Source organism: Notolepis coatsorum (assembly GCF_963971535.1).
Source record: "Notolepis coatsorum genome assembly, chromosome: 5".
NCBI classification, from domain to species: domain Eukaryota; kingdom Metazoa; phylum Chordata; class Actinopteri; order Aulopiformes; family Paralepididae; genus Notolepis; species Notolepis coatsorum.
The window spans coordinates 202,868,800-202,983,376 of NC_140169.1; the positions used below are offsets into that span (position 1 = coordinate 202,868,800).

General features: G+C 47.6%; 1 protein-coding gene across 1 annotated transcript; it reads right to left on the bottom strand.

Annotated features, from left to right (window-relative positions):
• Window positions 1-18,651: 18,651 nt before the first annotated feature.
• cnga4 (cyclic nucleotide gated channel subunit alpha 4) lies at window positions 18,652-94,227 on the bottom strand (the record flags this gene model as incomplete). The annotated part of the gene is made up of 10 exons (XM_084314417.1): window positions 18,652-18,729; window positions 18,834-18,841; window positions 65,731-66,052; window positions 66,149-66,534; window positions 79,715-79,880; window positions 83,860-84,105; window positions 85,795-86,378; window positions 86,966-87,072; window positions 93,492-93,593; window positions 94,106-94,227. 10 exons carry the CDS (start codon window positions 94,225-94,227, stop codon window positions 18,652-18,654), a joined length of 2,121 nt encoding a protein of 706 aa, XP_084170543.1.
• Window positions 94,228-114,577: the final 20,350 nt, after the last annotated feature.

Consider the following 114,577-nt stretch of genomic DNA (forward strand, 5'->3'; position numbering starts at 1 on the left):
ACACTGGATAATCTACCCGACGACTACATAGCCCTTTTCGGCTGGATTATATTTGCTTTGGTCCTGTAATTGATGGAGCGGAGAATCGCCTACACCCACAATTGTGTGGGATTTACCCTGTGAGGAGCAACGTCGAGCCCGCCTCTCAGAAGCCTGAGGCTGGCTAGCTTTCTTCCATGCAGAGCTGCATGCCACGGAGAACAGCTGTTATTCGTCTGCGGATCAAGAGTTTATTGCACCGTCTCCTGTACTTGGAGTCTCTCTATTCATCGTTGACCCAGACTCTACTACCGACAAATCCTCTCCCCTTGCTGGCCTACAACCGGAGGGACCCTACCAGTATCTCCCGCTGCCTTACTAGAGTACCATAGATATAATTCCTAAGATTCAGGTTGTATTCATTATATCCTGCGTAATATGAGAATGGACATACGTTATTGATTTGCTTACGCACATTCCTTTGCCTTATAAGCGCACCCTACGTAAAGTATTGTTATATATACTATCATTGCTGCTAATAAATATTCTTAAACCCAGTTTTGTGTGGAACCGTGTCATTGTGGAGGTGTTCTCATCATATACCTGTGTACTGTATGGCCAGTAGTAATGTACATAAGACAGTAGTGGTTTAATGATACCATACTTATTAATACAGTCAGGGAATTGTACCCCTCAGTTACAATTGGTCCTTCGAGCCGGAGGGTAATTAGCGTAATATTAATATAATATTAATATTAATATTAACATGGCCGATGATGAACACTCCACAAACGGTTCTCCTAAACTAGATCGCCCGCAGCGCAGACAGCAGCCACCTCCCTATCTAGAGGCATACGTTGTCAGTCCAATACCTAGCTTTAAAAGGAAGTTAAATACGGATAAAGTAACTAAAGCGGATAGTAAAAGTATGCCAAACCCTAACGACCAGGCGACCCCGCCAGTAGAGACCCTAGTGGGTTCTAACGTAACTGACCAAGCTCACGGGGGGGACCAGGAGGGACATGACATGACTTTACCCCCCGACAACGCCAACGGGACAGTCCCCGGAGAGCTCCAGGATAAAGAAAGCGCTCCAGGGACGGAACCCGACCCACTACCAGAAGAGACGCACACCCAGGAGATGGATCTCCTCGGAGCGCGACAGGAGAACGGATCTCCAACGAGCACTGCCAGAAGCCGATCACCTCCGCCTGTGTCTTCCCCCAGCGAAGCGGACAAGATGCTGGCGCAGGCACTCATCGCCACCCTGGCAGCCTCCACCGAACGCGATCGACTTCAGGGTGAACGCGATCGACTCCAAGCGCAACAGACGAGCGAGCGCGAACAAGCTGCAGACGAACGAGAGCGCCTTCACGCGCAACTCCAAGCGCAAGCCCTCAGTGAACGCGAACATTCTGCAACCGAGCGAGAGCGCTTCCAGGCGCAACAAAGGAGTGAAGACGACCGCATAAGACTGGAGACCAGACGCCTTCAGACGGAAGAGAACATTGAAAGAAGCCGCGCCGATGCGCAGCACGCCGCTGCCAATGCGCAGCGCGACGCCGCCAATGCCCAGCGCGAAGCAGCGCGCGACGCCGCCCATGCCCAGCGCGAGGCAGAGCGCGACCGGCTGCAGGCGCAGCTGATGGACAAATTGATTACCATGGCGACACCCCCTCAATCCGCACGGAGCTCCCGGAGATCGTCAAGACAAGGGTCTAGGACACATTCCCCTACCCGACCAAGCGACCCGGGACCCCGCCAACAGGAGGATCCTGTCCACGTCTCCGAACCCCCTCCCCGGCCGGTCCATACGAGACCCAGCAACCGGGAAGAACCGGACCACGCCGAGAGACTGAACAGAAGACTCCAGGACCTAGCAGAGGAAGAGGAAGAGGAGGAATGTCAACCCGACCAGCAGCAACGTACTCTGGACCAGGAGGTCCAGTACAGCCCAGACGTCAGCCCCGAGGCACTGCGCTACAAACCCCCGACTCAACTCACGGGTGAGTTTGACGCACCGTCAGCACCGAGGAACAGCACCTGGGTACCCGACCTTCGGTACCCACCAAGCACCAGCCCAAGACGACACGCACGGGGAGACTCGCCCAGGAGGCCTCTCCCCCAACGCTCACCGATGTGCCAGCCATCCATGGCATCGTACCTTGGCACACCGACGTTCCCGGACTTCACAAACGAGAACAGAGCACAGTACACAGAGCTACGAATGTGCTTAGAGACAATGATGTCCGATGTACCGGATGAAACGTACAAGTATGCTATCCTACTCAAGCACCTGAAGGTGCCCAGAGCGCACAATATAGCGCTGGCATATTCAAACTCTACTACCCCATACACCGCGGCTCTAGTAGCCCTCGACCAACGTTATGGACGCATATGGGACTACGTGATACAGGAGATAAGAGACATTGACCGTCTCCCCCCAGCCAGAGACAACAGAGCATTAGATGACCTCTCTATAAAGGTACAGTCCCTGGTAGGGATGCTGGGGTCCCAAAAGGAAAAAGGGATATACGAACTGTACGCTAACTCTAATGTAGAGAGAATATTAGAGAAGCTCCCTCCCGCCCGACAAGAGCGTTTTCGGCGGCAGAGAGACCACGTGACCCCAACGGCCCAGAGGCATCCCTCCTAGACCTGTCTGAGTTCCTCGCCAGGGAGGTCAGCAGCTTACGACTGGACACGTTCGTATGGAGTGGACCAAGCCCAAGACCAGGACCTCGGGGATTAAATGATAACCGCCGGTCGGTGACCGTTATGCACCAAGCCGAATCAGTACCGCAGCACAAGAACCACAACACCCCCTCGACGAAAGAGGAGTGGAAGATTGAATGCCAGTACTGTGAAGGGGAACATCGGCTGTATCAATGCGACACTTTCGGGAAACTGACCATGGACGAGGTGAGTCAGTGGATCAAGGACCACCGCCGCTGCTTCCGCTGCGCGCGCAGCCATATGGCAGCTGAGTGCCGCTTGAAGAAGAAGTGTGGCAGGTGCGGCGGCACCCACTTGGAGGTCCTGCATGACATCAACAAGCGTCCGCCAGGACAACAAAGTGGGCTCGTCACGGTAATGTACCAGGCCGAGGCGGTGGCACCAGTACCAAAGATCCACCAGACCGCTCCCTACTGTCCCGACTGCTACAGCAGACACTGGGAGTCACGGTGCTACTCGGACGACCGCGAGTCGGCACCACCCCAGACGATTCAAAGCAACCGACCAACAGGAGTGCTCCACATTGACCAGCATAGCGGGACCCCCCGAGTGCTCATCAAAGTGGTCAGAGTGCTCCTGAGCTACGAGGACAAGGTCCTGGACACTTACGCCGTCCTGGACGATGGGTCTGAAAAGACTCTCCTCCTCGCTTCCGCCGCAGCCCAGTTGGGCCTGCGGGGTGCCAAAGGTACCATGACCATACGCACCATCAGAAGGGACCAGAAGACCATAAAAGGTGAAAAGGTCTCCTTCAAGATAGCAGCGGTGGACCAGCCCGAGAAGCAGTATAGTATAACCAACGTCTTCACCAGCCACGACATAGGCCTGTCCCAGTACACCTACCCCATCCCACAGCTGATGGCGAAGTATGTGCACCTACGTCAACTACCTATACCGCTTATCGACGGCGCCACACTGACCCTGCTCATCGGCTCCGACCACGCGGACCTCATTCTCCCAATTGAGGCGGCCCACATCGGACCCAAAGGATGCCCAGTCGCGGTTCAGACCCGACTGGGGTGGACGCTCCAGGGCCCCCTCTACAGACTTGACAGTCAACCCACGTCTACACGCTGCCTACACACAAAGGCGAGCGACACCGGCCACTCCCTCGTACAGCCCGTTGAGAGGCTATTGACATTAAGCGAGAGGCCCGTGAGAGAACCGTGGGCACAAGAGGGAGTTCGGAACTCCACCCCCCTCAGCTGCGCTTCAGACGTAGCTGACCTCGAACCTAGCACCCCAAGCGACTCCTTGACGGGGCGGCCGGAACCGGCCCCTCCTCAGACGGGGTACAGAGCAAACAAGAGAAACAGACGGAGGAGGAGGAGGCACAGCCAAGCACAGATCAAAGCAGTCTCAGGCCCGCTTCCTCCTAAGCCCCCCTTCATCCCGTCCAGTCGTCATGATCATAGACCAGTCACTACCCCGAGCTGCGTGGCCGGCCGGCCGCGTAAGCAAAGTGATCACTGGTGCCGACGGAAAGGTCAGAGCGGCAGAAGTGCTCGGCCAGAGGCGGACATACACCCGACCCGTGGCGAGGCTGATAGAGTTGCCAAGGCTCCCCGACTCGCTTAATGACGACCATGACCCACTGACTTTGTGAATTGCCCTACTCCTCACAACGGACATTGAGTAGTGGACAGTGCGGTTAATCTGTCTCTGCTTATCTAATTAGGTGGGACTAATTAGGAGGCGGCTGTTACGAAGGATCAGATTAAACCGAATATATATATTTATTGATTGATATATATTGCATAATATTTGTATATCGTCTGATATCCCTTGTGTATTCTTTGTACATATACACGGAATATCCCTTTAACCTAGTACAGACCATAATATTTCGTTCTCCTATTGGACAGCGGTCCCTTAGGCGCCACTGCCATACCCCCAGGGTCTGGTTCAAAGTCACCGCCAAAGACATGCCTGCACATGAACGGCTCTGCGCAAGAATACGAGACAGGAATAAGGCTGGTACTAGTTTGTTCGCCTAACGTATAAATATGGCGCAGGTGAATACAGAAGTAGTTCGAGTTACCCAAGTGAAGCCTTACCCACGATACAACGTGCAGTGAAGTAGGGCCCGTTTGGCCCCAAATAGAGCATTGAGACCACGTGCAAATTGATAGCTGAAGTATCAGAGTTTAACGATGTACCGTCGAGTTCGACCTATTCTATTAATTCAGTAATAGTCTATTTATGTATAGTGTATCGTGCGGCTACCGTTCTAGAGTGACCAGCATCACCAACGTTTCCTCGCACCAGCTAGTGTGCTTATCCAGGCTGGGCTGCTTACCCTGGCGCTTTCACCCGAGGAGCCCTAGACGAGGACCGTGTGGACATGTACACTGGATAATCTACCCGACGACTACATAGCCCTTTTCGGCTGGATTATATTTGCTTTGGTCCTGTAATTGATGGAGCGGAGAATCGCCTACACCCACAATTGTGTGGGATTTACCCTGTGAGGAGCAACGTCGAGCCCGCCTCTCAGAAGCCTGAGGCTGGCTAGCTTTCTTCCATGCGGAGCTGCATGCCACGGAGAACAGCTGTTATTCGTCTGCGGATCAAGAGTTTATTGCACCGTCTCCTGTACTTGGAGTCTCTCTATTCATCGTTGACCCAGACTCTACTACCGACAAATCCTCTCCCCTTGCTGGCCTACAACCGGAGGGACCCTACCAGTATCTCCCGCTGCCTTACTAGAGTACCATAGATATAATTCCTAAGATTCAGGTTGTATTCATTATATCCTGCGTAATATGAGAATGGACATACGTTATTGATTTGCTTACGCACATTCCTTTGCCTTATAAGCGCACCCTACGTAAAGTATTGTTATATATACTATCATTGCTGCTAATACATATTCTTAAACCCAGTTTTGTGTGGAACCGTGTCATTGTGGAGGTGTTCTCATCATATACCTGTGTACTGTATGGCCAGTAGTAATGTACATAAGACAGTAGTGGTTTAATGATACCATACTTATTAATACAGTCAGGGAATTGTACCCCTCAGTTACAGTATGTCTTCTTTTAACAACACTGTCATTCTCATTGTCTGTCAAACAATTCCTTATATCAACAATAGCTGTTACCTTTATCATCATTCGTTTATCATCAGTCATATCCACTATGTACAGAAATACCTCAACACCTCAGTGTCACTAATATTTGTGTTCCAGCTCAAGTTCTATTGAAACTCAAATGTGCAATGAAAGTGCATTTATATATATTTATGTATCTGGCCGTTCTCAGCCTTAGTAGGAATTTGCTAAACCGTGACCATGGTGTAACTCAAGGGAATAGATTTATATTTACATTTAACGGAGAGCGGGATAGAGATAGAGAGAGAGATAGAGAGAGAGAGAGAGAGAGAGAGAGAGAGAGAGAGAGAGAGAGAGAGAGAGAGAGAGAGAGAGAGAGAGAGAGAGAGAGAGAGAGAGCATGTGGGACGCTCCGGTGTTTAGCTACTGAAGTGACAAGGGTCTATGGTTCTTCTATAAAGAACCAGCTAAGCTACTCTGCGTTGTGATTGTCCGTTCTACTCTTTCCCTTGTACTTGCAAAGACCAGGAAATGGCCTTGTAACGACGGCGGAGAGACGGCGGTTGAAATGAAGAGAGGAGAGTTTGTTAAAGTCCACTTTTTATTTCACAAGCAAATGTGAAATAACAAAAGGCTTGAATGAAAAATGGTGCAATGAAACAATAGATTCCAGAGACTGTGCCCTCAGACCTTGTTCCAGACTAATTCGCTACAAGCAAAGTATCTCGTCTCCTCGGTGGTTCGATGGTTCCTTCTCAGCTCGTCGTCATTCACGTCCAGTAGGGGGAAAAAACATGCGTCTGTCGTTTGTGTTCGTTCTGTCTCTACCCTCTCAAACTGCTCGTTTTAGCGCGTTTACTCCTCCCCTAGTTTTACGTCAGATGGGAGGATTTCTTAAGAAGAGAAAGAGCTTCTGATTGGATGAGACTCTATAGCGGCCATTTTGAGGCTCGTCTACACCAGATATTCCCTTATGAGGGCATATCTTTGCTGGCTGTAAATAGACTGAATCTTGATTTAGAGGATTCTTCAGTTTCACGTTTAAATGTATCTGGCAAATTAGATTTATCAAGTTATCAATCAAAAGTAATGTTTATTTTGCTTAAACATCTAATTTAGTCTTTCTGCTAGGCAGTTATACTTATTTTAAACCCTATATCTTGAATAATGGCCAATTTAGTCTTAATTTGATCCGTTTAGTATTGTAAACAGATTGATTGCTATATCTTTGAAGCTAGGGATACTTTGTAAAACTGAATAACTGTTTTTACTAACTGATTCAGACTTTCTCACCAAACTTAGTGTATTCTTATCAATTCGGTTTCTGCAGCTTTCTCCTCATGCCAATACAGGAGAAACTGATTAAACCCGACACCTCCTTTGAAGCTAGGGGACTTTGTATACAACCCCCAATTTGGGTGACCGCCCTATCGTTTTCTATAGCCAGATGCCGCCTGTAAATTGCAACACCAGGGCGTTTACTGTTGTGGTAAACAGCCCTTTTGTTCCAATTCCCAAACTTGTCGGCCAGTATCAGGTCATGGGGGGGTTGCTGGTTGCTTAATCAGGGAGGGCAAATGGTGCCTATTTCTACTATAGTCAATCCCTGTATATGTGATATTTCTAAAATGGTGTGGTGCACTGATCCCTACCATGTTTAGTATCGACCCGTAGAGGTAGACCTGATCCAAGGAAATACATTATACGTTTGAGCTTGGGAAAATCTACTACAGTTCCCCGGTTGGGGATTATTCATCCCCATATTCCTGTTAGTATTTTCTCAATCAAACTGTTCGTACAAATACCCTACCCTTTTAACCGTTAGCAAAATCACATAAAAACCAAACCTTTAAAGAATCTCTAAAACACAGTTCATTTTTGTTAGTACCAATGCTTTCAACACCCTCGTTATTTCACTCTCACACATTTATCAGTTATTAGAAGTTGACATCCGTCTAGGTCCGTTTCTTTATACAAAAAGAACATCGTACCAGTTATCAGCTTTTCTGTTTATTCCACTATACTTATGTGTAGTTTAACCAAACATGTCTATATTGTGCGTCTAACTCTGAAAGAAAATATTATTGCATCGTGTTATATTTAAACAATTCTAAGAAAGGAGAGAGCTCAAAATCAAAAAATCAAAAAATATATACATGCTCTCTCCATGGACCGTTTATGATCCTAATTATCAATAGCTTTTCCTCACTTTTTCCTATGTATACCTCCGAGGTTTCCTAATAACTCGTTGCGGCCGAGGATCTCTTTCCGAGCTTGTGCTAATCACGGTTTCCTCCGGTCCTTTTGGTACACCATCAAAGTCCACAGAAGAGAAATTATTATTATAGACCTTCCCGATTACTCATTTATAATAGGTGCAGATTTTAATGCCATTTGGAATCCAAGGATGGACAAATCTTACCTCGCCTTTTCCAGCGAACAAAAGAATTCATCTAAAGCATTAAAGGATTGGTCGAAGATTACAGGTGTAAATGACTTATGGCGATCACTTAATCCCACGACCTGAAAGTACTCTTGTCGATCTGCGAGACATAACACATTATCCAGAATAGATTATGTCTTTGCATCCTCGAGACTATTTGATAAATATGAAGTGGAAATGATACCCAATGCACTATCAGATCACTGTTATTTACTCCTAAAAGGAACATTTGGCATACTATCTTCCCAAGCCCCAAGATGGCGATTTAAATCGATGCTGCTTAATAACAAGGAATTCATTACACAACTCAAAGAAGCTCTTATAGTATTCCTACGGGAGAATGCAAACTCGGTGCAAGACCCCATAATAATATGGATGTCAGTAAAGGGAATGATCAAGGATTTCACTGATAGCTTTTCCTCCAAAATGCGCAAGAATCAATGCACAAAACTGTCTGAACTGGAAACGCTTTACTCAACGTTATTTAATTCTCTAAAATACAACAACTCAACTCGACTAGAAAATCAAGTTAACGTACTAAAAATAGAGATCAATGCCATATACAGACAACAATCGGAAATACAAATACGCAGCACAAGACAACAGCAGTACTCCCAAGGTTCTAAACCTAGTCACCTATTAGCCATGCGATTAAGAATTGTTGCAAAATTTGCAGATATAACTACCATTAGAGCACAACAAGTACTTGAAACAGACCCTGAAAAAATAAACGATACATTCAAAGAATTCTACTCCGACTTATATAAATCAGAAACGACCTTCGATCAAAACAAAATGGACACATATCTTAATCAAATTATTCTCCCTAAACTTTCAGAGGATGACGCTAAACAGTTAGAAACACCGATCACACTAGAGGAACTCAAGAAGGCCATATCCGAAATGCAAAGTGGAAAGGCTCCTGGAAGAGACGGTATCCCACCAGAAATGTACCTTTCTTGTTGGGACATAATTGGACCCTTATTACTAAATATGATCTTATACTCAGTCAAGGAGGGGAACTTCCATAAAAACGACAATATTGCACTCATACCAGTACTTCTCAAAAAAGACAAAGACCCCACCGAGTGCGGTAGTTACAGACCCTTAAGCCTCCTCGGAACCGATATCAAACTGTACTCTAAGGTATTAGCCATCAGATTACAAAAGCATATGACGTCTTTAGTTCATCCGGACCAAACTGGCTTCATAAGAGGCCGCCTGATCACTGATAACATAAGACGAATACTGCACGTACTAGATGCCGACAAGGACGACACCATACCTAAGGCGATGCTGTCCCTGCCTGTCCTTTGACAGGCTGGAATGGTCGTATCTATGGGCAGTATTAGAAAGGATGGGGTTAGGAAAAGGATTAATTGATATGATTAAAGTATTATACAAAGACCCATCGGCCATGATTACAACAGGTACAATCATCTCCAAAATCTTTCCGGTATCACGCTCAGCCAGACAGGGTTGCCCTCTTAGTCCCGGACTATTCGATCTACAACATAAAATTAGTTTATATGCGGACGACGTAATATTGTTCATGCAAAACCCCAACACCACATTGCCTCATCTGCTCAAGTTGATTGAGAACTTTGGTGATTTATCGGGATTTAAGATAAATTGGCCGAAGTCGGCTTTCCTTCCACTTAACACCCCTGCAAAAAAAGATATAACCCTCCCAGGAGAGATACCTATGGTAAAACATTTTAGATGCTTGGGAGTGGAAATATTCCCCACCATAAGACAAACGGTGAAGCACAATTACACAAAAATCCAAAACAAAATCAAAGACGACCTTGATAGGTGGGCAAAACTTAAAAACTCAGTCCAGGCACGGATATCAATAGTTAAGATGGATGTACTACCTAAAATCAACTTCTTCAGTTCAATGCTACCGTTACCCCCTCCAGAGGGTTACTGGAAAAGATTACACTCCTCCACATACAAATTTATTTGGAATAACAAACCACCACGTATAAAAAGATCCACAGCACAGAGAAATAAAGCAGACGGTGGCATGGCATTTCCAGATTTTTTCCACTATTTTAAGGCGTACACATTAAGACCATTGACAACATGGTTTGACCCCCAAGCATTAGTATCCTGGAGAAAATTAGAAGAAAACATAGTAGCCCCACATAGACTGAAGGACATAGCATACACTAAACTACCAATCAAGCACTGTGAATGGAAACTTTGACCGTTTTCACCAGCCTAGCCTGTTCCCAGCAGGTGCTGTGCCCCCTCCGGTGCACCGCCCTACTTCTAGGTGTGGACCGTCATCCACGTACCACCCAGTGCCCACATATACATTACATACGACGTTTCCTGGGCCGACTAGACGGTACCACAGTGGTATGTTAATTCATACCTCGTTACGCACGGAGGCCTTCAGTAACTCCTCAGCACTATATGATGTGTTTAACGTGCGCCCAGACTCTTGCGAGCGCACTGCCGCCTGCTGAGGACTAGAGGTTCGGGGTGCCTACCCCCTCCCTAGTCCTCTAACTCAACCTCGTGTGTGATAACCAAGACCTTACCTGCCCTGTCAGCACCTGTCACTTCCTTGGCAGCTTCATCTGCTCTATTGTTTCCTCGAGTTATTTTGGACTCGTCTGACTGATGAGCAGCACACTTGATTATTGCAATCTGTTTTGGTTTCATAATTGCTTCTAACAAACTCTCAATCTGGCTACAATGTTTTATGGCGCTTCCATCGGCTTTCTTGAATCCTCTCCCTTTCCACACTGTGCCAAATAAGAATGCGATACCTTGCGCATAGGCCGAGTCGGTATGGATATTCACAATTTTGCCCTCTGCCATCCTACATGCTTCAGTCAGTGCGACTAATTCTGCCAGCTGAGCTGAGCAGGGTTGTGCTAAGGCTTCGGCCTTTTCTACCACAAACCCTTCGCCCTGCGACCTTACCACGGAGTAGCCTGCTTTTAGTCCCTCACCAACTCGATAACAAGAGCCATCAGTCCATAATTCCAGATCTGGACTGCTAAATGGGAAAGCCTGCAAGTCTGCTCTGAGTTTAGAGTACCTCTCGGCTTCGGCCACACAGTCGTGAGGTTCTCCATCCTCAGGCGTAGGGATGTCCGCTGCCGGGTTCGTTATGGAACACCTGACCAGAGTCACATCTTCCTGTTCCAAAAGCCTGTAATAATGTCTAATGCGAGGCATCGTTAGTGCATATTTACCGGACTCCAACAGACTCTTTAAGTCATGCCTCACCATGATATCCACTGGATATCCCATCATGATACTTGCGGCTTTCTCGTACATTGTATAGACTCCGGCCATTTCCCGGTAGCAGGGAGCCATCCCCATCTCGACTTCCGAGTAGGCAATGGAGTAGTACGCCATCGGCTGTGGTCGCGCCCCCACTCCGGTGTCCTGGGTCAACACCGCGCATGCCTGCTTCTGATCTGGAGAAGAAGAGACATATAATATGAATTTCTTGGTATAGTCAGGCAACGCCAGGGCTGGCGCTTCTAACAGTCGGGACTTGATTGTTTCAAACGCCCGTAAACCATCCTCAGTCCAAACCACTTTACTACTCAGCTTATCAACGCCCGCCTCTTTCATCATGTCTCTTAAAGGTTTCACTATTTCAGTATAGTTTTCGACCCATGGAGAACTGTACCCGGTAATACCCAAAAATACCATCATTTGTCTTACCGTCACAGGTTTGGGAGCCTTCTTAATGGACACCAAATGTTCTTCCGAAATAGCCCGATGGCCCTGTGAAATTGTTTGTCCTAAATAAATCACTTTAGGTTTACAATACTGCAATTTCTTCAAAGACACTTTGTGGCCTTTTTCTGCCAATAGCTGCAACAGTTTCACGGAGTCGCGATGACATGTTGTCTGATCGTCTGCACACAGTATAAGATCATCCATGTACTGAATGACCCTAGAGGTCAATATTGTATCCAGCCCGTCTAAGTCCTCCCTTAGGATCTTGTTAAATATGTGTGGCGAATGCTTTAGTCCCTGAGGGATCCTAGTATACTCATAATGCTCATTTTTATAGGTAAAACCAAAAAAATGCTGGCACTCCTTGCTCAAGGGTACACTAAAATATGCACTACACAAATCTATAACCGTAAAATATTCAGCTTGCGGTGGGATAAATGTCAATAGCGTATGGGGATCAGGGACGTCCGCGGGATAGTCAAGTAAAACCTTGTTGACAGCTCTCAAATCGTGTACCAACCGGTACGAGGTGTCAGGTTTCTCCACTGGTAGCAACGGCGTGTTGCTCTGGGGATTATTTGTTTTCTGTAGGACTCCTGCTTTCAAAAGTCCTTTGATTTGTGGCTCGATTCCAGCCACCGCTTTCTCCTTCAGTGGGTACTGATTTTTCCAAGGCAGAGTGGCTCCCGGTCTAAGCTCCACTCTCACAGGTTGAGCGGACTTGATTAATCCAATGTCAGTGCTGTTTTTTGACCACAGATCCTCTGGCACCGCCTCCATCATGTCCTCCTGGAGGCTCAATGTCTTAGGGAATACTGTCTCTTGGGATAGTTGACCCATCCCTGTGCCTTGGACCATGATCTTAATAAACCTTTTGTCAGGGCTTATCCAAATCCGTTTGTTTTCTTTCATCTGCTCAAATTTAATTCCTTCCTCTTTTTTCATCATCTCACCAATGTGCTGCTGATCGCACGAGTTGGTTACCTTTAAAGTCACATGGGGAACACTATCCGCAATCTCGTGTTCTTTTTGCAGATAGTCGCTCCGTGAAATACGTAGCGCTGCTCCTTGCGGACCCAATATGATACTGGTGGCATTAAGCTGTACTCCGTCTGGTTGCACACTCAGCCACTCCTTAGCCTGTGACGAGTCTGCATCTTTATGGTATTGCAGAGTGCAATGGTATGGTGTCTTTGGGTCACTTGCTTCAGGCATGTTGGCGGTGATAAATGTCTCCCATTCCAAGGCTGAACCAAGCAAATCTTGGTCCAGTCCCCCTAGACAATAGATTTCCGGTGGTCGGCTATCGATTCTTTGCACCATCTGATAGTAGCGGTCCTCTCGTACATTTATCACACAACCATCCGCCGTACATTTAATATCCATCCCCAGTAAACCCAGCCCATCTCAGCCAAGTAAGTTAATGGGAGAACTTTCCGAGACCAGTACGGGAAGAGTCGCTTCCCTGCCTCGATATCTCAGGGTCACAGGGTCGGTCACAGGCATCAGCTGTTTTACTCCCTCAAATCCAATTGTCCGTACGTATCGACCGGACATGGTTAGGTGCGTTGCGTCTTGGGGTTGCACTGCCGTATAAGCTGCTCCGGTGTCTGCCATCATCTCGACAGATTTGTCATTCACCGATACGTGCACAATAGGCTCCTCCCTCAAAGACGACACTGACAGCTGACACCTCCCCATTGGACTCTCTGGGCCTCTTCAGAGTGATTCGTCCGGCCCTCTTCATGGGTTCACCGGGCCATAGTTTTCATTCTGGGTCTGGCTTTGGTTTGGTCCTTGGTTTCCATTCTGGGTCTGGCCTTGGTTTCCATTCTGGTTCGGGCCTTGGTTTGAGCCTTGGTTCCGCCAATATCCACCTCTTCTGTTCCCCCATCGGGAGCCTCCTCCTCTGGGTTGATAGTCCTGATCACAGTCCCTAGATGTATGTCCGATGTTCCCGCACAATGGCCGAGCTCTGGATCCATTCGCGCTCCCTCTTCTGTTTCCACCTTGTCCCCGTGACTGCCAGGGTGTTCCCCTTGGATTTTGTTGCTGTTCTGGCGCAGGACCCCCCTGTGTCCCCAACTGGGCCCGTCTCTGGTCATTTGGTTCCCCGTTGGAGCCCGTCTCCCCTCTTGGCTGTGCGGACTGAACTAGGGCTTGGAGGTATTCCACTACCTTCCCTGCCTCGGTTGGCTGGTGATACAGGATCCTTCGGTGTTCGGCCGCATCCTTATCCTTTACCTTTTGCTCCCTCTTCCGATATAGGTCAACTTGATGGGCCACATTGTCGGTATAATAGTTTAAGGGGAGGCTTGACAGAGACACCACCTCAGCCAGTCTTTGTCTCACCTCCATGGGGAGGCCGTGTTCAATCTTCCCTCTTAGTACGGCTTCCCCCAGGGGGGTCCCGCTCTAGATCCTGGCCAGTTGTATCCCTCCAGGCGGCGTAGGCTTTTGCCACATACTCCCTAGGGTGGGTGTCCCCCAGGGTACCAATGTGGATTTGGTCTGGGTGCATCTTGGTCGGGTAGGTTTCTCGGAGGGCCATCCACAGTACTCCCCTGTGCCGTGCGAACAGGTCCGCATCCTGCGCTCCAGTACCCGCATAGTCTCCCAAGCCAGCCTTCTCCAGTACCATTTCCATGGCCACGCGTCCCATCATATTGGACAATATTCTTTTCACATCCCCCATCGCCAGCTGTTGACCTATCATCAGTTCTTCCAATTTGGAAATCCACGGATTGGCCCCATTCTGGAGGAGCAGCAATTTCTCTGATACTTGGGTCATGTCGGACGCCTTCCAGGGATGATATTCCAAGTCCTGTCCTCTTATTATCACGGGAGTTATTTTGACGGGAGCTAGTTTGTTGTGTCGAAGACTTTTCGTCAGAGCTCTGGTCCTCATTCCTCCCCTTGCGTCCTCTTCCATTTTGGCGAGGGCTTTTTTCAGCTCTAGTCTTTCTTCTTCCAGGTCCTTTCGTTTTCCCTCAACCGTTCCCCATATCTCCATCATCTGTTTATATTCCGTAGTATCTTTGTCCTCTGCGTGGGTTGGGTTATTTATCTGCTCTGCTATTTCAGCATTGTCCTTTTTCAATTCTAAGAGCTGCTTGTCTATTTTTACCAGACCGTCCCTTATCCTTACCATCTCCTGGACACCTTCAGCACCCTGTGAGGAAGAGAGTTTTGAATCAGATTCCTTACCTCTTGGTGCCCTTTCGGATTTTCCCCCTCGACTTCCCGTTCTCGTTGGTGTTACCGTCAGAGTGGGTGCTTCGTCTTTCTCTATCTGCGCCCCACTCTGCGTCTGTGTAGCCAATCGGTGAGTTGTCTCTTGTTCCATGCCGGCTGGAATCACTTGAGGGGGAGCGACCTCTTCTATACTCGCTCTGGCAGTAATACGAGTCTGGGGTTTTGCTGTATTTTTTCATTATCCTTTCCCAGTTTTTTCGTGCAATCATCTGTTCATACTCGCTTTGTCCTTCCACTTCAGCCTTACGGATCTTCCTGGCTGCTTCCGAAATGTATCCAGTTTCTTCCCCTTGACGCTGTGGGATCACATATTCCCTCTCATAATGAGTCAAATCTTGAGTCCCTTGTGCCCCCCTAACACCCTCCAGTTCTCTGAATGTCTCAGGTGTCAGGTGAATTTCTGCCATCGCTTGTCCAGACTCTTTATGCCCCTGATCGTCTGTTAAATTATAAGGGCTGCTCATTTGTAGTATAGGCAGAATAGGGTACACTCGTTCCCCATTCCTATTGTCATATGGTGGGGGTGCTAGAGCTCCCTCAACTCTTACCTGCTCTACTCTTGGGTGGGACACTGGGGTGAGTGAGGCTACCTGAGCTGCACTTTGGGCGATGACATTTGTTGTGTTAGGGGCCAGGGGAGTTATGGTGACCGGGGCTACCTCCTCTCTTGGCTTGGCCGCTTCATTGACAGTTGCACTGCCCTTCTGATCACTATTTCTCCTCTCGGCCTCCTGAGCGAAGACTTCTAACGTCATAATTTCTTGCAGGCTTTTCTCTCCCCTTGTCTTTGTATTCCCCCGGTGTTTGTATGTCTTAATTATCACTCTTATCTCAGCTATTAGCTCCAAATCAAAAGAACCTTCGATGGGCCAAGGTTTTGTAAGATATCCCCATCTTTTGTTCCATTTTGTCGATATTCTAGAGATTTTCTCCAAATAATATGGGTTATTTTTTGTGAAAGGGTTACTGTTGGCGATAATCTGTACTGGACTCTCTGCTATCCAACCAATTAGGGTCGACCTGTCTGAATGGGTTACGGCTTACATTTTCATATATGAGATCCTATTTCCCATTTACTAGGGTTTCCCTTTCCTTTTGATATTTTAACAATGGCAGCAGGCAAAAAAGTGTTTTCTGTATTCCCTGTCTAAATGTAGGTGTCTATGCTTTTTGTGACTGACTCCTACTTGGACAGCCAATAGTGGCACTGTATGCCCTACCTATTCTCTTCTTTCCCTTTTCCACCTGACATTCCTATTCTTACCTGATTTGTGGTGTTCCGCGTGCCCAATAGAACTGCTGAAGATCAGAGCACACAAAGACAACAGTTCTTGTTAATTTATCAACTGGACTTGCACTTTACTCCGTCTTTTCAATCAAATTTTTGAGAGGTTTTCTTCATTAACTGTATGAGTATCTTTTTACTTCCTTCATACAATATTAAAAACGAGATATTTGTAATTGATACATGTGTTTGATGTTGCCAGTTTCTACTCCCTGATTTTCTTCCCGTTCGATCTCCGTCAACACACTGGGTTCCTATTTTTGTCGAATCTCGGCTCTCCACTATTTCTCCTTGATTCCACTCCAATTCTGATATTCCTTGGGAAACAAAAACATCTTGATTAGTGCTTCACCCTTTATCCATTACATTTACATTCTTTCATATTTTTCCATTATTCAGTACCATTCCCCCCAGGGGACACTCGTCATCCAGACTCGTGTCCACTAGAGATAATCTAAAGAATGCATCGGACACCGCGCCCTGCACGCCGTGAGGTGCCAGCCCCTGTTATCTGAAGAGTCCATAACAGACCCTCCACAGAGGTCAGAACACACCCCACCACAGGTACAAATCAGTCAGCATCCAAGCACCTTACCCCACCATTCAAGCTATCATCCCCAGGATCCAGTGCCCTGCCGGACGGCCATGCATAACCGACCGGACCCAACACCGAACCATGGGTACACAGTTCCACACAATACAGTCATCACTCACGTACCTACTATGAAAAAAAAAAAAATTGCATACACATCCATACAACAAACGTTAATGTACAACCTGTTCAGGCACGTCCCCTACCCAATACCCTTTCGCACACCCCGGCCTTACCGTCCCCCAACCCAGAATGTCCACCACCCAGATCAGAGAATAGCAGCCAGAGCGTACTCCTGGTAACTCGGCATCAACGGGACGCCCACACCCGCCCGGCCCCCCTCCGCGTCATCCCTCACTATCATCATAGCAAACGCAGGCGCAGCCGAGCAGTGTGACCTCTCAATCGCAGGACCAGCTGCGCAGAGAGTCCTGAACATATACATAAAACACACTCTGATCACAGCCACACAGACAACTACAACTGCAAACATCACCACGGCATAAAGCAGATATTTAACAACAGACCATCCCACATAGCCCAGTTGCCCATGACCCCAATCATCCCACGAGTCCTCCCGAGGGTCATGCATATCCCTAGTAATGTTCTTCAAATGCTCAATTATGGCTGGCAAGCCCATTTCATCATTGGCTGGTATGAATGTGCAGTATTCCTGACCAATCAACGCACACATACCCCCCGACGCCGCCAATAGGAAGTCCATAGCCGCCCTCGTCTGCATCTCCATCAGTCGTAAAGACCGTATCTCCTGAGTCTCCAGGGTCAAGCCCCTCACTGTTGTGGTAGCCATGTCCTCAAATATTTTAGCCAAATGATCTAGTTCTCCCATATTTGCATATGCCCCATACCAGGGAAACGCCACTCTAAAAAAATGGTCCCCATCCCGTGTCTTCCTTGTCTTGGGAAGCGCTGGCAAAACATCAGACACCCTCATAGCTGGTACTAAGTAACCCAACGCACATCTTCCCCTCCAGTCAATTGGCAGCGAAGCATATGCAAAATCACCACAAATCCAAAATGCCCCAGGCGGAGCTGGCGCCTCCGAATCCTTACCCCAGACCCCCTTATCCCCCAGGCAGCCGTCCAAGTACCCCACGACCTTACCATTCGATTTACCCTCTACACACTTCTCAAACCCTGCCGACCTATATGCTATTGGAATGGGGCCAACATCTAACAGCCCACTTATCTTCATCACATTCTTCGTCAATCCCAACCCCAGATATCCCTCAATCCTTGCCGATCCCACCCCTTTACACAGGTCAGGGGTAGGCAAATCCCTTAACACGTTGGCATGACACTTAGTTATAGGGTGTGCTATCAGAGGAAGGCCCGCGGCGGCCGCCTGTGGGGACAGGCCGCACACAGAGCAATCTGATTTATTAGCTACCTCCGCCACCGCCCTCGCCATCCTCAGAAACAGATTACCGTGATGGTCTGGCAGCGACCGTTTACCCACTACCACTACCTCTGGCAGCTCAGGCTGCCGGAGTGGAACATACAGCACCACGCTAGCCAATATACACAACCAAACCATTGATATAGCACACCCCCAAAGCACCCGCCTACTACATTCACTCAAACCAGGAACCATGGTGAGTGTTCCGTCCTCCTCCGCGTTCCTCCTTCACCGGCGCGGGTCCTAATACGTCCTGCAACCCCCACAAACAACAACATGTCTTTTTAACAACACGCCCCACAGCCAACAGCCTACTGAAGTGAGGACCCCAATTTAAAACAGAGAGGTAGGACGTACCGGAACCCCTGAAGGGTAGGAGAGAGGGCGTAACGGAACTAAGGGGAGGTCGAGAGAGGAAAGGGCTAGGGGGGGAAACCATGTAAGCCCGGGCAGGTTTAGGGAGAGCCCTGCTAGGTAGGCAAAGCTAGTGTAGGTCTGGAAGGCTAGGGAGGGTAGGTATAGGGGAGACTAGGGAGGGAGAGTCTAGGGCTATGGAAAGAGGGAGGTTAGGATAGGAGAGAGAGGCAGGTTAGGGGAGGCAGGGTAGGTTTAAGGGATTAGGGTAGGTCAGGGTAGGCTAAGGGATTAGGGTAGGCTAGGGTAGGTTAGGGGAAGCTAGGGAAGGTCAAGGGATTAGGAGAGAGGGGCAGGAACCTTGGGACCTACGAATGTGAGGGGCGGGGGGGAAAAGTGGGAAGAGCGGTGGGTCTGGCCTTAATTCAGCCCAAAGAGACATAACACGTGATTCCTATTTGTTCCATAACCACTTCACGCTTTTAACAAAAGACCCTCCACCCCTGCCACTTGTACAAAACCAAAAATAAGCCCCACGAGAGACAGCGGGAGAGAGAAAGGGGGAGAGTGTGGGAGGAAGGAGGGGAGAGAGGGAGGGGAAGAAAGGGAGAGAGAGAGAGAGAGAGAGGGAGGAAGAGTAGGCGGTGAGAGAGGGACGGAAAGAGACAGTAGGTGAGTGTGGGAGGGAGGGAGGGAGGTGGTGAGGAGAGAGGGGGGTGGTGAGGGAGGGAGGGAGAGTAGAGAGAGAGGGGGTGGTGAGGGAGGGAGGGAGAGAGAGAGAGGGGGTGGTGAGGGAGGGAGGGAGAGTAGGTGGTGAGAGAGAGAGAGAGGGTGGAGGGAGGCGGTGAGAGAGAGAGGGGGGGGGAGAGTAGGTGGTGAGAGAGGGAGGGAGAGTAGGTGGTGAGAGAGAGAGAGAGGGTGGAGGGAGGCGGTGAGAGAGAGAGGGGGGGGGGGGGAGAGTAGGTGGTGAGAGAGAGAGGGGGGGGAAGGGAGGGAGGGAGAGTAGGTGGTGAGAGAGGGAGGGAGAGAGAGAGAGGGGGGTGGTGAGGGAGGGAGGGAGAGTAGGTGGTGAGAGAAAGAGAGAGGGGGGAGAGAGGCGGTGAGAGAGAAAGGGGGGGGGTGAGAGTAGGTGGTGAGAGAGAGAGAGAGGGGAGAGAGAGGCGGTGAGAGAGACAGAAAACAAAGGGATAGGGGGGGGGTCCTAAAAGAGAGACATATGAACACGTCCGTGGCTTCCAAAACGTCACCACTGCCTATTAATCTAATCATACCACCAACGTAATAAAGTCACGAACGACATCACAACGTGAAGAATTGTACTGCACCACCAGAGATAAAAACCTCCTGTCTCTATCCTAGGACGGGAGCCCAAGCCATGGCTCTACCGCCCCCTAGTGCAGTTCCAACCACATCGCTTTGAAAAATAAATCCCTCACAATGGACACCCCTTGCCCCATCTAAGATGGCGACCACGGCGCTCCACCCAAGATGGCCGCGCACCACGAGACATCCCGAGAATCCCATCATGCCACGCCGACAGCAGGACGGGAGCCCAAGACATGACTCTGTCGCCACCTAGTGTACTTTTAACCACATACCACCCACTCTGCTCGCTCGCTCCACACACCACACATATCGTCCTTTCAAACCAACACGCATGCGCGAGTCTTTCATACGGCCTATCAACCAGTTTAACCATAATTACATTATTCACTTTCATACTGCAGCTCACACCACGCATTCAACATTAATACTAACATTAGTCAATACTGCAATTCACACGACGCATTCAACATCAATGATAACTCAGTTACACTGCAATATCACCCCATCCACAACCTTCAGTATTGAATAATCCCAGTATTAAGGCAGCCGTAAGCCACGACGCCGGCGGCCTACAATGTTGAATACCTCCTAGTAGCATATTAGCACGCAGCTAGTTAGCCGATTTAGCCACGACGACAGCGGCCTACAATATTGAATACCTCCTAGTAGCATATTAGCACGCAGCTAGTTAGCCGCTTTAGCCACGACGACAGCGGCCTACAATATTGAATACACTTTAATTCCAACATAAGCGCTTATTTTCATAGCTTAAAAATATAAACACTTCTCATCTATATTGCTAGAACGACTTCTGGTTCAAAGTGTTTGTTGTTCTCCGTTTTCGAAAGGCTATCTTGAGCTCTTAGTCAGTCGATACTGACTAAGGCCTTAGCCTCACTGTTTTGCTAGCTTCATCACACTTTTTTTACTATTTTTAATAGTTTCGCCGCGCTCATTTTCACCGCGCTTAAGAGCATTAGTACACTATACATGCACTGAATGTTTACTTTACAAACAGCACATTGAAACGAATTGTTGCTAAGTACTTTTGTTCACCTTTTTGTCACGACGAACATGTACCGAAATATGCTCCGAAGTCTAACACGTCCTAAATCGGATTTCAGCCGACTATCGTTTTCTGTAATCAACCAATCTCACTTGGTTAACAAACAATGTCCGCCTCTTCCTAATCCACTTAATCAACCCTCAACACGGGTTGATCTATATTTAGTTCGGTTGATATACCCCAGACGAATCCCCTCCCCCCGTTTATTTGAAACGGTGACCGGCTAGCCTGGTACAATATTTTCAAAAACCTACGTGCCGCTCCGGTAGACCCCTCTTTGCATATTTCCCCACGTTAAATCCCGCGACCCGTAACGCTAAAGAATCATATTGACGCCCTCCTTTACACACATCTGATTTCGTGACCTGAGCAGTGTTGGATCAGAATAGTAACGACGCATCGTCTTGTCGATGGTTCAGATGCCCGCTTGTCGTCGTTTGAGAGACGACCACAAGCGGAGATCCTGCTTCACCCAGCAAGCGTACACCCTTAATCCACCCACTGTTCAGGCATGAAAAAAAAAGATCTCAACTCATCATGCACTTTTCCGGAAAATACGACTTAGGTCTATCTATTCACCGGAATACATCCCACCGGCGCCTTCCAACACCAAACTATTGAGGCCACGATCAACGACCATTTCGTCCAGTGAAGCCCGGCACTATCAATTTGCGAGTTGTGCCGTACTAAAACGTCCCCGCTTGCCAATTGAATCAAGCCAATATGATACTGCGCGCCACGCACCCCAACGCCCCATCTATCTCCCTCCTCGAGAGACACTTATGAGGTAATCATACATTTCAAACTCAACCCCAGTTCGAACAGAACGCTCTACGTTTTCAGTCATCACGGCCCATGTCCACTCACCTATTTTTCAGGATTCTGTCGTGATGAATCTCCGCGGGCACCGATTGTCTCCGGTGCCGAGTGTTTGTCCAGCCGAAAAAAGAAAAAAAATCAAGAGCGCTTCAGGTTCAAAGGGACACAGCACCAATTGAAGTGACAAGGGTCTATGGTTCTTCTATAAAGAACCAGCTAAGCTACTCTGCGTTGTGATTGTCCGTTCTACTCTTTCCCTTGTACTTGCAAAGACCAGGAAATGGCCTTGTAACGACGGCTGAGAGACAGCGGTTGAAATGAAGAGAGGAGAGTTTGCTAAAGTCCACTTTTTATTTCACAAGCAAAAGTCTTCACTCTCAGGGCACAGGCCTGGCATGACTTCAGGTCGTCGTTCACGGTGTCCAAGTTATCTTTCCTCTGTCCTTTCAACAGGTATCCTTAGCCAGTATCCTCTGTCACTGTCATCATCAGAATCACTGTCAGCGCTGTCCCTTGTCTCTACTTGTCTTCGTGTGTCTGACATTCTTCCTCTTCTTGGTCTGTCATTCGTTTTCTTCGCAGGGACAGTTCTGGCTGGCGGTGGAGTCATTTCCATGGGCAAATCATTTACCAGCAGTAAGAGATTTAGGTGTAGTGTGCTGGTCTTTTTCTGGTCTCCATGTTCAGGGCAGACAATGTATACTGGACTCTCAGTGAGCTGGCTTTTGACCACGTAGATCGCCTTCTCCCAGTACGATCTGAACTTGCCTGGTCCTCCACGCTGACTGAGGTTTCTTACCAGAACTCTGTCTCCTGACTGCAGTACTACTCCTTTTGTTTTCTTGTCATAAGCTACTTTTCCTCTTGCACTGGACTTTTTGCTATGCTCACAAGCAATCCGGTAGGCTTCAGACATTTTCTCAGCCCATTGCTCCGCGTATCCTCTGGGTGAGTACGGTTCCTCTTTCTTCGTTAACCCAAACAACAGGTCAACGGGGAGGTGTGGATGACGACCGTAGAGGAGGAAAAAGGGTGAGTAACCCGTCGATTCATGTTTGGTACAGTTGTACGCGTGTAACACATGCGGGAGGTGGTCCTTCCACCGCAATTTCTCATTTTCAGTCAATGTCCTCAACATCTGTAGTATGGTCCGATTGAGCCGCTCCGCTGGGTTGCTCTGTGGATGGTAGGGTGATGTTCTAGAGTGGCCGACCCCAGACAGCCGTTGCAGTGCTTGGAACAGTTTATTCTCAAATTCTCGACCCTGGTCATGATGTAGTTTCGAGGGATAACCGAATTTGGGTATAAAGTCATTAAAGATACGCTCTGCAGCTGTTTTCCCACTCTTGTTCTTGGTGGGGTACGCCTGGGCGAACCTAGTGAAATGGTCGATCACCACTAGGATATATTCATACCCTCCACGACTGGTTTCCAGATGTAGATAGTTCTAATGGGAAGTTGGAGGTAATTCTGCCCATGGGAGCTCGGACATGTGTGACCGGCTTCTTAGACTTGATACAAGGACATCTTCGGGTCACATATTCTTCAATCTCTCTGGACATGAAAGGCCAGTAGAATCTTTCTCTTGCGAGGTGGATCACTCTTTCCGTTCCAACATGACCCATCTCATTATGTAGATGTTTCAGGGCAAGTGTTCTGTACTTTACAGGGAGGACCAACTGTTGGTATTGATTGGTCTTTCTGTAAAGGAGATCATTGTCAATATGTAATCTGCTCCATTCATGAAGTAGCTTTCGGGTCGCTGCGCTTATGGTTCTTCGTACGTCGTCTGACAATTTCGTGTTCGACTCTTTCAACTCCCTGATCGTGTTGATGGCTTGGTCCTCTTTTTGGGCCTTCACCAGTTCATCGTGATTGATTGTTTGTAGGTGTGGGTGAGACTACTGGTTTGAATCTGGGGACGCGATGTTAAGCGCCGCGACCCACGTATCTGACTTCTTGCTTGAAGAGGTCACACTTCTCAGGTCTCAATTTCACTCCGTGACATTGAAGGGCTTGGAGAACCTTGCAGAGAGTCTCTACATGTTCTTCAAATGTCTTTGCGTAACAGAGTACGTCGTCAAGATACGGGATACAACATTCGTCCCTGAGGGGACCTAGCATCTCCTCCATGCTCCGTTGAAACGTTGCAGGGGCATTTGAGAGTCCAAATGGGATGCGAACCCACTCGTAAAGACCCCACGGAGTGATGAAGGCGGTGAAGGGTCGTGAACCCTCGGCGACGTAGCCCTGGTGGTAAGCTTTCCCTTGGTCTAGGATACTAAACCAGGTATAGCCTCCAAGAGTGTCAGTCAGGTCTTGTATTCTAGGTAATGGATGACGATCGGGCACAGTTATTTTGTTCAGGAGGCGGTAGTCGATGCATAGCCGTAGGCTGCCGTCCTTCTTTCTGACGCTGGGGCAGAATATGGAGACTTTGACTTGACTATCCAACCTTTCATTAACAGTTCCTGTATGTACTCTTTTACTTCAGTGGCTTTGGTACTGATGAGTACGTCTTCTGGACCGGGACAGTATCATGGAGAGCGATTGTCATCTGCAGGCTCGGGATGCACCCAATGTCACTACCAGTGATGCCACTAACGCGTTACTAAGTAACACGTTATTGTAATCTGATTACTTTTCCCAGAAAATAGTAATCGAACGCGTTAATCTTTACAAGCCAGTAATCTGATTGCAGTTACTTGTCCAAGTGGCTGTGCGTTACTATTTCGTTACTATCTCATCATAATGCAGGCGGAATGCAGTATTTTCTTTCGTTTTCGACAGTCAAATATACGTTTGGAGAGCTTTTCTTAGTATTGGGCAGTGACGTCACAGCACGCAACCTCGCGTGTTGATCCATGCTGGTGGGCGCGGCTGTTATTGTTAGACGCTCGCGCTGGTAACGCTTTCTTGCACTGGAAGTTCACTAGTCTACTTAACGTTTGTGTCAGCTAAGCCGGGTGAAAAAAACATTCACTTTGCGGAGGAAACAAAATACTGTCTACCGCATATGGAATATACAGCACAGCACGACCATCGACTTCTACAGGACTCGGAGCGTCGGAGGTGCACCAGCCAAACAGTATGTTCCACCTTTGAGTTAAACATCTTTTGCATTGCACTATTCATGAACATGGAACACCATACTGCAGTATGTAGGTTGTCAGTACAGCTACATATCAGCCTACATGTGGTGTTATTGACCATTTATCTTTTGTGAAATCTATAGATCTATAGATTGATTGATTGATTGAAAAGTTTATTAACAGATTGCAGAATGGGTACAGTACAGCTCAATACATACAATTGTTAAGGGGATGCAGACCAGAGAAAGACTTTCGTCTTGTTTACATCAGGGTCCCCCATTTTCAATTCATCATAACGACACACACGACATAGAGATAGACAGTACTGCTACATCTATACATTTATGACATACCAGATTTGCAAATACAGTACTGTTTGTGATACAAAAAGTGTCCAGAAAAGAGTGTATCATCTTCATCAGTCTCCTCCCTCCCTCTGTCCATGCATTCATTTGGGGGCATTTGAGTGGCTCAGTGTTCTGGGGTGCATTTCAAAAGTGTCTCATGACCCCTCGTCACCAGGATTGGTAGGGTTACTCTATTTAAATGTATTCCGTTACAATTACAAATGACCTGTTGAAAAATACATTCAGTCCTGCAAATTTTGCATAAAACGCCTGTTGATTGCATACCCAAAGTAAATTGAAAGCTATTCTTGAACCATTTATAGCACATACCTGAGTCTGGCCTCTTTTGAAAGGAAACATTCTGAATTTTCTAATAGTTTGATTGATTGATTGAAAACTTTATTAACAGATTGCAGAATGGGTACAGTACAGTACAGCTCAATACATACAATTGTTAAGGGGATGCAGACCAGAGAAAGACTTTCGTCTTGTTTACATCAGGGTCCCCCATTTTCAATTCATCGTAACATATATGACATACATGACATACAGATAGACAGTACTGCTACATCTATACATTTATGACATACCAGATTTGCAATTACAGTACTGTTTGTGATACAAAAAGAGTCCAGAAAGATAGGCCTACATGCCCTATTAGTACATTTTACTCAAACTGAGTACATTTTACTAAATTTTTTTGTCATTCTTATGTTGTGGCAGCAGCAGGGGGGACGACTTCGTAACCTAGTTACTTTCAAATTAACTAAGTTACTCTGATAATCAAGTAATCAGTAAAGTAACTAAGATTACTTTTTAAAGGAGTAATCAGTAATCAGTAATCAGATTACTTTTACAAGTAATCTGTGGCATCACTGGTCACTACTGTCTTGTGCAAAGGACCCAGCCTCTTCACAAAGCATCCTGTTGACTATTGTCTGTTGTTCGTCGTCGAGGTGACTGAGATCGACGGGGGGTTTGAACGGGATGGAGCTGGGAACAGCTGACGTTGTAGCAGCACGGTTGGGGGGTACCGTGGGCTGGGAGATTTCAGGTGAGTAGGTTGGGATGGGGGTTTGCCGTGGGGAGTCTGTCGTGATGACTTTCCCAACACAATGGATGCTGCCCAGAGCTGTCTTCCTGGGGAGAGTGACGGTATGCTTTGTGTTGTTTCCCACAGGCACGGTGACATGCGGCTTCCTGGGGTTTTGCGCTTGCAGCAGGCCTTCTCCAACATCCAGTTCTGCCAGCGATAAACTGTCATCTGGTTCAAACAGGAAGGTGGGGTCAGACAGTTCCACATGGGGTGGGATTTGGCACTTTACCCAGGCCACTTGACCGGCGGGGATGACAGTGGCTTGTTTACCTGTTCGTAGGCGACCAACCTGCACAGGGGGTCTGTCAGTCTGAATATAATTCACCAGGAGTTCTGCCTTCTCGGCTGGTATCACCATGGCGTTACAGAGCAGGCTGGTGAGAGTTGGGATCAGTCTTCCAGGTTGTTCCTGTATCATCACTTCCAGCACATTAAAACCCAGTAGGGGTCTCTCAAGAACAAGGCTGCTTACAAGGAAAGGCATAGTGATTGACCGGTTAGGATCTTCATTCCCCTTTAAGTTCACTGTAAGGGCCACCCAGCCATCAAATGGGAGGACCTCACCGTTTACCGCATAGACTTTCAACTCCTCTTCTTCTTCTATGATTTCGCTAAGGGGTCTGACTGGCATGTCAGGTAAGTATCTATTCTTCCAAGTTCTGTCAATCATGCTTACTTGGGCCCCTGTATCAAGCAGGGCTTGGACTGCTAAACCGTTTAGGTTACAATGGGTGAGAGCTCTTCTCCCTACGAGCTTGGCGAGGCATTCACTCTTGGTGTTTGGTAAATCAGGGGGGTCTGTGTGCTTCTGTATCTGGTTTACCATCTTGGTTCCTGTTCTAGGTGCAGTCTTCTCCTCTCTTACTCTTTCCTTCTCAGGCTCACTAGTACGACGGTTGTCAGTTTGGGACAGTAAAGGGGAACCGGTCAATGGTTGTCCTCTTGCAGGGACCGGCCCCAGATTCCCTGATGTGGTGGTCTCTTTTGGCAGCCTAACGCTCTATGGCCTTCTTCACCACAATGGAAACAGTGGGGGCAGTTAGGTAAATTCTGTTCTACACATCTGCTACAGCCATATGGCCTGTCCCTCGGCATATTTATCCTCCCTGTTCTGACCTGGGGCTGTTGTTGCAGGAGCTCAACTAGATTGGTAAGTTTCTCTACTTTCTCTGCTAACTGCTTGATCGGGTCTACTTTAAGTTTCTTTCCTGTATTTTCTTCCCTAATGGGGGGGGGGGGACACTGTGCTCCCTTCACCTCAGCCCCTGCACTATGTACATGGGGGGGTCTATTGCGATTGGTAGGCCCTAACCGTCGCTGTCTTTCACTCTCATCGCTCATTACCTTTTTCATCTGTCTGAGAATGGCCTCATCAGGTATTCTGTCTTCAAGTAAGGGTTTGAGTTCCCTACGAATGTCATCATGTTTGTGTCCTAAACCTTGGTACACAGTGTGGAGAAAGACATCCTGAACGGTGCGTTCGTTGTACTTAACGTCAGTATCAGCATATTTTGATGCTAGTAGAATCTTCTGCTTGAGTCCTATGACTCTATATGAAAACTGTTGCGGTGTTTCACTATCCTTTTGCTTCGTACACATAGGTTCTTGAAACAGCTCTGTGTTACTTTGTTCACCGAGGTGAGAATGGAGAAAACCCTTCAGCTCATCGATAGTCAAATCGTCTTTTACCATTAACATATCCTTAAAGCTGCCAGCTTTGATCACTCTCAAGACGGCTCTAACAACCTCTGCATTGCTGAATTGTTCCTTCAGACCTTCGTCAATCTGTTTGCAGACACTGTTGTAACTAATGTCTGATCCCTGGTCTCCTATCTGACCTCCCTGGAGCTTAAACTCCCTGCGGTGAAGGTATGACAGTTCTCTTAAAGATACTAGTTTATCTGGCGACACACCAGGGGGTTCCTGTTTCCTTTGGTGTCTGGTACACTCTCATTCAATGGCACAGCCTGAGCTGTGGGTGGTGGCACACTTGGCAGGCGCTGTAAAACCTGGTTGCTTACTTTTGAAGTGAGCACACTCTCAATTGTTTCACTTACATCATAAAAGACACTAATTGGGTCGACTGGTACTGCATCACTTTGACTGGTGGACCGTAGGCCCTCGGTTATACCCTCTTCTGAACCCACCACCTTATTCTGCATAAGCCCATCAGTCACATCTTTTATCTGTAATAAATAAGACAACCCTGTATCCTCTAACTCCAGTAAAACTTTACTGTACAGGTAGTCGTTGATAAAGTTGAAGCACCCCTCCGCGTCATCTACGGTAAGGTGGGTTCGGTCAGACGCCTCCAGTCCTGCTACCAGTTCCAATGCCTCGGCAATGCGAAACAGTTCATCCGCAGGTAGAGTGAGCAGGCTCTTCTTGATGTCCCACACCAAGCTTTAACCTCTCGCTGTCTCCAATGGCTGCTTCCCGATTCCTCGCACTTGGTTCTCAGTTCAGGATCACTGTGGCGACTTTCCGTGGTGGGTGGATCTCCTCTACACGACACCGGTCTTCCTTCTCGTCAGGTGGAGTAGTGGATGCAGCTCTCGTTGTCGTCTGACATCAGATGAGGCACTTCACTGCTGTCGATACTGCGCAGATCAATCCCTCATTCGGCGGCCCTTTACACGGGCCGTTGCTTCCTGGTTCATCGGGTCGCGGTTGGTCCAGATGTCAAGATCTCTGGATCAGCTCCCATCCAGCAGGTGGCGCTGATCCCGGACGAGCCCCCAATAAACTGTTACAGGTACCAGGATATGGCACCTGATAGCAGAGATATATTTAACCTATGAAACAGGTTGTAGTTAGTCATTTGACAAAGGGAGGCGCAGACATGGTGTTACTGGTTCTGAGTCCTCTCCGGTTGTGTATTTCAACAACGTTTATTTATTCAACAGAATAATCAATCAATCATCATCATCATTGTATCATCATTCAGTTCAATTAGTTACATTACTTTAATACATTCAATTATAATTCCATTCTTGTTATTAATTCAAACGCATATTCATCATTGCAACACAGTCTACCCTTTTAGGATACCCTGGTTCACTCTAATAGCATTTTCCTCTCAAATGTAGTTATCCAGTATTATATACTGTACATTGTAATTACTTATGTATTTTTTTTGTATTTTATTTTTTTATAATTTTTTAAACAAACATATAAACAAACATGACAACACACGATAAGATATACAAGCATTATTAACAGTGCACATCCAATGAAATCACCATATAGTTAAATGTCTTATACAGGATATACCCCCAATACCTGCTATCTAAGGTCGCTTTCACACAGGGGCTGTTTGGTCCGGATTATCGGACCAGAATTCGATAGTCCGGTTTTTCGGGTTTGTGTGAATGCGCGTCGAAGACCAGACCCCGGCGCGACGGGGGCCGATTACCGGCCTCACACCGTCCACGGGCTGAGCCTCCTTCAGAAGGACTCAGGCCCCCGAGCGACACCGGGTAAACGGACTTCTGTACGCCACATTTCCCACGCCCGCCGCGGGCGGGGATTCGGCGCTGGGCTCTTCCCTCTTCGCTCGCCGCTACTGAGGGAATCCTGGTTAGTTTCTTTTCCTCCGCTTAGTAATATGCTTAAATTCAGCGGGTTGTCTCGTCTGATCTGAGGTCGTAGTCGAACGTAAAGGGTGCGGCTTGATGTCGGTTCGCGGACCAAACACACGAACTCTGGTCCGCCTGAAAACGTAGGTCTCGGTTCGGCTTCATCGAACCAAACGCGAACCAAATATAGAAAGTGCTTATTATTACCGGTCCTTACCACTGCTCGCAGCATTCATTTTCTGCAAAACAACCACACTGCATCTATCTCTCTATCTATCTATCTATCTATCTATCTATCTATCTATCTATCTATCTATCTATCTATCTATCTATCTATCTATCTATCTATCTATCTATCTATCTATCTATCTATCTATCTATCTATCTATCTATCTATCTGTGCATCTTGGGAAGAAGGAAGAAAAAACGCGGCTTATTATATTATTAATAAAACAGCTACTTGTGGGCACTCATAAAAACAACGTGGTACAAGTGGTACAAGTTGTTTAGCGAGAGGATGGTGGTAATGTGCTTCAATAGAACAATGGATCAATGCCATGTCAAAACTCGCCTCCGCTGATCTGGAGGGCTCGCGCGCGCGCACACACGGGCTCGCAGCCACACACACATTTCCACTGTCCAATAGCCGAGCGCCCTTTTCGACCGCATGACATTGTTCAGAAGGTTCGGTGCGCCTGACAGATTTCTATGTGAACGCAGGCGAACCAAATGAAGAATGCAACAATGTTTCAAGTTTCAAGTTTCTTTAATAGTTGTCATACAGAAGTACAGAATACTTTTGTACAAAATGCTTCTTACTGTTGCGCTCCAGAGACTGTGCATGACAAGATAAGTATGAAATAAAGACATAGTAAAAATTAGAAGTAAAAAAAGAGGTCACAGTGTTCAGTTTAGACATATGTACAATGTTCGTAGACGTAGTTACCATACAATATACAATACTGTGCAGTGTACTAATATACAATACTATATAGTGCAAGGCATAAATGGACGAGGTGCAGTTTAGGTACAATTCACAGTAGGTGTACGAGTTGTAGTGCAAATCCTTTATCAATAAATATAAAGTGTAAGTGTGTTTGTGTGATCTAAAGTGTGGAGAGTGGGTGCTGCAGTGTGTTGTTTGTTTGAGTGAGTGTGTGCGTGTGGGTGTGTGTGCTGTGTGCATTTGATGGTTGTTGCATAGTGATTATTGTTCGTTTAGCGATTATTGTTCGTTTAGCAGCCTGATGGCCTGGGGATAGAAGCTCCTTCTGAGTCTTTCTGTGCTCGCCATAAGACTCCGGTATCGCTTGCCTGACGGCAGCAGTTCAAAGAGGCAGTTGTTCGGGTGGCTCGAGTCCTTAATAATTCTCTTAGCCTTCCCCTTGCACCGCTTGTTGTAAATGTTCTGGAGGGTGGGAAGCCCCCCTCTAATTGTGCGTTCGGCTGAACGTGTCACTCTTTGTAGTCTGCTACGGTCTTGTGCAGTGCTATTCCCAAACCAGGAGGTGATGTTGCCGGTCAGGATGCTCTCTATTGTACATGAGTAGAAGTTCCTAAGGATCTTCTGACTGACTTGGAACTTCCTTAGGCGCCTGAGGAAGTAGAGGCGTTGTCGTGCCTTCTTCACAACACTGTCAATGTGTGTGGTCCATGTCAAGTCCTCGGATATGTGGGCTCCGAGGTACTTGAAACTGTTCACTCTCTCAACTGGTGCCCCGTCGATGCTGAGGGGGCTGTAGTCCTTGACCCCCGACCTCCTGAAGTCCACAATCATCTCTTTTGTTTTGCTGACGTTCAGGGAGAGGCAGTTCTCCTGACACCACTGTGACAGGTTCTCTACCTCTTCCAGGTAGGCCCTTTCGTCGTTGGCAGAGATCAGGCCCACCACTACTGTGTCATCAGCAAATTTGATGATGGTGTTGTTGTTCCGCTGTGCTACGCAGTCATGTGTGTACAGGGAGTAGAGGAGGGGGCTCAGAACACAGCCCTGGGGGGCCCCTATGTTGAGCGTGATGGATGAGGAGGTGCAGTTGCCGGCTCTTACCACCTGGGGTCTGCCCGTCAGGAAGTCCAGGACCCACTGGCACAGGTCATAGTTCAAGCCCAGGTCCCTGAGCTTGGCTATGAGTTTGGAGGGGACTATGGTATTGAATGCTGAGCTGTAGTCGATGAACAGCATTCTCACATAGTTCCCCTGCCTCTTGTCCAGATGTGATGCTGCTGTGTGCAGCACATGGGCTATGGCGTCCTCCGTGGACCTGTTGGGGCGATATGCAAATTGCAGAGGGTCCAGGTTGATGGGGAGGGAGGAACAGATGTAGCCCTTCACTAGCTTCTCAAAGCACTTCATGGCTATGGAGGTGAGGGCTACAGGGCGGTAGTCGTTGAGGCAAGCGGGCGTAGATTTTTTGGGTACAGGGATGATGGTGGACTTCTTCAGACAGGTGGGGATGACGGCCTGTTCCAAGGACAGGTTGAAGATGTCAGTGAATACCGGGGCCAGTTGGTCGGCACAGACTTTTAGGACGCGGCCGGGGATGCCGTCCGGTCCTGCTGCCTTCCTGATATCCACTTTTTTAAAGATCCGTCTCACCTCATGCTCTGTTCCGTTGATGGCGGAAAACGGCGGTGAACCACAGCAGCCTCGTTGCCGCGTCCTGGGGCTGCCGCGGGGCGTGGCCGCGGCGGGTCACGTGCCTGTCGGGGCCAATCAGGCCTACCCCGGAAATAGGAACGGTTGCGGAACTGATACAGGCGTCCGGGAGGGGGGGGGTACGAGCTAGAGCATATGTGTGTAGGGTATTAGGTCGCTTTCACATATAGTTTTGGTGTTGCAACTTCACCACCAGAACCGCACCGAGTCCACCAAAACTATATGTGAAAGCGACCTAATACCCTACACACATATGCTCTAGCTCGTACCCCCCCCCTCCCGGACGCCTGTATCAGTTCCGCAACCGTTCCTATTTCCGGGGTAGGCCTGATTGGCCCCGACAGGCACGTGACCCGCCGCGGCCACGCCCCGCGGCAGCCCCAGGACGCGGCAACGAGGCTGCTGTGGTTCACCTCCGTTTTCCGCCATCAACGCCGCCCGCAGCAGCAAATTTGAGCGAGCGCAGGATTATTTCAGTGTGTATCATGCAATCATTTATCATTTAACATTTGAAAGGCATACATTGTTGTATGAAATAAAATAGTATAGAGACATATGTACAGCGTTCGATGCAGAATAGAAGTAACTGAGTTACCATACAATATACAATACGCTATAGTGCAAAGCAGAAATGGGATGAGGTACAATTTACAGTAAGGTGTATGCGTTGCAGTGCAAATGCTGGCGCGCTCCAGAGACCGTTACTGTACCATACAATATACAATGCAATGTACCAATATACAATACGCTATAGTGCAAAGCAGAAATGGGATGAGGTACAATTTACAGTAAGGTGTACGCGTTGCAGTGCAAATGCTTCTTACTGTTGCGCTCCAGAGACCGTTACTGTACCATACAATATACAATACGCTATAGTGCAAAGCAGAAATGGGATGAGGTACAATTTACAGTAAGGTGTATGCGTTGCAGTGCAAATGCTTCTTACTGTTGCGCTCCAGAGACCGTTACTGTACCATACAATATACAATATACAATACGCTATAGTGCAATATTATTAAACAGCGGCTCTGTCATTGAAGTGGGAAAAGTGAGCCGTATTGTATATTAGTACATTGCATAGTATATTGTATAGCGTATGGTAACTCTGCGGCGTTGAAGGCGGAAAGCGGCGGTGAACCACAGCAGCCTCGTTGCCGCGTCCTGGGGCTGCCGCGGGGCGTGGCCGCGGCGGGTCACGTGCCTGTCGGGGCCAATCAGGCCTACCCCGGAAATAGGAACGGTTGCGGAACTGATACAGGCCTCCCGGACCCCCCATTATCCCTCGCTCCTAACCAGACACTACCATTATATGCTAGCTTTTATTTTCTCCACCACTTCTAACCACATCATTCAGCAGTAATACAGAGGGGTGTACAGGTATATTCAGAGTTAAGAGATTTGATAATTGCTGGGTCACCTCTTTCCAGAATATCTTAACTGGTGGGCAGTCCCAGTACATGTGCATAAATGTCCCCTCGTCCCCATTTGTACATAAGGAGCATTTGGAGTCTTGTTTAAGACCCATTTTTTTCAGTCTTATAGGAGTCAAGTATGTCCTGTGAATATATAGGATTTATTTGTTGATGGTCCGGGTTCCTTGATGTAAATCGAACATTTGCCCAGGCTTCTTGCCAGTCAAAATCACTTTCCAGGTCTGGTATATCCCTCCTCCAGACGGAGTCTAGGTGGAGGGTTTCATACAAGGACGTTAGTAATTGATGATACAAATCTGAAACAAAACCGCTCGATATCTCTCTTTCATAGAAGAATTTGTGGTATCTGTGGTGTTCAATTGGTATCTTTAATGGAACACTGTGAGACTTCAAACATAACAATAACTGTGTGTAAAAGAAAATTGTGGACTCGGTGAGATACATTTTTTTGCGTATTTCTTCATAACTACAAAAACTCTGTTTGTTAAAAACATCACCTAATGAGTGTATGCCTTGCTTTTCCCATATAGGGTATCTTATAGGTCGTTTTACAATCAAGAGTGCATTGTTATTGAATAAGGGAGTATGATTATGCCATTTATGTGGGTTAGAATATTTTTTTTGTGTTTCGCGCCATATCCGGATCGCATGAGTAATTATGGGGCCACATTTCCGTTCGCATTGCTTAATTGATAATTTAGTGTATGCTATGTCCTTCAGTCTATGTGGGGCTACTATATTTTCTTCTAATTTTCTCCAGGATACTAATGCTTGGGGATCAAACCATGTTGTCAATGGTCTTAAAGTGTACGCCTTAAAATAGTGGAAAAATCTGGAAATGCCATACCACCGTCTGCTTTGTTTCTCTGTGCGGTGGATCTTTTTATACGTGGTGGTTTGTTATTCCAAATAAATTTGTATGTGGAGGAGTGTAATTTTTTCCAGTAACCCTCTGGAGGGGGTAACGGTAACATTGAGCTGAAGAAGTTGATTCTAGGTAGTATGTCCATCTTAACTATTGATATCCGTGCCTGTACTGAGTTTTTAAGTTTTGACCACCTATCAAGGTAGTCTTTGATTTTGTTTTGGATTTTTTTGTAATTGTGCTTCACCGTTTGTCTTATGGTGGGGAATATTTCCACTCCCAAACATCTAAAGTGTTTTACCATAGGTATCTCTTCTGGGAGGGTTATATTTTTTTTTGCAGGGGCGTTAAGTGGAAGGAAAGCCGACTTCGGCCAATTTATCTTAAATCCCGATAAATCTCCAAAGTCCTCAATCAACTCGAGCAGATGAGGCAATGTGGTGTTGGGGTTTTGCATGAACAGTATTACGTCGTCCGCATATAAACTAATTTTATGTTGTGTGCCCTTGATTACGATTGGTTCTATGGATTGGGATTGTCTTATATATTGTGCTAAAGGCTCAAATGATAGATCGAATAGTCCGGGACTAAGAGGGCAACCCTGTCTAGCTGAGCGTGATACCGGAAAGATTCCGGAGGTGATTATACCTGTTGTAATCATGGCCGATGGGTCTTTGTATACTACTTTAATCATATCAATGAAACCTTTACCTAACCCCATCCTTTCTAATACTGCCCATAGATACGACCATTCCAGCCTATCAAAAGCTTTCATTGCATCCAGGGACAGCATCGCCTTAGGTATGGTGTCGTCCTTGTCAGCATCTAGTACGTGCAGTATTCGTCTTATGTTATCAGTGATCAATCGGCCTCTTATGAAGCCAGTTTGGTCCGGATGAACTAAAGACGTCATATGCTTTTGTAATCTGATGGCTAATACCTTAGAGTACAGTTTGATATCGGTTCCGAGGAGGCTTAAGGGTCTATAACTACCGCACACAGTGGGGTCTTTGTCTTTTTTAAGGAGGACTGTTATGAGTGCAATATTGTCGTTCTTATGGAAGTTCCCCTCCTTGACTGAGTATAAAATCATATTTAGTAATAAGGGTCCAATTATGTCCCAACAAGAGAGGTACATTTCTGGTGGGATACCGTCTCTTCCAGGAGCCTTACCACTTTGCATTTAGGATATGGCCTTCTTGAGTTCCTCTAGTGTGATCGGTGTTTCTAACTGTTTAGCGTCATCCTCTGAAAGTTTAGGGAGATTAATTTGATTAAGATATGTGTCCATTTTGTTTTGATCGAAGGTCGTTTCTGATTTATACAAGTTGGAGTAGAATTCTTTGAATGTCGCGTTTATTTTTTCAGGGTCTGTAACAAGTACTTGTTGTGCTCTAATGGTAGTTATATCTGCAAATTTTGCATTAACTCTTAATCACATAGCTAATAGGTGACTTGGTTTAGAACCTTGAGAGTACTGTTGTTGTCTTGTGCTACGTATTTGTATTTCCGATTGTTGTCTGTATATGGCATTAATCTCTTTTTTTAGTACATTAACTTGATTTTCCAGTCGAATCGAGTTGTTGTATTGTAAAGAATTAAATAACGTTGAGTAAAGCGTTTCCAGTTCAGCCAGTTTTGAGCATCCATTCTTGCGCATTTTGGAGGAAAAGCTATCAGTGAAATCCTTGATCATTCCCTTTACCGACATCCATAATATTCTGGGGTCCTGCACCGAGTTTGCATTCCTCCGTAGGAATACTGTAAGAGCTTCTTTGAGTTGTGTAATGAATTCCTTGTTATTAAGCAGCATCGAGTTAAATCGCCATCTTGGGGCTCGAGAAGATAGCATACCAAATGTTCCTTTTAGGAGTAAATAACAGTGATCTGATAATGCATTGGGTTTCATTTCCACATTGTTCTGAAGGGCCAGATTAACACTGAGAATCTATGTTTATTATTTTGTATAACTTGTATATTATTTATATATATAAGCTATATACCTTTAAGCTTCCGTTTGAATCATAGTATTATTCGCTCGCCTCATTGGACACCGCCCTTGACATTGGCGGCGCCAGCAGTCGCGCCCCCCAGACAAGTTCAAAGACGTGTCCGGGCAAGTTCGGACATGCCCTTAGCTGGCGCAGTGATTCCGGACAAGTAATTCGGTTGCGCTCTAGAAATCACTCTGAGTATATATATTGTAGATGGCGCAAGCAGCAGTAACCTAGCAAGAAAGTGAAAGTGTGAACCTAATCTAATGTGCAGCTGTGTGTGAACCTAATCTAATGTGCAGCTGTGTGTGAACTTAACGTAACGAGTATCAGAACACGAGGTGAAGTGTGAAGTAACCTAGCAGCAGAACGAGTGGACATGTGAGCAGTGGAAGCCTACCGCGGTGTATCGTTACGGATAGCTAGTAGCTACTTAGATACGACCCTAATATTGTAGAACCATTGTTGGTGTATTATAGTGACTTGTGTAAGTGAAGTAACGTGGAGAAGAGCATAGTTAAGACCATCGGCGCTTGGATCTAACTACACCTGAAGACCTGCATCGGGCTAGCTTCTAGGACCAACGAAGCTAGCTAGCTATCATCACTGCTATCTGGCTTTGGATTAAGAGCTATTACCCTGCCATCGGGCACTTGGATTACAAGGACTGGATCCGTACGAGAACCCCTTTTTCTTCAGTGACCGCAGGAGTATCCGACTATTCTTCAATTCCTCTGGAGCGTACAACTCCGTGGGGGAAATCATTGTCTCCAGCTATACCCCTCGCTTGCCCTGTATCGCCTCTCTCACTCCATGCAGAGCTCCGGTCGAGTATTCTTAACCTAGGAATTATTCATTCCCCTTGACTTTGGATACTCTGACATTCTACTATCATTTCACTATTAAAAGAGCAACGTGATAATTCAGTTGTATATTGATTACTATTAAAATACTGTAAACGTGATCTCTTTGTCCCCGTGCCGTCAATTGAGTGTCTGCCATATTTACCTAACTGTACTGTCTGGCAAGTAATAATATTTAGTAGTGGTTTAATCTAAACAATCTTTAATACAGTCCGGGTTTTGTAACCCCTCAGTTACAATTGGTCCTTCGAGCCGGAGGGTATCAGTAATAATAATCATATTAATAATAATATGGCCAGCGGCGGACACTCTCCAAACGGCTCTCCCACACTAGAGCGCCCTAGGCGCCAGCGTCAGCCCCCTCCCCACTTGGAGAGCTACGCTGTAGATCTACCTCCTAGCTTATCTAAAAGGACGTTAAGCACGGATAAAATTAGTAGCTTAAGTATGCCCAACCTTATCGACCTGTCAGCCCCACTGGTAGAGACCCAAGCTGGTTTAAGCGAAACTGACTTAGCTCATGGGGGGGGACAAGCGGGACATGACTTGACTATGCCCATAGACCACCGCGCCCCCGAGATGGACCTCGGAGCGCAAGAAGATAAAGACTGCGCCCCCGAGATGGACCTTGGAGCGCAAGAGGATAAAGAATGCGCCCCCGAGATGGACCTCGGCGCGCACCGGAGAAAAGAGTACAGCGCCCCCGAGATGGACCTCGGAGCGCGGGAGAAGATAAAGTACAGCGCCCCCGAGATGGACCTCGGAGCGTGTAAAGAGACCAGGTCATCGCCAAGCCCTGCCAACTCCAGATCACCATCATCAGCGTCATCCCCAAGCGAGGCCGACCAGAGGCTAGCGCAAGTCCTGATCGCCACGCTGACAGCTTCAACCGAAAGAGACCGCCTCCAGGGTGAGCGTGACCGCCTCCAGGCGCAACGAGAGAGTGAGCGCGAACATCTCAGACTGGAAGAGAGTCGCCTCCAGGCTGACGCCGCGATGACCATCAGACTGGAAGAGAGGCGCCTCCAGGCTGAAGAAAACATGGAGCGAGACCGCGCCAATGCACAGCGTGACGCAGCCAATGCGCAACGCGAGGCACAGCGAGACCGTCTACAAGCACAAATGATGGAGCAAGCGCTCCAGAGGGTGACACCCCACTCCTCCACCCGGAGCTCCCGGAGATCATCACGACAAGGGTCGAGGGCACCTTCCCCTCCCCGACCAATCTACACGGGACCCAGCCTACGGGAAGAACCTGCTTACATTGCAGAGAAGCTAACCAAGCGACTACAAAGCCTAGCAGAGGACGAGGGAGGACAGAAAGCCCACACGCACAAACCCATCTCAGACCAGGAGGAACAGTGCAGCCCCGATCTCAGCCCCGACACGCTGCGTTACGAACCCCCAACCCGTCCCAGGGGGGAGTTTGAGCAACAGACAGCACTGAGGAACAGTACCTGGGGGCCCGGCCTCTGGTTCCCACCCAGCACGAACCCACGACCCCACGTACGGGGAGACTTGCCAAGGAGGCCTCTCCCCCTACGCGCATCAGTGTCACAGCCATCCATGGCATCCTACATTGGGACACCCACATTCCCGGACTTCACGCGAGAAGACAGAACGCAGTATACCGAACTGCGCATGTGCCTAGAGACAATTATGTCCGGAGTACAGGACGAGTCCTACAAGTATGCCATCCTCCTTAAGCACCTCAAGGTAACCAGAGCGCACAACATAGCGCTGGCATACTCCAACTCACAGACTCCCTATTCTGATGCCCTGGTGGCCCTCGACGCACGTTATGGACGTACATGGGACTATGTCATTCAGGAGATACGTGAGATTGAACGTCTCCCCCCGGCTAGAGACAACCGAGCCCTGGACGACCTATCCGTCAAAGTACAATCCCTGGTAGGGATGCTCGGATCCCAACGAGAGAAGGGGATGTACGAGTTGTACGCCAACTCCAACGTGGAGCGTATATTGGAGAAGCTCCCCCCATTCCGCCAAGAACGTTTCCGGCGGCAACGGAACTATCGTGACCCGAATGGCCCAGAACAGACACTCCTGGACCTTGCTGACTTCCTAGCCAGGGAGGTTAGCAGCCTAAGAATAGACACCTTCGCATGGGGTGGCTCGAACATTAAAGAGGGACCGAGAAGGTTTAAAGACCAAAGCAGGCCCATCACCGTGATGCACCAGGCCGAGGCGGTGTCACGGCAGACGAGTCACAACCCCCACGCCAAGGAGAAATGGAAGGTTGCCTGTCAATACTGCGACAGTGAACACTGGCTGTCACAGTGCGACGCCTTCAAGAGACTGACCACAGCCGAAGTAAGTCAGTGGCTTAAAGACAACCGCCGCTGCTTCCGCTGCGCGCGCGGCCACATGGCAGCAGAATGCCGCCTTAAGAAGAAGTGTGGCAAGTGTGACGGCGCCCACCTCGAAGTACTGCACGAGAGCAATAAACGCCCACCAGGAGACCAAAGTAGGCCCATCACAGTGATGTACCAGGCCGAGTCGGTGTCACCACAGACCAGTCTTGACCCCCCCCCCCCCCTGGTGTACTGACTGCCGCAGCGGACACTGGGAGTCACGGTGCTACGTGTACCAGGCCGAGTCGGCGCCACAACAGAAGAGTCACAACCCCCCCGCCAAAGAGGAATGGCAGATTGCATGTTATTACTGCAACAGAGGACACTGGCTGGCACAGTGCGACGCATTCAAGGGACTGACCATCGCCGAAATGGATCAGTGGATTGAGGCTGACCCCCCAGACGCCACTTACCGCGAATCGCTGTGCGAGGCCTCCAAGCGAAGATTAGCTCTACAAAGCAACTCACCAACAGAAGTGCTCCACATCGACCCCGCGAATAGTGGGAGCCCCAGAGTGCTCATCAAGGTAGTACGAGTACTCCTCAGCCACGGAGACAAGGTACTCGACACCTACGCCGTCCTCGACGACGGGTCGGAGAAGACACTCCTCCTCGCCTCCGCCGCGACCCAGTTGGACCTGCGGGGCCCAGAGGAGACGATGACCCTCCGTACCATTAGTCGAGACTTAAAGACAATAAAAGGTGAAAACGTCTCGTTCACCATAGCTGCGATCGACCACCCTGAGAAGCGATACAGCATCAGCAAGGCGCTCATGAGCGACGACATAGGTTTGTCACGCTACGACTACCCCATCCCACAGCTGATGGAGAAGTACGACCACCTACGCCTACTGCCCATACCGCTCATCAGCGGAGCTACGCCGACCCTACTCATTGGCTCCGACCACGCGGACCTCATTGTCTCAACCAAGGCGGCCCATATCGGACCCAAAGGATGCCCAGCCGCGGTTAAGACCCGACTGGGGTGGACGCTCCAGGGCCCCCTCTACGGACCTGCCAGCCAACCAACGTCCACCCGCTGCCTTTACACCAAGGTGAGCGACACAGACAACACTCTCTTACAGCCCGTTGAGAGGCTATGGACACTAGACGCGATGCCATTCAAGACCGAACGCAAGATGGTTCGGCCCAAAGAGGACAAATACGCCATCGCTCTACTAGATCAGAAGACTACGAGAGTCAAGGTCGACGGAGTGTTCAGATACGCAACCCCACTCTTGAAGCGGGCGAAGATGCCTGTGAGAGAACCGTGGGCCAAGGAGCAGGGCTGGGAAGACCCCATACCCGAGTACCTAGCTACCCCATGGAGAGAGTGGGAGGGTGAACTTGTCTCACTCCGCGAGGTGGCCATCCCGCGGAGTCACTTCCCCCCTACTGTGCGACTGGAGAAGTGTCAGACAGACTTGCACGTCTTCAGCGACGCCTCAGAAGTGGCGTACGGAACAGTGACAAACCTGAGGGCTCAAGAAGAGGGAGTTCTGAACTCCATGCCCCTCAGCTACGCTCCAAGCGACGTAGCTGACATCGAACCCATCACCCCAAACTACCTCTTGATGGTGCGGCCGGACCCGGCCCTTGCTCAGACGGTGTACAGACAGGACGAGATGAAAGCAAGGGGGATGTGGAGACACAGCCAAGTACTGGCCGACCAGTCTTGGGCCCGCTTCCTCCTACGCTACCTACCATCCCTTCCAGCCCGTCAGAAGTGGGTTAAAGACAGGGACAACCTGACAGTGAATACCGTCGTGATGATAATAGACCAGTCACTACCCCGAGCTCCGTGGCCGGCCGGCCGTGTGAGCAGAGTGATTACTGGTTCCGATGGGAAGGTCAGAGCGGCAGAAGTCATCGTCCAAGGGCGGACCTACACCAGACCTGTAGCTAAGTTGATAGAGCTGCCGGAGATCCCAAAATCCCCTGACGACGACTATGACCCACTGACTTTGTAGATCGTTTCCAACTCCCCATAACACAGTATGGAGAAGTTGACTTGACATTAATATTAATCTGTGCCCATTTATTTACTAATTAGGTGCGGACTAATTAGGAGGCGGCTGTTCTGAAGGGCCAGATTAACACTGAGAATCTACGTTTATTATTTTGTATAACTTGTATATTATTTATATAAGCTATATACCTTTAAGCTTCCATTTGAATCATAGTATTATTCGCTCGCCTCATTGGACACCGCCCTTGACATTGGCGGCGCCAGCAGTCGCGCCCCCCAGACAAGTTCAAAGACGTGTCCGGGCACGTTCGGACATGCCCTTAGCCGGCGCAGTGATTCCGGACAAGTAATTCGGTTGCGCTCTAGAAATCACTCTGAGTATATATATTGTAGATGGCGCAAGCAGCAGTAACCTAGCAAGAAAGTGAAAGTGTGAACCTAATCTAATGTGCAGCTGTGTGTGAACATAATCTAATGTGCAGCTGTGTGTGAACTTAACGTAACGAGTATCAGAACACGAGGTGAAGTGTGAAGTAACCTAGCAGCAGAACGAGTGGACATGTGAGCAGTGGAAGCCTACCGCGGTGTATCGTTACGGATAGCTAGTAGCTACTTAGATACGACCCTAATATTGTAGAACCATTGTTGGTGTATTATAGTGACTTGTGTAAGTGAAGTAACGTGGAGAAGAGCATAGTTAAGACCATCGGCGCTTGGATCTAACTACACCTGAAGACCTGCATCGGGCTAGCTTCTAGGACCAACGAAGCTAGCTAGCTATCATCACTGCTATCTGGCTTTGGATTAAGAGCTATTACCCTGCCATCGGGCACTTGGATTACAAGGACTGGATCCGTACGAGAACCCCTTTTTCTTCAGTGACCGCAGGAGTATCCGACTATTCTTCAATTCCTCTGGAGCGTACAACTCCGTGGGGGAAATCATTGTCTCCAGCTATACCCCTCGCTTGCCCTGTATCGCCTCTCTCACTCCATGCAGAGCTCCGGTCGAGTATTCTTAACCTAGGAATTATTCATTCCCCTTGACTTTGGATACTCTGACATTCTACTATCATTTCACTATTAAAAGAGCAACGTGATAATTCAGTTGTATATTGATTACTATTAAAATACTGTAAACGTGATCTCTTTGTCCCTGTGCCGTCAATTGAGTGTCTGCCATATTTACCTAACTGTACTGTCTGGCAAGTAATAATATTTAGTAGTGGTTTAATCTAAACAATCTTTAATACAGTCCGGGTTTTGTAACCCCTCAGTTACACACATCATATTTATCAAATAGTCTCGGGATGCAAAAACATAATCTATTCTGGATAATGTGTTATGTCTCGCAGATCGACAAGAGTACTTCCGGGTCGTGGGGTTAAGTGATCGCCATAAGTCATTTACACCTGTAATCTTCGACCAATCCTTTAATGCATTAGATGCATTTTTTTGTTTGTTGGAAAAGGAGGGGTAAGATTTGTCCATCCTTGGATTCCAAATGGCATTCAAATCCGCACCAATTATAAATGAGTAATCGGGAAAGTCTAACATTGCTTTGGTAAGTGTAGTGAAGAAACCAACTTCGTACAAATTTGGGGCGTATACCGCTACCAACGCTATTTTCCTGTTCTTGTGTACAATCTTAGCTATAGTTATCCGACCATCTGCATCAGACCATACTCCCTTCAATTCAATATTCAACTTCCGTCTAACGACTATGGCTACTCCCCGAGTTCTCGTTCCAAAGGAAGAGTGACTAATGTTATGATATGTGTTGTCCGCTAACGTGTCTATGTCTTTCTCTAAAATGTGCATTTCGCCTAGCAGAGCCACGTCAACCTGTTCTTTTTTCATCAGTGTGAGCACGCTTTTGCATTTGTGTTGATTATTTATTCCCCCAGTGTTCCAGATCATTATATTCAAACTAGCCATAATCTATACATGTTGTTGTGTAGTTGTTGGTAATGCTTCTGGAGTGCGAAGCAACAATAGATATACATCCAACTATTGAGGTCCCGTTGAGAGCCGAGCTTAAAAACATACATATATACAAATAAAAATCCCCTAATCCCCCCTCCCACCGAGAGTCGTACAGGACTGTGTTCCATAGACACATCCTACGCGTATGACTCCCTCCCTTAAGCCACGGGTTGCCCAAAATGAGCTTTGTAACCCTAATCTTCCTATGCTAATTGCCATAGGATCTACAACTTTCATTCTAATTCAATAGAATGTCGCTTTATGATCTTGCGCCTTCCCATTACTGTAATAACAATAGTGTGAAAAATGAAAAATATACCTTCATTGATATATTCATTTGAACCTTCTACTAACTTATGTTGGAACCATCAGAAAGAGGAAAAGAGTGGAGAAAAATATTAACACCATCAAAAAAAAGATATAAAAAAGAAAATCAAAAAAAGTGAGAATTAAAATAAAACTCATCAGAGAAAAAAGAAAATGAAATAAAAATGAATAAAGAGAAAAACAGAGACTTTTAGAGCTACATTATGCAAATCACTAAATCAATGGAGTAATTGTTTAAAATATTAGAATAACCTTGTCATGCTTGTACCTTTAGATGTGGCTGATGTTTTTTTTAAAGCCTTATTAAACTTACGTCATTGGATCATATGCTTATACATACCGGATGTTAATGTTAAAGTTACAGGCCTTCGTTGTAGGAGTGCATTATATTCTAGAAGGTTGTAGAATACCCTTGTGAATTCGTAAACACTGCTGTTATGTTCCAGAATGATCTTCCTACCCAGGAGTCATGACCTAATAGTATTTTCCGGAATATTCCATTGTGCCCCTGAGCAGTCGAGAGAGGAGTCCAGTATGTTCCAGAATGTTCCCAATGTCAATATTGGATTATTGTCTCCTCAGAGACCAGACGTCTATAAATATAATGCCTTACGAACCGTATTAAACACCTTGTGCCTTGGTGTTGCCAGCATGCATATCATCTGTTGCTTTTGTTGAGCCGTGTTAAAGTCATTCTAATAAAAGTACTAAAATACAAAGAGGAAAAAAAAATTGAGAAAAAGAGAAAGATGAGTAGGCTTATCTGATTCGAGCCTATGTCGCGTCCGGCCCCGGGGGACCAGATCCATGTTGCTTCATGTAATCCTCAGCGTCTTTAGGCGTGCATAATCCGTGCCTAATACCATCTTTCCCCAAGATCGATAGTAGTGCCGGGTACTTGAGGCTTGGTTTAAGACCTCTCTTGTACAATCTCTGCATCACATCCTTGTAGGGGACACGCTGAGCGATGGCCTCCTTGCATAGATCTTCGTAGATAGATATTGAATTATCACCATATTTCAGTTTCCCTCTTTGATTGCGCGCCCCTCTGATGATGGCGTCTCTTATTACTGTCTTGCGCAGGGTAGCTGTTACAAAGGGTCAGATTAAACCGAATATATATATTTATTGCTTGAGATCCCTTGTATAATATTTGTATATCGTTTGATATCCCTTGTATATTATTTGTATATATACACGGAATATCCCTTTACCTGGGTACAAACCAGAGTAATATTCGCTCTCCTATTGGACAGCGACCCCTAGGCGCCAACGACCAAGCCCCCAACGGCAAGTTCAAAGGCAACTCCGGGCATGTCTCAACATGTCCAGAGTCTGCGCAGTAATACGAGACAGAACTGAGGTTGGCACTAGATAATTCACCTTACGTATAAATACGGCGCAGGTGTAAACAGCAGTAGTTCAGTTCAAACCTTGATGCCTTCACCACGAGACAACGTGCAGTGAAGTGAGCCACTTTGCCTCTAAATAGAGTATTGAGAACCGCGTGCGAATAGATTGCTAAAGTGTCAGAGTTTAACGCAGTAACGTTGAGTGCGACTTAATCTAATGTGAAGTAATAGTCGATTATTTATAGTGTATCGTGCGGCTACAGTTCTTCAGTGACCAGCATTACCACCGGTTCGTCGTGTATATAGCTAGTGCACTTATCCAGGCTGGGCGGCCTAAACTCGTGCCCCCACCCGAGGAGTCCTAGACGAGAACCGTTGGATATGTACACCGGAGAACCTACACCGGCGACTGCAGAACCATTTCTGGTTGGATTATATTGCTTTGGGACCGTGACCGCTGGAGCAGAGAACCGTCGATCCCACTGTCGTTTGGGATCTACCCCCCGTGAGGATCATCACTCGAGCCCGCCTCTAGGAAGAGGCTGGCTAGCTGTCTTCCATGCTGTCGAGCATACTGGATTATAGCTGTTGCTTTGTCTGCTGCTCAAGGGAGTACATGCACTGGCTTCTGTATCTGGAGCCTCGTTATTCCTCGTTGACCCAGACTTTGTACCCGAACATTCCTCTACCCCTGCCGGCCTTACACCCGGAGGGAACCCCCCAGTGTCTCCAGCTGGTACTAGTGTGCCCTATGTAATTGCTATACCACAGGTGGCGTCAGTTTAGACCCATCCTAGTATTCATACTATTCTCATTGACTTACGCTCTTGACTGACTTTACGTGTGTTCTTCGCCATACAAGCGCGAGCCTAATTCTCAATCTGTAACCTAACGTTGCTTAATAATAATAAATACCCTCCAAATAGAACTTTATGTGTCAATGCCGTATTCTTGTGTGGGTGTTCACCATATATATTCATGTACTGTATGGCCAGTAATTAAAGTACATAACTAGTAGTGGTTTAATATATCATACTCTTTAATACAGTCAGGGAATTGTACCCCTCAGTTACAATTGGTCCTTCGAGCCGGAGGGTATCAGTGTAATATCTAATAAAATATTGATATTAACCATGGCCAGCGGTGAACACTCCCCAAGCGGCTCTCCCAAGCTAGAACGCCCGCAGCGCAAACGTCAGCCACCTCCCTATCTGGAGGAATACGCTGTCGTTCTAATACCTAGCTTTAAACAGACGTTAAATGCGGATAAAGCGGATAGTCAAAGCATGTCAAATCCTACCGACCAGGCGACCCTGCCAGTAGAGACCCCAGTGGGTTCTAACGAAACTGACCAAGCTCACGGGGGGGACCAGGTGGGACATGACATGACTATACCCCCAGACAACGTCAACGGGATAGTCCCCGGAGAGCTCCAGGATAAAGAAAGCGCTCCAGGGACAGAACCCGACACACCACCAGAAGAGAAGCGCGCCCAGGAGATGGACCTCGGGGCGCGCCAGGAGAACAGATCTCCAACGAGCACTGTCAGAAGCCGATCACCTCCGTCAGTGTCATCCCCCAGCGAGGCGGACCAGATACTGGCACAAGCCTTCATCGCCACCCTGACAGCCTCCACCGAACACGATCGACTTCAGGGTGAACGCGATCGACTTCAAGCACAGACGCTTAGTGAGCGCGAACATTCTTCCATGGAACAAGAGCGCCTCCGCGCGCAACAATTAAGTGAGCGCGAACACTCTACCATGGAAAGAGAGCGCCTTCAGGCTCAACAGACGAGCGCAAGCCCTTAGTGAACGCGAACACTCTGCAACCGAGCGAGAGCGCTTCCAGGCGCAACAAAGGAGTGAAGACGACCGCATAAGACTGGAGACCAGACGCCTTCAGACGGAAGAGAACATTGAAAGAGGCTGCGCCGATGCACAGCGCGCCGCCGCCAATGCACAGCGCGACGCCGCCAATGCACAGCGCGACGCCGCCCATGCCCAGCGCGAAGCAGAGCGCGCCGCCGCCCATGCCCAGCGCGAAGCAAAGCGCGACCGGCTGCAGGCGCAGATGATAGAACAATTGATTGCCAGGGCGACACCCCCTCTCTCCGCACGGAGCTCCAGGACATCATCACGACAAGGGTCTAGGGCACCTTCCCCTACCCGACCAAGTGACCCGGAACCCGGCCAACAGAAGGATCCTATCTACGTCTCCGAACCCCCTCCCCGACCGGTCCATACGAGACCCAGCTACCGGGAAGAACCGGCCTACGCCGCCGAGAGACTGAATAGAAGACTTCAGGACCTAGAAGAAGAAGAGGAAGAGGAGGAAAGTCAAGCCCACCAGCAGCAACGTACTCAGGACCAGGAGGCCCAGTACAGCCCAGACTTCAGCCCCGAGTCACTGCGCTACAAACCCCCGACTCAACTCACGGGTGAGTTTGACGCACAGTCAGCACTGAGGAACAGCACCTGGGTACCCGGCCTCTGGTACCCACCAAGTACCAGCCCACGACAACACGTACGGGGAGACTCGCCCAGGAGGCCTCTTCCCCTACGCTCACCAATGTGCCAGCCATCCATGGCATCGTACCTTGGCACACCAACTTTCCCAGACTTTACGCACGAGGACAGAGCACAGTACACGGAATTACGGATGTGCTTGGAGACTATGATGTCCGACGTCCCTGATGAGTCGTACAAATATGCCATCCTCCTCAAGCATCTCAAGGTGCCCAGAGCGCATAATATAGTGCTGGCATATTCCAACTCAAGCACCCCATACTCCGCGGCTCTAGTGGCCCTCGACCAGCGTTATGGACGCATACGGGACTACGTGATACAGGAAATAAGAGATATCGACCGCCTCCCCCCAGCCAAAGACAATAGAGCATTGGATGACCTCTCTATCAAGGTACAATCCCTGGTAGGGATGCTGGGGTCCCAAAAGGAGAAAGGGAGACATGAACTATATGCTAACTCTAATGTGGAACGAATACTAGAGAAGCTCCCTCCAGCCCGCCAAGAGCGCTTTCGGCGGCAGAGAGACCACCGTGATCCCGACGGTCCCGAGCCATCCCTCCTAGACCTGGCCGCCTTCCTCGCGAGGGAAGTCAGCAGCCTACGACTGGATACGTTCGTGTGGAGTGGACCAAGCCCAAGAGATGGACCTCGGAGATCTAATGATAACCGCCGGTCGGTGACCGTTATGCACCAAGCCGGGTCAGTACCGCAGCACAAGAACCACAGCACCCCCCCGACAAAAGAGAAGTGGAAGATTGTATGCCAGTACTGTGAAAGGGAACATTGGCTGTCTCAATGTGACACTTTCAAGAAGATGACCGCTGACGAGGTGAGTCAGTGGATCAAAGCCAACCGCCGCTGCTTCCGCTGCGCGCGCAGCCATATGGCAGCCGAGTGCCGTTTAAAGAAGAAATGCAGCAAGTGCGACGGCGCCCACTTGGATGTCTTACATGACAGCAACAAGAAGAAACTCGTACCCCCAGGCAGCTCGAGAGTGAACGTCATGTATATCGACCCCGCCAGCAGCGGGAGCTCCCGAGTGCTCTTGAAAGTGGTCCGAGTGATATTAAGCTACGAGGACAAGGTCATGGACACTTACGCCGTCCTGGACGATGGGTCAGAAAAGACTCTCCTCCTCGCATGCGCCGCAGCCCGGCTGGGTCTGCGGGGGAGCGAAGAAACAATGACAATCCGTACTATAAGAAGAGACCTGAAGACCATAAAGGGTGAAAATGTCTCCTTCACGATAGCAGCAGTCGGGCAGCCCGAGAAGCAGTATAGGATTACTAACGCCTTCACCAGCCAAGACATAGGCCTGTCACAGTACACCTACCCCATCCCCAAGCTGATGGAAAAATACGTGCACCTACGTCAACTACCTATACCGCTCATCGACGGCGCCACCCCGACCCTGCTCATAGGATCCGACCACACACACCTCATCGTCCCAACGGACCGGGTCCACATCGGGCCCAGAGGCTGTCCAGCAGCAGTCGAGACCCGCCTAGGTTGGACACTACAAGGCCCCCTCTCCAGGTCTTCCAACCGACCAGCAGCCACTCGCTGCCTCCACTCAAGAATAAAAGAAGAAGACACCACCCTCTTACAGCACGTCGAGAGGCTATGGACATTAGACGCGATGCCCTTTAAGAATGAAAGGAAACTCGTTCGCTCAAAGGAAGATACTTATGCCATAACCCTCCTCAAGCAGAGGACAAAGAGAGTCGAGGTCAATGGAGTGATGAGATACACAACTCCACTCTTGAGGCGAGAGGGTATGCCCACCCTCCACGCCTCAAAAGAAGCGACGGAGCGATATCTACTGAACACCGAGCGGCGTCTAGCCAAAGACCCCACTCAAGCCACTGTGTACCGCGCTGAGATTGACAAGCTAATCACAGCGGGACACATAAAGAAAATTGACATTCAAGAGGCCGACCAGACGACCGAATCATGGTACGTGCCCCACCACAAGGTCCACCACAACGGCAAGGATCGTATTGTGTTCAACTGCAGCTACCAGATCGGACTACAGAATCTGAATAAAGAACTCTTGCCCGGCCCAACACTCGGCCCCTCTCTACTAGGCGTGTTGCTACGTTTCCGCCAAGACAAGGTGGCCATCAGCGGCGACATCAAAGGGATGTTCCTGCAGGTGCGACTAGTGGAAAAGGACAAGCCCTTGCTGCGGTTCTTATGGAGAGAGAGGATCGGGGATGAGCAACCATCCATCTACCAATGGGAGGTCCTCCCCTTCGGAACCACATGCAGCCCATGCTGTGCTACGTTCGCACTGCAAAAACATGTCACAGAAGACCCTGAAGCTGACGAGGAGGTCAGACAAAGTGTAGAGAGGAGTTTCTACGTGGACAACTGTCTGCAAAGCGTCCCGACGCCAGAAGACGCCGAAGCCCTCCTACTCAAGCTCCGCGCCTCACTGATCAAAGGCGGCTTTGATCTCCGGCAGTGGGCCAGCAGCGACCCTCAAGTACTTCGCAGCCTCTCCCCAGAGACAAAGGCAGCAAGCAGCGAGACCTGGATGGCGACCATCCCAGGTGAAGCACAAGAAATGACATTAGGACTAGTCTGGCGCTTCAAAACAGACTCGCTCCATTACAGATACACACCCCTGACCACGGAACAGGGAAGGTCGACCCCTCTACCGACCACCAGACGGAGCGTATACAGAACACTCGCAAGGCAATATGACCCGCTGGGGTGTATCCTACCTTACACCACCAGGGCGAAAATGATTGTACGAGAGCTGTGGGACAAGAAACAGGGCTGGGACGACCCCATACCCGACCACCTCGCTTCCACCTGGAGAGAGTGGGAGAGAGAACTCAGCTCGCTCCAAAATGTGAACATACGTCGAAGCTACTTCCCACCCACAGTGCGGCTGGAGACGTGCCAGATGGACCTGCACGTCTTCAGCGACGCCTCAGAAGTGGCCTACGGCTCGGTGGCTTACTTGCGGGCCCGAGAGGAGGGAGGAGAAATACACACAGCCTTCATCCTGGCTCGCTCAAGGATAGCCCCCCGCAAGCAACAATCGATCCCGCGTCTAGAGCTCTGCGCAGCCCTGGTAGGCGCGCAACTCGCCACGTTAATCCAACGTGAACTCACCATCCCGGTGCAAAGAACAATCCTGTGGTCAGACTCCATGACCGTACTCACATGGATCCAGTCCGATTCGTGTAGATACAAGGTCTTCGTGGGAGTCAGAATCACAGAGATCCAAGATTTAACAGAATCAGCATGCTGGAGGTACGTGGACACGAAACAGAACCCAGCAGATGTCATCACACGGGGGATGTCCCTAGATGACCTCACACGTCACAATATCTACAGTGACGGTCCTGAGTTCCTCAAGCTCCCGGAAGAAGAGTGGCCTAACCCCACCCCACGGGAGGCTAGTCAAGAGGAGGCAGAGATCAAGAAATCTATGTTCTGTGGGTTGACGCACACACCAGTCCCCACCGACCCTAACATAGACGACTGCCCCACCCTCGAGAGTGCGCAGTTAAAGACATTCCTGTGGCACCACCCTGAGGTTCCCCCCACTACCGACATTAATGCAGCTAACTACGAAGAAGCAGAACTCCTTCTGCTACAGCGGGCCCAAAGAGACTCGTTCCCCGAGGAGCTAGACTGTCTGCAGGGATCAAAGCCAGTCCCGTCAGACAGCAGACTGCTCCACTTGGCCCCTGAGCGCGACGCCCATGACCTCATCAGAGTGGGTGGTCGCCTGAGACGAGCCCCGGACTTAACGGATGACGTCAAGTTTCCTATAGTCCTCAACAGCCGACACAAGGTCACCGAGCTCATCATAAATAAATACGACGAGGATGTGCACCACGCTGGGGCAGAGAGAGTCTTCGCTGAGATCCGACGTCGCTATTGGATACTGAATGGAAGAGAAGCAGTACGACGCTTCCAGCGGACTCGACCAGACCACCAGTGGCGAGCACAGCCCAGTATACCCAGGAGGGCCGACCTGCCTCACCGCCACACCTGACCCGTGGCGAGGCTGATAGAGTTGCCAAGGCTCCCTGACTCCCTTGATGACCCACTGACTTTGTAGATTGCCCTACTCCCCACAACAGACATTGAGTAGTTGACAGGACTATTAATCTGTCTTTGCTTTATCTAATTAGGTGCAGACTAATTAGGAGGCGGCTGTTACAAAGGGTCAGATTAAACCGAATATATATATTTATTGCTTGAGATCCCTTGTATAATATTTGTATATCGTTTGATATCCCTTGTATATTATTTGTATATATACACGGAATATCCCTTTACCTGGGTACAAACCAGAGTAATATTCGCTCTCCTATTGGACAGCGACCCCTAGGCGCCAACGACCAAGCCCCCAACGGCAAGTTCAAAGGCAACTCCGGGCATGTCTCAACATGTCCAGAGTCTGCGCAGTAATACGAGACAGAACTGAGGTTGGCACTAGATAATTCACCTTACGTATAAATACGGCGCAGGTGTAAACAGCAGTAGTTCAGTTCAAACCTTGATGCCTTCACCACGAGACAACGTGCAGTGAAGTGAGCCACTTTGCCTCTAAATAGAGTATTGAGAACCGCGTGCGAATAGATTGCTAAAGTGTCAGAGTTTAACGCAGTAACGTTGAGTGCGACTTAATCTAATGTGAAGTAATAGTCGATTATTTATAGTGTATTGTGCGGCTACAGTTCTTCAGTGACCAGCATTACCACCGGTTCGTCGTGTATATAGCTAGTGCACTTATCCAGGCTGGGCGGCCTAAACTCGTGCCCCCACCCGAGGAGTCCTAGACGAGAACCGTTGGATATGTACACCGGAGAACCTACACCGGCGACTGCAGAACCATTTCTGGTTGGATTATATTGCTTTGGGACCGTGACCGCTGGAGCAGAGAACCGTCGATCCCACTGTCGTTTGGGATCTACCCCCCGTGAGGATCATCACTCGAGCCCGCCTCTAGGAAGAGGCTGGCTAGCTGTCTTCCATGCTGTCGAGCATACTGGATTATAGCTGTTGCTTTGTCTGCTGCTCAAGGGAGTACATGCACTGGCTTCTGTATCTGGAGCCTCGTTATTCCTCGTTGACCCAGACTTTGTACCCGAATATTCCTCTACCCCTGCCGGCCTTACACCCGGAGGGAACCCCCCAGTGTCTCCAGCTGGTACTAGTGTGCCCTATGTAATTGCTATACCACAGGTGGCGTCAGTTTAGACCCATCCTAGTATTCATACTATTCTCATTGACTTACGCTCTTGACTGACTTTACGTGTGTTCTTCGCCATACAAGCGCAAGCCTAATTCTCAATCTGTAACCTAACGTTGCTTAATAATAATAAATACCCTCCAAATAGAACTTTATGTGTCAATGCCGTATTCTTGTGTGGGTGTTCACCATATATATTCATGTACTGTATGGCCAGTAATTAAAGTACATAACTAGTAGTGGTTTAATATATCATACTCTTTAATACAGTCAGGGAATTGTACCCCTCAGTTACAGTAGCAATGATAACCCTCGGACCGTTGCCTCTTTGGTCTCGTGTACCGACTCTGTAACATTGGTCCACTATCTGCGCTGTGGGTAGGGTGTGGTTACCTAGAATCTCTGCTAACACAGTTGGAAAACTGTCGTCTGTGCAATTGACTGATTCATCCAGTCCCACAATACGGATATTGTTTCACCGGTAGTAACGTTGGATCTCGAGCCGCCTCTCCATTGCTTCCTCTTCGATGGCTTGTATTTTCTTCCGAAACGCTTCTTCCACCTGTTTTATCTCCTTCGTTAACTCTGTAAATCCATCGTTAACGGTCTTCTCGTTCTCTTGGACCACCAGTGTAATTCCTATCACCGTATTCTCCACAGCAGTGATTCGCTCTGCCTGTACAGCGGCCGCTTTTATAACCTCTTCGAATTTAGCATCGATGTGTGCTTTGAATTCATCTTTGAGTTCATCGATATGTAATTTGAAAGCGACCATCTGATCCTTCCCTACTTGTATCTGATCTTTTATCAGGTTAGTCAGAGAATTGAAGTCGGGTTGTATGATTTCACTACTTGTGTCAGTTGACGTTGTAGGTGCGTTTGGGTACACGGTGGGTTTGATGTACATTTTCTTCTCAAATTCCTCTGCTTTATTTCTAACAGTGTTTTTCCCCGCCGTTACCATTATGTTGTCGTCTGCTGTCACCCTCTCGGGGCCTGTCGTCGTTGGTCCCGGTATATTCACTATTGTCTCCCCGACGGTGCCAGTCAACAACGGTATTGTTATACTGGCGACAGCTGTGTCCTTCAAACGTGTCAAAACCTGCGCTGTTGGAATGTCGGCTCCGGGTCTTTTTCCACTCTTTTTCTTGTCCTTAGGATCCATGTTGAATCTTTATGTCTTTTGATATAGTTAGTAGAAGGTCTTATTTAATATATACGATGTGGTTTAATCTCATTAGTGTTGTTAAAATAAGGTTTTTAAAACGAAATTAACGTTGACGGGAGCGGAGAAATAACAAAACACGCTCGCTACATACTGCTGTCAAACCGGAAGAAATTACTTATGTCTTTATACATATTTGACGTCTTAAGTATAAGCATGTGAGAAGGGAAACATTCTCCTGTTAACCTCTGTCTAGGCATGTCTAGGCATGTTGGAAGAGACCATCGTATGTCTTCTTTTAACAACACTGTCATTCTCATTGTCTGTCAAACAATTCCTTATATCAACAATAGCTGTTACCTTTATCATCATTCGTTTATCATCAGTCATATCCACTATTCTCTAGTGTACAGAAATACCTCAACACCTCAGTGTCACTCATATTTGTGTTCCAGCTCAAGTTCTATTGAAACTCAAATGTGCAATGAAAGTGCATTTATATATATTTATGTATCTGGCCGTTCTCAGCCTTACTAGGAATTTGCTAAACCGTGACCATGGTGTAACTCAAGGGAATAGATTTATATTTACATTTAATGGAGAGCGGGATAGAGAGAGAGAGAGAGAGAGAGAGAGAGAGAGAGAGAGAGAGAGAGAGAGAGAGAGAGAGAGAGAGCATGTAGGACGCTCCGGTGTTTAGCTACCTTCTAGATAGTGTAAGCTAAAGTAATTTCCCTCTAACCATCTTCAATACTTGTAAACAATATACACATTTACTAAACAGCAATTCAACCCAAACAGTATGTACTTCAAAACATAAACCTTTATAATCCCCTTTGAAATACTTAACTCCGACACGTTAGTGATTAAATGGGCAATTGTATTTCAACACTATTTAAATGTACCACGAGACAAGGCGCAATCAATAGACGGTCAACTTCTAAACCACGTTACTTGTCGTCTTAAACTTCTTAAACTTGACTCAAACATCGACAATAGTCACTTCATTGGACCCTCGACATTGCATGTATCCTTGTTAACCTTTATGTGTGTTTTGTAGTATATTACCCACCTATGAAACAGGTTGTAGTTAGTCATTTGACAAAGGAAGGCGCAGACATGGTGTTACTGGTTCTGAGTCCTCTTCGGTTTCGAGACTCAGCTCGCCTTGTGTGTCCCTACACAGCAAGGTACGGTTCCCTGGAAGGCGAAGCCACTAAACACAAGTCCTATACTGCCACCTATTGACCAAAGTATGTTAATGTCTCCCATTAAATATAATATGACTGTTCTACCTTGTTTCTGATGGAGGTAATCCTGTACCAGTATGTTCACACTGTTTTGACACATTATCTAAAGATATTAACGTGATACCACTTCTAGTGGGCATCACACACACACAAAGGGAGCCGCATGTGATTGGTGGAGGCGGGACCCTTACAAAAAACTGAAAATCCATCAAAATCAGTGTTGTTGCTAATCATTGACACATGCTAGCCTGTAATAATCCCCCCCAGAAAAATCTACTTTGCATTTGATATATTGCAAATATATGCCATCACACACACTGGCATTTAAATGGTTAGAATTATAAAATGAATATGTGGTGTTATGATCAGGGCTGAAGTTGAATAAAAGATTGTATTATTTTCAATCTGACATTACAAAAAAACAGAAAATCCAGTGTTGCTAATCATATTATGCTAGCCTGTTTTTTAACAATAATTTGTGATGCCATCACAAACACTGGCATTTAAAGGGTACAAATAAAAGAATTAATGCACCAGAATGCAGGAAATGAAGTCTTTGTAACAAAGAATTTCCTGGTGGGGGACCCCCAGACCCCCGCTTAAAAAGTGGCCTGACTGGGGCTATATTTCGCACTATATTTCCTGGCTTGAATGATTTCCCCAGTCCGGCCCTGGTTAAAAGGCTCCAATGCTTATTAGTGTGTGTGCGTTTGAACGTTTGCATGTTTCAACCATACATTTCCATTAAAAAGAAATAAATAAAAAAATGACTATAATAGTGGGGGTCGCGGCTCTCTGACACGTTATTTCGGGGGTCGCGGCCTGAAAACTTTGGGAACCCCTGCTCTAGTTGATTGACTGAACACTACAAGGACTAACACTAGAGGGGTTCCCAAACTTTTGCAGCTCGAGACCCAAAAGAGAAATTTGGTGTTTCCCCGGGACCCAAACTTACAAAAATACATCATGAATTGCCATAACATACATTTATAAACTACTGATAAAGAACACAACAAACCATGAATTTCAAATGTATATGAAATGTATTTATTTAATTATAAAAGTACATCACAGCAATAATCATAGTGTAATGTTAAGTTGCTCACCACCTCATAACATATGTACATACAATTTTGTAACACTTTTAAATTAACAAACATGTTCTACTTTTCTATTTCTCACCCCTTTTTCAACTCTCCATTTCTTACCCCCTCCCTCCGTCCCTCAACCTTAAACCCCAACATTGAGCAACATTCTGATTAATTTGTACTAGATTATTTTAAAATTCTACTGACCTGACATCATGCTAGAAGGGGTATAATATTTCATCCATGGCACAATGAAATATAATGAGAGGTATGTGGCTGGTTGAAGTTTTCAACCAGCAGATCTATTCTGGGCTTGGTTTTTGAAAGTGCTATTCTGAGGTCATGCTGAGCATTTAGTCTGTTTCTGTATTTGTTTTTCAGGTATGCTAGAGTAGGAAACCCAGATTCACATAAGTATGTGGTGCCAAACTGAATCAACACATCTACAGCTTTTTTATATTAAAAAAAATATATACATCTTGAGAGTGATACTGTTAATAGCAAGGAAAATGATAACTATGGCATGGCTACAAAATCAACCACCGACAATCAAACAATGGACCAGATGTATACAATGGAAGAAATGACTGCACAATTGCAACTGAAAAAAGATATGTTTATGCAGAGATGGTCACTTGTGACCTTGTACCTGGAGATACACTAGCATGAGTCTGACCCTCCTGACACCCTCTCTTTTTTTTCTTTTTTTGTTGTCCTTTTTTTCTGTTAAATTTTTTTTTTTTCCTTTTGCTAAATTAATTTTTCTATTTATTTTTTCGTTTCTTATCCTACAAAAAATCATAAAAAAAAATATTGTAAAAATCCCTCCCCACTGGGTTGTTTATGAGGCGTACTCGGATTATACAGCTTATTTTGATTACGCTGAATACTTTGAAAACAAATTGAATAAGAGGGAAGAGCCTGAGTAACAAATGTCATTGACTATGTGAATCAAGTATATTATACTGTATGATTAATGCAATGTGATGTTCATTATGACACAAAATAAAAGAAAGTAAAAAAAAAAAAAAAAAAAAATCTTCTTTTTTACATTTCTATTGGCGACCCAATAAAAATGGGTCCCCGACCAATTTTGGGTCGCGACCCAGAGTTTGGGAAACGACTAGACAATAGTTATTATATATTTTTTTAGTATTGGTTGTAAACACTGGAGTCAAACTGATTTTCATTAAAGGGGCACTTCACCAAAAAACAATGCTGATTTTCTTTGCACATAATATCACACTTATCCAAAAACTCTAATCAGTTTTACACACATTCATTTAGTTTGAATATGGCCACCAGTGATGTCATCAGGGACATTGAATCCTTGTGTTGTGTTGAAATATCCTTACTGTGTTTTATAGGGACTGCTACCTTATCATTTAATTGAGCTGTAATGAACACAACACAAGGATTCAATGTCCCCGATGACATCACTGGTGGCCATAGTCAAACTAATTTACTCTCAATAACTGTAAAACTAAATGAATGTGTGCAAAAGATTTATGTTTGGCGTTTTGGGATGAGTGCGAGATTATGTGCAGAATAAATCAGCATTGTTTTTTGGTGACGTGCCTCTTTAACAGGCAGCTTGACCTGATGAGCTAGTGGGTGTTAACCCTTTCACAACCACACTACAGAAGGTTAACCCTTTCACTACCACACTACAGCCGGTCTGTAGTGTGGTAGTGAAAGGGTTAACCGTCCTTATGTAGTGTGGTTGTGAAAGGGTTAACCTTCTGTAGTGTGGGTGTGAAAGGGTTAACCCTTTGTCATGTGGCAGTGAAAGGGTTAACCTCCTGTATTGTCACAGTGAAAGGGTTAACCTTTTGGTAGTGTGATAGTGAAAGGTTTAATAACCTAGAAAACCTAGTTTCAAGTTCCAAAAAGATTACTTTCCATCCACAGATCAAAATCATATCACTAATATGTGAATATTTACCCACATGAATATCTTCGTAAAAACGTGGGTATGAATATGTTTTTTACAAACATGAATATGTTTGTAAAAACGTTGGATTGTCCTCACTATATACACCTCTCCTTCATGTAGTGGTTTTAGTAGGTAAAATAAATTAGGCATTGTCATTTTCATTTTCAACTATTCATCGTATTTCATGAAAAAGACAAAGGTTTACCATTTTAAAGGCCCAATCAGTGATCCAGACATAAACAAATGGGTAGCCCCACCAACCAAATAAAAGGAGGTATCATCTTTGGAGGTATCATCTCTGGAGGTCTCACACGACACCAAAGCCCTCTCAAGTCCAATGAAAAAGAGACATGTTCAATAAGACACTGTAGGCTAGTAGTTTAAATGTCTAAAAGCAGGATAAAGCTTGTCCTATTAGTTTAAGACAATAATCCGACCATCCATAAACGTTTTGGGTCGTAGGAATAATTATTCAGAAAATGTGGGTAACAGTGCTTAGACCTCTACACTACCCAGCCGCTCCAGTGCTTAGACCTCTACACTACCCAGCCGCTCCAGTGCTTAGACCTCTACACTACCCAGCCGCTCCAGTGCTTAGACCTCTACACTACCCAGCCGCTCCAGTGCTTAGACCTCTACACTACCCAGCCGCTCCAGTGCTTAGACCTCTACACTACCCAGCCGCTCCAGTGCTTAGACCTCTACACTACCCAGCCGCTCCTAGTGTTTAGACCTCTACACTACCCAGCCGCTCCAGTGCTTAGACCTCTACACTACCCAGCCGCTCCAGTGCTTAGACCTCTACACTACCCAGCCCCTCCAGTGCTTAGACCTCTACACCAGTTTTTCTCAACTGGTGGGTCGCGAGTCGCGACCCAAGAGTGGGCCGCGGGGCCATTTTGAGTGGGTTGCGGATGTGTGTAAAAAAAAAAAAAAAAAGTTCCCCCAAACTTACTGTAGGTCTGTTATGTTAACCTAAGAAGTCTGCTAAGAAGCATAATTATTTATTATTATTATTATTTTATTTCATTGGGTTTTTACTTTTAGCCCTAGTTGCACTTTTGTTGCAACCCCAGTTATCCCATTAGTTCCCCCAAACTTAGGTCTGTTATGTTAAGCTAAGAAATCTGCTAAGAAGCATATTATTTATTATTATTTTATTTCATTGGGTTTTTAGCCCTAGTTGCACTTTTGTTGCACTTTTTTGTGTTTATTTCATGTTTTTAACAGTGCATGAAAGATTGTGTACTACTGCAAATCTTTTTTTTTTTTTTTAAATAAACCAAAATGCATCAATTCTCTGGGCATGTCAAATTCATCAAATCGACTTGCAAAGTTTTCCCTCAATTTATCAATGAAATCTGTCATTAATTGAGTGACTTTTGGCTCAATTGTGCGTGTGATCGTTGACATGAAAAGAAAAAAGTATTTTTTTTTTTTTTTATTATTATGTAATATTTTGCGGGCCGGTCAGAATCAGTTGAATAGCCCTGCTCTAGTGTTTAGACCTCTACACTACCCAGACACTCTAGTGTTTAGACCTCTACACTACCCATCCGCTCCAGTGTTTAGACCTCTACACTACCCAGACACTCTAGTGTTTAGACCTCTACACTACCCAGACACTCTAGTGTTTAGACCTCTACACTACCCAGCCGATTCAGTGTTTAGACCTCTACACTACCCAGCCTCTCTAGTGTTTAGACCTCTACACTACCCAGACACTCTAGTGCCCTCACCGACGCTCCATGCAGCCCCAGGCCAATATTTATAAAAATTTAAAAAGATTAAAAAAAAGATTATTATATATTTTTTTGCATTTGACTAAGAGGTTGGCAGTCGACTATGGCTCCTTTAGATCGATTAGTCAACTATTCGACTAATAGGGGTCAGCCCTAGTGTGGACATATTCAACACTGTTGAAAGTGCCGTGCAGCAATATGGGGGGTTTGATGTTGTTACCGATGGAGCACCCGCAATGAAAGGAAAACACACAGGATTCGCCGGGCTTCTAAGGCAGAGTGGCGTTGAGTGTCCAATGCTGCACTGCATTATACACAGTGGTACAGTGGTGGTAGGACGGGGTAAGACGCCATCCTAGTAGTTCGCTGAGCAGAAGTGCGCGCAAAAATGCATTCACAATTGTCACTGGACTCGTCGGGCCGTGCGCCAAGTACCCGGCCGCCTGGCACTTATCACCTAGACTTTGCATAATAGGATACCGATAGCATAACAACGAGAAGAGCCAAACCAAAATACAAGCCTTGTACCAATTGGTGGGGGTTTGCTTGATCTGTGGTCCCGACTGGAAGGATGAGACATTAAGTTGTGCTTCAGTCTGAAGGAAACTGTCCTTCTGTAAACTAAGTTACATTGTTAATTTAGTTTGTATTTACTTTTCTAGTTTAAGTTAATTCAATTAAAGAAATTGTAACTACAATTACATTTAAAACATTGTTATGCATAATAATCATCTGTTCTGTGCACAAGCGAGGGAACATGTATGCGCCTGCACGTGGCGTCTGCAGTTCCCATATTACGACTGCACCACTGATTATACATCAGGTAAGTTCGCTAACATAATTTCCATCTATTGTGGGTCACTAATAATCAGGGGTGCAGTGGTCATGCCACGCGGTACCACGCCGTCCCAGCACTTTTCTGAGCAGAAGTACGCGCACGGATGTGCACGCGCGTGCACGCACACGCACACAAAAATGAAACGTTATTTCATCTGATGCAGATCGCATGCACAAACATTGAAGTTGACAAAATAATTTATTATTGCACTTTTGATTTACTGTTGTAGGAATGCTGCTTTGTGTTTGTTGAGCAGTGGGCTTTAAGTTCATACATTTTATTTTATTTTTATCTTTTCCCCCCTCCTTTTTCCTCCGATTTTCTCCCATCCCAATGTTAGTCGTTATGCCAATTCCCAATCCCCTTCCTGGTCGCTGCACACTTACCCCCCACAGTCGGTCTGGGAGAGTGGAGGCTATCAGTATCACATGCTTCCTCCGACACACGTCTAGCCAATCAACCGCTTCTTTTCACCTGGCCGCGCGGACTCTCACTGAGAGGGTGTAACGTGTGGAAGGATCACACTACCCCCCTTAGATCCTATCCGCGCTGAGCAGGCGCCCCGACCGAACTGTATAAAGTCGCTGTTTACAACGACCCGGACCCACCCCGCCAGCTTTCCCACCCTCTAATACTGCCAATTGTATTAGTGTGAACGGCCAGCCATTCGAACAGGCGAATCCAGCGTCTCCGGCGTTGGTGACGAACGCAATCTCCGCTACGCCACCTGACCGCCCTCTTTCATAGATTTATTTTAATAGAAGCCTTAATTATAATTTGTCATTTTTGTATATATTTGGTTTACACAGCAATACTTTCAAATTCAGCTGTATTTATAAATTCATAAAGTTGAAATTAAGCATTACTAAATGCATTTGAAATGGAATAAAAACAAAGTTACAACAAATTATAATAGTTTATATGCCTTATTTATCACATCTGTGACTATTATGGGCTATTTGAGTGATGGGGTACTACTGGCGGGACTGCCGTTAAACAATGCAGCCCCCCAGATTGAGTGTGGAAATTTAGTGGCTCTCACCATATACAAAGTTGCCCACCCCTGCTCTAGTGTTTAGACCTCTACACTACCCAGACACTCTAGTGTTTAGACCTCTACCCAACCGATCCAGTGCTTAGACCTCTAGTCTACACTACCCAGCCACTCGAGTTAATGAGTATTAATTTGCTGTATTTTGGGGCTGTAAACGATGTGCTTACATTGCTAATGTTGGTAAACACTGGTAAAACAGACCTATATTCTGATTTACGGTACAACAGGTTCGGAAAGTTCCTAAAAGCTTATTTCCCATCCACTGATCTAACTTTTCAAGAAAGTGTACATATGTGAATTGTGAATATACCCCAAATGTATATGGTCAAAATAAATAAACAGATTGGGGCTTTAACACTTTCACTACCACACTACAGGTGGTTAACCCTGTCACTGTGACAATACAGAAGGTTAACTCTTTCACTGCCACACGACAAAGGGTTAACTCTTTCACAACCACACTGTAGAAGGTTAACCCTTTCTTATTATGGTGATTCTTATTTGTAAAGCATTGGTTACCGCAAAGCATCCTAGTTGATTAACCCTTTCACTGCGACAATACACAGAAGGTTAACCCTTTCACTGCCACACAACAGCCGGTTACCGTCGGTAGTGTGATAGTAAAGGGTTAACCTTCTGTTGTGTGGTAGTGAAAGGGTTAAACCCAGCATTAAATAATCTTTCACGTCCTGCTTTCTTAAACATCTGGGGCGACTGTGGCTTAGGAGGTAGAGCAGGTGTCTGGTACTCAGAAGGTTCCCGGTTAAATTCCGGGCTCTTCACAGGCAGTGCGTCGAAGTGTCCTTGAGCAATGTAAAGCGATTTGGATAAAAGCGCAATAAAATTGTCTATTTACCATCCATTCCATTTACAAAATTGTATCAGTAATATGCCACATAAATGGTAGATTGTGATGTCCAAAAAGAGAGACCAGGCAAAGATTGGTTATCAATAACATTTATAATTATCATTATTCATCATATAAATAATATAGATTCATTACACACAGAGTGAAATATTTCAAGCTTTTATTTCTTTAAATTTGAATGATTATGGCTTACAGCTAATGAAAACCCAAAATTCTGAAAAGAGAAAATTTTATAGAAAGAAAGACCAATAAAAGAATATACATATATTACAGAAATGTCGGCCTACTGAAAAGTATTATGCACTCAATGCTTATTCGGGGCTCCTTTTGCATGAATCGATGCGTGGAGGCAACCAATATATTTCCTCGATATTCTAATTTATTGAGATGGACCTGTATGTAATTTTCATCTCATGTTCTTCATTGGTTCACTCATCCTTGGCTTTCATCCACACCTCCCTTCACCCACCCCCCCCCTTCTCCTAAATCCTCCTCTTTGGACTCCTCTATCACTTCACCCTGGTCGGATTCTGTCACTCCAGCGACCTGGGCCCTCATTCATCAACGTGATTTACGCACAGATATGTGCTTAAGCTGTGCGTACGACCATTTCTAAGCAGAGTGTGGGATTCATCAATTTCAACTTGAACTTGACTTCGTGCTTATATTTACGCACAGCTCGGACCATGCGTACCTGGCGCCCGTTGGTAGAATATATTATTACAACAAGGAAATGAGCTTCTGTGCATTAGTTTCAACACTGGCATGTTCTGTATGAACCGTAATTCATTATAGTTCATTGTAAAATAGCAACAGTAGTGTAATTATGGTCAAAACCCTATAAATAGCATTTGGAATAATAGATCTTTCTCTCAGAATGAATGCAGCATGGTTTATATAGCGTTATCGGAATATACGGGGTGTACTGACTGACTGCGCTCCGCGTAGCTCAACTCGTTATTATTTTGCGCACAGACCGCAGAAACACGGGAACGTTTTGATTATATTTAAAAGGCTTTACGTTAAACGAAACAAGTGGAATTTCGAAGCTGTAAGCAGAATACAAGTCATATGAACACCCACGATATAGTGTTCTTCCCCCTTTTTACTGTATAAGAAAGAATAAAAAACGCATTGCAATGACACCAGATAGTGGACAGACTATGTAAATATGATGATGGGATTCAAGTTCGCGTTTTTGTTGACATGCTGTCAGAGTATGATATCTTAATCAAACATTCTAGAACATTTGTCGTCACAGATCATGTCATAATAGAACATAGGCTACATGGCATGGTCCATCGTGATATTGTGTAGACTGTTATTACTGTACCGGTACCACCCATTGTGACAACAGCCTTGTGAGTCCCGCACACAAACATGATGGAATTCAAGTTCATGTATTGAAAGGCAGGCTACATCATACATGGCCGTGAGATTCATTGTTCTTGTATATGCTCTCGTATTATTGTTTATATAGGCTACCCAATACTGACATCAAAATAGATTGTATGCCTCTAGAAATCATATGCAGCAGGTAGAAAATTGACGGAAAATCCGTCGCGATTTGGAATAAAATTGAGGAGAACTTTAATCCCTGGGTATTAATCAAACAAAACGGGAAAAGGCAGTCATATTCCAGCACGGTCTTTATTAGTGTTTGCGCTGCCCAGGCAGCAATGGTTAATAGATATCATATCCGACATCACCGTACGTGTACACGTCTGTCAGCCTGTCACATAACACGCTTCCCTCGGCTTAGTCCATTTTTCCACATTTCATGGGGGTATTCCATTACCGTATATGGTTAATCGGGGCGGTTCTGGTATGCAAATACTTAAAACAGTGCACAAGCTCAAACGTAGGATCAAAGTCATATTTATCAAGACAGGTGTGCGTAGAACCTGTGTACGCACGTGTGATAAATCCCATTTTTTTTGTGCGTGTACAGATTCTAAATTCTGTGCTTAAGTATGGAAATAGAACATTCTCTACGTCACGTTGATGAATGAGGGCCCTGGTCTCTCTTGCCTCCCTCCTCTCCGGTCTTAATAAACCTGTCTCTACCGTCCCCTCTCTCTCCCTCCGCCTGCTCGTTGCCTCCTCCTCTGTCCTTCTCTCCTTCACCAGAGTCTTCAGCGCTGCCGCCGCCCACCTCGGCCGCCCTCTCCCGGTCTTTCTTCGTCTCCTCCTCCTTCAGACGTTTCACACTCTCCTCCCCGTCTCCCTTCTTGGCCTCGTCTCTATTATCGCGATCCTCCTCCCCCTGTTCCTCTGCCTTCGCCTCTCCACCAGCCTCCTCCTCCTCTCCCTCTGCTTCCTCCCGTTTCCCCTCCGTCTCCTCTCCTACCCCTTCTCCTCTCCCCCCCTCGCCTCCTCCTCCTCCTCCTCCTTCTCCTCCTTCTCCTCCTCCTCCTCCTCCTCCTCCTCTCCCCCCCTCCCCTCCTCCTCCTCCTCCTCCTCCTCCTCCTCCTCCTCCTCCTCCTCCTCCTCCTCCTCCTCCTCCGTTCCGTCGTGGCGGTGGGTTCTCCAGCTCCCTCTCCAGCGTGGCCACCCTGGCCACCATCTTCCTGTTGCTGGCCTCCAGCTCCATCATGAGGCGAGCCAGCTTGGTCTGTAGGGCGTCCAGGTGGCCCTCCAGCCGGGTCAGCTTGACCTCCGCCCCCTCCGGCTCCGTGGCCTCGCCCCCCTCGGCCGGCTCCTCCAGCATGCCCATCTTGGTGAGGATCTGTCGGCCCTTCTCCTCCAGGTGCCGCTTGGCGGCGGGGAACTCCGAGAGCACGTCGGTCAGGTCCTCCTTGGACAGGCTGAAGAGGTCGGAGTGGCCGATGCTGCGGATGTTGGCCGTGCGACGGTTTCCTGATCTGTTACCTAAAGGGAAATTCAGGAATTGGACCCCTTTTTACTTTAAAATCATGTGTGTGTGTGTGTGTGTGTGTGTGTGTGTGTGTGTGTGTGTGTGTGTGTGTGTGTGTGTGTGTGTGTGTGTGTGTGTGTGCATTTGCGTATGCATATTATGTTCATGTGTGTGTATTTGTGTATGCATATGTTTATGTGTGTGTATTTATGTATGCATATGTTCACGTGTGAGTATGTGTATTTATGTATGCATATGTTCACGTGTGAGTATGTGTATTTGTGTATGCATATGTTCACGTGTGAGTATGTGTATTTGTGTATGCATATGTTCACGTGTGAGTATGTGTATTTGTGTATGCATATGTTCACGTGTGAGTATGTGTATTTGTGTATGCATTATGTGTGTAGAAGTTTGTGGGGGTGTAAAGGTACATGTATCCGTACCGAACCGTTTCAGTGTGTACCGTACCGTACCGAACGGCTGTGTAGTGTACCGAACGAATACAACAGTATGTTAACCACTAACGACCGCCCACCGGTGTCGCGTATTCTTGGAATAGTTTCAAGTTTCTTTAATAGTTGTCATACAGAAGTACAGAATACTTTCATACAAAATGCTTCTTACTGTTACGCTCCAGAGACTGTGCTAGACAAGATAGTATCAAATAACATAGTATAGCATGTAATTTAGAAGAAGAAAATGAGGTCACAGTGTTCGGTATAGACATATGTACAATGTTCTGAGTTACCATATAATATACAATACTATGCAGTGTACTAATGTACAGTACTATCTAGTGCAAAGCAGAAATGGGATGAGGTACAATTTAGGTACAATTTACAGTAAGGTGTACGAGTTGTAGTGCAATCCTTCATCAATAAATATAAAGTGTGGGGAGTGGGTGCTACAGTGTGTTTGTTTAAAGTGGGTGTGTGCTATAAAGTGTGTGGAGTGGGTGCTACAGTGTGTTTGTTTAAAGTGAGTGTGTGCGTGTGGATGTGTGTGCTATGTGCGTTTGGTGGTTGTTGTTGTGTAGTGTTCATTCATTGTTCGTTTAGCAGCCTGATGGCCTGGGGATAGAAGCTTCTTCTGAGTCTTTCTGTGCTCGCCTTGAGACTCCGGTATCGCTTGCCTGACCGCAGCAGTTCAAAGAGGCAGTTGTTCGGGTGACTGGAGTCTTTAATGATTCTCTTAGCCTTGCCCTTGCAACGCTTGTTGTAAATGTTCTGGAGGGTGGGGAGCCCCCCTCCAATTGTGCGTTCGGCTGAACGTGTCACTCTTTGTAGTCTGCTTCGGTCTTGTGCAGTGCTATTCCCAAACCAGGAGGTGATGTTGCCGGTCAAGATGCTCTCTATTGTACATGAGTAGAAGTTCTTAAGGATCTTCTGACTGACTTGGAACTTCCTTAGGCACCTGAGGAAGTAGCGTTGTCGTGCCTTCTTCACAACACTGTCAATGTGTGTGGTCCATGTCAAGTCCTCGGATATGTAGGCTCCGAGGTACTTAAAGCTGTTGACTCTCTCAACCGGTGCCCCGTCGATGCTGAGGGGGCTGTAGTCCTTGACCCCCGACCTCCTGAAGTCCACAATCATCTCCTTTGTTTTGCTGACGTTCAGGGAGAGGCTGTTTTCCTGGCACCATCCCGCCAGGACCTTGACCTCTTCCAGGTAGGCCCTCTCGTCGTTGGCAGAGATCAGGCCCACCACCACTGTGTCGTCAGCAAATTTGATGATTGTATTGCTACTCCGCTGAGCCACACAGTCGTGTGTGTACAGGGAGTAGAGGAGGGGACTCAGAACACAGCCCTGGGGGGCCCCTATGTTGAGGGTGATGGATGAGGAGGTGCAGTTGCCTGCTCTCACCACCTGGGGTCTGCCAGTCAGGAAGTCCAAGACCCACTGGCAGAGGTCATAGTTCAAGCCCAGGTCCCTGAGCTTGGCTATGAGTATGGAGGGGACTATGGTATTGAATGCCGAGCTGTAGTCGATGAATAGCATTCTCACATAGTTCCCCTGCCTCTTGTCCAGGTGTGATGCTGCTGTGTGCAGCACATGGGCTATGGCGTCCTCCGTGGACCTGTTGGGGCGGTATGCAAATTGCAGGGGGTCCATGTTGATGGGGAGGGAGGAGCAGATGTAGCCCTTTACTAGCTTCTCAAAGCACTTCATGGCTATGGAGGTGAGAGCTACAGGGCGGTAGTCGTTGAGGCAAGCAGGCTTGGATTTTTTGGGTACAGGGATAATAGTGGACTTCTTCAGGCAGGTGGGGATGACAGCCTGTTCTAAGGACAGGTTAAATATGTCAGTGAATACTGGGGCCAGTTGGTCGGCACAGACTTTTAGGACGCGGCCGGGGATGCCGTCCGGACCTGCTGCCTTCCTGATATTCACTTTTTTAAAGGTCCGCCTCACCTCATGCTCTGTTACCCTGAACACTGCGCCTCCATCAGCAGCCGACCCCCCCCCCCCCCATTGCCGTGGCTTGTGAGCTGGTGTTGTTATTACCAGCATCAAACCTCGCATAGAAGGTATTGAGGTCATTTGCTAAGGAGATGTCACTGTTCAGTTTGAGGGAGGCGCCTTTGTAGTCTGTCATCGTTTTGAGCCCCTGCCACATAGCTCTAGAGTCAGCTTGTTCAAACTGGAGTTCAATTTTATCCCTGTAGCGCCGTTTGGCCTCTGACAATGTCCTCCTTACGTTGTATCGCGCCACCTTGTGGTCATTCATGTTGCCTGCCACTAGGCCGTCGTTGTATGCTTTGGTGCGCTCTCTCAGAGCTTCACGGACGGATTTGTCTACCCAGGGTTTTTGATTTGGGTAAACTCTCAATTTGGTAGTGGGGATTGTTTCTTCCACCCTAGTACAAACATAGTCCAGCACTGTTTCCGTGTAGACATTAATGTTATCTGTGTCGCGGAACACATTCCAGTCTGTGCAGTGAAACACAGACCGGAGCGTCTCCTCTGACGTCAAATCCCATTTCTGCACCTCTCGCGAGACTACAGGAGTACTTTTTATTCTCTGTTTGTACTTTGGTGAAAGAAAGATTGACGCGTGATCTGATTTACCAAAGCCACTATCAGAATGAGCCTTGTAGCCACCTTTAAATTGCGTGTAACAGTGATCTAGGATGTTACCGCCTCTGGTGTTGCAAGTCACATGCTGATAGAAGTCAGGTAATACCTTTCTCAGATTGGCGCTATTGAAATCGCCCAGCACCAAAATGGCGGCGTTAACGTTCGTCGCTTGTATTCTATTTACCTCGTCGTGGAGTCTGGAGAGCGCGGCGTTGTTGCTGGCTTGCGGTGGAATATACACTCCTACAAGGATGATCGCCGTTAACTCCCTCGGGAGGAAGAAAGGACGGCACTTGATGGTTATATACTCCAGGTCTGGGCAGCAGTGGTTGGATAATTCCTTCACGTTAGTTGGATCGCTCCAATTTTTGTTAAACATGAAGGCAATACCTCCTCCACGTTGTTTACCGGACTCTGCTGTCCGATCCTTGCGATGGATAAAGAAGTGATCGGCTGGTTGTATTGCGTGGTCTGGAACCTCCGGCGTGAGCCACGTTTCGGTGAAGCAGAGAACGTTGCAGTCCCTAACGTCTCTTTGGTATTGAATCCTTGCTCGGATGTCATCCAGTTTATTGTCAATTGATTGTACATTGGCTAGCAATATACTGGGCAATGGTGTTCGGTGGCGTCTGGATCTCAGCCTGTTACGGATCCCAGCTCTCTTCCCACGCCGTCTGGTTCCTCTGTTCCTGGGATCAAGGAACAAAGGATCTGGTCCTAATCTCCGGAGAATTTCTTCAGGCCATTGTTGCGGTTCGGAAAGCTGGTCCAGTGAGTAATCCAGTTGGTAAATTTCCCGTAATCCAATGTCTATGAGTGACTGACGGTCATACACATTAAATGCACCAACAGTTGGTACAAACAAAACTCTAAAAACTATAAATATTAACAAAAGTAAGCACAGTCTCGACGGAGCGCACAGACAGGCAGCCGGTCGTTGCGGCGCCATCTTCACTTCGTGAGACCACAACTGTGAACTGATCTGGTCATTTATTTACCATCGCAATCACGTCAGTTAACTCTCCCGTTACCTTGAACTCCCCTCCTATACATAGTCCCCAGCCCCATTCCTATTGGCCGGGCACTCACCTTACTTCCTGTTCGTCATACCAATAGACCCGGCCCACATAGATGGTCTAAACTATGATAACACCACATCTCCCCTTTCTTGAGAACAAAAGGGTAGACTGCCTTTGTCTCCTCAAACCTTAGAGGATTATTCTGCCTCTTGTGTAGAAAGGTCTGTCCCTGTTTAACCCTGTTAACCAAACATTATTATTCATAGTGCCTTATACTAGACTATACCATTTACATTCTACATACCATATTTACATACATTTAATTTGTCTTATACATTTGTGCCCTTTTTTTTTTTTTTTTTACACAATTTCAGATCCCCTTTCCCCCCTCAGTTCACAGGTCAAGCCTATTAGGTTTCACTACAGTTCTCCCAGACCGGGTTTTGAGAGTGAGAGTCCCTTTAGGTGCGGCTTGGGATACCACACCCGGTGACATGGGAGCCTGCTCAGGAGTTGGCTCAGCCTGCTCAAGAGTTGGCTCTGGCGTTTGGTGCTGTAGTGGGGAACCTCTGTCCTGCTCAAATGTCTGAAGAGGTATCAGGTGCAGGCGGTTGCGTCTCACCACCCCCTGAGGTAGATCCACCAAGTATGACCTTGGAGTGGAGTGTTTCTGGAGCACTGTCCCAGACTCTTCAGCGTCAGTGACCCATACTTGTTCTCCTGGTGACAAGTCACTGAGAGCTTTGGCACGGTGACGTTTGTTGTAAGTTTCCGCATCCGCCACGCCTCTCTTCTCCTCCTTCCGAGCAAACGCACTGCAGTCCGGCAGCGCAGGAACCAGCTGGGAGGGAATGGTCGGCACAGTGGTGCGGAGACGTCGGCCCATGAGAAGTTGAGCCGGGCTGTAACCACTCTGGAGAGGTGTGGCTCTGTAGGCGAGTAGAGCCAGATAAGGATCTCCAGCCTTTTTCAGCAGATTTTTTACTGTCTGGACCGCGCGTTCCGCTTCGCCATTACTTTGGGGAAACCTCGGGCTGCTGGTGACATGCCTGAATCCATATGTAGCTGCAAAGGACGCGAAGGCCTGTCCAGAAAACTGTGGCCCATTATCTGACATCAGGACCTCTGGAATGCCATGGCGGGCGAAGATTGAGCTGAGGTGAACGATGATGTCGGTGGACCTGGTGTGAGATAATAGTGCAATCTCAACATACCTGGAGAAGTAGTCGACAACGAGCAGGTATGTCTTGCTTCCCAAGACAAACAGATCTGCCCCCAACTTCTGCCATGGTCTTTCAGGGCGTTCAGACACCATGAGTGGCTCTCTGTGGTTATGGCGCTCTTGTATACATGTCCTGCAGTTGAGTACCATGCTATTTATTTGCTGCCCGAGTCCTGGCCACCACACGGACTGATGCACGCGCGCTTTACATTTCACCACGCCTTGGTGTCCCTCATGTATTTTGGCCAGCACATCATTTTGCATTGTTGCTGGTATTACAAGCCGTGCTCCTTTCAACAGTAGTCCATCTTCCACTGTGAGTGTATCTCGCTCTGGCCAGTAGTTTTTCAACAGCGGTTCCTCTTTTACATGCGCTGGCCATCCTTCTGTGCACAGTGTTATAATACGTGAGCAAACACTGTCAGCTTTCAGCTGTTCTTTCAGGTTTTCCACGTATGAGGCACTGACAGGTAGACTCTCGAGAACAAAGTCCACGTATATGTTGGTGCTCTCCATCAGCTCTTTATCTCCTGCAGACATACGTGACTCCACAGGTGCACGCGACAGCATGTCTGCTGTCCAAAGTGACTTTCCTGGTACATGCACAATGGAGTATGAGTAGCGCATGAGCCTCATTCTGAAGCGCTGGATTCTTGGCGGCAGCAGATCCAGTGCTTGGGCTCCAAGTAGACTGAGTAGGGGTTTGTGGTCGGTCTCCAGGCAGAAATGTTTCCCTATGAGGTAATCCCGGAACCTTTCACAGGCCCATGTGAGGGCTAGCGCCTCCTTCTCTACCTGCGCGTAACGCTGCTCAGTTGGATTGAGCGAGCGTGATGCATATGCCACAGGCTTCCATCCCTCCTCCTCTCTCTGGAGAAGAACGCCTCCCAATCCATATGATGATGCATCGGCTGACACTTTAGTGTCTCTGTTCGGGTCATACATAGCCAGCACAGGAGCAGAACACAGTGCCTTCTTCAGCGCTTCAAACGCCATAGCCTGGTCCACGTCCCAGACCCAACAATTTCTCTTTGAGAGGAGGTCCCGAAGCGGCTTATCAGTCTCGGCCAGCTGAGGGATGAACTTTCCCAGCTGATTGACCATGCCGAGAAAACTCCTCAATTCAGTAACGTTCGTAGGCTCCGCCAACTCTGTGATGGCCTCTGTCTTCCTCGGGTCAGGGCGGATGCCCTCCGATGTGATGATGTGACCCAGGAAAAGCATTTCACTCTTGGAGAACTCACATTTGTCCACATTCAGGGTGAGGCCAGCTTTTTCCACTCTTTGTAGCACAGCATGGAGTCGAGCATCATGCTCTTCCTGGTCCCGCCCCCACACTAATAGATCATCAATGTGGCAGACCACCCCTTCTAGCCCCTCTATGACCTCCGCCATCATGCACTGGAAGTGTTCAGGTGCTGAGGTGATTCCAAATGGAAGACGGTTAAAGTGGAATCGGCCAAAGGGTGTAATGAACGTGGTGTACTTGGCTGATTCCTTCGTGAGTGGAATCTGCCAGAACCCCATGTTGGCATCCAATTTGCTGAATATCTTCGCTCCCGCAAGTGTCCCGAGATTCTGCTCTACTGACGGTAAAATGTACTTTTCACGGCACACATACTCATTCAAGCCTGTCAAGTCCACACATAAACGTACCTTCTCTGTCTCTTTCTTGGGTACGACCACCATGCCGGCGCACCAGGCGGTCGGCTCCTTCACGCGGCTGATAACACCCAGCCTTTCCATGCGTTGGAGTTCTTCCTTGACCTTCCCCACCAACGGCAGTGGAATTCTCCTGGGGGTTTTCAAGGAAATCGGCACAGCATTGGGTGTAAGCTTAATGTGATATGATCTACGTACCATACCCAGCCCACTGCATAGCTTTGGGTAGCTCGTCTTGAGGGTCCCCTTGTCCACACTGTTGACACGGATGAGCAGGCCCAGGGCTATTATGGCTGGCAACCCGAGCAATGGCGTACTCAGATTTTTGACCACATAGACTTTCTCCGTGGTATGTTTGGCTCCCTTTCTCAGCTGCAGTCTGGCGAAACCCGACACATCCAACGGAACCCGTCCTGGACCCAATAAGGGTCTCTCTGCTTTCTGGAGAAGAGGCTGCTGTGCATGGGAAAATATACTGTTAAACATTGTCTGTGACACAGCCGTAACATCCGCTCCGGTGTCCAATTTGAAAACGATGCTTTTCCCCATTATGCCTATCTCAGCAGTCCATGCCTCTTGCTCAGATGTCACAGAGCCAAGAAAATAGCCCCTTTCCTCTTCTTCCTCAATACCATGCACAGCCTTACCAGCACGGCACACACGCTGGTAGTGACCCATTTTCCCACAGGAATGGCACCTGACCTCATTTGCAGGGCACTCGTGTTTAGGATGGGGTCCGCCCCCACATTTGTAACACTGTGAGCTGTTTTGATTTTTACTCTGGCTGCTGTGTGCTCCATAACTCTTATTTTTGGTGAAACTAGGCTTGTCATACTGCTGCCTGCCTTTAAACACTCTGTCCATAGAGCCAACACTATCCATGAGTCTTACACAACCGGCATCGCTCCTCAGTGTGTGTTGCTGTTTTTTAATCTCTTCTGATTGTCTAGCCATGTTAATGGCTTTTTCCAGGTCTAGATTTTTCTCCATCTGCATGCGTTCTGAGAGATGTGTGTTAGCCAGTCCCACTACGATCCTGTCCCTAATTAGCTCATCATGCAACGTCCCATAATTGCAGTGCTCTGCTAATCCATACAGTGAAGTAATAAATGCATCCACAGTCTCGTTTGCTTCCTGCTTGCGCATGTTAAAACGTGCACGTTCATACACAATGTTCTTTTTCACAACAAAGAAAGACTGAAAGCCATCTCGCACTTTACCGTATTCCAGCTGGTCTGTAGCACTGAGATTCAAGCCTCTCAAAACATCATCCGCTTCATCTCCCATACAGTAAATCAACGTGTTTACCTGATTTTCTTCTGAGTTTGCAGTTAAATTGCTTGCCTGACGGAACCTCTCGAATCTCCTGATCCATTTAGTCCACTCGAGCGGCTTGGAGAAATCAAAGGGCTCAGGCGGTTGGATGTTGAAAGTAGCCGCAGGTACGTTAGCCATGATGCTACCTCCGCTTCTACCTGGCTGCTCTTTCTCCTCCTTGTCACTCATGAAGCCTCTTTATTCCACCTCCAAGGTAGACCGTTTGATCTGTTTCACAGCACTTCTGACACCATGTCGCGTATTCTTGGAATAACGTGAGACCACAACTGTGAACTGATCTGGTCATTTATTTACCATCGCAATCACGTCAGTTAACTCTCCCGTTACCTTGAACTCCCCTCCTATACATAGTCCCCAGCCCCATTCCTATTGGCCGGGCACTCACCTTACTTCCTGTTCGTCATACCAATAGACCCGGCCCACATAGATGGTCTAAACCAGGGGTCAGCAACCTTTTTGACATGGAGTGCCTGTTTGAAATATAGTTGTAACTAGTGTGCCTCAACAATATTCCATGCATCGTAATTTTTTTCTTCTCATAATCGGGTCTTTTTAATGATAATTTTTACATTATTACATCATTATTGTTATTGTTATTATTAACAATATTATTATGATGGTTGTATCAACCCTAAATCTGAGTTGGGGGGGGGATGCAATGCAGACAAACAGCTGCATACAGTGCGACCATTTCACTCACATTTGCCCATTCATTTTTGGACACATCACACACCATTGGTGTGTGTACTGTACGTGTGCTGTCATAGCTCCACCTACAGGCCTAATGGAGAACACCAGGATGTGAATGGAGGGTGAATGTGAGGTATATCGTGTAAATATGTTTTGATTGATCGCAAGACTACACTGTAAAAAAATATATAATAATAAGTTACCAGAACTTGAGTTCAGTTACTGTGCATTACGGTTTTCAGTTTTCAATCCATAATAAGTTAACAGAAAAATAAGTACACAACCACATTATTTCAACCTAATAAAACTATGTTTATTGTCATTGTTTTAAGAACACAAGTTGACTTGGTAATACTCACATTTTGAGTAAAAAAAAATGCTTTTAACATGTGCAATGTTCAATGAAATAGAAAAATAAATAATACAATTTGTTGATTAATCCCACTGGTCACAATGGTGACCGTAATAATGTTTTTGTTATAAGGCTCTGCAAATGTTACTGAATGATGTAGCAATGTATTTCCAGCTACATTGAAATAATAAACAAATAAAGGGTCTCAATTAAATATGTGGTAGTAAAAAGAACCTGTGGGAGGATTTCAACAATATAAATGCGACAACAGTGCAAAATATTTCACTATAATATTTCAAAGCAAACAAAAAAAAAAAAAATATATATATAATTTTAATTAAAATTTTTTTTTTTTTTTTAATGCTGCCCCCTGTGCCTATGCAAATGCCCCCGCGTGCCTATGCAGGCACGCGTGCCTAGGGTTGCCTACCCCTGGTCTAAACTATGATAACACCACAACCGGGGGCTGTTTTTTTTCATAATCTAATATATAATTATTATTATTATATATTTTTTTACAAGTCGATTATTCATTTCAATATCGAATATTCGTTGACAGCCCTACAAGTACAATTAGTTACTGCACACTACATCACCCCTGAGTGGAACATGGAAAGCCAAACTTTCCCCCACTGTACCGAAAACCGGTACCGAACCTTGACTTCAAAACCGAGGTACGTACCGTACCGTGGTTTTTGTGTACCGTTACACCCCTATGCATATGTTCATGTGTGTGTATTTGTGTATGCACATGTTTATGTGTGTAGAGGTGTGTGTGTGTATATGTGCATTTGTGTATGCATATGTTCATGTGTGTGTATTTGTGTATGCATATGTTCACGTGTGAGTATGTGTGTGTGTGTGTGCATTTGTGTATGCATATGTTCGTGTGTGTATTTGTGTATGCATAATATGTTTATGTGTGTGTATTTGTGTATGCATATGTTCACGTGTGAGTATGTGTGTGTGTGCTCATTCCGTTCCCAACTTGTCAAAATTGAAAATCATAAATCTACTGCCATCTGTATGTCAACTGGTGTCCCGCAGGGCTCTGTCTTGGGTCCAATCCTGTTCAGCATGTACATTAACGATTTGCCTTCTGTGTGTGGCCAATGTGATGTACTGATGTATGCTGATGATACAGTGATCTTTACACACGGTAAAACCACAGAAGAGGTTGCAACAAAATTGTCTAATGTCATGGTGAATGTCACATCCTGGCTTAAGAACAGCTGTTTACAATTGAATGTCTCTAAGACTGTCTGTATGTTCTTCTCCAAGGGCCACAGAGAAGTTGCAGAGCAGGATATCTTCATCTCCGGTCAGAAATTACAGGTAGTATCAGAATATAAGTATTTAGGATTACACATAGACCCAAACCTTAACTTCAAAAATCACATAAAAAAAGTCTGCAATAAGGTAAAGTTCAGCCTATCAAACTTCAGGTACATAAGAAACTTCCTTTCAACAGAGGCAGCAAAGCTATATTTTCATTCAATGGTTCTTTCCCACATCACATACTGTTTGATAACCTGGTCCAATTCACATTCCACCATTCTGAACCCACTTCAATCACTTTACAAACAAGCAATACAAATTCTAGACAAGAAACCATTCAGGTACCATCATTGTCACATTCTAAAAAAATATAATCTACTCAGTTGGGAAAACCTGACCCTATATCAAAACGTCTGTCTAGTTTTTAAAATAAAGTGTGGATTGGCTCCTCCTCCTTTGTCCGGTTTCATCAACCTCAAGTCTGCCTCAACCAGGAACACTAGAGGTGCGGCAAGGGGGGACTGTACAATCCCTTTAAAAAAAAGTGTATTTGGCCAGGCCGTCTTCTCATACAGAGCATCCCACCAATGGAACTCAATTCCTCAAACAATTAGAGTGTCCACATCATACCATTCATTCAAGTGCAGGGTTAGGGAATGGCTCATTGATAACCAGAACTGTCAACACTGAGGTGTCTGTATGTGTATATGTGTGTGTGGATATGGATATGGTGCGTCTGTCTATGTCTGGGTCTCTTAATATGTCATGATGTGCTCTGTCCTTGTGTCCATGACTGTATTGTGACCTGTATCCCTACTATGTCTATGTGCTTTTGTTGTGTTTTTATTCTAATGTATTTATCTTGATTTTATTCTGTTTTTATTGCTAACCCTTTTTTACACAGGATTTTAGCCTGTACCTTCTGGCAGGGGGACTACCAATGGAAATTAGCCTTTTGGCTAAAATTGGGTGCATTTACATTTGTAAAATGTTTTATTAACTATTTCCGTGCCACTCACGACATTTCTCGTGTTTTTTATAGGTGGTTGAAAGCCACTCACGAGATTTCTCTGATTTTTTTTTTTTTTTTTTTTTTTTGCGATCTGAAATCATATTGCATCACCCGAGTATAGCCGAGCGGTGCCGGCGATCATTGTGGAAAAAAGCGCCCCCTGTCGTCTCCCAGATGACATAAGTGATTTTGGAATGGACTCAATGAAAATGAATGGGGAAAAAAATCCGGTACTCCACATTTTCCAGTCCACTGATCCAGCCGGGGTTACCACAGTTCATTCTGGAACCTCAGATCCCCGCTGATCATGGAGTTCTACTGTATCGCGTTGGATCCATACACGTATCGATTTCTTCGAATGGTGATCAGGAATTGGAATATACCAGTTGGATACCATCTGATGTCAGGTAAGGACTCTATGTTATCAGTGTTAGGATAATCAGAGTAAGTTTGATGAAGTTATAAGCTGTTTTGTGAAATGTCTTCTTTCGGTTTCACTGTAATTTCCCCGTTGAGGAAATCAACGGGGCGATTATCCGTGCGCGGCTCGAATGTGCTTGCGTGCACGTATAATATTGATCATCTAGCGTTTATTTGAAAACGATTCATAAAAAGGCCGACGAATATCAACGTTGTGGAATATTCCAGTAAAAGGCGATTTTCATAGAATGCTCCAGAATGGGCTGGTTTTTATCTGAAAACGGGTGCTTTTCTAAATGCTCTGAAACGGAAATGCAGCGATAAAAAAACAATCTGCCTTGACAGCACTGACTGGAAAATAGTCTTTGATAATGCGATGGGCAGATTAGACACATAATTTAAAACATAGATTAGGCGATATTAACGTTAACATTGGCGCCGATGGTGGCATTCAGCCGGTAAAAAGGAAAACCCGGCGTGGGGCTCAAAGTGTTAATGTACACTGTCCCCCTTGAACAAATAAAGTAAACCAAACCAAACCAAGGGGAATGGTGATCAATGGATGCTATGTTCCTGCCTGTTGGCTCCCCCCAATGGAGAGAAGAAGACTGACAGCTGCACACAGGCAGACCCACACACAGCTGTCTTTCAATTAGCAATCAGCATGCCTCTCAAAGAGGACAGACCAAGAACATCAGAGTGTGTCTTGGAATGGAGAGTGGGAGAGCTGTTGGGAGACAACCAAACTGTGAGTTAACAGCCGGTAAACCGGACAGCGGCCGGGCCTAGTTAAAGACTGGACTATAGCAAAGACACTTAGGTGCTTCACTGGGAGCCAGTATGATTTTTGTTGGTTTCTTAATTTTCTGTTTTGTTTAAATAAATGCCCCTGGCGTTTGCCCAGCGGGGAGCTAAAGCTGTTTGACTGTGTGTTTGATTATTTGTACAACCATATTGCACCTTCCACCTACCCCTGTCTGCTACCTTTGTTACAGTATGCATGTGTGTGTGTGTATGTATGTGTGTGTGTGTGTGTGTGTTTGGCTGCCTACATAAATGCACAGATGTTGTCAAACAGAGTGACGCACTAGTAGAATAGTACCCAGTGTTCTTCTACGGACCTTTGATGTTGAGGATGCTGATCTCCCCGAAGAAGTTCCCCTCGCCGAGCACAGCGAACTGCGTGAGCCCGTCATCCGCCACCACCGCCAGCTTGCCCTCCTTGATGATGTACATCTCGTGGCCCACGTCACCCTTCTTGCAGACGTACTCTCCGGGGCTGTACACCTGCAAAAGAGAGGACATGTGTCTGTGGAATTGACTTGACTGAAATGGTAAATGGCTGCATTTATATTGATTCAAGATTGTTTATTGTCATGTGCACAGTTAAACAGACAGTTTGCCGTACAATGGATATCTTACTTTGCTAGTCCTATAGTCCGCCCTTCACACAATACTTAACAAAAAAAATATTACAATTTAAATACAAGCAAGTGCTAAAAAAGAAGGTAAAAATAGACTTTTTTTTAAAGGGTATAAGATATATACAAGGCACAGTGAGTAACATTGCACGTTCCGATTCACAGTGTTTACAATATAAAATATGGAGGTGACAATTAAATGGGCCACAGCAGCAGTTAAAAAGTGTCTTTAGTGTCTAGTTCGGGGGGAAGGGTGACAGTGAGGTCACAGCAGCAGAGTCAGAGTGTCTGCCTGGCACAAAAGCAAAAGAGGGGGTGGGGGGATCACCGTTCAAAAAAGAATGTGTGTGGGGTGGGCTAGGTGAGGGAGCTAGCATTCACCAGCCTGATGGCCTGTGGGTAGATACTGTTTGTCAGTCTCGTAGTCCTGGCTTTCAGACTCTTGTATCGCCTGCCTGATATAGTGCTTTTATCCAAAGTGCTTTACAATTTTGTTTTTCACATTTGACCCGTTCACTCACACATTCACACACAGACGGCGGAGGCGACCATGCAAGGTGCCAACCTGCTCACCGGGGAGCAGTGAGGGGTTAAGTGTCTTGCTCAAGGACACTTCGACACGCTGCCCAGGGGGGAGGGGCGGGAATCAAACCCGGGAACCTCCGGATTACCAGACGACTGCTCTATACCTCCCGGGCCACTTCACTGAAATGTGAAGATGCCCCAAGTCTAGACTGTAGCTATTGTCCAGATGTTTTAATCGGAGGAGGGCACAGCAGATAGCTCACGTAACGACTACACAGAGTTCAAAACACAGAGAGGAGCATGTATGTATCGAACATACACGCCGATTTCAACAGTCAGGCGTTGTTGTTGTTTTTCATTCTCATAATGTTACATTAACACACCCTTTACTGGACTATATATTTGTATATACAATCAAACTTGTCATACTTGTTCAAGTTCAAGTTTCAAGTTTGTGTAGCACCCTGAAAATATGGCTATTATTCAGAAGTGCTGACTTGCCTTTTTATCTCCCCTGATGCACCAAGACCTACTAATTAGTCTCCATTAATATTCCCTCGAACAACGACGCAGGCTCCTCCTTGTTCTACCGGCTGGAATATGGATTATGAACAATAACCCTGGATCATATTCTCCACTCAGTGTTTCCCTTTGGGGCTAGTAGGCGGTACCAGCAGGGGGCGCCGGTGGCAGGCAGAGAGCATACGAGAGAGACGGAGAAGGAAGCAAGCCAACTGAGACGGAAGTGCGAGGAACCAGCCTCTTCGACATTGGACTTGGATCGGTTCGGTCGTTTCTGGACAGAGCCCCGTATTGAACTTGAGTATATTACGGGTTATCCTATAACAGTAAACGTAGAAGCGTGTTGCATGTTTCCCTACTGAATACCCTAGCGATACAACGAGTTATCCTAGAAGAAATGCGGTATCGCCCTGAGGGGTTTAAGTTAAAGTTATTCCCTCTAGCGTGAAGAGGACCGGTGTTTAGAGGCACCCTGCGTTATCATATATCCCGGCTAGCAGGAGGGCTGTTTGGGGACCCAGAGTGTAGCTGCAGTGTTAGTGAGGGCAAGTTTAGGTATGCGCGTCGACCCAGCACCAGCTGTCTACAACCAGTCTGCTCCGGCTGTCTACAACCAGATCTGCACCAGGCTGTCTTCAGAGCACGGGAGTTCGTCCCAACCAACAGAGGTCGCCATCACCCAGCACACGCTCTCAGCCCAACACTGCCCCTCTACTCCAGCCCCGCCTGCTAGCGCCCACGGCGAGAGCGTTCGATGCCATCTTGCTATCCGGACGACGGTGGCGCGGCGAGGCCGCCATTTTGGTAGAGTACATTAGGGCTTCGGTGCCCAGGATTCTATTGCACGTTACACAGTGTGGTGCTGCCTGCGGGCGAAGCTAACGTTGCTAACTACAGTTCCTAGGGGTACCCCATCAACAATATATGCCGGCATTAGCATAGGACTTTTGTTAGGTATTTGTGGGCCCACATTTTTTATTTCCTTTGAGTGTGATAACGTGTTTGGTTCTTATTTACTAATAATATTTTCCCATCTAATTAACCCTTTTCCTGTGGGGAGGTTACAGACCTGGGGCATCATAAGTAAAGCCCAGAGAGGTATTATTCTCACCCTATAATTAAAGCCTGTTAGAGGTATTATACATGGTACTGACCCAGACGTGGGCGATGAGTCAAATGCATTAAAGTATATTATTCCTGGCACTAACACAGAGGTGTGTGTAGAATATAGTGAGACATAAGGTATCGAGTTACAAATTGGGTAATAGTAAGATTCCATTCTAGTCGACCCAGTGCTTTTAACTCTTTGTAACTGACCAGTATAATTAGTATTAAAGAATTAGATGGGAGTTCGGTGTGCGTGTCCATTCATGAGCCGTTTAACAACTCTTTTGGTGTGGGTAACGTTAATACAATTAACCCCTTCCTATTCCACCTTTCCCTTGTTATTGTAAGGTTTCTAGTGTCACTGAGGGAGGGTACTGCTTGCGGGGGGAACCAAGTTATTTACTTACAATTCAGTCACTAGGTGTGGGAGGGTCACAAGAGTAATTGGGGGAAGTGGGAGCGTGTTGGGGAGTACTGCTGACCGCCCTGCTGCAGGGGAGGAAGACCAGAGTACCAGACCAGGTTGGTAAATCCCGGGCCCCATCCACTCACACTGCCAGCCTCCAGTTGAAGCTCCAGACTCAAAGACGGAGGTGCAGTCAGACAGAGCTCTACTGTGTCTCGTTACCCAGTGATTGTGCCCACCCGTTCCCACGAAGCAGGGATAATCCACCCTGCTACATTTGTTTATTAATTAATTATCACAATAAAATACACATACTTTACGGTGAAATGCTTGGTTCTGTATGAGAGTGTGCTTCATACAGTAAAAAAAAAAGTAAAAAAGTAAGTAAAAAGGAATATACAATATACATATATACAGTACAATATACAATCAATTCATACTTCACTGTTGTTCATACCTTTTGCACAATTTACTGCTCAATTGCACAGCCCTGCTAAATATCCCATCCCACTGTATTGTTATTTGTATTCAAATTAGTGTATATACTTGACCACATCGTGCACAATTGTACAGCCCTGGCCTAATTAATTTTATTCTATAATTCTATGCTATTCTATTGTGCTTCTATTTTAATTTAGATTATTCCATTTTATTTGTATTCTACCGTAATTGTCTGTCCGTTAATGTCGCACCAAAAAACTACCAAATCAAATTCCTTGTATGTGCAAACTTCGTGGCAATAAAGACCATTCTGATTCTGATTCTGATTCTGATATACGTATAGCATTTTGGATAGAAACCCTTCACATGACCTCTGGCCTTTGACCTCAACCTGTCGATAGACCACTGCAACACTTCCAGTATTTTCAGCTCATGCGAGAGTGCAGGGGGATAAAATGAAATTAATGTTGATTTGAGCCTTGATGTAAGTGGTTATTAGCTACAGCTACTCTGCATACGCAGCTTGCCCAGGGAGTCTCTCTGGATTGTCTGGATTGTTGTTGAGACTCCCTGGGCAATCTGCGCATGCGCCGGTTGGGGAGTACTAGGTGCAGAAAAGCAGCTATAGTTCGGCAGAGAAAGTGCCGGTCGACTTGGGAATGGACTCTCCGTGTTCAGGAGACTTGGGTGTATAAAAGGTCTATTGAATCATGTCTCCAGCCATAGCCACCACTACGTCAAGGCTCTAATCAACATTCATTAATTGTATCCCCACGCGCGCTCCTCCCAGAGCTCCATGTAACGTGGAAAGTGCAGTGGTCTATATCCCCAGGGGGGCCCTGACCTGAGGTGTGAGCTTGAGCACCAGCTCCTCCAGCAGGCTGGTCTCGCAGTTCTGGAAGATGGTGACCTTGGACAGGGTGGGCAGGTGGACACTGACGGCGATCTCCGTCTGCAGCTGGACGGGCAGCTGCTGCAGGATCTCGTTCTCCCGCGTGATCTTCTTGTTGATGTGCAGGTGCTGGTACCAGTGGTTGACCCGCTGGCGGAGCTCCTTGCTGATGTGGTGGCTTCGCAGGTAGGCCTTCACCTGAGTGAGGGGTGCAGGACGAGAACAAAGTATGTTCTCTTTTTAGAAAGCAAAGGAACACCAGGGTACAGAAGCGTATTGCTGCCACACCAGAAACAGAAAGAAAAGCTCAGTATCACGTTATAACGTGATAACTTATTGTTTTAACATAAAACGTTTCACGTTATAACATGATAAGTTGGTATCACATTATAAGGTGAAACGTTTTATGTTAAAACAATGTTATCACGTTATAAGGTGAAACATTTTATGTTAAAACAATAAGTTATCAGTATCACGTTATAACGTGAAACGTTTTATGTTCAAACAATAAGTTATCACGTTATAACTTCTGGTGTGGCAGCAATACGCTTCTGTACCAGGGAGACAAGTGAAATGAGAAGGATATGGAGTGACGTTATGATGAAAAGTAAATGGAAATGGGTAAATGGACTCTGCTTTTATCTGCTTTACAACTTATGCCTCACATTCACCCATTCACTCACACATTCACACACAGACAAGGGGCCGACCTGCTCATTACAGTAAATGGTAAATGGTGCATTTACTGTATATAGCAGCTTTTATCCAAAGCGCTTTTTTTGTTCCTCACATTTTACCCATTCACACACGGACGACAGAGGCGTGCAAGGTGCCAACCTGCTCATCGGGAGCAGTTATAGGGGTTAAGTGTCTTGCTCAAGGACACATCGACACGCTGCCTGGGAGGAGCGGGAATCAAACCTGGAACCTTCCGACTACCAGACGACCACTCTACCTCCTGAGCTACTGTCTCCCCTACAGTAAGTGTCTTGCTCAAGGCCACGTGTGTGCTCAAGGACACATCGACACGCTGCCCGGGAGGAGCGGGAATCGAACCGGGACCCTTGCGACTACCAGACGACCACTCTACCTCCTGAGCTACTGTCTCCCCTACAGTAAGTGTCTTGCTCAAGGACACTTGTGTGCTCAAGGACACATCGACACGCTGCCCGGGAGGAGCGGGAATCAAACCTGGAACCTTCCGACTACCAGGCGACCGCTCTACCTCCTGAGCCACTGTCTCCCCTACAGTAAGTGTCTTGCTCAAGGACACTTCAACAGCGGAGGAGCTGGAATCGAACTGGGAGAACCTTCTGATTACCAGACGACCGCTCCACCTCCTGAGCCACTGTCACCCCACGACGTAGAGCTTACTACTTTTTTGTTTCCCCACATCTGCCTCATCTATATCACTACTAATCTGACAAGGCGGCAGGGCCTATAGTGGCTCTGATGTAGATGTACTGGCGTCAGCTGCCGAGACCAGGCATGTGCACACATAGAGCCCAAAGGGTGCTCGAGCACCTGCCCTTTTGTGCCTCATAAAAAAGTGCCCTTTTTATGCCACGTTTTAATTTTTTTGCTTGCAGATCCACTTTAAACCAAAAACAAAATACTGTATATGTACAAATATGTTCGGTTTGTACAATTATGCTAATAAACAATACAGTCAACTCATGAAGTCCAAACTATTCAAACCCCGCCCAAAAAGGCCCCCCAAAAATAGCACACTCGCTTAGCACGCTCGCTTAGCATGCGCATAGGCCAAGTGCCCTTTTCTGCCCTTTTCCTGCCCCTCTAAAGTCCTGTGCACGTCCCTGGCCGAGACTCCCTGTGTCCTTCAACAAACAGCACCATCTCCGTCCAACCGGAGGTCCTTGACCTCACCAGCTCGTGGTTGGGGAAGAAAACGTTATCCCGGTCCCTGAGGCTGGTGATGACGTTTCCCACGTTGCCCACGATGGAGGCGAACACCAGCACGGCGATGAGCAGGTCGGCTATCATGAAGAGGTACTCCTCCTCCCGGTCCGGGAGGGGCGTGTCGCCCACGGTGGTGAAGATCTGGGCGGAGAACCAGAAGCAGTAGAAGTACTGGCGCCGCATGGAGGCGAACACCGGGTCGGTGAGGTTGGGGTAGACCCAGCGGTCGGCGCCGAACCCGATGTAGCGGGACAGGGCGAAGTAGAGGCAGGCGTTCCAGTGGATCAGCACGAAGATGTAGAGCATGAGCTTGGCGATGCGGAAGGTGTTGGGGAAGGAGGTGCGGGTCTCCATGCGGTCCAGGGCCTCGTTGAGGCGCGACGTGCGCAGGAAGCGGTTCACCCTCACCAGAGGGGCGTGGACGCCCAGGGCGAAGTACAGGAGGTCCGTGGGCAGCAGGGAGGCCAGGTCGTACAGGAAGCGGGAGGAGCTCAGGTACTGGCTCTTCAAGCGAGCCCGGTCTTTGATCAGGATGCCCTGCTCCAGGAAACCTGTAGAGGGCGGCACAGGTGCAGTTTTTGTCAATGCCTTGATTGAAGTGTGTTCACATGTTCAAGTCAAGTCAATAGAATAGAATAGAAATAGAATAGAAATCCTTTAATAATCCCGAGGGGAATTCGGCACTACAGATCGCTCACATTGAACAACAATAAACATTTAGGTAGTCAATAGAACAAAAATAGGAATAAGAATAATAATATTAAAAATTAAATAGAATAAAGAATAATAAAGTGTTCCTTTATTGATCCCTTTGGGGGAAATCCAGGCGTCATAACATCATGGGGGAGGGGGGAGGGGAGGTACAGACAAGAACAAATATAATAATAATAATAATAATAATAATAATAATAATAATAATAATAATAGTGGAATGGCAGTACTGTATATTCTATCAATAATACTACTACTAATAATAATATTCATAGTCAATTAATTTAGCTTGACATAGCCTATACTCTTGAGAGAAAAACTATAATTGTACCTTTGGTTTAATATGCAGGATTCAGAATCGTTATAGCAAATGCGAAAAACTAAAAGATCAACAGTGTCAACAGATCAACGTAACAAAACATTTTACCGGTGTGAACTCTGACGATCATGTCGGCCACATACATCAGGTCACAGAGGTAGTCCAATGTAAGCCACAAAGCCAAGTATGCCATTTCGATTGAATGGAAGCATGTCCTGAGGAATACAGCAGATTAACAAAGTGTTGGTGTTTTTAGGAAGAAATCTCTGAGTCTAGCAAGAATACTGCAATACTCACTAAGAATGATCTAGTTTGAAATGTTCTAACATGGTCAGTGTCTAAATCAGGGGTTCTCAAACTATTTTATACCATGACCCCATTTTATTTAGGATTATTTTTTGGCGACCCCACACTTAAATGTATTGCGTCATTTCAACGTGGAATTAAGGAATATCAAAATAAAAGCACATGTTGTTGAACTTGATCATGCATATTTATTAGACATTTTTATTACAACACTTATCGAATACACATTTATAAAACACATTTATAATGCGCAACCCCACTGTCACCTACCCACGACCCCACTTTGGGTCGCGACCCGTAGTTTGAGAACCGCTGGTCTAAATGAACCACCATAATTTAATTAATTTAGCAAATGAGCAGCATCTGTCAACAAACCAATTCCACTCTGATAGGGGTATTGATCTCTCTCTCTCTCTCTCTCTCTCTCTCTCTCTCTGATAGGGGTATTGATCTCTCTCTCTCTCTTTCTAACATACACACATGATACATTGCCTTCACTCATACTCTCACACTCTCTCTGTCTCTCTTTCTATCACATGTGCACACACACACACACACACACACACTCACACAAACACACGCTCACATCTACATAGCCTTCTGTGTCTACACTACCGCACACACTTTCTCTCTCACTCTATTCCACACACACACACACACACACACACACACACACACACACACACACACACACACACTTACATCCACATAGCCTTCTGTCCACATAGCCTTCTCATAGTCTGCATATCATATCTATAACTCATAGTCTGTACGACAAGGTACCACTTAGTTTTGTCTACTCTCCCTTAACCCTTTCACAACCACACTACAGAAGGTTCTATGTCGTATAAGCTTCCGCTCAGCGTCTACTGCACATATTCTCACTCCAGTGCTGTACACTGAATAAAAACTCACAAAATGTACCTTTACATACCAACATCCGTCTGGCCACACCCCCCGCTACCTATATAAGCAGGGGTGTGGCCACACACTCATCTCCTTCTCAAATTTCAAGAGAGTGCCTGTATACCAATCACTTGACATGGAGAAAGTATTTAGCTGAAGAAAGGAAAACAGAAGAACAAGGAGATACGTTGACGTTATATCTTTATTTTCTCTCTCACTATTTAAGAAAATACAGCGATAATGTCTTCGTCACTGGGGTGTCTGGAAGATGATGATCATTCTGACCTCCACCGGCTTTTTCGTATTAGGGGCTTGCGTCGCTGATCTACTCCCCACCTGCAGTCCTCCTTGCTGCGGCTGGATAGGTATTGAACCTCCGGTTCTACAGCTGGACTGCAGGAGAAACTGGTTGCTTTCTGGGCTGGGTGAGTAATGTTTTGCTATGCGGGCGTCAGTTGTCTGCTAATGCTATGGAGGTTAGCTGACAATTTTATGAAGGCCGGCCCCAGATTGGGGTCCTCTGTTCGGCCTCTTAGGCGACGGACGGAGGGTCCTGGTCTGACGCCCATAATGGTCAAACTAGTGGGCCGTGACCGAGATCTGGTTTAAACCTGGTTCTCTGGACGAGCGGATGCTTCTCTGTCCCGTGAAGGCCCCTTCTTTCAAATGAATGAGAGATTACACCCTAAGCACGAGGAAATGTGGGTCTGGATCTTCTTTATCGATAGTTCCATGCTCAAGTCGGCTGCAGCCCGTATGGGAATTGTGCCGACTCCGCCGTATGTCTGTTAAATCACTGTTGAAAACTGTGTTGACATTTCTTTTTCTCTTCTCTCTTAGGATGAGGAGGGATTCAGGCGGCGGCCTGTCTGAAGTGTGGCTTGTTATGTCGTTGTGTACAGTTCAGGTGATAGCTGCTTAGCTTGCGTGCTAGTGTGTGGCCTACTGTTAGCCAGTCAGCTGTTAGCTGCGGCGCTAGCCCATTGTGTTCACTAGGCTAGGAAACGTTAGCTTGTTGCTATCAGTCGGGAGCGGCTGTTAGCTTAATGCTACACTGTTGAACGTTACTGTGAGTATAACAAGCCTTAACACTCTGACTACGACGTCATCTTTGACAGAGGATGTTAGTCGACCCTACACCGGGTGCCCTGCCAGCAAGGACTTCGTCAACATGGAGAACGGCGGCTGGGTGGCGCAGCGGACATTTGCCCTTGTCACCAACGCAGGAGACGCCGGGTTCGACTTCGGCTGTCCCCGTTAACCAGTGTTCACAGTTCTCTCTGCCTGCGCTCAGGGTGGAGGTAAGGAGTCCTGCCGGACTTAACACTTCTTCTTTCCTTCCCTTCTAAATGTTTTGTAATAACGATGTTTTCCAAAACGTGTGTTGCTGCAATACATTGAGGATACGACGCGTGTTGTGTGTGAATTGTCTTGTCACTGGTATAGCTTCTCTCTACCTAGAAAATCGGCGTTGTTTTTTACGTGTGTAAAAATAAACTGGTTTAGTTGTGATGAGAACATGTGTGTTCATGTAACGTTAGTAACGTGGTTGAACTCACAACTAAGTGGGTTAATTAACCTGTGAAGCTATGCTTAGTGACATGTGATTGAGGAATAAATTCTTCTCTCAGCCTGTGATGACAATGAACAGCGTGTTCACATATTAACAGGGGTACCTGTTCAACCTGGTCGTATCAAGGGAGAAGGCGGGGAGGGGTGACCCCCCCCCCGGTTTTTTCCCTGGGGCTTCCCCCCCCTCCTCTCAAACATGTTTTGTTTACAATATATTGTGTCACTATGTTTGTGGGGATACGATGTAGCCCTCAGCTTAAACTGCTGGGGTTGTGCTTCTGCTTGAGAAAACGATTTTTTTTCCTAGGGAAAAGGTTGTTTGGTCACTGTCATATGTGCTTAGCAAGGCCTGTGGCCAATACGTAATCGAGGACTTATGTCTCTCTCGTTATGAAAAACGGCGTTCCTCTGTACTAAGAGTGTACTTTTGCCCCTTTTTTGTTGTGATGAAGGGTTGTGTGTGTCGTTGAGATCCACAACTGGGTTAGGTTTTGGCCCACAGAAGCACATGTGTAAGTCTGGTACAGGGGCTCTTAAAGGGGCCCTCTCTGTTCTGTGTTTTTCCTTAGTAAAAATCAGATAGCAGGTTCGCACATGAGCTATGTGAAGCTGTTAAACGCTTCATGTAGCATGCTATGACTGGTGTCATGGCTCTACTTTGTCATTACATCGTATCAGGGGTGAGGGGTCGTAAAGGGGTGAACTGGTAAACCCTTCCTCGTTCCTCCCCCTTTTTCTGTTTGGGCAGTGGTTAAAACCCCCTGTCCTTCGGGGCTTCCTGTCACGTTGCTGGTTCGGCACGGTACAGGGTAGGGGGGGGGGGGGGGGAGAGTTTCCTGGTCCCACGCCCTGAAAGATTGGGCGTGTGCACTGCGGAAATTCCCCTGACATAGAGTACGTCACTGGGCGCGTTTCTATTGGTAAGGCTTCCGTGAGTTGTTCAAGTTCCATGTTATGGTTCTGTTTCAGGGAGTTTTCAGAGCCTCCTCCTCACAGAGCTCTTCTTCAGGGAGAAGAGCCTTCTGTGAGTTCGGACCCTCCCTCCCAGTAATAAAAGAAAAGAGGGAGCCTCCTCAGAGTTTCAGAGCCTCCTCCTCAGATTGTCAAGGTGAGTAGAACATCGAAAAGGAGTTCTGCTCTGTTGTGTGTGTATTCGATTCAATTCGATTATTGAGCTTGGTGGGTGATGCAACGCAGTAGAGACGTGGTTCTTCTGCGCTGCTCCCTACTGGTAGTGTGTGTATTGGGTCAGAGCCTCCTCCTCTGGTGTTTGGAGTCTTCTCCTCTGGGAGTTCAGAGCTCCTCCTCGGAGAGTCCTAACCCAATTCTTACATAGCTCAATGCTGCAATATGTCTTTTCAATCTATACAGCTCACGTGGGAAGTCTCTCTGGGGGTTCCCCGTCCTCTCCTTTTTGGAGTAGGTGGATGGGGTATTGTTTAGGGTTTCCCTGACACCTCGCCTTACAGGTCTGTTGAGTCATGGGTTTCCCCCCGTCATAGGGGTACGTCGCTCACCGTCCCCTCTTATGAAGTGTGGTTGACGGGGTGGTGTTTTCCCTCAGCCGCGTCGCATGGGACCCATGTCCGTATTATTTTTATCTTTTTTCTGAAAAATGTCAAATTAAAAAAGCGGCTTCTTGTCGTTCCCCCAGGCGGCTTGGAGGAACGGTATCTGGGGTCTTGTTAGACTATCCATTGATGTGTTTTGGGTCTCGACGTGTACATAGTGCTGGCTCTGGGTGTTTCTGATAGGAATCACGCATGAGGCTTGTGCGCCTTGGTTGCTCATCATTAAAACTGCGTTTTTATGGGGCAACTGGGATGGAGTTTGTCTCTTCCGAGCTCCAGTTTACTAGGTTGTCTCGACGAATTCTCGTTCATATTTGGGGGATGTTAACGGAATAGATCAAAGCATAGGTAGAGGGGTCTCACGCCTTTGGGGTGGGCCACTGAGCGCGGTACGAACGGGACCGTCTGGGTGGCGCCCTCTATAATGTTTTAGATCGACACACGTACCTACCCCCCCTCCTGGAGTTGGGGATGTCGGTGTGATTAGGGCACGGGACTGGTTCTGGTCACGCTGGTCCAGGTCAGTTAACCCGTTGTCCGCCGGGGACGCAGATCTGCTGTTCTGGTACCCTGAGGGACTTGTGCTTTTTTCAGGGGGAAGAATGCCGGGTCAGCCCGGGTGTCACAGGGTTTGATATTATGGAGATGTTCGTTCTCCATTCTTTTCGCCCCTCTCTTCTTACGCATGGCTGAGAGGGGGCTGTTGAGGTGGTTTTATAGTACTCCACTGGCATCCCTGTGTACGTCCCGGTCCACCGGGCCCGGTCCGAAGTTGTTTTCGTCGACCCGTTGAGTGTGCCCCTGCACGTTCATGACGTCTGCCAATCATGTCAGCCTTCTCTGCCTCGGCCCCTCTAGAGCGTCGGGGATTTTTTGGTGGGGGCTTTGACATGGTGCTCAACAATGTCAGCATACGCCCCTTCTGCTGTTTTCAGTTGACCCCTTTGGCGCCTGTCTCGTCCGCAGTGCTCCAGGCTCGGGTCAAGTGCCTGCTGCCTGGATTGAGGGATCGGCCTCTTCTGGAGGTCGTCTCCCCGGTGCGCTGCCTGCTCCTGCTGTAGTGTAGCCTCTTGAGTGCTTCGAGTTACAGCCATGCTGACTGCCTGAGTATGCCAGGGTCAGTGAGCCAGGCGGCGTGCTAGTGGGGAGAAGGGCCTGCTCTTGGATGGGCCCTGTCCGAATACGCTGGCGATGTGGGGGGCGGTGTCACTAGTGACCGCCTGGTGAGGTCTTGATGCTGTGGCGTCATTGGCCTCTCCGGGCCGCCTTTTTCCGGGGGGATCCAGTCCCTTCTGGGTCTGGGTCTTCCTTCGCGCTTCGCTGCTACGGCCTTGCCACGGGGTTGAGCTTTGCTCTTGACCCCGTGATTTTGGGGGCGGTAACAAGGTTTGTTCCTTCCGTTCGTTCCCTGGTGGCATGCGGGTTGTGCGTGTGCGTAGTCGTGGGGTCAAGCCACGGTCTGCTCACCCTGTGCGTTGAGTTGCTCGAGTTCCTCTTCGCACGGTCGGATCCGTCTCCCTCCCGTCCTCCAATAGGGAGGGTATCCCTCCATTAGGGAGGGTCGGGGGGCTCGGTCCTCCCCGGTTCTGATGGTTGTGGGGGGCCTCAGTGGGGTACATTTGTCGAGCATCAGCTCCCGCTCAGCTCCCGTTGTGCAGTAGACGCTGAGCGGAAGCTTATACGACATGAATATAACCGTGTTCTATGAGTATAGTGACGCTCAGCGTCTAGACGCCACTGCGGCCCTTGATCTTGCCTTGTGGTGAAAGATTGAGAAGGAGATGAGTGTGTGGCCACACCCCTGCTTATATAGGTAGCGGGGGGTGTGGCCAGACGGATGTTGGTATGTAAAGGTACATTTTGTGAGTTTTTATTCAGTGTACAGCACTGGAGTGAGAATATGTGCATTAGACGCTGAGCGTCACTATACTCATAGAACACGGTTATATTCATAACCTACTGTTAACCTTTCACTAGACCACACTACAGACGGTTAAGTGGTAGTGGAAGGTTAACCTTCTGTATTGTCGCAGTGAAAGGGTTAATCATTTGGTAGTGTGGTAGTGAAAGGGTTATAGACAGCTTACCATTCTACAGAGATCTCTAGGCTATAGGGCCCATCGCTGTAACCTACAGTCTCTCCATGTTGCAACATGTCATTCTGTCAGTAAACTCTATCCTTTAATCAAAGACTCTGTTGTCCACCTCTGTGAGTAATCTGATCAAATTATTCCACATCGCACTCTATTAGGCCTAGAGTCGTATTAATATAAACATACCTGCAGATAATAATCACCCAGTTGTAGAAAATGGGAAAAATCATCACCTGTAGCCATACATAATAAAACTGTTCTGATGGATCAACAATCCATTCTTTCCAGCTGGTGGCCAAGGAGTGGTGAGAGACCAAAGGATGGAGTGGTGAGAAACGGAGGGATGGAGAAGGAAGATTATTAGCTAGTTGACATGAACATGTGCATACGGTTTGATTAATTTGCACCGACAGATTGTACTTGTTTGTAAGAACATAATTGCACTGGCCTTCAAGTTAGATTCACTTTTAGAACATCTGTACTGTCATTGTGTTCTTTCTTGTTATCTTCTTTATGAATTCAACATAGTATTAGCAAGGGAATATGTGGGGAAAATTTCTGAATTTCCAGTGGAAACTGAAATAATAATAATAATAATAATAATAATAATAATAATAATAATAATAATAATAATAATAATACACGTTATTTGCATAGCACCTTTCATACAAGAATTGCAGCCCAACGTGCTTTGCAGCAGAACATACTATAAAATAGACATGTCGAATTTGCATAACGTAAACGACTTGGTGTGATTCATGTAGGATAATGTATGTAAATAATCACAAATCCTCACTTACTTGACTTTGAGCTTGACTTCCTGTGTGGTGGTTTTGTTGTTCTCTCCCTTCCTGTCCACTTTCTCCAGTTGATGCCACCTGAACAGCCTCTCCCATCGGCCAACGTTCCCCTGTTTATCCATCCTCCTCAGGTCAAGCTGGGGTTTAGATTCAGCACATTGTGCCTGGATGAGGAGGATGACCTTTGTTCTTGATCAAGTGGGTCCGTTTGTGTTGTTCTGCCCAGCTGTCTCTGCTGCTTATTATAGATAGGCCTATGGATGAACAAAGCGACCTGCGTAGCCCTGTTGATGTGTATTGTGCAGCATTGCTTGGTTGACATAACAACAAACCAACAGGGTCTACCTGAGCATCACCTGGTAATGACACTGGTGTCCATGGAAGTGATCCACAACAGATGCAAGTAGCCTCTGGGGACCCCCCCCCCCCCCCCGCCCCGCCCTCCCACACACACGCCCACACCACCGCCTCTCTCAGCTAGTGAATTGATTGATTGATTGAAAACTTTATTAACAGATTGCAGAATGGGTACAATACAGTACAGCTCAATACACACAATCGTTAAGGGGATGCAGACCAGAGAAAGACTTTCGTCTTGTTTACATCAGGGTCCCCCATTTTCAATTAATCATAACATGACATACATGACATACAGATAGACAGTACTGCTACATCTATACATTTATGACATACCAGAATTACAAATACAGTACTGTTTTTGATACAAGAAGAGTCTAAAAAAGAGAGTATATACATTTGATGAAGAAACTGTACATTGGAGTAGGTTGTTAGGTAGGAGGTTGGTAGGAGGGGTGGAGGAGGGGTTGGGTAGGTGGGGTGGGGTGGGGGAGAAACTGTACATTTGAGGTGGTGGGGTGGGGGGGGGGATAACTGTACATTGGATTATCGACGAAACCTTACTTGGTTCCAAGAAGAGGGTCTCTTGTGTATTATTGGGTTTAATAGGACATTTATTGTACATTGGAGGGGGTTGCGTTAGGACATTTACAGGGGAAGTCCTGTATACTGTTAACGTACGGTTATGTATATAACCATAGTTATATGAGCATAGTGACGCTCAGCGTCATAGTGCAATACTCTTCATATCCAGTATTGAACTGAAATAAATTCTCACATGTACCTTTACATACCATCATCTGTCTGGCCACACCCACATCCGCTACCTACATAAGCAGGGGTGTGGCCATACCATCAGCTCCTTCCCAATCTTTCACCACAAGGCAAGATCAAGGGGTCCTCAGTGAGTCCTGACGCTGAGCGTCACTATGCTCATATAACTATGGTTATATACATAACTGTACGTTATATATCGCATAGCTCTGCTCAGCGTCATAGTGCAACACAGGAGCTGAGCAGAGCTGAGCTCGACAAATGTACCCGCTGAGGCCCCCCACAACCATCAGAACCGGGGAGGACCCGAGCCCCCCAAACCCTCCTAGCGGAGGACGGGAGGGAGTCGGATCTGACTGCGCGAAGAGGAGACTTCAGCAACTCAACGCACAGGGTGAGCAGACCGTGGGGCGTACCCACGACTACACAAACGCACAACCCGCATGCCACTAGGGAACGAACGGAAAGGAACAAACCCCCGTTACCACCCCTAATATCACGGGGTCAAGAGGAAAGCCCAACCCCGTGGCAAGGCCGTAGCAGCGGAGCGCGAAGGAGGACCCAGACCCAGAAGGGACTGGACCCCCCGGAAAAAGTGGGCCTGGAGAGGCCAACGACGCCACAGCATCGAGACCTCACCAGGCGGTCACTAGTGACACCGCCCCCCACATCGCCAGCGTATTCGGACAGGGCCCATCCAAGAGCAGGCCCTTCCCCCCTATAGCACGCCGCCTAGCTCACTGATCCTGGTATACTCAGGCAGTCACCCATCCAAGCACAACCCAGGCCTGAACCCATACCGCTTCCGAAATCGAACGAGATCGGGCGTGTTCAGGTTGACATGGCTGTAAGCTTGAAGCACTCAGGCTACACCCACAGCGGGAGCAGGCAGCGCACCGGGGAGACGACCCCCAGAAGAGGTCGATCCCTCAATCCAGGCAACAGGCACTTGACCTGAGCCCGGAGCACTGCGGACTAGACAGGCGCCAAAGGGGTCTGCTGAAAATAGCACCCCGGCGGAAGGGGCATATGCTGGTATTGTTGTGCACCATGTCACAGCCTCCACACAAAAAAACCTGACTCTCTAGAGGGGTCGAGGCAGAGAAGGCTGACACGATTGGCAGACGTCATGAAACGTGCGGGGGCACACTCAACCGGCCTAACCCGAGAGTTGACTCCGCTACCAACACACCAGGGAACCAACCACCCCCTTGGTTCAAACATGAGGTGGTTGTTCCTATAACCCCTCAAGAAAAAACTCCAAAACACAACTGCGGGTATACACTGGCTATACCGCAGGGTTATCCCAGGCCTACGGTTCGACGAAACAATTTCGGACCGGGCCGGGCGGACCGGGATGTACACAGGGATGCCAGAGGAGTTCCATAAGAATCACCTCAATAGCCCCCTCCCAGCCATGCTTAAGCAGGAGAAGAGAGGGGCGAAAAGAATGGAGAAGGACCAGGCCCCCTTAGCGCAGCGCAAGGTACAACACAACATGAACCAAGCAACAGTGAGGGGTAATACGTAGTAACACAACCACGAACATCTCCATAACGTCAAACCCTGCAACACCCGGGCCGACCCGGCATTTTCCCCCCCGAAAAAAGCACAAGTCCCTCAGGGTACCAGAACAGCAGATCTGCGTCCCCGGCGGACAACGGGTTAACTGACCTGGACCGGCGCGACCAGAATCAGTCCCGTGCCCTAATCACGCCGCCATCCCCAACCCTTAGGAGGGGGGTAGGTACGCGTGTCGATCCAAAACATTATAGAGGGCGCCACCCAGACGGTCCCTTTCGTACCGCGCTCGGTGGCCCACCCCAAGGGCGTGAGACCCCTCTACCTATGCTTTGATCTATTCCGTTAACATCCCCCAGATATGAACGAGAATTCGTCGAGACAACACTGGCGCTCGGAAGAGACAAACTCCATCCCAGTTGCCCCATAAAAACGCTGTTTCAATGATGAGCAACCAAGGCGCGCAAGCCCATGCGTGATTCCTATCAGAAGCACCCCACTATGTACACGTCGAGACCCAAAACACATCAATGGATAGTCTAACAAGACACCAGATACCGTTCCTCCAAGCCGTCTGGGAGAACGACAAGAAGCCGCTTTTTTATTTTTATTTTCCTACAGAAAAGGAAAAATACGGACATGGGTCCCATGCAACACGGCTGAGGGAAAAACAACCCCCGTCAACCATACTTCATAAGAGGGGACGGTGAGCGACGTACCCTATGACGGGGGGAAACCCATGACACAACAGACCTTTAAGGCGAGGAGTCAGGGAATCCCTAAACAATACCCTGTCAACCTACTCCATAAAGGAGGGGACAGGAACCCCCAGAGAGACTTCCCACGTGAGCAACAACTTGAAAAGTTTATGTAACATTGAGCCACGTGACCAAAAGGCTCAAGCTACACATATATCGAGCGTAGCAGAACTCTCAAGTTCCTACGCACCGCAACACCAACTTGACAATAACAGAGAACCACACATGGGGCCTGTAAAGAACTCACGGAAGTCAGTGACCAATAGAAACGTGCCCAGTGACGTATTCTATGGTGGGGGGAATCACATGACTCAACCGACCATAATAGGTGAGGAGTCAGGGAATTCCCTACCCCCCCCCCCTCCGTGCCGCACTGACCAATCAGCGTGGTAGGACCGAATGAAAGAGGGCCAAACCCCCCGACCAATCAGAAAAGAGGGAAGGAGGGGTTTATCCGATTACCCCCTCACGAACCCAGACCCCGTATACGATAATAATAAACAGCCATGATGATACCTTATGTAGCCAGCATGCTAATGAAACAGCGTATATCCTAACAGGATAAGCTAACCCAACGCACGCTAGCCACAGACGACAACACGTCTGCGAACAGGGTTTATAACAAGGCCAAAGATTATGTGTGAATACGACACCCGTGTTTTATGTTTCAAGAAACACAGAAGATCGAGAGAGAGAGAGAGAGAGGTCTATAAGACCGTGGCACAACTACACACGAGTACTTCTGTAGGCCAACACTACAGTGTTGTGGCTCAATGCCACTGTTTCCCGGAGGGACGGTACTGGGGTGCCTGGTCTCGACGATCCCTACCGTCACCTCCGGGCGTGGGTTGGCTGGCTGCGGTGGTCGAGGCACCCTCTCTCCTCCTGGCCTTCTTGGCCGAAGGACCAGCAGTGGCGGTGGCGACGGTCACGGGTCCCCGACGACGTGGCCTCCGTCGAACTCCACCGGCGACATCGGGTGGGGGGAAATGGGGCTGGAGCACCGCACGCTCCTCCTCCATATCCCTGCAGGCTGCCGTCATGAGCTGCATCGCCGACCCGAAGAGCCCAGCATCGGAGAGGGGGGCCGTAAGCAGTGTCCGGCACCCGCGCCTGCTCCAGCCAAAGGTGGCGCTGGGACAGAGTGGCCAGGGCGCATATCTTCCCGGCGGCTATTGCCTGCAGCTGAATCAGATGCAGGATGGCTCCAGCCGCCTGGGCGTGCAGGACCGTACCGCCCGTCATCATCCCGGACATAAAACGGGCTAGCTGCGCGATGTTGGATGTTGCAGCTAGGGTTTGAGTCCCGGCGATAAACGACTGCCTATTTGCCCCACGGGAAATCGGCTTCCGCAACGGCTCCCACACCACCTCAGGACAAAGGAGAGACGCCATCGGTCTATCAAGCCGAGACACCCCTTCCTTCATTCCCTCGACCAAACCCGCCACCCGCACGTAGGCGGGGGTAAGACCAGTGATGTGGGAGACCACCTGTCCCTGACGCACGTAGGCCTCCATTGAGGGGAAGAATGGGCAGACAACACCCGTCTCCCTCACAGGACGACGTTGCCATAGAGGGGACATGGGCAGGCCATTAGCGACGGCTGCTGCTGCCATGAGCTCCAGGAACAAGGCACGTAATTCCCCATGCGCACCTTCCTCCACTAAGCTTGCGTCCCTCACATACAAGAGGCTACCACTCACTGTAGTGCCACCATCCGATGTGGCTGATAGCAGGGCATCTCGTCACTGAGTCGGAGGTTCTAACCCAACACCAGAATACGAGGGACCCCAAGGAGACATACCACCCCCTGCCACACCCTGAGGGGGAGAGTGATGCGTCCCCACCGGGGCGTCAAATAAGAGCGCCTCTGCTCCCACCATGAAATCCTCCGTTTCCATCGGCCACGGAGAAGCAGAAGCACCCTCATCTGGCTCCAACAGCTCACCAAAACCAGGCCTTCGCCCCTGCAAGCCACCCTCCTACGACGGGAGCGAGCAGAGGCAAAAGGTTTGCATCTCAGATCATCTGCCACCAGAGGAGCTGTCTGCCCATCGGCTGACGCCCCCCCGGCGGCGGAGGAACCAGAGCAGGAACCAGGCCATCTCACAGGAGATGCCCGTGGTACACCAGCTCCTCGGAGAGGCAAGCTATCCACCGGATGCCGATCGGGCGCGACTGACAATCCCGCCCCAAGACGCACGGCGGAGGCGGCAATGGAGAACTGCTGGTGAAGGGTGAAGTTGCTAGTGCTACCCCCCGAAGAAAACATTATAACTTAGCTTTTTTCTACTTAAAATTGTGAGAGAGAGAAAAAAACAAGAGATAATGTTAACGCAGCTCCAACTTTCTTCAAAACAATTCAGCAAACTTAAAGTGATGTAAACAGGCACTCAACGTGGTGAAAATTTAAGAAGGAGCTGATGGTATGACCACACCCCTGCTTATGTAGGTAGTGGATGGGGGTGTGGCCAGACAGATGATGGTATGTAAAGGTACATATGTGAGAATTTATTTCAGTTCAATACTGGATATGAAGAGTATTGCACTATGACGCTGAGCAGAGCTATGCGATATATAACATAATTCGGCTATAGGGCGACAATAATGTGGTCAAGAGGCATGGTTTCTATCTTGAGCCTTAACTGCCGTGGTTTATTATTCACATGGCAGAGCAGTAACACTACAGGTCTTCTCTTACTGAGAGACTGGGGGAAAGAGAAAGAATGGGAGGAGACATCTCTATTTATACTTGCCACCTGGTGGTATCCATGAGTGTCTCCGCCTAGAGCGCCCTCTAGTGGAAACAGTTATATATGCAGTTAGACAGTTACTAACAATCCTACACAGAACCTCTGCCTTCAACACTCCCACTTAGGGTTTAGCATACTGGATAACTTCTTGGAAAAACATTTTACAAAGGAAATAATATAATCCAAAAACATCAAAAGAATATGGCAGTCAATATCTACACACCAAACATGGCCTCTGCAAATCTCTTCAATTTCAATTTGGAAGCAGGTTTCGTCATAGCGTCTGCTACCATGTCGTCCGTTGGACAATACATCAGTGTCATCCTTTCTTCTCTGATGACAGATCTGATGAAATGGTATTTTATATCGACATGTTTACATCTCTGTCGGCACACAGGGTTAGCAATCACAATGGTTCCCTGGTTGTCCTCGTAAACAACAGTCTTCTTATATACATAGGTATCTATCCCTTCGAGCCGTTGTTCCAGATAAATACACTCCTGTATGGTCATAGCTAGAGCCATATATTCGGCTTCACAGGTTGATAGAGCCACGGTGGGCTGCTTCTTTGTTTTCCACGAAACCAGTGAGCGATCTGCGTTCAAACTCACACAATATCCTGTGGTACTCCTTCTATCTGTGGTGTCAGCTGCCCAGTCTGCATCGCTGTAGGCTTTAAGTCCTAGACCCTCGCTGCTCTTTCTGAAACACAGTTGTCTGTCTGCTGTACCTTTAAGATAACGAAAGACATGTTTTGCTGTGATCCAATGCTCCTCTGTGGGATCAGCGAAATGCTGTGACAGTTTACTCACTACAAAACATAGGTCAGGGCGGGTACATGTTGTTAAATAAATGAGGCTACCCACAGCTTCTCTGTAAATTTTTACATCTGTCAGTTTCTGAGCATCCTCCTGATAGTCTAGTTTTTGATCGCATGGTGTTTCCCTTGATCTACACTCTTGCATAGGGCTGGGCGATAAAACGATAACGATAATCATCGCGATAAATTATTTCCTCGAAATAAACATGAAACGTGGTCGCAAAGTTTCGATATATCGATTTCCCAAGCTTGGACCAAACAGTGTTCCATTCTATGCATATGATCCAGTGGTGGTAGGTTGCCCCCTGGTGGAATATAATAATCTATGCACTGGGCCGTGTGTGTACTGCGTAGGAGAAGGTGCGCGGACTGATGACCGTGATGTCGACATCAACTCGAGACAAGACATTCAGTTTTGGTGTTTTGAAATCACGCGGCATAATCACAAGAGAAAACATTCATTCAGACTGTGTTGGAACAGTTGTATATAACAAAATGGATTTATATGGATTATGGACTTGGACACATTCATGGAGAATTCAAGCCGGGACCACGACGCTTCTCAAAGGGTTGACTTGGCTCGACACGCGAGTCGCAACGGCTCTCCAATTCTTCTCGTAGTGACCGGCGCAGCAAACAAAGTGAGTCTATTAATAGCCCGTCCGTCGGCGCCGGCATAAGAAGTTAATTACTGACAGAAATGTATATCGACGATAATTATCGATATCGAGTTATATGAAAATAAATTTATCATTTTATCGCGATAACGTTTTTGGCCATATCGCCCAGCCCTACTCTTGCATGTCGAAACGTTTCAGGATCTTTTCCACATATCTCTTCTGGGATACCTTTACACAATTAGCAGACTGTTCAAAATCCATACCTAGAAAATGCTTTAACCTCCAAAGGTCTTTCATCTTGAATCTGGTGGAGAGCATCTCTTTCACCTGTGCTAGGCTCCTGGGCCCTCATGCATCAACGTGTTCTACGCACAGATCTGTGCGTAACCCGTGCGTACGATCATTTCTAAGCAAAGAGTGGGATTCATCAATTTGAACTTGAACTTGACTTCGTGCGTACATCTACGCACAGGTCAGACCTGGCGTACCTAGCTCCCAGTGGTAGAATATATTATTACAACAAGGAAATGAGCTTCTGTGCATAATAACACTGGATGTTCTGTATGAACCGTAGTTCATTATAGTTCATTGTAAGATAGCAACAGTAGTGTAATTATGGTCAAAACCCTATAAATAGCATTTGGAATAATAGATCTTTCTCTCAGAATGAATGCAGCATGGTTTATATAGCGTTATCGGAATATACTGGTTGTAGGCTACTGACTGACTGCGCTCCGCGTAGCTTGATTGATTGATTGATTGAAAAGTTTATTAACAGATTGCAGAATGGGTACAGTACAGTACAGCTCAGTACATACAATTGTTAATTGGGGATGCAGACCAACTTTCGTCCTGTTTACATCAGGGTCCCCCATTTTCAATTCATCATAAATCATAAAGCTCAACTCGTTATTATTTTGCGCACAGACCGCCGAAACACGGGAACGTTTTGATTATATTTAAAAGGCTTTACGTTAAACGAAACAAGTGGAATTTCGAAGCTGTAAGCAGAATAAGTCATATGAATATAGTGTTCTTCCCACTTTTTACTGTACAAGAAAGAATAGAAAACGCATTGCAATGACACCATGCAGATAGTGGACAGACTATATGATGGGATTCAAGTTCGCGTTTTTGTTGCTCATAGGCATGCTGTCAGAGTATGATATCTTAATCAAACATTCTAGAACATTTGTCGTCACAGATCATGTCCTAATGGAACATAGGCTATGGCATGGATCGTGATATTGTGTGGACTGTTATTATTACTGTACGGCGGTACCACCCATTGTGACAGCAGCCTTGAGTCCCGCACACAAACATGATGGAATTCAAGTGCAGTGAGATTCATTGTTCTTGTATATGCTCTCGTATTATATTGTTTATATAGGCTACCCAATACTGACATCAAAATAGATTGTAGTATGCCTCTAGAAATCATATGCAGCAGGTAGAAAATTGACGGGAGATCCATCGCGATTTGGAATAGAATTGAGGAGAACTTTAATCCCTGGGGTATTAATCAAACAACACGGGAAAAGGCAGTCATATTCCAGCGCGGTCTTTATTAGCCGACAACAAAATAGATGCCTCTAAAAATCATATAGCCAATCGAACACAACTAATAAAGGCATTCATATTACAGCACGGTTATATGGTCAACGAACGGTCTTTATTAGTATTTTGAGCTGTCCAGGCAGAATTGCAGCAATGGTCTTAGGGAGCCGTTGATATCTGACATCACCGTTTACAAGTCCGCCTTTTATTTATCCCATAAATCATAATACGCGATAGTGTCTTCTTGGTTCGACAGCAGTGAATTCTCCGTGGAGTTTCTCAGGGTTCCGCTCGGGTCGGTCCATTATTTCACATCCCATGGGGGGTGTTTCCTCATTTTCATGATCATATATGGATAATCATGCACGAGCATTGACGGTAGAACAAAGTGGTATTCATCAACACGGCAGGGCATAGAGCCTGCGTACGCACGTGTGATGAATGCCGACTTCCCTGTGCGTACGCTAGTTCTACATTCCGTGCTTACGTGTGGAAGTAGGTCAAGTTCTACGTCCACGTTGATGCATGAGGGCCCAGGTGTTGTCCGCTGCTATGATCAAATCATCTACCCAAATGACGATGATCACTTTTCCTGACTCCTTTGACTCCCTCAAGTAAACACAGGGGTCTACTGGGTTCTGTAGGAAGTGGTCTTTGATAAGGCATGTATGAAGCATCTCGTTCCAATTTCGCCCAGACTGTTTCAGGCCGTAAATGGATTTTTCCAGCTTACACACTAGCTTCTCTCCTTTCCTTTCGTAACCCTCAGGTTGTTCCATGTATATCTCCCTATCTATGGGTGTGTGCAGATAGGCTGTTTTCACATCCATCTGATGTAAAATTAGATTGTCCTCAGCAGCTTTCTGCACCACTACCCTTATACTGGTAAGATTGGCTGTGGGGGAGAATGTTTCATCGTAGTCTATCCCCTCCCTCTGACTGTAACCCTTAACTACAAACCTTGCTTTGTACTTATCGTGGCCTTCAATACCCTCCTTGATTGAATACACCCATTTTCCTCCCACTGTTTGTCTGCCCTCTGGTAACTTGGTTAGAGTGAAGGTGTGGTTGTCCTCTAGGGACCTCATCTCCTCATCCATCGCTCTCTCCCATTTACTTGATTCAGGGGACACTATGGCCTCTTTAAAGGTCTGAGGTACCCCACTAACTACCCTGTAGTAGTAATCAATGGTGATGGGTGTACTGTCCTCCTCGTCACTCCCTTTCCGAGCATAGTCTGTCAGATACTTTGGGGGTCTGTGTTCCCTCGAGGGGTACCTCCCACTGCTTGGGGCACTTGACGTCATCCTCGGGTGCTCCTCGTCATCACCCACTGGGGGTGGCTGACTGTCTGCCTGCACGACCGTGCTAAGTACACTGGGCTGTCTCCGTTTCTACACACCTTACTCTGGAGTCCAGCTCTGGCTCCTCTGTCTGTGTCTCGCCCTCACATGTTGTCTTTGTGACAAACTTGACTAGCCTGTGTTTCTGCACTACCCCTTTACCGAGATAATAAACCAGGAAAGCGGGGCTTCCCTTGTCATGCCCTACAAAGAGTCCTTTTTCACATCTGGACTCGAGTTTTCCCCTGTCCTGCAGGTACGCATAACACACTGATCCAAATCGGTGCATTCTGGCTAGATTACACTTCTTTCCTGTCAGTGCTGTATACGGGGTGGTGCCCGTGTGCTTATTGAAGCACCTGTTTCTGGTGTAAGCGGCTTCTTGCACCGCATAGTGCCATAGGCTCTTAGGTAAGTTACTACCTACTAGCTTACACCTAGCCATCTCGAAAAGAGTGCGCCATTCTCTCTCTGCCACTCCGTTCTGGTGTGGGGAATATGGACATGACGTCTAGTGTCTTATCCTGTTCTTCCTCAACAGTGATTGGAACTCTCTGTTTGTGAATTCGGTCCCGTTGTCGGACCTCAAACATCTTACTGTACCATAAGGGGCTATGTCCGCCAGGAATTTTTCCGTGGCCTGGAGTGTGTCACTCTTTGCTTTAAGAAAGTAAACAAACACTGCCCCTGTGCACACGTCTGTAAAAGACTGTATGTTACAAAGGGTCAGATTAAACCGAATATATATATTTATTACTTGAGATATATTGTATAGTATTTGTATATCGCCTGATATCCCTTGTATATTCTTTGTACATATACACGGAATATCCCTTTACCTGGTACAGGCCAGACCATAATATTCGTTCTCCTATTGGACAGCGACCCCCTAGGCGCCACAGCCATACCCCCCAATGTCTAGTTCAAAGCCACCGCTAAGACATGTCTCAACATGCCCAGGTTTGCGCAGTAATACGAGACAGAAATAAGGTTGGCACTAGATTATTCACCTTACGTATAAATACGGCGCAGGTGGATACAGCAGTAATCTTAGTTAGTTACCCTCAAACGAGTTAACCCAACAAGTTGAAGCCTTCATCACGAGTCAACGACCAAGTGAAGTGAGCAACCTTGCGTCTAAATAGAGCACTTAGAACCGCGTGCGAATAGGATAGTAAAGGTGTCAGAGCTTAGTGAAATAACGTCAAGTTCGACCTAGTTAAATGTGAAGTACCGTACACAGGAGAATCTACACCGGTGAATGCAGAGCCTTTTCCGGCTGGATTATTATTGCTTTGGTACCGTGGCTGCTGGAGCAGAGAACCGTCTACCCCGCTGCTGTGTGGGATTTACCCGTGAGGAGCATCACTCGAGCCCGTCTCTAGGAAGAGTCTGGCTGGCTTTCATCCATGCTGTCCCGCATACTTGGATTATAGTCGCTGCTTTGTCTGCCGATCGAGGGGAGTATATGTACCGCCTCCCGTAGCTGGAGCTTATTGATTCCCCGTTGATCCAGACTTTTGCTCCCGAACATTCCTCTCCCCTGCTGGCTTACAACCAGAGGGAACCCCCCTAGTATCTCCAGCTGACCTACGAGTGTACCTTATATAATTATTATGCTACAGGTGGTATTAATTATCCCCTTCGTAATATGCTCATGGACTTACGCTCTTGACCTATTCATGCACATTCTTCGCCTTACAAGCGCAACTCTAATTCTTAATAAATGTAAGATAATCTTGGTGCTCTTCTAATAAATATTATAAACAGTACTTTCTTGTTAAGCCGTGTTATAGTGTGGGTGTTCATCACATATACATGTGTACTGTATGGCCAGTAGTAATGTACATAACGCAGTAGTGGTTTAATGATACCATACTTATTCAATACAGTCAGGGAATTGTACCCCTCAGTTACAATTAGTCCTTCGAGCCGGATGGTAATTAGCGTAATATTAATATAATATTAATATTGACATGGCCAGCGATGAACACTCCACAAACAGTTCTCCCGAGCTAGAACGCCCGCAGCGCAGACGTCAGCCACCTCCCTATCTAGAGGCATACGCTGTCAGTCTAATACCTAGCTTTATAAAGAAGTTAAATGCGGATAAAATAACTAAAGCGGATAGTCAAAGCATGTCAAATCCTACCGACCAGACGACCCTGCCAGTAGAGACCCCAGTGGGTTCTAACGAAACTGACCAAGCCCACGGGGGGGACCAGGAGGGACATGACATGACTATACCCCCAGACAACGTCAACGAGACGGTCCCCGGAGAGCTCCAGGATAAAGAAAGCGCTCCAGGGACAGAACCCGACCCACTACCAGAAGAGAAGCGCGCCCAGGAGACGGACCTCGAGGCGCGCCCAGAGAACAGATCTCCAACGAGCACTGCCAGAAGCCGATCACCTCCGTCAGTGTCTTCCCCCAGCGAAGCGGACAAGATGCTGGCGCAGGCATTCATCGCCACCCTGGCAGCCTCCACAGAACGCGATCGACTTCAAGCGCAACAACTAAGTGAGCGCGAACATTCTACCAGGGAAAGAGAACGCTTCCAGGCTCAACAGACGAGCGAGCGCGAACACGCTGCAATCGAGCGAGAGCGCTTCCAGGCGCAACAAAGGAGTGAAGACGACCGCATAAGACTGGAGACCAGACGCCTTCAGACGGAAGAGAACATTGAAAGAAGCCGCGCCGATGCACAGCACGCCGCCGCCAATGCACAGCACGCCGCCGCCAATGCACAGCGCGACGCCGCAAATGCACAGCTCCACGGCGCCCATGCCAGCGCCAATGCACAGCGTGACGCCGCCAATGCCCACCGCGAAGCAGAGCGCGACGCCGCCCATGCCCAGCGCGAGGCAGAGCGCGACCGGCTGCAGGCGAAGATGATAGAACAATTGATTGCCAAGGCGACACCCCCTCTCTCCGCACGGAGCTCCCGGAGATCATCACGACAAGGGTCTAGGACACATTCCCCTACCCGACCAAGCGACCCGGGACCCCGCCAACAGGAGGATCCTGTCCACGTCTCCGAACCCCCTCCCCGGCCGGTCCATACGAGACCCAGCAACCGGGAAGAACCGGCCTACGTCGCCGAGAGACTGACTAGAAGACTCCAGGACCTGGCAGAGGAAGAGGAGGAGGAAGAGGAGGAATGTCAAGCCGACCAGCAGCAACGTACTCTGGACCAGGAGGCCCAGTACAGCCCGGACCAGCAGCAACGTACTCTGGACCAGGAGGCCCAGTACAGCCCCGACCAGCAGCAACGTACTCTGGACCAGGAGGCCCAGTACAGCCCAGACGTCAGCCCCGAGTCACTGCGCTACAAACCCCCGACTCAACTCACGGGTGAGTTTGACGCACCGTCAGCACCGAGGAACAGCACCTGGGTACCCGGCCCCCGGTACCCACCAAGTACCAGCCCACGACGACACGTACGGGGAGACTCGCCCAGGAGGCCTCTCCCCCAACGCTCACCGATGTGCCAGCCATCCATGGCATCGTACCTTGGCACACCGACGTTCCCGGATTTTACACGCGAGGACAGAACACAGTACACGGAGCTACGGATGTGCTTAGAGACTATGATGTCCGACGTCCCCGATGAGACGTACAAATATGCTATCCTCCTCAAGCACCTGAAGGTGCCCAGAGCGCATAATATAGCGCTGGCATATTCCAACTCAAGTACCCCATACACCGCGGCTCTAGTAGCCCTCGACCAACGTTATGGACGCATATGGGACTACATGATACAGGAAATAAGAGATATCGACCGCCTCCCCCCAGCCAGAGACAATAGAGCATTGGATGACCTCTCTATCAAGGTACAGTCCCTGGTAGGGATGCTGGGGTCCCAAAAGGAAAAGGGGATATACGAACTGTACGCTAACTCTAATGTAGAAAGGATATTAGAGAAGCTCCCTCCCGCCCGACAAGAGCGCTTTCGGCGGCAGAGGGACCACCGCGACCCCAACGGCCCAGAGGCATCCCTCCTAGACCTATCTGATTTCCTCGCCAGGGAGGTCAGCAGCCTACGACTGGACACGTTCGTGTGGAGTGGACCAAGCCCAAGACCAGGACCTCGGGGATCAAATGATAACTGCCGGTCGGTGACCGTTATGCACCAAGCCGAATCAGTACCGCAGCACAAGAACCACAACACCCCCTCGACGAAAGAGGAGTGGAAGATTGAATGCCAGTACTGTGAAGGGGAACATCGGCTGTATCAATGCGACACTTTCGGGAAGCTGACCACGGACGAGGTGAGTCAGTGGATCAAAGACCACCGCCTCTGCTTCCGCTGCGCGCGCAGCCATATAGCAGCTGAGTGTCGTTTGAAGAAGAAGTGCAGCAGGTGCGGCGGCGCCCACTTGGAGGTCCTGCATGACATCAACAGGCGTCCGCCAGGACAACAAAGTGGGCCCGTCGCGGTAATGTACCAGGCCGAGGCGGTGGCACCAGTACCGAAGATCCACCAGACCGCCCCCTACTGTACCTACTGCGACGGCGGACACTGGCTGGCACAGTGCGCCGAATATAAGACACTGAACCCCGTCCAAGTTGACCAGTGGCGTGAGGCGGCCCAGGCGGGCGCCGCTTACCGCGCAGCACTGTGCGGGGCCCACCAGAAGATCCAAGGCAACCGACCAACAGGAGTGCTCCATATAGACCAGCATAGCGGGACCCCCCGAGTGCTCATCAAAGTGGTCAGAGTGCTCCTGAGCTACGAGGACAAGGTCCTGGACACTTACGCCGTCCTAGACGATGGGTCTGAAAAGACTCTCCTCCTCGCTTCTGCGGGGTGCCAAAGGAACAATGACCATACGTACCATCAGAAGAGACCAGAAGACCATAAAGGGTAAAAATTTCTCCTTCAAGATAGCAGCGGTGGACCAGCCAGAGAAGCAGTATAGTATTACCAACGTCTTCACCAGCCACGACATAGGCCTGTCGCAGTACACCTAGTCACCTACCCCATCCCACAGCTGATGGCAAAGTACGTGCACCTACGCAGACTACCTATACCGCTTATCGACGGCGCCACACCGACCCTGCTCATCGGCTCCGACCACGCGGACCTCATTCTCCCAATTGAGGCGGCCCACATCGGACCCAAAGGATGCCCAGTCGCGGTTCAGACCCGACTGGGGTGGACGCTCCAGGGCCCCCTCTACGGACTTGACAGTCAACCCACGTCTACACGCTGCCTACACACAAAGGTGAGCGACACCGGCCACTCTCCCGTACAGCCCGTTGAGAGGCTATTGACATTAGGCGAGAGGCCTGTGAGAGAACCGTGGGCACAAGAGGGAGTTCGGAACTCCACCCCCCTCAGCTGCGCTCCAGACGTAGCTGACCTCGAACCCAGCACCCCAAGCGACTCCTTGATGGGGCGGCCGGAACCGGCCCCTCCTCAGACGGGGTACAGACCAAACAAGAGAAAAAGACGGAGGAGGTGGAGGCACAGCCAAGCACAGATCAAAGCAGTCTCAGGCCCGCTTCCTCCTAACCCCCCCTCCATCCCTTCCAGCCCGTCAGAAGCGGGTCAAGGACGGGGACAACTTAAAAGACCCGTGGCGAGGCTGGTAGAGTTGCCAAGGCTACCTGATTCCCTTGCTGACGACCATGACCCACTGACTTTGTGAATTGCCCTACTCCTCACAACGGACATTGAGTAGTGGACAAGACGGTTAATCTGTCTCTGCTTATCTAATTAGGTGCGGACTAATTAGGAGGCGGCTGTTACAAAGGGTCAGATTAAACCGAATATATATATTTATTACTTGAGATATATTGTATAGTATTTGTATATCGCCTGATATCCTTTGTATATTCTTTGTACATATACACGGAATATCCCTTTACCTGGTACAGGCCAGACCATAATATTCGTTCTCCTATTGGACAGCGACCCCCTAGGCGCCACAGCCATACCCCCCAATGTCTAGTTCAAAGCCACCGCTAAGACATGTCTCAACATGCCCAGGTTTGCGCAGTAATACGAGACAGAAATAAGGTTGGCACTAGATTATATACCTTACGTATAAATACGGCGCAGGTGGATACAGCAGTAATCTTAGTTAGTTACCCTCAAACGAGTTAACCCAACAAGTTGAAGCCTTCATCACGAGTCAACGACCAAGTGAAGTGAGCAACCTTGCGTCTAAATAGAGCACTTAGAACCGCGTGCGAATAGGATAGTAAAGGTGTCAGAGCTTAGTGAAATAACGTCAAGTTCGACCTAGTTAAATGTGAAGTACCGTGCACAGGAGAATCTACACCGGTGAATGCAGAGCCTTTTCCGGCTGGATTATTATTGCTTTGGTACCGTGGCTGCTGGAGCAGAGAACCGTCTACCCCGCTGCTGTGTGGGATTTACCCGTGAGGAGCATCACTCGAGCCCGTCTCTAGGAAGAGTCTGGCTGGCTTTCATCCATGCTGTCCCGCATACTTGGATTATAGTCGCTGCTTTGTCTGCCGATCGAGGGGAGTATATGTACCGCCTCCCGTAGCTGGAGCTTATTGATTCCCCGTTGATCCAGACTTTTGCTCCCGAACATTCCTCTCCCCTGCTGGCTTACAACCGGAGGGAACCCCCCTAGTATCTCCAGCTGACCTACGAGTGTACCTTATATAATTCTTATGCTACAGGTGGTATTAATTATCCCCTTCGTAATATGCTCATGGACTTACGCTCTTGACCTATTCATGCACATTCTTCGCCTTACAAGCGCAACTCTAATTCTTAATAAATGTAAGATAATCTTGGTGCTCTTCTAATAAATATTATAAACAGTACTTTCTTGTTAAGCCGTGTTATTGTGTGGGTGTTCATCACATATACATGTGTACTGTATGGCCAGTAGTAATGTACATAACGCAGTAGTGGTTTAATGATACCATACTTATTCAATACAGTCAGGGAATTGTACCCCTCAGTTACACTGTACATATCTAAAGCCTCCTATGGACACGTTCCTTACTGGACCGGCAAGATCTGTGTTAACCAACGCAAGTGGTACTTTTACTTTTTCTGTGGGATTTCTGTTTCTCGATTGAGCAAACTTCCCCTTTATGCACACGACACATTCTTTATCAGGTCTACGCTTTTCGCCTTCAATGTGCATGCCCTCTGTCACTGCTTGCAGTTTCAGTAAATCCTCGTAATTACAATGACCCATAATCTCATGCCATGTCTGAATATCGTGGCTGACGGTTACTTTACACACATCATTGTCATTACACTCTGTTTTCAGGTAATACATTCTCTGATACACCGCTATCTCAAATCGCGCACCGTTGGGCTCTACAAGAAAATGTTTACCTTCAATGAAGAACACTCTGGCACCGTTCGCAGTAGCAGCTATTACAGAGAATAGTCCTTGTGGGAACGATGGCACATAGAGAGCGTTCTTTAACATCACTGTACGCCGGCGCCCCCTGCTGTCCGTGAGGCATACCTGTGCGTCTCCTCTCTCTTTCGCCAACCCGTAGGTGCGCTTTCCGTCTGCCAGCTCCATGCTGTGTCTCTCCAGGCGGAAAGTTCTGTCAAAGTTCTTGAACTGACTCCTGTCATTGATGACGTGGGACGACGCACCTGTGTCCACGATCAGTCCCTTCCTTTGGGCCTGTTGCAGCTATGTTGGCCTGGTGACTTACGCCGTCTGCGCCCTGGGGATGAGGCCCTCTCGTTCCGCTACTCTCCAGTCGTCGCCTCGATCCGTCTCACGCCGACCATCGCCGCCATCTTGTCCATGCGCGTGTCGCGCGCATTGGTCGCGTTTCTTCATGCACGCTCTGCCTGCGTGCCGTGTGGATCTGCAGGAGCCACACAGTAAGAAGCATTTTGTATAAAAGTATTCTGTACTTCTGTATGACAACTATTAAAGAAACTTGAAAACACACCAGACAGTCCTCGTGCAGTTACTTCTCCGATGGCCTTTCTCTCCGCATCGCCAACACGCCAGCTCCGTCGTGGTCCTGGTCCTTTCCCTTGGCGTCGCTCGGGCCTTTAGCACCCTCTCTCCCGCCTCCGCGGCGGCTGGTTGGGTATCTTCTGAGGCCTCGAAGTTTCTTAACTTAGCCTTGAACTGTCCCAGCGTCATGTCGGTTGAACCGTGTGTTACCAGGAGTGTGAACGGTTTGTACAGCTCCGGTAGTCCTCTCATCATCATCGCCATCATTAACCCATCGCTTGGTGCTTCTCCGGCACCCCTCAATGGCGTCGTGATCTGCTCCGCTCTGTTGACGTATTCGGTCACAGTCTCGGTTTGCCCCTTCCTCAGGGTCGTCAGTGCTATGTAGAGGGCCATGACTCGGGGTCTTCCTCGCCCGATGTAATGCTCTCTCAATACCTCCAGGCTTTCTCGGCCTCTGTCTTTAGTGTCGCGGAATATCAGCCCCAGGCTGGTGTCGTCGAGCAGCGGTGCTAACTCACAGTACGCATCTGCGTTACGCTGGTCGTCCAGGGCTTGCTCTTCCGCCGTCAGTTCTCCCGTGGGGGCTGTCAGGATCGTCTCCTTCAGTCCCGCACCGTGCATGCAGCATAGCATGCGCTCTTCCCAGAGCTCGTAGTTCTCTGCTTTTCCATTGAATGAGGGCCATTTGTTCCTCCCTCTGGTCGCCACGCGTTCTAAGATGGGGTTCTCCCCCTCGCCTCCGCCGTGTTCAGCAGGCGCCACGCTCTCCAAGGCGGGGTTCTCCCCCTCGCCTCCGTTGTGCTCAGCATGCTCCGTCTCCCCCGGTGCCGCCTCCTCTGGGCTCTTGGCTGCTACCTTCCAGTGACTCCCGGCTGCTACCTTCTTGACTCTCCTGTGAGGCTTCTTGGCTTTCATGTTGCTCTTTGATGGTGGGCGTAGTTTTAGCTCCTGTTGGCCTAGCGTCTAGCCACGCGGTACTCCCGGTGCTAATGTAACGGAGGTACCGCAGTATATCCACAGTCACGGGTACAAGTAGTGACGTGGCTGTGGATGGTAAGCGGTACTGCAAGTAAAACTCACTCCCCAGAGGCATCCAGACCCGGAAGCAAGCAGTGAATTCACTTCTTGCTTAGTGGTCTGTGATGCCGCCCGCGACGCCGGCGTCCGGGGTTCAACTCCCACTCAGGGCGATCCCTTAACAGGGGTCGAATCGACTTTAAACACAACGCAGACAAGATCACACCGGCTACATGTGGTGCCGTGACCCGGATGCCCTGGGTGGTGTGAGTTTAGTGGGGTGAGTGTAACGGAGGTACCGCAGTATATCCACAGTCACGGGTACAAGTAGTGACGTGGCTGTGGATGGTAAGCGGTACTGCAAGTAAAACTCACTCCCCAGAGGCATCCAGACCCGGAAGCAAGCAGTGAATTCACTTCTTGCTTAGTGGTCTGTGATGCCGCCCGCGACGCCGGCGTCCGGGGTTCAACTCCCACTCAGGGCGATCCCTTAACAGGGGTCGAATCGACTTTAAACACAACGCAGACAAGATCACACCGGCTACACTAACTTAGCCTATACTTTAGCTAAACTTGCTACCCTTATTATTTCGCCCCCGGCGTGATCTGGGCCCATAACCTGTTAACAGAATTCGGCTATAGGGCGACAATAATGTGGTCAAGAGGCATGGTTTCTATCTTGAGCCTTAACTGCCGTGGTTTATTATTCACATGGCAGAGCAGTAACACTACAGGTCTTCTCTTACTGAGAGACTGGGGGAAAGAGAAAGAATGGGAGGAGACATCTCTATTTATACTTGCCACCTGGTGGTATCCATGAGTGTCTCCGCCTAGAGCGCCCTCTAGTGGAAACAGTTATATATGCAGTTAGACAGTTACTAACAATCCTACACAGAACCTCTGCCTTCAACATATACTGTAGTATGGCCATGGATTATGTGACTGCATGAAACAAAAAAATGAATGCCATGCCTTCTGGTGAATGCATTGTTGTGACTTTTAGACCGTTCAGAGAAATGAGGT